This window comes from Oncorhynchus masou, chromosome 5 (genome assembly GCF_036934945.1).
Source record: "Oncorhynchus masou masou isolate Uvic2021 chromosome 5, UVic_Omas_1.1, whole genome shotgun sequence".
NCBI classification, from domain to species: domain Eukaryota; kingdom Metazoa; phylum Chordata; class Actinopteri; order Salmoniformes; family Salmonidae; genus Oncorhynchus; species Oncorhynchus masou.
This window is the reverse complement of record NC_088216.1, coordinates 35,299,226-35,423,553: the sequence shown is the minus strand read 5'-3', so window position 1 is coordinate 35,423,553 and position 124,328 is coordinate 35,299,226. Positions and strand designations below refer to the sequence as shown.

At 41.5% G+C, this 124,328-nt stretch overlaps 3 protein-coding genes and 1 long non-coding RNA gene across 12 annotated transcripts; 2 read left to right on the top strand and 2 right to left on the bottom strand.

Annotated features, from left to right (window-relative positions):
* Positions 1-5,711: 5,711 nt before the first annotated feature.
* Positions 5,712-72,106, top strand: ripor3 (RIPOR family member 3). 4 transcript variants are annotated; one of them, XM_064965440.1, is made up of 22 exons: positions 5,712-6,118; positions 25,236-25,343; positions 46,427-46,579; positions 46,829-46,907; positions 47,554-47,577; positions 48,138-48,191; positions 48,574-48,723; positions 49,424-49,487; positions 49,592-49,635; positions 49,834-49,959; positions 50,787-50,932; positions 53,827-53,956; positions 58,007-58,684; positions 59,223-59,371; positions 60,701-60,860; positions 61,204-61,333; positions 63,158-63,319; positions 64,274-64,432; positions 67,875-68,077; positions 70,709-70,792; positions 71,212-71,302; positions 71,652-72,106. In XM_064965440.1, exons 2-22 carry the CDS (start codon positions 25,246-25,248, stop codon positions 71,750-71,752), a joined length of 2,985 nt encoding a protein of 994 aa, XP_064821512.1. In that variant the 5' UTR covers positions 5,712-6,118; positions 25,236-25,245; the 3' UTR covers positions 71,753-72,106. The 4 variants fall into 4 exon arrangements, with proteins under 4 accessions (XP_064821512.1, XP_064821514.1, XP_064821515.1 ...); XM_064965442.1 differs by having other exon boundaries at positions 25,232-25,343; positions 48,622-48,723; XM_064965443.1 differs by having other exon boundaries at positions 25,232-25,343; positions 50,871-50,932.
* A 1,010-nt stretch (positions 72,107-73,116) lies between these two features.
* On the bottom strand, positions 73,117-82,481 carry blcap (bladder cancer associated protein). Of its 2 annotated transcripts, none has more exons than XM_064965444.1 (2): positions 82,168-82,481; positions 73,117-75,589 (listed from the first exon to the last, which is right to left on the bottom strand). In XM_064965444.1, the coding sequence occupies exon 2, from the start codon at positions 75,449-75,451 to the stop codon at positions 75,188-75,190; it is 264 nt and encodes an 87-aa protein (XP_064821516.1). In that variant the 5' UTR covers positions 75,452-75,589; positions 82,168-82,481; the 3' UTR covers positions 73,117-75,187. The 2 variants fall into 2 exon arrangements, with proteins under 2 accessions (XP_064821516.1, XP_064821517.1); XM_064965445.1 differs by having other exon boundaries at positions 82,172-82,481.
* Positions 82,482-86,768: 4,287 nt separating this feature from the next.
* LOC135539524 (uncharacterized) lies at positions 86,769-91,174 on the bottom strand. 5 transcript variants are annotated; one of them, XR_010455629.1, is made up of 6 exons: positions 90,955-91,174; positions 90,376-90,548; positions 90,154-90,232; positions 89,893-90,056; positions 89,594-89,647; positions 86,769-89,418 (listed from the first exon to the last, which is right to left on the bottom strand). It is a non-coding gene; the product is annotated as an uncharacterized LOC135539524 (long non-coding RNA). The 5 variants fall into 5 exon arrangements; XR_010455630.1 differs by having other exon boundaries at positions 90,376-90,531; XR_010455627.1 differs by having other exon boundaries at positions 91,076-91,174.
* A 15,948-nt stretch (positions 91,175-107,122) lies between these two features.
* tmem74b (transmembrane protein 74B) lies at positions 107,123-107,878 on the top strand. The gene has a single exon (XM_064955261.1). The coding sequence runs from the start codon at positions 107,123-107,125 to the stop codon at positions 107,876-107,878; it is 756 nt and encodes a 251-aa protein (XP_064811333.1).
* Positions 107,879-124,328: the final 16,450 nt, after the last annotated feature.

Genomic DNA, 124,328 nt, shown 5'->3' with positions numbered 1-124,328 from the left:
TTACAATTCATTGTATCACATTTCCAGTGGGTCAGAACTTTACATACACTAAGTCGACTGTTCCTTTAAACAGCTTGGAAAATTCCAGAAAATTATGTCATGGCTTTAGAAGCTTCTGATAGGCTAATTGACATCATTAGAGTCAATTAGAGGTGTACCTGTGGATGTATTTCAAGGCCTACCTTCAAACTCAGTGCCTTTTTTTGCTTGACATCATGGGAAAATCAAAAGAAATCAGCCAATACCTCAGAAAAATAATTGTAGACCTCCACAAGTCTGGCTCATTCTTGGGAGCAATTTCCAAACACCTGAAGGTACCACATTCATCTGTACAAACAATAGTACGCAAGTATAAACACCATGGGACCACGCAGCTATGATACCGCTCAGGAAGGAGACAGCTTCTGTCTCCTGGAGATGAACGTACTTTGGTGCGAAAAGTGCAAATCAATCCCAGAACAACAGCAAAGGACCTTATTGTAACAGTTTTCTTCAGGTGAAAGAGAGTCGGACCAAAATGCGGCGTGGATATTTAGATTCATGTTTTAATAAAAGAACGAACACGAATCAATACAAAAAACAACAAACGTAACACGAAAACCGAAACAGCCTATACTGGTGCAAAGTAACACAGAGAGAGAAACAAGGACAATCACCCACGACACACTCAAAGAATATGGCTGCCTAAATATGGTTCCCAATCAGAGACAACGATAAACACCCGCCTCTGATTGAGAACCACTTCAGACAGCCATAGACTATGCTAGCAAACCCCACTAAGCCACAATCCCAATACCTAAGAAAAACCCCAAGACAAAACGCACCACATACCAAAACCCATGTCACACCCTGGCCTGACCAAATAAAGAAAGAAAACACAAAATACTAAGACCAGGGCGTGACACTTATGAAGATGCTGGAGGAAACAGGTACAAAAGTATCTATGTCACGTTCTGACCTTAGTTTCTTTGTTTTGTCTTTTTGTTTTAGTATGGTCAGGGCGTGAGTTGGGTGGGTTGTCTATGTTTGGTTTTCTATGATTTTCTATTTCTGTGTTTGGCCTGGTATGGTTCTCAATCAGAGTCAGCTGTCAATTGTTGTCCCTGATTGAGAACCATATTTAGGTAGCCTGTTTTCGATTGTGTTTTGTGGGTGGTTGTTTTCAGTCTTTGTGTGTCTACACCAGACAGAACGGTTCCGGTTGTTTCTTTGTTATTCAGTGTTCAGTGTTCATTAAATAAGATGAACATGTACCATGCTGTGCTTTGGTCCTCACCTTCTTCCCACGACAGCCATTACAATCTATATCCACAGTAAAACGAGTCCTATATCTACATAACCTGAAAGGATGCTCAGCAAGGAAGAAACCGCTGCTCCAAAACCGCCAAAAACAAGCCAGACTACGGTTTGCAACTGCACATGGGGACAAAGATCGTACTTTTTGGAGAAATGTCCTCTGGTCTGATGAAACAAAAATATAACTGTTTGGCCATAATGACCACTGTTATGATTGGAGGAAAAAGGGGAGGCTTGCAAGCTGAAGAACACCATCCCAACCGTGAAGCACGGAGGTGGCAGCATCATGTTGTGGGTGCGCTTTGATGCAGGAGGGACTGGTGCACTTCACATAATAGATGGCATTATGAAGCAACATCTCAAGACATCAGTCAGGAAGTTAAAGTTTGGTCGCAAATGGGTCTTCCAAATGGACAATGACCCCAAACATACTTCCAAAGTTGTGGCAAAATGGCTTAAGGACACCAAAGTCGAGGTATTGGAGTGGCCATCACAAAGCCCTGACCTCAATCCTACAGAATATTTGTGGGCAGAACTGAAAAAGCATGTGTGAGCATGGAGGCTTACAAACCTGACTTAGTTACACCAGCTTTGTCAGGAGGAATGGGCTAAAATTCACCCAACTTATTGTGGGAAGCTTGTGGAAGGCTACCCAAAACGTTTGACCCAAGTTAAACAATTTAAAGGCAATGCTACCAAATACAAATTGAGTGCATGTAAACTTCTGACATTTCACATTCTTAAAATTAAGAGGTGACCCAAGACAGGGAATTTTTAAATGTTAGGAATTGCAAAAAAACTGAGTTTAAATGTATTTGGCTAAGGTGCATGTAAACTTCCGACTTCAACTGTAAATAGCAATTTTCAGTAGTGCTCAAAGCATGCCATTCCACGAGCGCAGCATTTTTTTCCCAACTCAAATCAATTAGCACAAACAGTACTCCGTGACAACAAAATCATAAACAACAGAGTAGGGCCGGCTAATAAATCCTTAGTTTAGGGGTTATGCTCAGGTAAAACAAGTTGGCTAATCTATGCTTCTGTATTTCCAAGTCCTTTTCTTGAAGACCAAGGGGTATAACATTTATTGGGATGACTGGAAATCTGATAGGCTTTGTTTTTTAACGTAAAGATATCATTTAATCATATTATTATATGTAGTAGAAAGTGATGGGTTAGAAGAAGCCTACATAACCAACCCATAAACTAAAATTGAACATCCATATATGGCCAGCAATGTAAATTTAACATTGATTTATCTTGCAATAGATGTCGTTCAATTGGTAGCATACATTTTTCCAATGCCTCTTAAGGGGAAAGTAATCTAAAACCAACAGAATGTAGTCAGATAAAGATTACTGAGTTTGGGTAATCCAAAACAGGTCATTAGTAACTGTAACGGATTACATTTACAAAGTAACCTACCCAACCCTGTTTCATGAGTATGAGTTTCTGAAGCATGTAGTCTTAGTTTTGAAAAGACTCCATAAAGTGCGTAGTTCATTCAAAGTGGGACTAAAACTTTTAATCCAAGTCGGTACACGGCGGCCAAATGTCAATGACATGGTTCAAAGTAGAGGAGAGATTGACTGTATCACTATTGGTCTTTGAGCGAGGTGTTGATGTGTTGAAAGTACCAACCTGTCTGTTCAACAGTTGGCACGGAGTTCGGACACTCATCAGTATCACACAAGACATGCAACCAGAGGTCTCTTCACAGTCCCCAGGTCCAGAACAGAAGCTGTGAAACACAGTATTAAATAGAGCCATGACTAAATGGAACTATCTGCCACCCCAGGTAACCTAACATAGCAATAAACCCAGATTTTAAAAAACGGTTAAAAGAACACCTTACGGCACAACGGGGACTGTGAAGAGACACACAGACATTTTTATGCATTTTCTATTGTATTATGCATTGTATTATGTACAGTATGTGATACATGGTTGGGATACGACTGTGATTTGTACTTGTCTCACCTGGCAGTCTTAAAATGATGCTCTTGCTGTGGGTTGCTCTGGATGGGAGTGTCTGTTAAATGACTCAATTGTAATGTAAATGTAGTGCTATGTATATTATATATTTCATTTGTTGTGTTGTTTCCTGTTGTTTCCTGTTTGCTGTGTTGTTTTCCAGGAAGTGTAGTCCCTGCCTTGGCAGCAACTAATTGGGGATCCTAATAAATATTAAAAATACAACGTAGAAACTGTTTTCCTACATTGGAACGACCTGCAGATGTCTTCTTTGTTTTTTTTATTTATTTTTTGACTTCTTTCTGTTTAAAAAAAAGTACTTATTCTCTCTTGATGACAACACATTGCTGTTGAATTCATAAAATAACAGTTCAGTATGTATTTACTCATTTTCGATATTCTGAAGTAAAAACTGACCCTGCCCAATGTCTGTATAGGAGGCTACACCTGCAATTCTGCTTATCTTGCCAATGCTTTGATTGAGTCTCAAGAGCTTAGCTGATTCTCCACCCATCTGCTCTACCAGTTACTGCAGTAAGCAAAGCACTGGGTCATGTTCTTTATGCACCAAACAGAGGAAAACAGACTAAAACCAGGAGGAACTGCCTGGGCTTCTCCGTTTCAAAAAGTTTCAAATTCAAGTTTTTTTGTAGTTCAGTAATACTGGGTAATAAACAATCATTGGGAGTTCTTGTGTAAAAATCACAATTAGAGCTCCACGCTTAGAAATCCCCAATCCATATGCGAATTGAGCATTTTATGAGAAACATATTTGGTTCTGTAAGGGTTAAAGAAGTTAAGCATCTGTTCCGTGCTCCCCTGCAATCCCCGACATTTGCCTTGTTTCCCTGCGCTCCCCCTTCTCACTCCTCTCCTAATTCGCTTGGAACTCAGCCCAGAGAAAGCTAGAAAGTCCAATCTTTTTTGTAATGATTTTGACCTTAAACTTCTCTGCTTTTCTCAGTGAAGTTGTTTCTATCTTCTCGTCATTGTTTCAAGCAAGTTGGGATAGCTGGTACTCACTGTCTGGCTCCATTAGGATTTTCCTCTCAAATTCATTAAGACGAAGCCAATGAGTTGACTGCCTGGTTAGTCAGCTCCACTCCATAACCTAACCGCTTATGTTCATTCTCCATATGATATTATATGAATGCAGAAATGGACTGGCCATAGGTCAGGGCGGTCAAATGTCAGATGGTCTGGTCCATCTTTCGTCCAGTTGGCCTGTCTGGGTTTTCTGGGTGGGCTGGTGTGTTAGTACGATTGACATGCAGTAATTTCTATCTTGCCTCATCCATGGAAACTAAGTGATGCTGTAGACCCATGTGTAAGTGGGGTGAATAATCTGCACTTCAATGGAGAGATGAGTCTCATTTATTTTGCAAGTTACACATTCAACAACAGAGGGCGCTATTATGTCACATTAGCCATATGCACAGACAGGTCATATACAGTACAGATCACTGGCTACATGCAGAACAAGATATCAGTACAGCTGAATGCATGGTCTCTTGCTGTGATGGGAGCAGTGTTTGTGTTACTCCTAAACAGTACATCTAGAATGCTAAAATATGTGCAGCTGTAATCAGATAAAGGTGGATCATGAAAGTGTAAACGTTCCATGGTCTAAACTAAGTCTGTGAATATTTGGTGTATGTCATTGATATGTCAGCATGAACCATCAACAGAGTGATTAGACCAGTAGCATAGTCTGTAAACATACAGCAAGTAAAATATTAAGCGTAGCGTAAAGATTGAGTAGTGGGATTCTGTTTGTTAAAGCTGTTCTTTTTCACAATGGAACCGGATGAGAGTTACAGTATATAAAGATTATGCTTTATGTGGCTCTTGGACACATGTTGAAGAGCCAATCACAGGTGCCGAAAGATTCTCTCCACACACAGATGCTTCAGCTCTGTCTACTCCGTCACATGACATGGGGAGTGAAGTGGAGCCGCTAAATAAGTCTCTTGCACTCCTTATCTCTTTTTGCACGTGTTCAAATGGAAAGGGAGAAAGAGTTAATATGTCGCCCTTCTCTCAAAATGTATATTTGGGACCTCTAGAGACATTTTGTGACAGGTATTGTGGGTTCATTTAATTCAATCAGTGTTGCTGGTTTCCCCACATGACACCCCTTGGGTTATTCCTTTGTGTAGTAGAGTTGCAATAACTCTGTGTAATAGAGCTGTATGGACGGTGTGATTGCCAAGTTTTCTGTTTCAGTCAAGCTGCCAAACGTGAAACTGACCAAAGGGAGGGGGAGAGGGCTCTGAGGCATTTTAATTTACAGCTTTAAAGTAACTCTGGGCCAGCAAGACAAAAGAAGAGAAATGACACTGAAAACAATGGGCGGGGGAAGAGAAGGAGAGAGAAATGACAAAGCATATGGGGTTGGGGAAAAGAGTGCAGGGGAGGAGTGGAGTGGAGACCCTTAACTTGGACGTGAGAGGGGAAATGACACGGAGCAGGAGAGAGAGAGAGAGAGGATGCAGAGGAGAGAGTGGGAGCAGAGAGAGGGAGAGAGAGTTTGCCGAGTAGTATTTGATGTGTCGAGCCTCTCTTCCAAGCAGCTTCTCGGAATCCAGTGTCACTTCTACCTCCTGGAGCCTCTCAGCTTAGCCGTCTCTCTGCAATCAGGAGTCAGCAGGCAGCTGCCCAGCCTACACACACACACACACACACACACACACACACACACACACACACACACACACACACACACACACACACACACACACACACACACACACACACACCAATAGCTCTGGAGATGAGCAGCACAGAGGCACTTCAAGAGGCTGTCGGATACACATTCACCCTAGGATAGGAGTGTGTTTTCTATCAGGTAAGGTCAAACATTTGCTTTCAGTGCTAATACTGTACTTCCATTATTTACTTTGCCTCTTGCTCTGTCATGCTTTGGCTGTGTTCATTCAGTGTCCACCTTTTAGATGTCAAGGCAATCGCTCATCAGGATAACAGTCATACGTACAATTTTGTTTCCAGGGGATGAAAATGAAACTTTTAGCCCAAAAACATGTTTGCATTTTCCGAGAGCCTATGCAGATGATAAAGTTGTTTACAGTGCATGTCGGCCATAGTTTCTCATGAACCCCTTGGACTGTTGCTTGCCAGATCAAACATAAACAACAAGGCTGGAGCAGAGGTTTGACTTCTGCAGGGCGATATTTCAAAACAAGTAAGCCTCATGTCTTCTCACAAGTCTGCAGCCTCCGTGTTTATTTTTCAAACTCTGGCACGTGCACTGAAAATGGTGAGCCCCAATCTATCTGATGGGAAAACTTGAGGGGACTGAACGCTTTCAAGCTGTGCTTTCCACACTTGGGGGAACCTCTAGCTTCGAGTTAAATACTGTATAACGCTGCATGGTTGTGTAGAAGTGGTATTTTTGTTTACTGTACACTAGGGCTCTCTTTGGGCTACTTTATCTTGGGGTTTCTCCCAGAGATTGCAAAGCAGATGATGTCTATTCTGAAGTGATACTCGCTTTGGTGTGAGTAATGAGGGCTAACAGAGCTTTGACACACGCTAATCAAAAGCAGCCTCCAAGGAAGAGTCGGACAGGTCCCATGTAGGCTTATTAGCAGGGTGACAGGGAGGGTTGCTGCAATCCTTCATTTAAAGATAAATAGGGCAAAGTTGTGAAAAATGGCTAAACTATGCCTCTTAAAAATGACTGAACAATGCCTTAGACCCAGGACATGCTTTCAATGGTGCTATCCCACTTAGTAGTGTACTGTCATCATAACCCTCCACCCTCGTCCACTCGATCCCACCCACCAATCCCCATCCCACCCTTCCTCCACCACCCCCCTGCAACTCGCATTGATACCATTTTGTGAGAACCTGAAACTGAATTCCAGATTAAACTACTCACTTGAGAAATATGAAACTCTGAAAGGGAGAGAAAATCCAAGCCAGGAATGAATGTTTCAGTTCCAGTTGTGAGAACTGTTTTTTTCCCCATACCGTATGGCGATGGAATTTAGTGGAAGAGGTAAATGTTTTTAAATCAAAGTGAAAAATAAAGACGTCAGTTGAGCAGCTCTCAGGATCCATTACCTTGCCTAGACAAGCCATTAACATGGAGTTCACTGTCAATGACCTACACAAAATACACTCTGTCAAAGTGGAGGAAAAATTCTAACATTTAAAAAATATAATGTAATTTATCTTTATTAGATATTCAACCGCCTATGGCAGCAATTACAGCTGTGAGTCTTTCTGGGTAAGTCTAAGAGCTTTGCACACCTGGATTTTTTTACCCAATTGGTACAGACTTGGAAGAGGCAATGGTCTAGAGCCATGCGTCCTCCGAATCGCAACCCCGCCAAGCCGCACTGCTTCTTGACACAAGGGAGGAAACACTGTACACCTGTCAGGTGTACACTGCGCCCGGCCCGTCAAATGAGTTGCCAGTGCATGAACAAGAACATCCCTGCCGGCCAAGCCCTCCCCTAACCCGGACAAAGCTGGGCCAATTGTGTGCTGGGTCTCCTGGTCACGGCCGGCTGCGACAGAGCCTGGACTTGAACGAGGATCTCTAGTGGCACAGCTAGCACTGTGATGCAGTGCCTTAGACCACTACACCACTCAAGAGGCCCATATGGGATTATTTAAAAAATTCTTAAAGCTCTGTCCAGTTGGTCGTTGATCTTTTCTAGACAGCCATTTTCAGGTCTTGCCATAGATTTTCAAGTCAATTTAAGTCACAACTGTAACTAGGCCAGTCAAGCAAAATCCTAGAGGAAAACCTGGTTCAGGTTGCTTTCCAACAGACTGGGAGACAAACTCACCTTTCAGCATGACAACAACCTAATACAGTGCATATTTGGCCTTGTGTTTTAGATTATTGTCCTGCTGAAAGGTGAGTTTGTCTCGCAGTCTGTTGGAAAGCAGCCTGAACTATGTGTTCCTCTAGGATTTTGCATGTGCTTAGCTCTATTCCGTTTCTTTTTATCCTAAACAACTCCCTAGTCCTTGCTGATGACAAGCATGCCCATAAAATGATGCAGCCATTGAAAATATGGCAGCATCATACTTGAAAATACGAAGAGTGGATTTGCCCCAAACACTGTATTCAGGACATAAAGTTAATTTCTTTGCAACATTTTTGCAGTTTCATTTTTGTGCCTTATTGCAAACAGGATGCATGTTTTTTTTTTCAATAAAGCCCCACCGTGGAGGTGTCATAATACCGATAAAACCTAGTGGACAGACAGAGAAATGGATCTTATTGTTTTTCCACCATTCATTTTTCCCATAGGGGATTTTTAGAAACACTTCAAATAAAATCATGATTAGCTTTTGTTTTAGTTTCAATTTTAGTTTACTATAATAACCTTGGTTTGTTGATAGTATGACCATCTGTAGAGCATCTACAGATGGAATATCCGGACTGTCCAAATAAGGTGGATTTATGTCAACTCCTCATGCACATAATAAACTCCATGGCAGCTAGCCATATTCCAAGATCTTCATTTCAATCCCCCCAAAATCGAATATCTTAAGTAAACAAATTAGCCTTCCGGAAAGGAAACGACAACAAATTACTGTCCAAATACTGTAGAAAGTAAATGGGAAAAATTGTAAATGATCATATAAGAACTGTATCGTTTCACCGAGAAAAATAAAGCTTTCAAATTAATTACATATTAGATAATAGGCCATATAAGAACGGCATGTGAATATTGATTAGTACAGTTAGTATAGAATGTTTGGCTAACAGAAAACAAATGGAATGTGCTAGCTAGCGTTAGCAAAAGTTTGCAAACTATTTATTTTTAAGACTGACACATGGCCTCTGTGTGCCCCATGTTCCCTCCTCACCCCCAGAGGTGAGGCCTCTGAGCTTGTAGTGCACTACATAGGGAATAGGGTTAATTTGGGACACATCCACACACATATCCCTCCCTGGTTTCGAAATAATAGCCAGAATGGTGCCTAACACCCAAAACATTGATTACTCTGAGAGGAAAAAATGTGTACGGAAATGTGTTATAGAAACATCCTCAGAAGGCTCTCTTGTAACAGTAGGCCTACTGAGTTGCAATGATTAACTAGACATTATGATAGAGTTAGCCTGTCCATACCCAATAAAGATATGGAATAAGATTGACCAAAACAGGTCGGCAGTAGATGTTCATCTATGACAATTGATAGGATTGTGTCACTTTCTGTGGCTTTGGAGAAAAATGGTGTCACTTTCTGTGGCTTTGGAGAACAACGGCATCTACTACAGGAAGGTATTTGTGGAACTATGCCATGGCACACATAGGAACATTCTCTGCACCCCCATCCTCTGGAGTCACATACCCGGTTTTACTTTTCCAGATGACCATTTACATTAGTAATGTATGGAGGCATTGGAATATGCCACTAAAAAGGTACAGTGCTGATAGGAAACAAGACTTTATCATGAAGTTATTGAGCTCGGAGTTCTGTTGAACGTTAGTTGTTGTGGGGGAAAATGTTTTGCAGTGACTTCAATGGATATACTTCCCACTGGTGTACCAGAGCATTTAATACTGATTCTTCCCCTGTGAATTCTTATTTTTCTTCCCGCAATGGGATTTTGCCTCTGCCTGGAACATAAGAATGAGGAGAGAAGTAATAGAGGAAGGATGGGAATGGGATGCAGGCCTGTGAGTGTTTTGCATTTCAAACGAGAGCCAACATCCCATTGCCTCCAACTGAGGTGTGTATGCATGTATGTATGTATGTATGTATGTATGTATGTATGTATGTATGTATGTATGTATGTATGTATGTATGTATGTATGTATGTATGTATGTATGTATGTATGTATGTATGTATGTATGTATGTATGTATGTATGTATGTATGTATGTATGTATGTATGTATGTATGTATGTATGTATGTATAAGTATCTCATATATATACAGTGCCTTGCGAAAGTATTCGGCCCCCTTGAAATTTGCAACATTTTGCAACATTTCAGGCTTCACACATAAAGATATAAAACTGTATTTTTTTGTGAAGAATCAACAACAAGTGGGACACAATCATGAAGTGGAACAACATTTATTGGATATTTCAAACTTTTTTAACAAATCAAAAACTGAAAAATTGGGCGTGCAAAATTATTCAGCCCCCTTAAGTTAATACTTTGTAGCGCCACCTTTTGCTGCGATTACAGCTGTAAGTCGCTTGGGGTATGTCTCTATCAGTTTTGCACATCGAGAGACTGACATTTTTTCCCATTCCTCCTTGAAAAACAGCTCGAGCTCAGTGAGGTTGGATGGAGAGCATTTGTGAACAGCAGTTTTCAGTTCTTTCCACAGATTCTCGATTGGATTCAGGTCTGGACTTTGACTTGGCCATTCTAACACCTGGATATGTTTATTTTTGAACCATTCCATTGTAGATTTTGCTTTATGTTTTGGATCATTGTCTTGTTGGAAGACAAATCTCCGTCCCAGTCTCAGGTCTTTTGCAGACTCCATCAGGTTTTCTTCCAGAATGGTCCTGTATTTGGCTCCATCCATCTTCCCATCAATTTTAACCATCTTCCCTGTCCCTGCTGAAGAAAAGCAGGCCCAAACCATGATGCTGCCACCACCATGTCTGACAGTGGGGATGATGTGTTCAGGGTTATGAGCTGTGTTGCTTTTACGCCAAACATAACGTTTTGCATTGTTGCCAAAAAGTTCAATTTTGGTTTCATCTGACCAGAGCACCTTCTTCCACATGTTTGGTGTGTCTCCCAGGTGGCTTGTGGCAAACTTTAAAGGACACTTTTTATGGATATCTTTAAGAAATGGCTTTCTTCTTGCCACTCTTCCATAAAGGCCAGATTTGTGCAATATACGACTGATTGTTGTCCTATGGACAGAGTCTCCCACCTCAGCTGTAGATCTCTGCAGTTCATCCAGAGTGATCATGGGCCTCTTGGCTGCATCTCTGATCAGTCTTCTCCTTGTATGAGCTGAAAGATCAGAGGGACAGCCAGGTCTTGGTAGATTTGCAGTGGTCTGATACTCCTTCCATTTCAATATTATCGCTTGCACAGTGCTCGTTGGGATGTTTAAAGCTTGGGAAATCTTTTTGTATCCAAATCCGGCTTTAAACTTCTTCACAACAGTATCTCGGACCTGCCTGGTGTGTTCCTTGTTCTTCATGATGCTCTCTGCGCTTTTAACATTTACATTTACATTTAAGTCATTTAGCAGACGCTCTTATCCAGAGCGACTTACAAATTGGTGAATTCACCTTCTGACATCAGTGGAACAGCCACTTTACAATAGTGCATCTAAATCATTTAAGGGGGGGTGAGAAGGATTACTTTATCCTATCCTAGGTATTCCTTGAAGAGGTGGGGTTTCAGGTGTCTCCGGAAGGTGGTGATTGACTCCGCTGTCCTGGCGTCGTGAGGGAGTTTGTTCCACCATTGGGGGGCCAGAGCAGCGAACAGTTTTGACTGGGCTGAGCGGGAACTGTACTTCCTCAGTGGTAGGGAGGCGAGCAGGCCAGAGGTGGATGAACGCAGTGCCCTTGTTTGGGTGTAGGGCCTGATCAGAGCCTGGAGGTACTGCGGTGCCGTTCCCCTCACAGCTCCGTAGGCAAGCACCATGGTCTTGTAGCAGATGCGAGCTTTAACTGGAAGCCAGTGGAGAGAGCGGAGGAGCGGGGTGACGTGAGAGAACTTGGGAAGGTTGAACACCAGACGGGCTGCGGCGTTCTGGATGAGTTGTAGGGGTTTAATGGCACAGGCAGGGAGCCCAGCCAACAGCGAGTTGCAGTAATCCAGACGGGAGATGACAAGTGCCTGGATTAGGACCTGCGCCGCTTCCTGTGTGAGGCAGGGTCGTACTCTGCGGATGTTGTAGAGCATAAACCTACAGGAACGGGCCACCGCCTTGATGTTAGTTGAGAACGACAGGGTGTTGTCCAGGATAACGGACCTCTGAGACTATCACAGTGCAGGTGCATTTATACGGAGACTTGATTACGCACAGGTGGATTGTATTTATCATCATTAGTCATTTAGGTCAACATTGGATCATTCAGAGATCCTCACTGAACTTCTGGAGAGAGTTTGCTGCACTGAAAGTAAAGGGGCTGAATAATTTTGCACGCCCAATTTTTCAGTTTTTGAAATGTTAAAAAAGTTTGAAATATCAAATAAATGTCGTTCAAATTCATGATTGTGTCCCACTTGTTGTTGATTCTTCACAAAAAATACAGTTTTATATCTTTATGTTTGAAGCCTGAAATGTGGCAAAAGTTCGCAAAGTTCAAGGGGGCCGAATACTTTCGCAAGGCACTGTATATATATATATATATATATATATATATATATATATATATATATATATATATATATATATATATATATATATATATATATATATATATATATATGAGATAGAGAGAGAGATACATTTAAAAAAAGAACACTTACTGGACAGTTTGTACTGTCCTCTGTGCTCTTTATTGTATCCATTACAGTCTAAAGTAAATAAGGTCCAGTGTAGGTCGTGAATGTCCCTTCAGGGCCACTGTACAGGAGCCATGATCCCAGGAGTCTAGTCATGGGGAGACATGGGGGAAGCTTGTTATGCTATTTCCTATGAACATGTAATGCACTACTTTTGAGCAGGGTCCATAGGGAATAGGATGCCATTTGGGATGCAGAACTAATACAGCCCATCTGGCATTCCACACAAACAGGATGCAGGGCACCAGTAGCTCTGGGTTCCATTAAAACAAAACAGAACAAAAATATCAACTTGAAAGAAGCCTTGATTTAACTCCTCGTGGATATGTCTCTGTCTACCCTGTCATCTCTCAGGCTTTCAAAGTGGCTCTCTACAAATACCAAAGGGGAGAGAGTTTGGGCTCGGGTTTAAACCAAAAAACCCAGCCTTTATTTTTGTTGACACTGTGGAAATCGTGTGCATGTGACCCTCTTTGCTTCTAAAGGGAATTGTTAAAAACATTTGTTTGTTTCCCTGAAACATTGACTGTTTAACCAGTCTCCTCATCACCAGTTTTAAAGGCCCAGTACAGTCAAAAATATTTTCCTTATTTCATATATATTTCCGCACTATGAGTTTGTAATAATACTGTGAAATTGTGAACATGATGATAATGCCCTCCTGGTGTAAGAGCTATTGGTAAGAGCTACCTGAAATTTCAGTCTGTTTTGGTGGGATGGTGTGTTGGCCTTCCAAGGTGACATCACCATGCAGTAAAGTAGTTAATAGACCAAAAATAAAGACAGTTCCAAACCTCTCTGGCAATAACAGATCATTTTCAGATAATTTCTTCAGTTTTACAGCTAATTTCCTGCAATTCTACACATTTTGTAATGACTTACAGTATGCCATGTTAATATGATATCTGAGTGAGAATGATTAACAAAATCAATGGGGGCACCCTGGAGGTCAGGACCCCTGGGCACGTGCCCTTTGTGCCAGGTCGGTATTCAGACATGATTACTACTACTCCTAAGTATAGATAGCTGGCTAGACTAACCTCCACTCTCAAAATTGTTAGCTGACATGGCAAATTGAGTGACTGTCTGTGACTGACATAACGAGAAAACTGCGAATGCACTACCAAATTTCGAAATTGTACCTGGTATTTTCTACTATTCTTATACTCTCAATAGTAAGTTGAGACCCCGACTGAGTCACCCCCCCCCAGTCACCCCTCCACCCCCAAATCAAAAAATAAATAATAATATTTTTTGATTTGGGGGTGGGGGGGTGACTCGGATTGGGGGCCCCATAGCGACCACTTACGTTGCTTAGGCTTGGAACTGGCCCTGCTCATCACATTTTATTAGCATGTTTTTTGGGGGAAAACAACAGTTGTTTTTGAACAATATGGTGATCATAATGATGCAGAATGTTGCATGGGAAGGACATTATTTCACATAAAGTCAAAATGCGCATAAAACTTTTTTCATATAAAATATTGAAAACTATCATCTGTTTTGATGCAATTTTACCTGCTGGCTAGCGATTAGCCAGACACATAGTCCTCCCTTTTCCCTCCCTATGCCAAGCACTGCATTCAAGTAACGCATAACAGAATCTGACATCTTTTCCAGGTTTGCCTTCAATTCACAGAGTCAGCAGGAGAGTACATTAGAATGTATTCCCTCCTCACTCTGCACACGCATGTGCACACACACACACACACACACACACACACACACACACACACACACACACACACACACACACACACACCTTAAATAATTGTCATTGTCTGTCTAGACCGACGACACACATTTAGATTAAGATAAATGTATTGGTCAACTGCACTTAAGGTCCAACCAAAAGTATACTTCTGATTTGAACCCACCCCATCGAAGTACACATACAGTGTACATACACATATACAGGTCTTGGAGAGGTGTGGGACATCCTTTGATGCTCCCACGGTATAGACCTACATGAATACCCCAAGAACCGTCCTTTATGTCAGGAAGTGGAGTCTTTCCCATTTAATTCTTAAGGATAAGATTTTCGTAACAGCTTTGAATCAAGATGGCGCCGAAGAACATGGCTGGCGTTTTACATTCTCCCAACCAATTGTGGTATTTTGTTATTTTTGTTTTGTTTTGTATAACTTATTTTTTTACTTATTGTGTACATAATGTCGCTGCTACCGTATCTTATGACCGAAAATAACTTCTGGATATCAGAACTGCGATTACTACCAAGACAGTCGTGAAGAGGGCACGACAAAACCTTTTCCCCCTCAGGAGACTGAAAAGATTTGGTATGGGTCCCCAGATCCTCAAAAGTTCTACAGCTGCACCATCGAGAGCATCCTGACCGGTTGCATCACCGCCTGGCAAGGCAACTGCTCGGCATCTGACCATAAGGAGCTACAGAGGGTAGTGCGTATGGCCCAGTACATCACTGAGGCCAAGCTTCCTGCCATTCCGGACCTATACAATAGGCGGTGTCAGAGGAAAGCCCATAAAATTGTCAGAGACTCCCGTCATCCAAGTTATAGACTGTTTTCTCTGCTACCGCACGGCAAGCGGTGCTGGAACTCCAAGTCTAGAACTAAAAGGCTCCTCAACAGCTTCTACCCCCAAGCCATAAAACTGCTGAACAATTAATAAAATCGCCACCGGACAATTTACATTGACACCCCCCCACAATTTTTTTTTGTACACTGCTATTATCTATGCATAGTCACTTCACCCCCACCTACATGTACAAATTACCTCAACTAACCTGTACCCCCACACACTGACTCGGTACAAGTGCCCCCTCTATATAGCCTCATTATTGTTATCCTTATTGTGTTACTTTTTATTATTACTTTTTATTTTAGTCTACTTGGTAAATATTTTCTTAACTCTTCTTGAACTGCACTGTTGGTTAAGGGCTTGTAAGTAAGCATTTCACGGTAAAGTCTACACTTGTTGTAATTCGGCGCACAAATAAAGTTTGATTTGATATGAATGTCTGAAGTTACACCCTATTCCCTATACACAATGTACTCTATTGGCCCTGGTCAAAAGTAGTGCACTCTATAGGGAATAGAGTGCCATTTGGGACATTACCTGGAAGATAGATATGAACGGCCTTCCTATTGTCAAGAGAAAGGTTATAACTGATGAGCACAATACTAATATGGGGAAAGGGCAACAATCGTTTAGGTATAATGTCTCACATTTGGCACTACAAAACAGGGTTTGACTTGAACTTTAGAGGCAGAAATGTCATTTGATTTACATTTGATTCACTTTCAGCAAATAAATAATGCTATTAATTATGCCATGATGAAGATATGACAATAATAAGGGAATGATTAAGATGTCATGATAAATCATGCAGAGGCCAAGCTCATCACTGAAAGGGAACAGAGAGCAAGCATGGAGAGAGGCATGCAGCATCTGGAGAAAACATTTTGACTAACCATTATATACCCGAATATCTCAACAACAACAAAAATGTATACGTTCCCTGTATGTGAACGATGTGTTTAAAACAAGTTTGTGCTAGCTTGTATGGCGCTAAAGCGTCTCATCGTTTCGGGTTACAGAGTTAGTATCAAGGTTTAATGGGTATTCACGTTATGGGCCTTTTCTTTATAAGAGGGTCTCTCTGGTGAGGGTTCCAGTGGTTAGCCTGTGGTCCAGGTTGTGTGTGTGTGTGCTTATTTATGTGTTTGTTATTTCTTTGAATGTCTGAGTTTGGGGGTATACATACACTATATGAACAAGAGTATGTGGACATCCCTTCAAATTACTGCATTTGGCTATTTCAGGCATACCCGATTCTGACAGGTGTATCCAATCGAGCAAACAGCCATGCAATCTCCATAGACAAACATTGGCAGTAGAATGGCCTTTACTGAAGAGCTCAGTGACTTTCAACGTGGCACCATCATAGGATGCCACCTTTACAAAAAGTCAGTTCATCAAATTTCTGCCCTGCTAGAGCTGACCTGTTCAACTGTAAGTGCTGTTATTGTGAAGTGTAAACTTCTAGGAAGAACAACAGCTCAGCAGCGAAGTGGTAGGCCACACAAGCTCACAGAATGGGACCGCCGAGTGCTGAAGCGTCTGTCCTCGGTTGCAACACGACAGAGTTCCAAACTGCCTCTGGAAGCAATGTCAGCCTAAGATCACCATGCGAAATGCCAAGCGTTGGCTGGACTGGTGTAAAGCTTGCCGCCATTTAACTCCGGAGCAGCGGAAAGGTGTTCACTGGAGGGATGAATCACACTTCACCATCTGACAGTCTGACGGACAAATCTGGTTTTGGCAGATGACAAGAGAACGCTACCTGCCTGAATGCATAGTGCCAACTATAACGTTTGGTGGAGGAGGAATAATGGCCTGTGCTGTTTTTCATGGTTGGGACTGGGCCCCTTAGTTCCAGTGAAGGGGAATCTTAACTTTACAGCATACAATGACATTCTAGATGATTCTATGCTTCCAAATTTATGTCAATAGGGAAGGCCCTTTCCTGTTTCAGCATGACAATACCCCGTGCACAAAGTGAGGTTCATACAGAAGAACGCTACCTGCGAGATTGGTGTGGAAGAACTTGACTGACCTGCACAGAGCCCTGATATCTACCCCATCGAACACCTTTGGGATGAATTGGAATGCCGACTGCGAGCCAGGCCTAATTGCCCAACATCAGTGCCCGACCTCACTAATGCTCTTGTGGCTGAATGGAAGCAAGTCCCAATAGCAATGTTCCAACATCTAGTGGAAAGCCTTCCCTGGAGAGTGGAGGCTGTTATAACAGCAAAGATGCCCATGATTTTGGAATGAGATGTTCAACGAGCAGGTGTCCACATACTTTTGGTCATGTAGTGTACGTGAGTATTGTGTAGGTATATTGGGGGAAGTGTATAGCCTAGGTCTGTCTGTGTGTGTTTGTGTCAGGGTCCCCTCCTCTGGGCCCTATTGTGGACCTTTCTGCCCATTGGGGAGGCTGTTTCTTAACAATTACTGCTGACCTGTGAGTGATTTACACAGTCTCTGGGTGGGGCTGGCTCTGGACGTTTGAGTAGCCCCCTTATGAGAGCCCAGCATACATCATACCTCTCACATGTAAACATAGGCCCCATTCTCCAATGTACACAAGCACATGTGAAGCTGGAAACACAAGGAACTGATTTGGGGCGTGTCTCTTTTTCCCTCTCTCTTGAGTGGGATGCGAGGAGTATTCATACAGTATGTTTGCATGTACAGCACCAGTCAAAAGTTTGGACACACCTACTCATTCAGGGGTTTTTCTTTATTTTTCCTATTTTCTATATTGTAGAATAATAATGAAGACATCAAAACTATGAAATAACACATGGAATCATGTAGTAACCAAAAAAGTGTTAAACAAATCAAAATGTGTTTTATATTTGAGATTCTTCAAAGTAGCCACCCTTTGCCTTGATGACAGCTTTGCACACTATTGGCATTCTCTAAACCAGCTTCATGAGGAATGTTCCCACATTGCTGTGCACTTGTTGGCTGCTTTTCCTTCACGCTGTGGTCCAACTTATCCCAAACCATCTTAATTGGGTTGAGGACGGGTGATTGTGGAGGCCAGGTCATCTGATGCAGCACTACATCACTCTCCTTATTGGTTAAATAACCCTTACACGGCCTAGAGGTGTGTTTTGGGTCATTGTCCTGTTGAAAAACAAATGATAGTCCCATTAAGCGCAAACCAGATGGGATGGCAAATTGCTTGTGTTTTTTGGCCCAAGCAAGTCTCTTCTTATTATTGGTGTCCTTTTGTAGTGGTTTCTTTGCAGCAATGAAGGTTTGATTCACACAGTCTCCTCTGAACAGTTGATGTTGAGATGTGTCTGTTACTTGAACTCTGTGAAGCATTTATTTTGGCTACAATCTGAGGTGCAGTTAACTCTAATGAATTTATCCTCTGCAGCAGAGTTTACTCTGGGTCTTCCTTTCCTGTGGCAGATCTCATGAGAGCCAGTTTTATCATAGCTCTTGATGGTTTTTGCGACTGCACTTGAAGGAAGTTTCAAAGTTCTTGAAATTTGATATTCATGTCTTAAAGTAATGATGGACTGTCGTTTCTCTTTGCTTACTTGAGCTGTTGAAAAAATTCCACAAATTAACTTTTGATTAACAAGGTGCACATGTTAATTGAAATCCATTCCAGGTGACTACCTCATGAAGCTGGTTGAGAGAATTCCAAGAATGTGCAAAGCTGTCATTAAGGCAAAGGGTGGCTACTTTGAAAAATCTTAAATATAAAATATATTTTGATTTGTTTAACACTTTTTTGGTTACTACATGATTCCATATATGTATTTCATAGTTTTGATGTCTTCATTATTATTCTACAATATAGAAAGTAGGAAAATTAAAGAATAACCCTTGAATGAGTAGGTGTGTCCAAACTTATGACTTATGGTTCTGTACATTTGGATGAAGCGAAGTTGAGTTCTGATTGTTTTTGATATTGCTTCTCTTTTAGCCTTATTCTCTAAGTCTAAGTGAATGCACATGCATACATACCCATACACCGATAGAATTGAACGATGCGCTCTGTTGCTTTCCTCTCCCTTGTGGTTAGAGGATGAATTACGTACACAATTGCAGGATGTTATCTCCTAGGAAACAACAATTCATGTCTCTTTACTCAACCACAGCATATGGAGAAACGCTTATAGTCTCCTTACCTCTTGTCCAGTCAGTAAAACTCAAAACAAAAAGGTGGAACATTTTGTGCGCCCCCCCCCCCTTCCACCCTGCTCAATAAATGCTGCTTTCTGGGGATTCTGGTTTTCCCTCTGTAGCCCCTACCCCTTCACCTCCCCATTCCTCCATCTCTGTGAAACAGCTTTTCAGTGTCAGTGAAAACATGTATCTCGCTCTCTCTTACACTCTCTCTCTTACACTCTCTCTCTTACACTCTCTCTCTCTCTCTCTCACTCACTCACTCACTCACTCACTCACTCACTCACTCACTCACTCACTCACTCACTCACTCACTCACTCACTCACTCACTCACTCACTCACCTACTCACTCACTCACTGCTTAAATATACGTAGAACAATGGACTTAATTGGGCTCAACAACTTTCATTCGCTCTATTTCCATATAGGTCCAAATGTTCCAGAGTGTTTATACTTTACAAATGTCTCCTTAGGAGAGGCTCGTTGTTCTTTTTTTTGCGAGGAGAGCAAAGAAACAGACATTCTATTATGATTATCAGATTATGCATTGCGAGGCCCCGCCATCTGTGGCTCAGAGCCAAAGGAAGCTGACTGGCTCTTGGGGAACGGTCATGCTGGAGTTAAAGTGCATTGATGAGTAACATTCCCCCGAGTGAACAGCTATGCTCAACATGCAGAGAAGAGAGGAGAAACATCACTTCCCAAAACAGTGACTTAGTAACAACGAGAAACACTCACTGCAATAAACTAGTGAAGGGTCGTTTGCGAATGAACTGCTCTTTTTGAATTACTCTTTTTGGTTAACGTCAGGAACCGGATCGCATCTGTAAAATAACCATTCATTAGGTAGTGAGGAGAGATCCTCATTCTGGTCCACACACCACTCAACGTAGAGCTGTTTGGCAGAAAAATGAACGGCTCTTTTAGGTGAACAGAGCCAAAAGATCTGGCTTACTGAAAAGAATGCTCATCATTACAATAGACAACATCCTCAATCAGTCAAAGAAAACTAAAAAGGTTTACACAATGCCAATTCTTTCTATAGCGATGTCAACTTTTTAAAAATGTGTTTTATATATATAGTCATGGTCAAAAGTTTTGAGAATGACACAAATATGCATTTTCACAATCTGCTGCCTTAGTTGTTAATGGCAATTTGTATATACTCCAGAATGTTATGAAGAGTGATCAGATGAATTGCAATGAATTGCAAAGTCCCTCTTTGCCATGCAAATGAACTGAATCCCCCCAAAAAACATTTCCACTGCATTTCAGCCCTGCCACAAAAGGACCAGCTGACATCATGTCAGTAATTCTCGCGTTAACACAGGCGTGAGTGTTGACGGGGACAAGGCTGGAGATCACTTTGTCATGCTGATTGAGTTCAAATAACAGACTTGAAGCTTCAAAAGGAGGGTGCTTCCACTGGTCCTGGGGCCCTTGTTAAGGTCAATGACATCATCAACTTTATCATCAGGACATTTCCGCCAAAAACCTGGTTGTCTCGGCCAGGAGGCTGAAACCAGCAAGTGGATTTCTAGCAAGACAATAACCCCAAGCACACATTAAAATCCACAAAGATTTGTTCATTGGCCACAAAACCAACATTTTGCAATGGCCATCCGGACTTGAAGCCCATTGAAAACCTGTGGTTTGAAGTGAAGATGGCAGGCCATAAGTGCAGAGTGAAGGATATCAAGGATCACGAAAGATTCTGTATGGAGGAATGGTCTTATATCCTTCCCAATGTGTTCTCCAATCTTTGGAAACATTTTAGAAAAAGACTCAGTGCCTTTATGCTCACAAGGTGAAGTCTTGAAAGGAATTGAAGAACAGGGGTGCCAATAATTAAAAAAAAAATCTAATGACTTGTTAAACAAAACCTCTTTCGCTGAGTAATTGTATTAGTATACAATAATAAATATAAGGTTGTACAATATAGCTCAGTATTTGTAGCATTTATTTTATGCCGTCTTTTTTTGCTCATCTTTATCAAGGGTGCCAATAATTTTGAACATGACTTTAGAATGTGGACTAAATTGCTAGACTATGTCACCTTTTTGTGTCGTGAGGGGAGGTATTCAGGCGATGAAATAAAAACGTGGGTTTGTAAAAGTCAACACCGACTAAGTGGACTCATGAAATACAGGTTTCAACACTGCCTTGACATAATGTTTCGACTTTGTGTCAAATATGAGAATAATTCTAGTGAATCTGGGCCACTGCATGGAAAATAGCAAAGAAACAAGCAAACAAAAACTGTGAGTTGTGAGTCTCCAGATTGTCTCTTGAGTTTCCACAAGGACATTTTTCTTACTGGATCCTTTCTTTGTGCTAATATTTCCGTTGGCCCGGGCTTGGTAACTGCAGCGTTGTCATGTGGAGAGACACGGCTATCCGAGTCAAAGTGAACACCGGTGTCAAGATTAAAAGACTTTCAGTAACTTCATCGGCCATGAAGTTGCTGAATATTAATCCTTTATCACTTCCTACAAATATACCAGCGCTAATATTATTATGGAAATGGTACACGCTGCCCCGAACACCATCTGAGCCATACACTCTCAGAGAGCAGAGGAGTGTTTATTAAAGCCGTGTGTTGGAACATGTGCGATGATGGCTCTCATAAAGTCAACTCCTTCCCACTCAAATCATCCCTGTTTATTTTTCCACTGTTGGGGACAAATCTCTCACAGGGAGAATGTAACCGTTTTCAGATGAGCCAAAAATATTATTTTTTTCAAAGTTAATCTTGCTGAGTCCCTCCCCTGTTGTACATTTTTTCTCTGGTGGTTGTGTAGATCTGACACTGAAAGCTGAAGGATCCAAACGTACACAGACGCTGAAGTTACCTCAGGAGATCCAAAGGTCTTTCTCGGAGAGTGTGTGAACGTAACATATGCCTCTTGTCAGTCTCTGTCTTGATCTCTATCCTAGCCTACAATTTTATTTCACCTCTTGGCATGGTTGTTCCGCATATTTGATCATTTTTTAAAATGTTTTATTATTATTGGTAGTTACACTCTTGTCCCATCGCTGCAACTCCCGTACGGAGCCTCCAAAATACAACCCTGCCAAGCCGCACTGCTCACTTAACCTGGAAGCCAGCCATCCTGGCGACTGAAGTCAGCTTGCAGGCGCCCGACCCACCACAAGCAGTTGCTAGAGCACGATGGGATAAGGACATCCTGGCCGGCCAAGGATGCGCCCGCCTTATGGGTCTCCTGGTCACGGCCAGCTGTGACACAGCCTGGGATCAAACCTGGGTCTGTAGTGACACCTCAAGCACTGCGATGCAATGCCTTAGACCGCTGCGCCACTCGCGGTGCCCTGACCATTACTTCCCTTGGTTACTCTGACCATTGCTTCCCTTAGACTCTTTCACAATTACAATGAATCAGTACTGCTGCAGAGATGTGCTAGGCCAGAGTAGATCCAGTGACACGTTAGACACAAACTGACATATTCTAATAGGCTGATTTGCCTCTTTGCCTTGACTGGAGTCTCTTTGATCTTGTGCTACCTCCATTCATAAAGTACTATGTAGCTAAACAGAAAGGACTATCTTAAACTGGATAACCCTGCATTGCGTCATTGAGTAGAAACATTGAAGGCCCAGTACCTTCAACATGATTTTCTATATATTTCCACACTCTGAGGTTGGAATAATACTATGAAAATGATAATGCCCTTTTAGTGTAAGAGCTGTTTAAAGACCGCCTGAGATTTCTGCCTGTTTTGGTGGGATGGAGTTTTGGCCTGCCTTCTGACATTTCCAGGCGGTAATTAATAGACCAATAAGAACGAGAGACCCTAACTTTTCTGCCAATAACAGCTAGTTTTCAGTTTTACCCTCCCCACTCAGACCACGCCCAGACAGGCCTAGCAAAATTCTTGCTTATGAAATTGCTCTTTGCTAAGAAGCTATTTTGTTTTCATTATGCCCATTTTAATTGAAAACAATCCAAGTAAGGTACTTAATTGTTATCCAGAAATTATTTGATGTTGATATACAAATGGCTGCATTGGTCATTATGGCCTCTCAAGCAAATCCTTTTTAGTTGTAGATATAAACATGTACAAGGCTCTCACCCACACTGGAGACAGGGAACCAGACATGTTTACATGTTTACTTCTTCAAAGTCTAAATTAATTATTTTCTAGGGTTGTCGGAGAATATGCTGTTTTCAAGGACAATTACAATATATTTTAGTAGTTGTATACTGTTGTTTAAAGTGTTGACATTTTATGTCTGGTTTCACTAAGTTGCCTTCATTAGTGAGCAAACATGTATTAACTGTCCAAACTATTGCTTAGTTCTGTGAAAATTTCTATCTCCGGCAGGAAATTTTATGAGTTACAACCCGAGGGAGGATGAGAAGTTCTGGGTTCTCAATCTCAGTATCTCTCCATGGCCCTCGCCTAGATCTGAGCCTAACTTACACAGATACAAGGCTGGAGTGTGTGTGTGTGATGCTGGCGGGCTATGGAAGAGAGTAAAAAGCCATCTGACACTAAAGAATGTACAAATGAAGTGGATGACAACAAACTGAGACATGTGAGGGGAGACTAGGCAAGTCAGTTAAGAACAAATTCTTACTTTCAATGATGGCCTAGGAACAGTGGGTTAACTGCCTGTTCAGGGGCAGAATGACAAATTTGTACCTTGTCAGCTCGGGGGTTTGAACTTGCAACCTTCCGGTTACTAGACCAACACTCTAACCACCAGGCTACCCTGCCGCCCAAAACTTGGGCTGTCATATTATTTTTTAAATGTAGTCAGTTAATAGCACAATTTACTGTGATAAATCAAGGTTAATTGCTTAATCTGAATTTGCTGAAATCGAGCTGTAATTTAAGAAGAATTATACAAAAAGCCTTAGAAGAATATTGATGTCTTGATTTAGCAAAATTAGGTAAATTGATACACTTTCTTTTAACCTCAATGTCAACTTGTTTTGACATCACCTTGTTGTTTTAACTGTATAGATTATGTATTCTAGATGTTTTCAGTGTGTTTTGAATGCTTTCAGACAATGCGATTAATTGCGATTAAACCATTGTTTTGCACTAAAATGACAAAAAGTTAACTCAAGTTAACTTATTAACACTGACAGTCCAAAACAAAACGTAAGACGTCCTTCACCACACAGAATGTCACTGCGCTCCTAGTTTGGAGTGAGGGATGGGACAGAGGAAAGGGAGGAAAGTATTGATGATGTGTCTTTCTGGCTTCACAAGAGGGTGTGTGAGGGGGGAGGATAGATGAGGGTATGAAGGAGTGATACTCTTTTTATGTTGTTGTAGAAAAGATCCTTCCTATCCTGTTTATCTGGATTGGAGAAAAGTCCTTTCTAATATACAGGCCCAGTGCCATCAATTCAAATAACCAGATTTTCTGGCCAAAACCATTTAAGGTTAGTGTCCTTGAGATAAGAGAGAGAGAGAAAGTATTCTGGTGCTGTGAGTATGGGGGTTTGATTTCATTATCAATGAAACAAAACTGTGAAACAAAACAATTCAACTTTGTTTACATTTTAAAATGCCCACAATGTAAGAGGGATCCTAGAAAACCTGGAATTGTAAAATAACCTGAGTGATTAAGGCCCTCAGTCTGTTCACTGTAGGCTGAATGTACAGTAACTAAATCAACATTGTGTGTGTGTGTGTGTGTGTGTGTGTGTGTGTGTGTGTGTGTGTGTGTGTGTGTGTGTGTGTGTGTGTGTGTGTGTGTGTGTGTGTGTATGTGTGTGTGTGTGTGTTTGTGTGTCAGGCAGGCAGTGAACAATGTCGGTGAAGCTGCGGTTTGAGTGTCCCGCGGATGGGTGCGTGGTCCAGAGGAGCTGCTCCTTCACGAGGTTCAGCCCTGTGAGTGGACGCCGCCGGTGAGTGACATCCTTAGTCGACCACTAAGGCGATAAACAACTATCATATAATATGGTCACACACCATAGTCCAATCAACTGAACTATCAGACAGACCCATGGCTATGGAACCAGGATAATCCTGACCAGCTCAACAGGAGCTTGTTCCCTGCAGTCTAAAATACATGTACTTATAAGCACCCTATCAACCCCCACACATTCACTCTTTATTAGTGTGTATGGATGTCTTTGCTGACAGGGACACACACTTTTCATGCCACGTCATTACAAAGTGATTTTCGTAGCAGGTTAGGAGAGCATTTTCCCTAACCCTAACCCTTTTCCTAACCTTAATCTAACCTGTAACGAAAAGGTCACTTCGGTACCGAAGTGGGGTGAAAAGAGTGCTTCCCGGATTGCCCCAGGCACAAATATTGCTCTGCAAGAGAGCCAATCACTTCACTTGACCAGTGTTCGAGATAGTCAATCACTATGTAGTACAAGAGACAGTCAGCCTCCACCCACAACCTCAGTCTTGGCTGCCAATCAACCACCTTGTATTCTAGATAGACAGATATAAATACTTCATTAAGCAACTCAGTCACAAGGACAACAATCAACAACAGTTAAACAATCAACAGGCAAATAAAGGTTAAATAAAATAAAGAACCTTATGACTGAATCCCTCCAATGCTTAACTTATGCTTGACTTACTTACAGTACGTTATCAATAATGAATATCAATAACGAATAGTGAGACAAGTAGAACTCAAGAGGTGAGCCAGCAGAAGAAGATTCAGTCATAGGGTGCATGTAAATTTGCTCTGGCTTTCTACTGCGATTTCAGAGCACTCTCGTTTGAGTGTGCCAGAAACGCAGATTAACTGATGAGTTTACAAATGTGTATGGCCGGTCTCAGTAAACGTCGGCAAAAAAGGTCATTCAAATGTGCCAGCAGAACAGTTACAGTCACCAGCACTCTGGATAACATGAAAACAGCCTAACCAGCTCTGCTAGGGCGAATAAAATGGTCAGAGTGAGGTGTTCTCTCTTTTGTGTCTGGAAGTACCTAGCAAGCTAGCCAACGTTAGCCAGTTAGCTTGGGTGCTTGACTGCTTTTGTGAGGTCTACTCTTAGGGCAGTGTGTACAGTGTGCGCTCTGAACACTCCAGGAGCGAAACTCTCTGAATTTACAAATGGACAATCCGACAACGCTCTGAATTTTTGAACGCCCAGAGCTCACTCTGAGCACACTCTGGCAATCAAGATTGAATGTACGAACACACCCTTAATGACTATTAATTCCAACCCAAAGCCCTTAGTTTGCTGTGCGCTGTGTATGTCATATCATGAGTGTAAGACACAGCTGCCAGTTGGAGAGGGGGGATTTTCAGCAATTTTAGTGTCCTATTTTCTGAACACTAATACAAACATAGCACATGGGACAGCAACCCGTTCCATCTCATCCCAAAGAGGTCTGGGGATTGCGCAGACCACTCAAGTAAATTGAACTTGGTGTCATGTTTCATGCAAAGTTTTTCAACACCTCAATTGTCCAGTGTTGGTGAGCAAGTGCCCACTGGATACACTTCTTCTTTTTATTTGATATGAGTGGAGTGTGATCGCCTGCTACAATAGCCCATCGATAATAAGGATCGACGAGTTGTGCGTTCTGAGATGACGTTCTGTACACCACTTTTGTACTGCACCGTTATTTGTCTTTCGGTCGCCGCCTTTTAGCTTGCAGGCCTTTTGTCATTCTCCTTCGACCTCTCATGAACGAGATGTTTTTGCCCACAGGACTGCCGCCGACGGGATGTTTCTTGTTTGTAGCACCATTCTTGGTAAAACCCTAGACACTGTCATGAGTGAAAAGCCCAGGAGAGCGGCTGTTTTTGAAATTCTGGATCCGGCACGCTCAAGTGACTTACAGTAGTGAGTGCATACATGTTTGTGTTGGTGGCCCCAGTAGGAATCAGACCTCCCATCCTGGCATTGAAAGCACCATGCTCTATCACACTTTTTTTTTGCACAAAAACGTTTCTGGAATTCTGATGGGTTAGCAAAGGGGGACGTGATGTCATCTTAAGAACCCAGGGGCAACACACTGGAATGCATTTCCTGCCTCAAAGCAGAGAGGGACAGAGGAAAACTGAGGCTATTTATTTGATTTATTTAACCTTTATTTCGACTGGGAGTCATGCTGAGACCAAGTTCTCTTTTACAGATGAGCCCTGAATCAAACACACATCAATACACTCAATACACATCAATATACATATAGAAATACACAAAATGCAAAACACAATCATATAAAACAAACACGTTCTTCAGTATAAAGGCCCTCATTCAGCCATCTGAATAGCCCCAGAGACACCAACACTTCCAATTGCAAAGAAACTAAAATCAGATTAACCTAACTAAGCGGATATCGAAGGGCTCTTCAGAGTTAGCCATCCTTGAGATCGAGTCTGGCAGCTCGTACGTCTGTAACAATGAAGTAAGGTACAGCAGAAGTTTATGCAAGTCAAGAGGGCCTTATAAACAAAAAGAGTGCAATGCATCAATCTACGAGATTTCAAAGAGGGCCAGGACTACTTTCTGATACAGAAAGCAATGATGTGTACAGAACCTGACACCTGTAATAATGCGTAGTGCGTTATGATAAACAATTTATCAAAGTTACGAAGTTTATTGTGCTAAGCATGAACAGCACTTGGCGGTGGTCCTCATACATTGTTATTATAAAGCTTTCATGGTGACATACAGTGGCCTGTGGAAGTATTCACCCCCCTTGGCATTTTTCCTATTATATTACCTTACAACCTGGAATTGAAATAGATTTATTTTAGGTTTGTATCATTTGATTTATACAACAAGCCTACCACTTTGAAGATGCAAAATATTTTTTATTGTGAAACAAACAAGAAATAAGACAAGAAAACTGAAAACTTGAGCACCCCCCCCCAAAAAAGTCAATACTTTGTAGAGCCACCTTTTGCAGCAATTACAGCTGAAAGTCTCTTGGGGCATGTCTCTATAAGCTTGGCACATCTAGCCACTGGGATTTTTGCCCATTATTCAAGGCAAAACTGCTCCAGCTCCTTCAAGTTGGATGAGTTCTGCTGGTGTACAGTAAATCTTTAAGACATACCACAGATTCGATTGAGAATTGGATTGAGGTCTGGGCTTTGACTAGGCCCTTCCAATACATTTAAATGTTTCCCCTTAAACCACTCGAGTGTTGCTTTAGCAGTATGCTTAGGGTCATTGTCCGGCTGGAAGGTGAACCTCCATCCCAGTCTCAAATCTCTGGAAGACTGAAAAGTTTTCCCTCAAGACTTTCCCTGTATTTAGCGCCATCCATCATTCCTTCAATTCTGACCAGTTTCCCAGTCCCTGCCGATGAAAAACATCCTCACAGCATGGTGCTGCCACCACCATGCTTCACTGTGGGGATGTTGTTCTCAGGGTGATGAGAGGTGTTGGGTATGTGCCAGAAATAGCGTTTTCCTTGATGGCCATAAAAATCCATTTTAGTCTCATCTGACCAGAGTACCTTCTTCCATTTGTTTGGGGAGTCTCCCACATGCCTTTTGGTAAACAGCAAACATGTTTTCTTATTTACTTCTTTAAGCAATGGCTCTTTCTGACCACTCTTCCATAAAGCCCAGCTCTGTGAAGTCTACGGCTCAAAGTGGTCCTATGGACAGATACTCCAATCTCTTTTTAACAATGGATTTACTGGTGCTCCGTGGGATGTTCAAAGTTTTGGATATTTTTTTATAACCCAACCCTGATCTGTACTTCTCCACAACTTTGTCCCTGACTTGTTTGGCGAGCTCCTTGGTCTTCATGTCGCCTGCTTGGTGGTGCCCCTTGCTTAGTGGTGTTGCAGACTCTGGGGCTATTCAGAACAGGTGTTTATACATGTATACTGAGATCATGTGACAGATAATGTGGCACTTAAATTGCACACAGGTGGACTTTATTTTACTAATTATGGGACTTCTGAAGGTAATTGGTTGTGCCAGATCTTATTTAGGGGCTTCATAGCAAAGGGGGTGAATACATATGCACGCACCACTTCTCAAGCTCTGTCAAGCTGGATGGGGAGCGTCGCTGCACAGCTATTTTCAGGTCTCTCCAGAGATGTTCGATCAGGTTCAAGTCCGGGCTCTGGCTGGGCCACTCAAGGACATTCAGAGACTTGTCCCGATTCCACTCCTGTGTTGTCTTGGCTGTGTGCTTAGGGTTATTGTCCTGTTGGAAGGTAAACCTTCGCCCCATTCTGAGGTCCTGAGCGCTCTGGGGCAGGTTTTCATCAAGGATTTTTCTGTACTTTCTCCATTTGTCTTTCCCTCGATCCTGACTAAGTCTCTCAGTCCCTCCTGCTGAAAAGCATCCCCACAGCATGATGCTGCCACCCCCATTCTTCACCATAGGGATGGTGCCAGGTTCTTCCTCCAGATGTAACGCTTGGCATTCAGACCAACTAGTTCAATCTTGGTTTCATCAGACCAGAGAATCTTGGTTCTCACGGTCTGAGAGTCTTTAAGTGCCTTTTGGCAAACTCCAAGTTGGCTGTCATGTGCCCTTTACTGAGGATTGGCTTCCGTCTGGCCACTCTACCATAAAGGCCTGATTGGTGGAGTGATGCAGAGATGGTTGTACTCTGGAAGATTCTCGCATCTCCAAAGAAGAACTCTGGAGCTCTGTCAGAGTGACCATCGGGTTCTTGGTCACCTTCCTGACCAAGGCCCTTCTCCCCCGATTGCCGGGTGGCCAACTCTAAGAAGAGTCTTGGTGGTTCCAAACGTCTTCCATTTAAGAATTATGTAGGCCACTGTTCTGTCTCTGAGCTCTACAGAGAATTCCTTCGACCCAATGGCTTGGTTTTTACTCTGACCTGCACTGAGGGACCTTATACAGGTGTGTGCCTTTCCAAATCATATCCAATCATTTTAATTTACCACAGGTGGACATTTCAAGGATGATAAATGGAAACAGGATGCACCTGAGCTCAATCTCAATCTCATAGCAAAGGGTCTGAATACTTGTATGTATATAAGGTATTTCAGTTCGTTTTTTGTTTTTTGGCAAAATTTCAAAAAACCTGCTTTCACTTTTTCATTGTGGTGTATTGTGTGTAGATTGATGAGGATTTTGTTTTATTGAATCAATTTTAGAGTAAGGCTGTAACATAACAAATGTGGAAAAAGTCAAGGGATCTGAATACTTTTCGAATGCACCATACGACATCTTGGTCCACTTCCCTGCTATTCAAATCTGAAATTGGAACAGCATTATCTGGTACTGATGCAACGTTACAGCTGTTTAAGTAACTGCATCAACAACATTTTATGTATCTTTTTAAAACAACTGACATTTTTACCACTTTCTTAACAAGTTAGAAAAAAGTAAACTTCTCTGCTATTCAAATTTGTCAATGGAACATACATTCACATTATAAAGCTTTCATGGTGACATACAGGGTTTATGACCACACAGACCAATGAAGAGTGTGAGAAAGATTTCCACTGTCTGTTAAGAGAAGAGCGGGATGTACATTGATCCTGCTGCTCTGATTGGATGGAGTGAAGCTGTCTCCGTTCACTCGCTTCATATTTCACCTGATCACTTCTCATCGCACTTCTTTCAGTTTTCACACACAACAACTGTAGTTTAGACACTGACCACAGCTACTGACCACAACCATACACCTCTGACCCAAACTACTGAACCAGACCACAACCACAAAACTACTGACCACTAATGACCACAACTAGCTACTCACCACAACCACACAACTTCTGACCACACACCTACTTACCAAAACTACTAACCACTACTGACCACAACTACTATCCCCAACTACTGACCACAACCACACAACTGCTGAACAATATTACTGACCACACAACTACTGAACCACACAACTAATGACCACAACCACACAACTAATGACCACAGTTAGTGACCACAACCACACAACTACTAAACCACAACTACTGACCAAAACCACAAAACTACTGATCACACCTACTGACCACAACTACTGAACACTACTACAAAACTTGGGACTGCAATGACTGACCACTACTAACCATAACTACTGACCATAGCTACTGACCACAACCACAAAACTACTCACCAAAACTACTGAACACAAATACAGACCACAACCACAAAACGACTGACCACAATGACTGACCACTACTGACCACAGCTACTGACCACAACCACACAACTACTGAACCAAAACTACTGACCACAACCACACAACTAATAACCACAAAACCACAGAACCATATAAGTTATGACCTCAACTACTGACCACAACCACAAAACTACTGACCACAAGCACACAACTACTGACCACAACTACTGACCACGTCCATATTGTAGGGACCAAAGAACCTTCAACACAACCACACAACAACACAATGACTTACCACAACTATTGACCACAACTACTGACCGTAACTACTGACCGCAACTGGCACTGTCATAGTATTCCACCTTTCCAAAAAGTCAGTTCATCAAATTTCTGCCCTGCTAGAGCTGCCCCGGTCAACTGTAAGTGCTGTTATTGGGAAGTGGAAACGTCGAAGAGCAACAATGGCTCAGCCGCAAAGTGATAAGCCACACAAGATCACAGAACGGGACTGCTGAAGCACATAGAGCATAAAAATCGTCCTTGGTTGTCCCCGGTTGCAACACTCACAACCAAGTTCCAAACTGCCCCTGGGAGCAACGTCAGCACAAGAACTGTTCATTGGGAGCTTCATGAAAGGGGTTTCAATGGCCGAGCAGCCACACACAAGCCTAAGATCAATGCCAAGTGTCAGCTGGAGTGGTGTAAAGCTCTGGACTCTAGAACAGTGGAAACGTGTTCTCTGGAGTGATGAATCACGCTTCACCATCTGTCTGACGGACAAATCTGTGTTTGGCAGATGTTAGGAGAATGGTACCCGCCGGAATGCATAATACCAAGTGTAAAGTTTGGAGGAGGACAAATAATGGTTTGCGATTTTTTTTGTGGTTGGAGCTAGGCCCCTTCGTTCCAGTGGAGGGAAATCTTAACATTACAGCATACAATTGTAATGGCGCCGGGGAGGAGAGTTGGACAAGAAGGATTTTCTCCAGACACCCGAACAGGCCCTCATCCCCGTCATTTGTAGGAGAAAGAGATGGAAGAGTTATCATGGAAGGAGATTGTGGTGCCTTGTGAGGATCCGCCAACGAGTGACTAATTTACCTTTGTCATCGTTCCTATTGGCCAACGTTCAATCTCTGGATAATGAATTGAACGAACTAAAAGCACATATATCCTACCAACGGGACATTGAAAAGTGTTCAATCTTATGTTTCACCTGGCCGTGGCTGAACAACAACATGAATAACATACAACTGGTGGGTTATACACTGTATCGGCAGGATAGAAGAGCAGCCTCTGGTAAGAGAAGGGGTGGATGATATCTAAGGACGTCTCAAGGTTTTGCTTGCCTGAGGTAGAGTATCTCATGATAAGCTGTATACCAATTCTCTACCTAGAGAGTTTTCATCTCTATTTCCGTAGCAGTCTACATACCACCACAGACCGATGCTGGCACTAAGAACGCACTCAATTAGCTGTATACCGTCATAAGCAAATAGGAAAACGAACATCCAGGGGCGGTGCGCCTAGTGGCCGGGGACTTTACTGCAGAGAAACTTAAATACGTTTTACCTCATTTCTACCAGCATGTTAAACGTGCAACCAGCGGGAAAAAAACTCTAGACCACCTTTACTTCACACACAGAGACGCGTACAAAGCTCTCCCTCACCCTCCATTTGGCAAATCTGACCAGAATTCTATCCTCCTGATTCCTACTCACAAGCACAAATTAAAGCAAGAAGCACCAGTGACTCAGTCAATAAAAAAAGTGGTCAAATGAAGCAGATCCTAAGCTACAGGACTCTTTTGCTAGCATAGACTGGAATATGTTCAGGGATTCTTTCGATGGTATTGAGGAGTACACCACATCGGTCACTAGCTTCATCAATAAGCACTGTGACAGTTTGTTGGTACTGGGTCCTTGCGGTGGCACGGAGAAGAGCGGCCCAGGCCTTCCTCCAGGTGCGATGACAACGGCACATTTGATCAAGGACAGAGGGGAAAGCAACCTCAACCTCTTGGGAACAAGGTGGGTTGGTAACCCAGAGCACACTCGAATACCTGACGAGGCGTTGGTGAGGGTGTTGTGGGCATATACAACCCAGGGTAGCTGAGCACCCTAGGAGAAAGGGTTAGTAGAAGTCACGCAGCGTAGGGTAGTCGCCATCTCCTGGTTGCCCCGTTCGGTCTGGCCGTTGGTCTGGGGGTGATATCCAGAAGAAAAACTGACATTGATACCAAGAGCTGAACAGAAGGATCTCCATATCTGAGGGAATGCCTTGCAGACGAAACACATGGGATACCAGCAGGTCCTCAGTTTCCCTGGAAGGGAGCTTGGAGAGGGGAATGAAGTGAGCCACTTTGGAAAATCTGTCAATAATGGTGAGGATGACTGAGTTACCATTAGATGGGGGAAGGCCAGTGATGAAGTCTAGAGCTATGTGTGACCAGTGGCGACTGGGTATGGGAAGTGGGTTTAGTGGAGGTTTTATTCCGGGCACAGACCGAGCAGGCTGAGACAAACCCCCAGGCATCTCTCTCCATAGTGGGCAACCAAAAGTGCTGATGCAGGAAGGCGAGGGTCTGGTTTATACCAGGGTGACAAGTGAGGCGGGTAGAATGGGCCCACTGAAGAACATCAGAGCGAACAGAATCAGGAACAAACAGAGCATTTCTAGGACCGGTCAGGCTGGTGGCAACAATGCAAGTGGATGGAACAATGGAATCTGGCTGAGAACCAGTGTTGTCGGTGGTGAACTGGCGGGAGAGGGCGTCAGGCTTGGTATTCCTAGAACTGGGGCGATGAGTGTGAAATTGAATCTACAGAAGAACAAGGCCCACCTGGCTTGTCGGGAGTTCAGATGTTTGACGGTCTGGATGTAGGACAGGTTTTTGTGGTCTGTCCACACAATGAAGGGGGGTACAGAGCCCTCCAGCCAGTGACATTATTCCTCAAGAGCCAGCCTAACTGCCAGGTGTTCCCGGTTACCAATGTCAAAATTGTTCTCTGCAGGTGAGAGTTTACGGGAAAAGAATGCACATGGTTGGAGCTTCTGATCAGAGGGGGAATGTTGAGACAGAACAGCATCTATCCCGATGTCGGAGGCGTCCACCTCCACGTTGAACCGGAGTTCTGGGTCCGGCTGAGTGAGGACCGGAGCGGAAGTGAAGTGGGGCTTGAGTTCCAGGAACGCTGCCTCTGCCTCAGGGATCCAGTGAAACAGAGTGGAGGTGGAGGTGAGAGGGGTGAGAGTTGCTGCCAGACGGCTATAGTTTCAGATGAAACGTCTGAAAAAATGGGCAAACCCCCAGGAAACGCTGTAGCTGCTTCAGGTTAGAGGGCGCAGGCCACTCTGTGACTGCCATGACCTTGGTGGGGTCCATGCGTAACTCCCCCTGTGCAATAATATATAACCCAGGAAGGACACAGAGGAAGCAGGAAACTCACATTTCTCAGCTTTGACAAAAAGCTTATTCTCCCACAGCCGCTGGAGAACTTGGTGAACATGTTGCTGGTAAGCCCCAGGGTCCCTAGAAAAAATATGAATGTCATCCGAATAGACAAAAATGAAGCGTCCAATCACATCTCTCAGCACATCATTGACTAGGTTCTGGAAAACAGCAGGAGAGTAAGACCAAAAGGCGTGACCAAATACTCAAACTGGCTAAGTGGTGTGTTAAACGCAGTTTTCCACTCAACCCCCTCTCTGAGGGGGACAAGGTGGTAAGCATTCTGGAGGTCGACTTTGGTGAACACCATGGCACCATGGAGGGAGACAAAAGCAGAACTGATGAGTGGCAAGGGACACTTATTTTTCACTGTGATATTTTTCAGCCCATGGAAGTCTACGCACGGCCTCAGTGACGCATCCTTCTTATTTACAAAGAAAAAAACAGTATCCACCGGAGAGTATGAAGGCCTGATAAGTCCTGCAGCCAGGAAATCCTGGATGTACTTCTCAATAGCCTTGTGCTCGGGGCAAGAGAGGTTATACGACCGGCTACTGGGGAGATTAGCTCCAGGCAGGAGGTCAATCAGGCAGTCATACGGCCGATGAGGCGGCAGCGGCAGGGTGTGGTGCTTGCTGAACACAGGAGCTAGATTGTGATACTCGAGAGCAACTGTTGACAGGTCCGGAGGTTATGGAATGGACTGGGGCACAGACAAGGCAGGAGCAAGGGCAGAATGTAAACAATTAGAGTGACAAAATGAACTCCAAGTGGTTACATTACACTTCCGTCTGTCCAGTCGATCTGGGGGTTGTGCAGCTTTAACCATGGATGGCCAAGAACCAGGGGAGAGTGAGGGCAGTCGATTATGTGGAAACTGATCCTTTCCTGGTGGTTTCCAGAGAGATGCAGGATTACAGGGACGTTCCTCTACCAGACACTGTCCCAGACTCTCCCAGACACTCCCAGACAGTTGTCCATTGAGAGCGTTGACATTGAGGGGTGGATTTAGTGGAACAGTGTCCAGGCCCAACTGAGTAACGATACCACGGTACAGGAAACTCTCGTCGATGAGAGCTGGCAGAGGAAAAGCCTGGCTCTGCCGCACATGGACGCCATCAAGCAGGGGTCTGGGGAGAGATGGGCAGGCAATTTGGCTCAACAGTATTTCCCCCACTATTGCCGAGCCACCTCTTTTGCTGGATGCAGGGAACAATTGGAGACAAAATGACCAACCTGGTCACAGTATAGGCAGCTCCTAGTGCTGATTCGCTGCTGCCTCTCCTCTGGAGAGAGACAGGCCCTAGCGAGCTGCATGGGTTCAGGTTCTGGAAGAGACTTGGGGAGGGAGGCAGTCGGGTAAGGAGAACAAGGCAAGGAAGCAGATGTTATGGGGCATGGAACCTTACCTTCCCTCTCCCTCTGACGCTCATGGAGATGGTTGTCGATTCGGATGGTGAGAAAGACGAGCTCAGTGAGTCCATCAGGCTTATTCCTGTACACCAACTCGTCCTTGAAGGTCTCAGTGAGAGCATTCTGGAATGCTCCCTTGAAGGGTCTCCTCATTCCAGCCTCTCTCAGCGGCAACAGTGCAAAACTCGATCGCCACTTCAGCGACACTATGGGAGCCTTGATGGAGGGACAGGAGTCATTTAGCGGCATCCTTACCATTGACAGGGTGGTCAAAGACTCTATTCATCTCCTCCGTGAAGCTGGAGTAGGTGAAGCAGATGGGAGACTGTCTCTCCCACACCGCCATGGCCCAGGAGAGCTCTGCTCCACAGAGGCAGCCAATCAGGAAGGAAATCTTGGCCCATTCGCTAGCATAAGTGTAGGGCTGTTGCTCGAATACTAGTGAACATTGTACCAAAAAGGCTCTGCAAGCTCTGAGGTTTCCATCATAACACTCAGGAGCCGGAACAAACAGCCCACAGGGCGGAGGAGAAGGACTAGGGGCTGGTTGCGAGCTCTGGGGGAAGGTTCGGCCCTGCAGGTCAGAAAGGCTCAGTAAAAACTCCTTGACGTGCTCCAGAAGGGGTTTTAGTGCTTGGTCACGTTGCTCGAGCTGGGCGCCTTGGCAGGCGAGGGTTTGGTGGAGAGGATCTAAGTCTGCTGGGTTCATATCTTGGGCCAGATCGTACAGTTACGTGGGGTGGAGCAGGTGAACCCAAGTGCAGACACAGATGAGGAGACGGGGATAAGGGAACCAAGCTATTTATTGAAAAGAAGGGGGGGTGCATGCCAGGGGTAGCTTGGGTGGGTAGCAGGGAACCAGGAACTGAGGCTGTGGCTGCGGCCTGGGCAAGGGGAGTAGGGCATGGTAAGCAGGTCCGAAGCAGAATCCAAGGAAGCAGTAGAGTGGGGGTCCAGGGCTGGGAAGCAGGACTGACGAGACAAGGGACTGGAGACAGGGACCAGAGTCAGGACGGACGGAACTGTAGCAGAGAGAAAAGCAGTGTAAGGCTAGGGAAAACAGGCACCACAGGATGTCACTATCTATGCAGGAACAAACGGCTTGAAATGCAGACTGACTGAGCAGAGGCTACGATCTGGCAGCATGGGAGTGGCAGGGCTGAGTATGAGGTCTTGATTATGGAACAGTTTGCAGCTGGTGGGGATCTGCTCTGACTCTAGCACACCTGTCTCCACCCACACAATCAGACATACCCACACAGCGAGAGAGAGGGAGAGAGCACTGGGGGAGTGGCGGCAGGTTAGGGAGACACAGAATGAGAAGTAGAGGGCTGGGCAGGGGCAGATGTAATGCAGGTATGGTGCTGCTAGCAGCGGATTGTCGAAGCTGGTGAGATAACAACTTGCCAGCTTTCTACCCGTGTTCATAGAATTTTTGCCACGATTTAAACAGCTGCTCTGTTTGTTTGGTGGAAAGATTGTCAAATTCCGATTGGTGTAGCAGTCTCTATTTGTTGAGTTCAGAAATCGGAGAAGAGGCATATCTGTTGTCCACATCTAGAATGAGTTGAGATAGCTCCGATAAGTGTTTGGTGCACTCTTTGTGTATGAAATAATTTGGCCTCCGACGACTTCCACGTGGTAGAGTGAGACACGTCAGGGGTGCAGTTTATCTGTAAAAAGACATCAATGTGAGTTAATAGGTATTTTTTAAAGGCAATACAGGATAGTAGTAGTGGATCAAGTTGCCATGTGCGTAGTGACACAGTACTGTCCGGAAAGCGGATATCTAGCTGGACAGGGCTACGGTCTGAGATAACGATGCTGTGATATTGGCTATTAGCTACAAAAGGAAGAATTCTATTGTCCAGCAGGAAAAAGTCAATCATAGAGTATGAGCGGTGGACTGGAGAAAGAAAAGAGTACTGTTTAGCAGTGATATTGCTCCTCCTCCATGGATCAGATACATTTTAGGATTCTACAAATTAGTTTATTACTGCATCTGATTTTGAAATTACATTGTTGGGCTTCGGTCTGAACCTGTCTAGACTTGGATGCAATACACAATTGAAATCTCCGGCCAATATCAAGTGTTGAGATGAGGTCAGAGAAAAATGAGCGTCATCCCAATTAGGAGCATAGAGGTTAGCCAGAATAACCTGTGTGCTAAACCATTTCCCCATCACTATAATATATCTGCCATTAGTCTCTGAAATTACTTTGGGGTGCCTTTTCTGGGGTGCCTTTTCTGATAAGGATGGCTGCCCCTCTGGCCTTATAACCAAAGTTTGAGTGAAATATTGGGTCTACCCATCCTCTCTTTAGTTTATCATGGTCGCTGTACCGGCGATGGGTCTCTTGGAGAAAAACAATGTCCGGATTTAAGGTCTTAAGATGAGCACACACTCGGCTATGCTTGACCACCTGGTTAATTCCTTTCATGTTTCAGCTGATATTGCATGTGGAGCCTGAGTATGTGAATTAGACATAGTCACAGTAATCAGAAATGAATTTTAGTACGATCTGAAAGGTCAGAGTAATAAAACATAAAGAAAATAAAAAACAGCTAAAAACAACAAAATACCCAGAAGAAAACCTTGGACCCCTATGCTGGCCTTCCCCCTGTCGGAAGGCAGCATCTACCTCTCTTAGACTAGAGCAAAATGCTACCATGTTAAACTGAACCTAAGTAGAGCTCTATCCAGGGCGAACATAATAAAATTTATACCTAGGGAAAGGGAATCTGGAGGGAACCAACTCAGCCATCCAAGGTGTCTTATGCAATATGCATAAGATAGTAAAACAATATATAAAAAGGAGGTATAGGTATATGTCCCCCCCCCCACCAACCCCACCCACCTGGGATGATTTAAAACAAAAATATGTGTACAGTTGAAGTCAGAAGTTTACATGCACTTGGAGTCATTAAAACTCATTTTTCAACCACTCCACAAATTTCTTGTTAACAAACTATAGTTTTGGCAATCTATTTTGTGCATGACACAAATCATTTTTCCAACAATTGTTTACAGACAGATTATTTCACTTATAATTCACTGTATCACAATTCCAGTGGGTCAGAAGTTTGCATGACACAAGTAATTTTTCCAACAATTGTTTACAGACAGATTATTTCACTTATAATTCACTGTATCACAATTCCAGTGGGTCAGAAGTTTACATACACTTAGTTGACAGTGCCTTTAAACAGCTTGGAAAATTCCAGAAAATGATGTTATGGCTTTAGAAGCTTCTGATAGGCTAATTGACATTATTTGAAAATTGGAAATGTTTTACAAATCAGCCAAGAACTAAAGATTGTAGACCTCCACATGTGTGGTTCATCATTGAGAGCAATTTCCAAACGCCTGAAGGTACCACTTTCATCTGTACAAACAATAGTTCGCAAGTATAAACACCATAGGACCACGTAGCCGTCATACCGCTCAGGAAGGAGATATGTTCTATCTCCTGGAGATGAACGTACTTTGGTGTGAAAAGTGCAAATCATTCCCAGAACAACAGCAAATGACCTTGTGAAGATGCTGGAGGAAACAGGAACAAAAGTATCTATATCCACAGTAAAATAGTCCTATATCAACAAAACCTGAAAGGCTGCTCAGCAAGGAAGAAGCCACTGCTCCAAAACTGCCATAAACAAGCCAGACTACGGTTTGCAACTGCACATGGGAACAAAGATACTACTTTTTGGAGAAATGTCCTCTGGTCTGATGAAACAAAAATAGAACTGTTTGTGGCCATAATGACCATTGTTATGTTTGGAGGAAACGGGGAAGCTTGCAAGCGGAAGAACACCATCCCAACCGTGAAGCACGGGGGTGGCAGCATCATGTTGTGGGGGTGCTTTGCTGCAGGAGGGACTGGTGCACATCACAAAATAGATGGCATCATGAGGGAGGGAAATTATGTGGATATATTGAAGCAACATCTTTAGACATCAGTCAGGAAGTTAAAGCTTGGTCGCAAATGGGTCTTCCAAATGGACAATGACCCCAAGCAGACTTCCAAAGTTGTGGCAAAATGGCTTAAGGACAACAAAGTCAAAGTATTGGAGTGGCCATCACAAGGCCCTGACCTCAATCCCATATACAATTTGTGGGCATAACTGGAAAACCGTGTGCGAGCAAGGAGACCTACAAACCTGACTCAGTTTCATCAGCTCTGTCAGGAGGAATGGGACAAAATTCACCCAATTTATTGTGGAAGGCTACCCGAGGCGTTTGACCCAAGTTAAACAATTGAAAGGCAATGCTACCAAATACAATTTGAGTGTATGTAAACTTCTGACCCACTGGGAATGTGATGAAAGATATAAAAAATAAAAAAAATATTTAAAAAATCACTCTCTCCACTATTATTCTGACATTTCACATTCTTCAAATAAAGTGGCGATCCTAACTGACCTAACACAAGGATTTTTTTACTGGGATTAAATGTCAGGAATTGTGAAAAACTGAGTTTAAATGTATTTGGATAAGGTGTATGTAACCTTCTGACTTCAACTGTATATACTGTATTTTATACCGTCTATTGCATCTTGCACATGCCGCACGGCCATCGCTCATCCATATATTTGTGTGTATAAGGTAGTTGTTGTGGAATTGTTAGATTACTTGTTAGATATTACTGCACTGTTGGAACTAGAAGCACAAGCATTTCGCTACACTCGCATTAACATCTGCTAACCATGTGTATGTGACCAATACAATTTGATTTGATTTTTATACATGACCCAGAGCATGATGGGATGTTAATTTCTTTGGAATTGCTCAGGAACCACACCTGTGTGGAAGCAACTGCTTTCAATATACTTTGTATCCCTCATTTACTCAAGTGTTTGCTTTATTTTGACAGTTACTTGTACATGTAGTTCACTACTCCCCACGTCTGGCGATAAATATGTTGATTGCGTCAACCAGATGTGTAAACTAAGCTATGACATACATGGACATACAGCACATATTTGACATGTCATAAATACCTCAGTAATTTCATGTAATTGCATGAATCAATCCAAGATGGCGTAGCAGTCAGATGTCTTTGTCCTGTTTTGTCCCTTGTATATATCGTTTTACATCTTTTTCTTCGCATATCTTTTAAAATATTTTGATAAATCCCAACATCTAAATACTCTCCTGCAACCCGCCTCACCCAATGTAGCGTGGATCTGCTTTTTTTTCTTTAAAGTATTAATATTTACTTCGGATCTGGAATCCCTCAACTGAAGCTAGCCAGCTAACTACCAGCTATCAGTCAGCAAACCATTGCCAGCGGTCATCAGCTAACCTTCAGCTTGGAAAGCTCTCGCCATTCGAACAACATGACTCTAACCAGAGCATAACGGACCTTTTATTTTTATCCCCGGATTCCTACCGCAAACTGAACATTTTCATATGGATCTCCACAACCAGCTAACCGCAATCCCGGATGACTACTCGTGGCTAGCGTTTCCATCCCACAAGCAAGCATCAATTAGCTTGAAGCTAGCCCGGTCAGGGCTCCTGTGCTACCACCGAAGCATTCTCCTGGGCTACAATATCCGGACCCCTTCTACAGCCGGTATGGGGCATGGAACCCCGCAGATCCCTTACGACTGGGATACCGGCATAATCTGCCCGAGGACTCCAACAGGCCCCTCAGGCGCGACGCCCGCTGAAGGCCCGATATGCCAACCAGCAAGGCCTGCTAGCTACCTAGAGCTACTTGGAACCCTACTAATTCCACGACTGGTCTATTGACGTCACCGCAAGAAGAGGCAAAAACAGACTTACCCCCATCGCGACGTCCCCCAAAGGCTAACTTTCTAGCCCCTGATTTCTTGCTAACCCGGTCTGCTAACTGCTAGCTTGCCTGCCCGGTCTGCTAACTACTAGCCGCTGCTAACTGCTTGCTTGCTCACCCGGTCTGCTAACTGCTAGCCTCTGCTAACTGCTTGCTTGCTAACCCAGCCTGCTAACTGCTAGTTTGCCCGGTCTACTAGCTGCAAGCTTGTTTAGCCCCGGCCTACTAACTGTTAGTTTGTTATCATCGGCCTGCTAACTGTCTGAATCGCCGTGTCCCCAGCCAGCCCAACCACTCACTGGACCCATATGTTCACTTGGCTACGCATGCCTCTCTCTAATATCAATATGCCTCGTCCATTACTGTCCTTGTTAGTGAGGTGTTGTTCCACCTCCGACATGTGCGATGACATCACCTGGTTTAAACATCTCTAGAGACTATATCTCTCCCATCATTACTCAATAGGTTTACCTCCAATGTACTCACATCCTACCTTACCTTTGTCTGTACACTATGCCTTGAATCTATGCTATCGTGCCCAGAAACCTGCTCCTTTTACTCTCTGTTCCGAATGTGCTAGACGGCCAGTTCGTATAGCCTTTAGCCGTACACTTATCCTACTTCTCCTCTGTTCCTCTGGTGATGTGGAGGTTAATCCAGGTCCTGCAGTGTCTAGCTCCACTCCCACCCCCCAGGTGCTCTCATTTGTTGACTTCTGTAAACGTAAAAGCCTTGGTTTCATGCATGTTAACATTAGAAGCCTACTCCCTAAGTTTGTTTTACTCACTGCTTTAGCACACTCTGCCAACCCAGATGTCTTAGCCATGTCTGAATCCTGACTTAGGAAAACCACCAAAAACCCTGAAATCTCCATCGCTACCTATAATGTTGTCCGCCAAGATAGAACTGCCAAAGGGGGCGGAGTTGAAATCTACTGAAAAGATTGTAATACAGAACTCTGCAGGCTATCTAAGTCTGTACCCAAACAATTTGAGCTTCTACTTCTAAAAATTCACCTTTCCAGAAACAAGCCTCACACTGTTGCTGCTTGCTATAGACCTCCCTCTGCCCCCATCTGTGCCCTCCATATGTGAATTGATTGCCCCCCATCTATCTTCTGAGTTCGTGCAACTAGGTGACCTAAACTGGGACATGCTTTAACACCCCGGCCATCCTACAATCTAAGCTTGATGCCCTCAATCTCACACAAATTATCAATGAACCTACCAGGTACAACCCCAAATCAGTAAACACGGGCACCCTCATAGATGACATCCTAACTAATTCGCCATCCAAATACACCTCTGCTGTTTTCAATCAAGATCGCAGCGATCACTGCCTCATTGCCTGCATCCGTAATGGGTCTGCGACCAAACGACCACCCCTCATCACTGTCAAACGCTCCCAGAAACACTTCTGCGAGCAGGCCTTTCTAATCGACCTGGCCAGTATCCTGGAATGACATTGACCTCATTCCGTCAGTAGATGATGCCTGGCTATTCTTTAAAAGTGCCTTCCTAGCCATCTTAAATAAGCATGCCCCTGTCAAATTTAGAACGAGGAATAGATATAGTCCTTGGTTCACTCCAGACCTGTCTGCCCTTGACCAGCACAAAAACATCCTGTGGCATTCTGCATTAGCATCGAATAGCCCACGTGATATGCAACTTTTCAGGGAAGTTAGGAACAAATATACACAGGCAGTTAGAAAAGCTAAGGCAAGCTTTTTCAAACAGAAATTTGAATCCTGTAGTACTAACTCAAAAAAGTTCTGGGACACTGTAAAGTCCATGGAGAATAAGAGCACCACCTCCTAGCTGCCCACTGCTCTGAGGCTAGGAAACACTGTCACCACCGATAAATCCTCTATAATTGAGAAGAGAGAGAGAGCTGCAAAATCTGGACCCCTACAAATCAGCCGGGCTAGACAATCTGGACCCCCTCTTTCTAATATTATCTGCCGAAATTGTTGCAACCCCTATTCAACCTCTCTTTCGTATCGTCTGAGATTCCCAAAGTTTGGAAAGCTGCCGCGGTCATCTCCCTCTTCAAAGGGGGTGACACTCTAGACCCAAACTGCTACAGACCTATATCAATCCTAACCTGTCTTTCTAAGGTCTTCAAAAGCCAAGTTAACAAACAGATTACTGACCATTTTGAATCCCACCATACCTTCTCCGCTATGCAATCTGGTTTCAGAGCTGGTTATGGGTGCACCTCAGCCCCGCTCAAGGTTCTAAACGACATTATAACCGCCACCAATAAGAGACATTACTGTGCAGCCGTGTTCATCGACCTGGCCAAGGCCTTCGACTCTGTCAATCACAACATTCTTATTGGCAGACTCGACAGCCTTGGTTTCTCAAATGATTGCCTCGCCTGGTTTACCAACTACTTCTCTGATTTTTCACATCTCAGTGTGTCAAATCGGAGGGCCTGTTGTCCGGACTTCTGACAGTCTCTATGGGTGTGCCACAGGGTTCAATTCTCAGGCCGGCTCTCTTTTCTGTATACATCAATGATGTAGCTCTTGCTGCTGGTGATTCTCTGATCCACCTCTACGCAGAAGACACCATTCTATATACTTCTGGCCCTCCTTGGACACTGTGTTAACTAACCTCCAGGCGAGCTTCAAAGCCATACAACTCTCCTTTCGTGGCCTCCAACTGCTCTTAAACGCAAGTAAAACTAAATGCATGCTATTCAATCGATCACTGCCCGCACCTGCTCACCCGTCCAGCATCACTACTCTGGATGGCTCTGACTTAGAATACGTGGACAACTACAAATACCTGGGTGTCTGGTTAGACAGTAAACTCTCCTTCCAGACTCACATTAAGCATCTCCAGTCCAAAATGAAATCTAGAATCTCCTTTATCGCAATAAAGCATCCTTCACTCATGCTGCAAAACATACCCTCGTAAAACTGACCATCCTACCGATCTTCGACTTCGGTGATGTCATCTCTAAAATAGCCTCCCAACACTCTACTCAGCAAACTGGATGCAGTCTATCACAGTGCCGTCTGTTTCGTCACTAAAGCCCCATACACTACCCACCATTGCGACCTGTACGCTCTCGTTGGTTGGCCCTCGCTTCATACTCGTCGCCAAACCCACTGGCTACAGGTTATTTACAAGTCTCTGCTAGGTAAAGCCCCGCCTTTTCTCAGCTCACTGGTCACCATAGCAGCACCCACTCGTAGCACGCGCTCCAGCAGGTACAGTGCCTTGTGAAAGTATTCGGCCCCCTTGAACTTTGCGACCTTTTGCCACATTTCAGGCTTCAAACATAAAGATATAAAACTGTATTTTTTTGTGAAGAATCAACAACAAGTGGGACACAATCATGAAGTGGAACGACATTTATTGGATATTTCAAACTTTTTTAACAATCAAAAACTGAAAAATTGGGCGTGCAAAATTATTCTCTGTAGCTGGAGACTCACATCTCCCTCACTAGCTTTAAGCACCAGTTATCAGAGCAGCTTACAGATCACTGCACCTGTACATAGCCCATCTGTAAACAGCCCATCTATCTACCTACCTCATCTCCATACTGGTATTTATTTATTTTTATTTTGCTCCTTTGCACCCCAATATCTCTACCTGCACATTAATCTTCTGTCGATCTACCATTCCAGTGTTTAATTGCTATTTTGTAATTACTTCGCCACCATGGCCTATTTATTTCCTTAACTTACCTTATTTACACTCACTGTATATAGACTTTTTGTTTTCTTTTGTTCTACTGTATTATTGACTGTATATTTTGTTTATTCCATGTGTAACTCGAATTCGTACGCTTTATCTTGGCCAGGTTGCAGTTGCAAATGAAAACTTGTTCTCAACTAGCCTACCTGGTTAAATAAAGGTTAAATATATATATATTTTTTTAAATGTGTCCCAAATGGCACCCTAAATCCAAGCATACCTGATTCAAGGTGTCAACTAATCATCAAGCCCTCAATGAGTTGAATCAGGTGAGTTTGTCCTGGGCTACAACAAAAAAGGTGTGCTGTTGGGGGTACACGAGGACTGGAGTGCCCTATTAGGGGTACACGAGGACTGGAGTGCCCTATTAGGGGTACTCGAGGACTGGAGGTGCCCTATTAGGGGTACTCAAGGACTGGAGTGCCCTACATGGTGCAATACTTTTAACCAGGGTTCATAGGACTCTGGTCAAAAGTAATGCATTATATAGGGAATAGGGTTCCATTTGAGACGCAATCATCAATGTGTGTAAATGCTTGCCTTCTTCATCCTCTCCTCCATACAGGGTCTCCCCTTTACAGAACTCTTTTCGATCCAAGGCCCTGTCGGGGAAATCTACCAGGGTGCATCCTTCTCCTAGTCGGATTGGAGCCAGTATCTGGGGACAGCAACCTGAGCAGGTGGACCGGATATTTCAGGCCTTACGGAAAGGCCTCAAGTAAGTAGCAACTCCAATCATATGAATGTCCAATGGAGTAGACAAGAGTGAAGTTGCCCCTAGTCGCCGATCTAAGGTTTTATGTTTGCCCCTTTAATTGGTAGGGGGGGTACGCTTGGGGAAACATACGCTGACCTTCGATCTGTGCATCAGGGCAACTTGCTGTTAATTCAGAAGTCTCATGTACTGTACTGCACCAATCAGCATCACACACAGTGCTTGGTGGCTGATATTGAGCTTTGTTGGCAGGGAGTATCTAGATGGCCATCAGACGGAGATGGACTTCCTGTCCTCCCAGCAAAGAGACACCAAGAGAAACTCCAGACTGGTGAGTATATAGTAGTCGAGGTTGTTGGATGGGACAATGGGAAGTATGCGCTCATTGCATTACACTCCTAGATAAACAAAAAGTTTATTTGTTTGTCACCATATGTGAACACTTTTTGGTTCCAGGTATAACCCTTTGCTGGTGAAAACGGTTCTACTTAGAACCTTTTAGTGGACAAACGATTCCACGTAGAACCTTGTATTAATGAAAGGATTCCACTTATAACCAAAAATAGTTATTTTCAGAGAGTTCTCCTACGGGGACAATTGAAGAGCCCTTAATGGTTCCAGATAATCCAGATATAACCTTCTTTTCGAAGAGTGTAATGAGTGGAACTGCAGTAAACACATGGAATAGAAAGCCTCCTCTATAGTACACAGTCCAGTCACAATGAACAATTTAGGCTCTTTATCAACAGTCTTTTCTCAATCTCTCACATTCACTCTTCTCGTCTCTTCAAAACACATTGGAGCAGAATATCTGAGGTTCCTCATCTAGGATTTCTTCCTCCAAAACGGTTTGAGAAAGAGGCGAGGAAAGACAATGTGAGGAATAAAGAAACAACTTTTATAACATTGCTTTTGTATCAAGTTCATAAAACATATAGATCTCCCAGAAATAAACCTAGACACTCCTCTGTTTTCAGGCTTTTCTGTATGATTTGGAGAAGGTGAGATACCGTTTTTTGCCTGCTCTCTTATTATTTTTCGAATGGTCAAAATGAATTGTCATGCGGCCTCCCGAGTGGCGCAGTGGTCTAAGATCCTGGTTCGAGTCCAGGCTCTGTCGCAGCTTGCCGTGACCGGGAGACCCATGGGGTGATGCACAATTGGTCCAGCGTCGTCCGGGTTAGGGGAGGGTTTGGTTGGCAGGGATGTTCTTGTCCCATCGCGCTCTAGCAATTCCTGTGGCAGGCCGGGTGCATGTACACTGACACGGTTGCCAGGTGTACAGTGTTTCTTCCGACACATTGGTATGGCTGGCTTCCGGGTTAAGCGGGCATTGTGTCAAGAAGCAGTGCGGCTTGGTTGGGTTGTGTTTCGGAGGATGCACGGCTCTCGACCTTCGCCACTCCCGAGTCCGTATGGGAGTTGCAGCGATGAGACAAGACTGTAACTACCAATTGGATACCATGAAAAGGGGGTAAAAAAAATAAAGTTTATTTTTATTCTTTTAATTACATTTAAAAATTGTTGTCATAAAATGTACCACTTGATTTTGCGATGTCAGGAGATCCGAGCATTGGAGAGATACATAAGAAGACTGGAGTTCCAAATCAGCAAGGTAACAACTTCCATAACTTTCCTAATGCATATTGCTGGTGTTTTTATTTAACAGACATGATACTGAAGAGATGACAGGAAAGGTATGACATCTATGAGTCAGAGGGGCAGTGGGTCAGTTTCGAACACGTTCTGTCTCCGGTATACATGCATACCAGGATCAACAGCACAAACCACTAGATAACACAGGCCACACTTCTATGACCTCTATGTAGGTCTATGTAGTGTCAATTCTGTCTCCACCACAGTCAAACACTGAGGGGTTTTCCCCTCAACCAATGTGCATCGATGCATCAGGAAGAGTAACACCATGTGGGAGCAACAGCCTCATAAATAACCAGAGGGAGGGCAAAATGGTTGCCTGTTTATATTTACATTTCTAGGTGGAAGAGCTGTACGAGACTTACTGTATTCAGTGGCGTCTGTGTCAGGGGGCGGTGAACATGAAGAAAGCCTTCGCTCTATCGCCCTCTTCACGGGCTTCCAGAGAGAGCCTGCAGGAACTCAACCGTAACCATCGCCACAGCCTGGAGGTATTGCAGTCACACGCGGTCGGATGCCACACAACTTCGTTTACCTCAACAATTTCATGGGTTATCTCACACACCGTATACACAGATCCTCTGGTCAAACGTGTCCTTCGGTTGCCATGTTTAGAACATACGGGTGGATATGGGACAAAAGCTTGTTAATCGTCCTGTTTCATGAGTTAATTTGCATGTTATATGCTTAGCAGCCAACCGCTGAGTCTGGAGTCACAGGTCACTGATGGGTACTTGAAGGACCATTACTCTTCATAGGCTCTAATACACACTATAATTCTATGTAGCATTGCCAGAGGGAAGGTATGGGTCACACGTGAGCTAGTGTAACCCCATTTACCACTGACATAGTGTGGAGGTATGGTTCACAGATGGACTTTGAATCTCCCATTTGTCTTCTCTTGTCATGGGTTCTCACACACAGAATTTCACTATAAGATCTATTAGACATATTCAAGTATACTTTGCAGGTTTGATTAATTCATAGATAGATTATAAACTAATAATAAACAATGTACAAACTACCTAGAAATACTTTATAAAGTTCATCTTTGTGTAAAGTGTTACCAAGACATTATAAGTCTCTGATCATGCTGACAACTCCTATAGGTCCAGTTAGATCAATAAATCAATTGTGAAAATGAAGTACAGTAGCAATCCACTGCTGATCATAGCCTACACACATTTTCAGGATATGTGTGTCATGGAGGGGGAGTTGGAGATTCTCTTGGGAGAGCTTCACATCAAAATGAAAGGTAAAACACATGTTCAACCTTCATCATTCTAGTGAAATGGAATACAAAAAATGGCACACCTCAGTGGCAAGCTTCAACTTTGTCTGAAAAATCTATTCCAACAGGATTGATCGGCTTTGCTCGACTATGCCCAGGCGACCAATACGAAGTGAGTGCCTCTATCAAAACATATCCCAGTGAAAAACGCTCTGAGGAACCACAACTGAGGAAAAAGACCCAGGCTGCGGCCAAAATGGCACCATATCCCCATAGCTCTAAGGACCTTGGTCAAAAGTAGTGAGCTTTCTAGGGAATAGGGAGCTATATGGGACACGGTCTCAAAGATGTATGCTTTTTTTCCATCCAGGTTGTGATCCGTCTGGGGAGGCAGAGGTGGAAGATCCGGGGAAAAATCCAGACGGATGATAGGCAGTCATGGGATGTGGAGGAGATGATCTTCCTCGCTCACATCCACGAGAACTTTGATATAAAGGTGAGCTTTTGGGGGGGGGGGGCTTCCAAGACACGGATTAAATCTAGTCCTGAACTGAAAACCTTGCTCAATTGAGAATCTGTATTGAAACTGGCTCTTAATCCGGTACTAGTTTTAATCAGTGCCTAGGAAACTGGGCCCTAAAGATTTAGACTGAGCTGCATCTGAAATGACAGTCTAACTCGTACATAGTGTAGAACTTTTGACTGGAGCAACGTGTGCTCACATAGCACACTACTACAGAGGTAATGTGGTGACATTTGAGATTGAGAAGCAGTTGAAAGCGGTTGATTTCCCCCTGTGGAAACTTCATTTGTGTGTCTGTCAGGTACATCCAGGCACATCAGGATCACACATGACAATACATTCAGATGCTCTCCGGGTGCAAGCCCACACACCAGTGTGAACGTCACATCCTGTCAGGGACAACCATGTGGGTGGTGATGACAGGCGTATTCCTGTCCTTTGTGTGCGGAAACACAGTGGCAAACAGCGCACAATGTGGATGAAGTTACATTCTCTGTTGATGGGGAAAACAACATCCCTTCTGTGAAAGAGATATGAAGCCCATTTTCTGGCTAAGTGAGGTATCTTTACAAAGGCCAAAGGATTTTCAATTGAAGTTGCAGACGTTCAAAGCTTGAAACAGTAGTCTTCAAGTGCATGATAATACATCTTGAAAACCGGAAAAAGTAAATGGCTGTGAATGAAAAGGATAGAGATCGAAGAACGTTGTATTGTTAAGAGTCGACACCTAAAGAATGAGGAGTAAGACAGTTCTGACCTTGCGTGACGTTTCAACTGACCAATCATGTGTCTCTACTCAGGTAACAGAGGTCAAGGGGCTGGGCTCCCTGCTGGTTGGCGTGGTAATGTGTAAGAGTGCTGACTTCTTCATGTCTCGACCCCAGCTCATGGTAGTGGACATCACTGAACTAGGCACCGTCAAGCTCCAACTAGAGGTGGTGTGGAAGTAAGTACACCAGTTAGCCATTTGGAAAATAATTTACAAGGTTTATGTTTATATGCAGAGTACGAATTATACCGTGCCATTGGGGGGGTCTCTATTTTTTTCAAAGGACTCCAGGTGAATGCACAAAAGCATGTATGGGTTCGACATGTATTATAAGACATGTATTATAACGGTCATCATGTATTACCTTTTAATGTGGCATTAACACAACCAGTCCTGATGTTTTCATCTGAGTGTCAAACAAATCACTTCAAAAAGTAGGCTACCTGCTCACGTTCGTCCACTCAAAAATGATTCCAGCATCCAAACCAGTGCACTGTGCACCGGCCATTTGATGAATGGAAATAGACATCTGTTATAAAACACCAAAACGTGTCATTACATTCGCAGATTGTCATTAGGCGACTACTTTTGTAGCCTGAATTAATTGATGCATCTTGCTGACAAATTGAAATGTTTTTGTAAAAAGAAATGTTGGGACACCTGAAAAGGGTCTGAAATACAGGAAACAAATACAGTTGTGTCTGTCCTGAGCTCATCGGCATAGGAAAGTGTGAGGGCCCAGTTTGCTAGCAAATACTCAAGACAGACAGAGATGCAAGAAAGGCAGAGTAGAGAGAAGAAGGCAATTGAAAGAACCTGAACCAACTGTCATTGGTATAAACCATGACAGAGTGTTGGTGTTGGTTTCATTCGAAATAAACTTTCATTTTAACATTTGTATCAGTTTCAGTACACTGTACACTGAATTACTCCTGATTATACTGAGAAGTTAGTGATGACGTGTGCAGGTAGGAATTCAAAATAGTAAAACATAAAAATATCTTCCTTATAAATAAAACTATACGAAGGTCACATGGACAGGGAAATCTGCTGGTTCTTATTTATATAGGTCATACTGTCATATTCTCTCTGAGAATTGAACGTAAGCATGTATTAGATCAATAGAAGGATATTTGCAGCTGCTACTCAGACAGTGCTAGACAGATTTAGATAATTTGAGTATTTCTCTCTGCCAGTTTTTCAGCTGATCCTATCCCATTCTATGGACACACAAAAAAAAAAATATATCCCATTTAGCAGACGCTTTTGTCCAAAGCGACTTACAAGTCGGCTGGGGCCACTACTTTTACATATGGGTGGCCCCAGCGGGAATTGAACCCACGACGCTTGGCGTTGCAAGCGCCATGCTCTACCGACTGAGCCACAACATACACAGACACACACACACACACACACACACACACACACACACACACACACACACACACACACACACACACACACACACACACACACACACACACACACACACACACACACACACACACACACACACACACACACACACACACACACACACACACACACACACACACACACACACACACACACACACACACACACACACACACACACACACACACACACACACACACACACACACACACACACACACACACACACACACACACACGCGCGCGCGCTCCGCCCTTGCACCACAACAGATCAGATTACAGTGGGTATATAGACTCCAGGTGGAGGACATTTCATGGTTTCTCTTCACAGTGCTGGTAGTTTAACCAGATCCTAAACCTCGGCCATCAATAAGTGCCTTCTGATTGCTCCGCCATTCTATCATGATGCTATTCTGACCTGCTTTCTCAGTCAGACCACCAGCCATATAAACTACATTTTGGTTTACTCCTAGAATGAGTTACACTAAAATAAAAATAAAAATGGAGTACCCTCAAAACACCAGTCTCAACATCAACAGTAAAGAGGCAATTCTGGGATGCTGGCCTTCTAGGCAGTGTTCCTCTGTCCAGTGTCTGTGTTCTTTTGCCCATCTTAATCTTTTATTTTTATTGGCCAGTCTGAGATATGGCTTTTTCTTTGCAACTCTGCCTAGAAGGCCAGCATCCCAGTTGCGCCTCTTCACTGTTGACGTTGAGACTGGTGTTTTGCGGGTACTATTTAATGAAGCTGCCAGTTGAGGACTTGTGAGGCGTCTGTTTCTCAAACTAGACACTCTAATATACTTGTCCACTTGCTCAGTTGTGCACGGCGGCCTCCCGCTCCTCTTTCGTTTCTGTTTAGTCGGATTGTGCTGTTCTGTGAAGGGAGTAGTACACAGCCTTGTATGAGATCTTCAGTTTCTTGGCTATTTCTCGCATGGAATAGCCTTCATTTCTCAGAACAAGAATATACTGATGAGTTTCAGAAGAAAGTTCTTTGTTTCTAGCCAATTTGAGCCTGTAATTGAACCCACAAATGCTGATGCTCCAGACTCAACTAGTCTAAAGAAGGCCAGTTTTATTGCTTCTTTAATCAGAACAACAGTTTTCAGCTGTGCTAACATAATTCCAAAGGGGCTTTCTATTGATCAATTAGCCTTTTAAAATGATAAACGTGGATTAGCTAACACAACGTGCCATTGGAACACGAGTGATGGTTGCTGATAATGGGCCTCTGTAAGCCTATGTAGATATTCCATTAAAAAAATCTGCCATTTCCAGCAACAATAGTTATTTACAACATTAACAATGTCTACACTGTATTTCTGATCAATTTGATGTTACTTTAATGGACAAAAAAAAAAGTTTTTTTTTCAAAAACAAGGACATTTCTAAGTGACCCCAAACATTTGAACGGTTGTGTACATTCTTTCTCTTTCTATGTCTATGTCTATGTCTATGTCTATGTCTATTTCTATTTCTCCCTCCCTCCCTCCCTCCCTCCCTCCCTCCCTCCCTCCCTCCCTCCCTCCCTCCCTCCCTCCCTCCCTCCCTCCCTCCCTCCCTCCCTCCCTCCCTCCCTCCCTCTCTCTTTATCTTTCTCTCTCTCTCTCTCTCTCTCTCTCTCTCTCTCTCTCTCTCTTCCTCCCTCCCAAGTCCATTTGACAGTGGGGAGATGAGGCCAATCACCACTGCATCCAGCAGGCAGTCCATCCACAGCAGGAAGGGCTCAGTGTACAGCTGGATCCCTCCCAACACACCCAGCTTCACAGAGAAATACTTCATAGTGAGTGACCCAGACATAGCCTCGTCCCATACTGTATGTGCTATAGCCAACTCTTCCATCCTTCATTGTAATGCTATTGTATGCTTTTACAATGAATGATAGAAGAGTTGATCACTTTGGAAATAATAACTGTATTTAATGCTTTTGTGTGTTATCCTCTGGGATTGGGACTGTACAGGTGTTGGATCTTAATTTGACCCCTTTCGCCACAAGAGGAAAATAATACTCCAGCAGGAGGATTTGAATCGCTGAACAAATATTTAGAATCGCCACCAGGGGGCAGCCGGAAGAGGTGTTTGTATACAATGCAGGACTGTACCTACATTGTACCTTCTGTAGGCCATGTGCAGGCCACAGCATGTCTTGTGGATTTCATCAATTGCTTTAGTATACTGTATGTTGAAGGCAAGCAATAGGCAGAATAAACTATTGTTTTACTGAGTGCCTATGTGGTCCAGTGGTTACAGTCACTGACCCTGGCACACATATTCCAGATTTTTTTTTTAGGCATTCACTCTGCGTGGTTACCGGGTTAAATGTGTGTGGTTACAGGGTTATAGAAGCAACTCAAAGGTTATCAGTTTAGGTGTTAATTCCGAATTATTTAAAGTTAGGGCTATGGTTTGGGGAATGCTTAAAGAAAATAATCCCAAAAAATGTTTGTATCCATAGTATTGCTAACGCTTGCTAGAATGGTCTAAGCTACGTGCTCCATCTCTGAGACTCCTGAATTGCTGGGTGACATAGTGATCAGCCTGAGCAGACGTGAGGGCCCACAAGTTCATTTAGTTTATTTACATTTTTCCTAGAAGTAAAATTAATAGTCTGATCACTGACACAACATGTCTCGGCTCAACTAAATCATCGTCGGATAGGTTCAAATGCATAAACATCTTGACAGCTTTACGAAAGTAAACATTAAAGCCACACAATATAGGCTTTCAATCCACACCAAAGGTCAGAACTATATTGACAAATTATTCATGACCTAATTATAAAACGTGGGTGAGCATCCCTACTGCAGAAAAGTGTATTGTTCTACATTAGGCTTACATCTGTCAATCAACAGGCTCTGGATAAGAGCGTCTGCTAAATGACTTAAATGTAAATGTAAAAACAGATGGCCCAAATCAGCTCATCAACTCGGCTACACAGTAGCCTATTATTGGTTATCACACCTTTCATTATGTGACACTGGATAGGGTAATGAGTAGCCTCCAGAATATAGCCTTTTGGAATATAATCAAATAACAAGGGGGCTGTTGCAACCAACGATGGCACTAGATTATTGCCAGCTGATGTCTTGGGGTGGCAGTGTAGCCTAGTGGTTAGAGCATTAGACTAGTAACCAAAAGGTTGCAAGTTCAAATCCCCGAGCTGACAAGGTACAAAATCTGTTGCTCTGCCCCTGAACAGGCAGTTAACCCACTGTTCCTAGGCCGTCATTGAAAATAAGAATTTGTTCTTAACTGACTTGCCTGGTAAAATAAAGAAAAAAAAACATTTATATGTGCTAAATTTACACACACAGCTGATCACAATTGCAACCATTATTGGTTATATTATATCCCTGGACTGTTCATATTTTAAATGTGTGTAACTAAATCAAGTCAATCGAGTTATTTGTGCCGAAAAGGCATGGGCCGGAATCAAACCAACACCGACACAGTAGGCCTATACAGTATTGCACTCTGGAGGCAGCAGCCATAACAATTGAACTCAATTTTGACCTTATCATACACTTGACACTTGTATGTCGTAGCCTAGTGAAGACCAATATCTAACTTGTTTTATTAAGTTTTAGAAAATGACGGTTGTTGATGTGTATGGCTGCATTTCAGTTTTTTTTAAATTACATTTGAATGTTGCAGTAATATGACCTAGGCCGAGCGTTTGAGCGAGAGAGAGAGAAAATCATTTTGATAGCAAGCCCTGATCCCAATGACTCAACTGCCCCCGCATGGAGAGAAAGGGAACTGGTATTTTTCAGAAAGGCCAAATGCAATATTTGATCAAATAATAAATAAATAAAAATGTTGATACCTAGGGAGGTGGTAATGTAGCTATTTGATTTTGAATTTTAGGACCCCTGTAGGTATACAATATGTACAAAAATTATTTGATAAAATATTGAATTTGTCCTTTACTGCTATAGCCCATAGAAACGCATTGAATAACACATTCATAAATAGCAAAACAAACAGTCATAAAATAGGAATATGGTTTTGAAGAGTCTGTTCTATTTCTGAGATATAAGAAAGCTCAGGTAATATATAAAAACATTTGGGACACATTTAACCCCTTTTTTTTTGTTGACGCAAAACTACTTCCATACTTCCATTCAGTTTTTAAACCAGTACTGGGTTACTTTCAGACAAGTCCTGTGATACTTGTGAAAAACGGAGAACACCATCGTGTTTGTGAGAGTCTCCCCTTTTCCTAAGCCTATAGGCTATAAAACATTTATAAATTAACGTATTTAATGAAATGTATTTAATGAAAAGCAGTCAACATACACATTGTTTCACATTCTTTAGTCACAGACTCATAAACACAATCACACAATGGGTACAGCTTGGTTCACAGCATCCCCAGAAAAGCAAAGTATTGTAGCCTCATGCGGAAGTTGACACATCTTGGTAACATCACATCACACCGACTTCAGACGAGTCCCCATCGTGTTTGTGAGAGTCTTGTTTTTCCATGGAGTGGTCAAATTAGTTTGTAGGCCAAACCTTTCAGATGTTTTCGTGAGAAGACCGATTTTGGGGGATGTCTCCTAATCTGACAAACAGCACTGTAGCTCTGCCACTTCTTACCGCAGGTGCGGAAGGTGGACATAGGCAGATGTGGTGCATTGAGACGCAGCCCATACAAAAAAAAACAGCTATCTCTAGCTTAAACAGACAGATTTTGATGGGGATTTTTTTATTATGTTACTTAGATTGCGTCAATATACTCTTTTTTACACTACTATTATTAGGAAATAATTCCTTACAGGCAACTTCAGTTAGTGCAAATGGAGGAGACTGAAAAGGGGACTGAAAAGAGAACATATTTTGCTTCCTCTTTCAAAATATATTTTAGTGAATCGTGGATGACTCCGTCAATTGTAACACGTTTATATGTAAATTCGGGTGCGTCAATTGACTAGTAAGGATTAAGATCTGGCATCTGTATAAATTAACTATATGAATTTTTGACCCCAAAAAGAATGTTGGCTATAGCACAAGAGAATGGGACTATTCTAACCTACCTCTATTAGGCAGTCTCACACACACTACTCTGTATGGTATGCCTGCACACCCCATGGTCCCTATCTGTTAAGTCTTAACAAAGAAAACCCTGTATTTTGTATATTTTAATTCAATTATGGATACTGCTCAACAAGCTGTAAAGGCTACGTATTAAAGGACATGTATTGTAATGCTTTTGTAGGTTGGTGTTTTATTCTGCATTTGTTGGGCTTTGATGTTTTTCCAAGCATGTCTCCCATGTACCTGTGCAATCCAGGAATCTGGAATGTGTCTCCAGTCCAGATGCCAGGCCTGGATGTATGGATGCAATGCTTTTCACACCAAAATACTTATGTTTTTCATGCTGTCTCTCTCCTTATCCTCCCTCTCTCTTTATACTCTTGAAAAAGGATGCTACCTTGCACCATGAGGGTTATTTGTCTTATCCTTATGTAACAGTTAGCTTCCATCCATCTCCTTGCCCCATCCTGGACCCTCTGAACACACTGACAAATGTCACCCAGGAAGCATCGCAACCTGTCATTTCACAAAAGCTGCAGCTCTGGCAAGCAAGGAAAACAACTGCTTCTAGGTTTCAGAGTGGCTGACGTCATCGACTGAAAGTTACTAGAGTGCACAGTGGTGCAACCTAGCCATTTCACATTGGCGACACATATAGGGGGGGCTGCTTTCTGGTGCTCTTTTCCATAGAGATCCTAATAATTCTATGGGTTTTTCCAAGAACTACCCTTCAAATAGATCTCTAAAGAACCATTTTGAAACATGGCTAAAATATCTGTGGTCTTCTATCTAGTCCATGGTACGACAGCTCCAGCACGACCCAGAGGGCTCCTTCTCCCTGGTGTCACGGGAGTCTCGAGGGGTGTCTCTACTCAGCTTCCTTGCTGACACCTCCCAGGCCCTCAACCCCACCCCCACGTACAGCCAAGGGGGCAGCCAGACCCAAATCAGCCTGACGGAGGACCTAGTCTCAGAGAGCAGCCCACCAGAAGAGAGGACATCGAGGGGACTTCCAGGGACTTCTGAGACAGGGGACGAGTGGCCCCTGACCGACCCGGACACGGGCCTCTCCTCTCCCTCAACACCCGGGGAGACGAAGTGGGAGTCCCTGCTAGCCCAGCAGCAGCGGTACAGCACTCCGGACATCCTCAGGCAGAATGGAGGGGGCCCCAGCCCCAGATCTAGCCCAAGTCCTGGTAGAGAGACAGACACTGAGACTGTTCCAATAAGGAGCAGCAAAGGGGGGCCAGGTGTGGAGGTGGAGGTGAGGCTGGGGTACGAGGACATTGAGGAGCAGGAGAAGGAGGCTCTAGCCAGGCCGGTGGTGACCAGTAACCAGCACAAGGCTCAGGCTCTGAGGATCGGTGCTCTGTTGGGGGAGCTGGAGTCGGCTCTACAGGGCCAGGAGTGCAAAGAGAGAGAGCTGAGGACTCTAGACAACCAGATCCTGCACCTCAACACCATCTTAAAAGTGAGTGCTTAGGGAATACATTGACACATGCTGTAACCTTTTGTACCCCTTTAACCCTTGGAACCCGTTTCCCCCGACTTTCTCCCCTAACAAATATTGTTTATGATTATTCTAATCCCTGTAAAAAAGCACTTACAACAGAATGTATGGAAAGAATGTATGGTCAGAATGTATGGTCAGAATGTATGGTCAGAATGTATGGTCAGAATGTATGGACAGAATGTATGGTCAGAATGTATGGACAGAATGTATGGACAGAATGTATTGTCAGAATGTATGGTCAGAATGCATGGACAGAATGTATGGACAGAATGTTGAAGCCATTTACTGTAACACACTATCCCCTCCTAAAACAAAGTGCTGAATGAATTAAAGTTGGAAATAATCTGAGTTCACAGCAACTGATGGAGTTGTTTAATACATGAAGGTGTGTGTGTTTGTGTCTGTGCTCATGCAATCATGCTTGCGTGCATGTGTGTGTGCTCATGCGTGCCTGTGTGTGTGTGTGTGTCTGCACATGTGCGTGTTACCCTCTCAGAATGACCTTTCCTTGCTGAAGAGCTCCTCTGCCAAAACACTTGCTGTGGAAGAGAAGGAGGTGCTGGAGAGTTTTGACTTCCTCTCCACAGACTTCAATGCTGATGAAGACGTCTCCTGTATGGGCAGCGTGCGCCTCAATGACACAGGGTGGGTTGTGAAAGAGTTTTCATGAACATACTCCCATTCAGCCATAGATGAGACTGTAGACAGTGGTGTAGTGGAGGGTATATGCAGGTATACACCATATACCCACTTATTTTTCAATGGGCATTGCATATATTCACTTATTAATCCCCATGATGCGTATCAAAGTCGTGTTGTGGAGGTATACACCGTATCAGTTAATAAGGCTGATGGAACAGATCAGAATATTTAGCTTTTTCTTCACATTTTAGGTTCAGCAATGTGTATACAGTTGTTGGCCTATTCGTGCAAATGTTCCAAAATGCAATGTGTGGGAAAAACACTGTTCTAAAATGTGCAACGCACAGGCAAACGGTTTCATGGACAGAGACTGAAGTATCCATTTGAAATCAGAATCAGAGAGGTGTGGGGGGCTGCCTTAATTGACATCCATGTCTTCGGCGCCCGGGGAACAGCGGGTTAATTGCCTTGCTCAGGGGCAGAGCGACAGATTTTTACCTTGTCAGCTCAGGATTGGATCCAGCAACCTTTTTTGTTTTTTTGCATAAACCCAGTGGCCATTTGTTTCGCAAACTCCATCTCATGTGCTACAGAAACACTGCTAACCAAACAACCGTGCTAGGTGCACTTGAATGAAAGGGTAACTACACAATAAAATAAAATAAATCTTCGATTGTTCCCAGACCTCAAAAGTGGTCTCCTGGTTTGGTTTAAGCATTTTTATGCATTTTGTTGTTGTTTTATTTAAAAAAAAAAGTGTGTGTATAAGAACAAAATCCTGAAAGAAAGGGAAAATTCTGAAACCTGTGAATTCTGCCTCAGTTGACAGCCTCATTTATCCTTTTACAGTGCATATTGGGTTGGTCTGACAGTGAACGACCAATATGGGATTTATATTTGTAGGTTATTCACACAGGGTGCCTTTCCTTCGCTGGGTGGGACATTTGGTACATTTTTGGCAAATTAGAATATACCCACTTCTCTAGGCACCACCACAGCACTGAGAAATCTCCAACCCGCCCCATTGTGGATGTGTAGCGCTATTGAATATGTGATAGACCTAAACAAATATCGGAAATATATCATGACATAGAGTAGCATAAATCCATAATTCCCATTTCAATCATACACATTTGTGAAATGTGATTTTAATACTATCACATTATAATAACGTGGATTAATGTGTAGTCTGTGGACCACCCAACCTGAGATAATTAAGTACAGCAGGCCCACACTGTAGTATTTGGACCTACTGTGGTCCCTACTGTAGTCCCTACTGTATTCCACTATGTCTCTTTCATCCAACATTTTCATGTCTCTTTCATCAAATAGAATCAGCTCATTCCAGGAAAGCACGCTGAGGAGCCTGGGGCTTTTCTATCAGGAAAGCCAATCACGAGACAAGCTAGATGTTGCCACGCTGACCACTGGGAACTATAGTCTGGACCATGCTCTGGAAACACACCTGGGCATCTGCACTCTACTGCTGGAGGTATGGGGCCTGTCCAATACTGTCAAACACAAGACGGCCATTTTGGTTGTTAGTCTGAGTTTAGTAGACTGTATTTGTCCTTTCTCCTTAAGTGTGAGATCATGTACTCTTCACTGCAAATGTACCAGCATTGGATTGGTGTAAGCATGGTCCAGCAGTCATTTCCTTTTAAATCCAATGGGTAAGTGAACAAGTGCACTCTTCAGGGGAAAGGACAGAGAATTGGGACACAGGGAATAGTTTTAATTAAAATAACAAAGTAAATTGTAATAGAAGTCGTTATAACTGTGTAACTATGCAGCCTGAAATTGAAAGTGTGTAACCAGTGGCCCTGATTTTACAGGCAATGAGGAGTTCAGAGTCAGCGCTAGTTCACAGGGACATTTTGGAAGAGATGTCACTCCAAGCAGAGGTACTTGAAAAAGTGAGCAGGTTGATGCTGGAGACGGCAGACATGCTCTCTGTCAGTAACAGTAAGTAGCCATCTTTTCTCTCTTAAATGCTTTGTTTTAGAGACTGGTTCAACTATTTAAAAAAATTGAGGAAAATTACAAAATTACAAAAATGTATGTGTCAGAGTTTGGGTTCGTAGCCAACAGGGCTGCTTCTGGGCCATACCAAAAGGTTACTGGATTGAATTCCTGAGCTGACAAGGTAAAAGTCTGTCATTCTGCCCCTGAACAAGGCAGTTAAAACTTGTCTAGGACTGGGGTTCTGCTAACTTTACAGAAAAAGCAAACCATGCAATAATCTGAGTACAGCGTTCAGACAACAAAGCAGCCAAAAAGATATCCACCATATTGTGTTGTCAACATTAGTCAGAAATAGCATTATAAATATTCACTTACCTTTGATGATCTTCATCAGAATGCACTCCCAGGAATCCCAGTTCCACAATAAATGTTTGATTTGTTCGATAACGTTCATCATTTATGTCCAAATAGCTTCTTTTGTTAGGGCGTTTGGTAAACAAATACAAACGCGTGTTCAGGTCCAGCCGAACGTTGGACGAAAAGTTCAAAAAGTTATATTACAGGTCGTAGAAACTTGTCAAACTAAGTATAGAATTCATCTTTAGGATGTTTTTATCATAAATGTTCAATAATGTTCCAACCGGAGAATTCCATTGTCTGTAGAAAAGCAATGGAACGAGAGCTACCTCTCATGTGAATGCGAATGACTGAGATCGAGGCTGCTGCCAGACCTCTGACTCAATCAGCTCTCATTCGGCCCCCCTTCGCAGAAGAAGCCTGAAACAACGTTCTGAAGACGGTTGACATCTAGTGGAAGCTTTAGGAATTGAAAAATGACACATATCCCACTGTGTATTCGGTAGGGGCTGAGTTCAAAAACTACAAACCTCAGATTTCCCACTTCCGGTTTGGATTTGTTCTCAGGTTTTTGCATTCCATATGAGTTCTGTTTTACTCACAGACATCATTCAAACAGTTTTAGAAACGTCAGAGTGTTTTCTATCCAATGCTAATAATAATATGCATATAGAAGCATCTGGGACTGAGTAGGAGGCAGTTTACTCTAGGCATGCTTTTCATCCAAAAGTGAAAATGCTGCCCCCTATCCCAAAGAAGGATCCCTATCCCCACTGTTCCCCGGTAGGCCGTCATTGTAAATAAGAATTTGTCTATCCCCTTCTTTCTTAAAACACAACTTTTTAGCGTTGCTTTTCTTTTGTTTTTTATCCTCTTATGTTTGTTTTGTAGTAAAAATTTCAGTTTTTATTTTCATTGTTTTTATTATTGTTTTCCTGGCTCTGAAATGTGCTGTATAAATAAAGATTGATTTGATTTGATTTCTGTCTCTCAGTCTCCTGTCCCGCTGTAATTGTTTTAAATCAAATGTATGACAGGGAAGAGAAGCTCCATTTCCCTTTAAAAAAGAAGCTTTGCATATGACTAATTAACTTACTATCCTAGATACTGGATCTAAATTATCATGGTTGCATAGACAGAATTATACAACTCTGTCAATAGTGCAGTATGAGGCCTCTGATCTGATTTAACATATCAATAAATGTACAGGTGTACGCTCTTAATTTGATGACTCTGTTGTCACAGAGAGGAAATGCAAACTTGTAGTGAATGCAAGGTTTAAAAAGGCTTCTGAAGTTTGATTTGCCCACCCCAAAAAATAGACCAACCCCTAAAAAAAGGTCAATTTAATTATTATCCATATAATAATTCACATTTCTTGTTGCTGCAGGATTATTTTCTTGCTGTGAGAAACTGGTCAAATTAACATAGTACATCTGTATAACTCTTCCTCTGATCTTCTCCTAGTTCTCCCAAAGGCCCAGAGACAGAGGGAGTTGCTGGTGTTTTGGGAGGAGTGTACAAGCACCGAGTCACCCCTCTGCTGCCCCACTGACATGTTTGTCCAGACCCTAAGGAAACGCTACATCCACAAGGTCAAAGCCAAGCAGCCCGGCCAGCCAGACGCAGGTCAGCACTGTAGCACAACAGCTAACTCAATGGAAACAATAAAAGGGCATGGCTTCAGTATAGTTGCTAGCCTGGTTGCTAGTCTTTTACTGCTTTGGCCACCTAATTGTTGTCTTGGCAGGCCAAGGCGTATATAGTGTCATTGAATGCAGAAGCAGGTAATTAGACTAAAAGTGATATGTTCCAGTATTAGTCACAATATCAAATCTGTTGACTGACGAAAAATGTCCCAAATGCCAGCTGTCATCCTTTACTTCCAACTGCTCCTTTCGGTTTCGTTAAAACAGCTATAAACAGCTAAGGTAGATAGAGGGGTCGTTCCATAAAAAGAGTGCCAACAGAGCCTGTCAAATGAATGTGTTGTGTTAGAGGTTTCATGGTGGTTGTATCTAAACCAAAGTAGATCATTTTTAAATTGTTCTATATATCAGTTGGGTTCTCTATAAGCTTCAATATGAGGTCATAACCCTAGCATGAATGTGCATCCTTGTAGCTGTGCGGACTAATATAGTCAAAAGCTGAGCCAATGGTTGAGCCAATTGAAGCAAGGCATTATCACTGGGATATGAGGTAACAACAGGGCCTGGCCCATGTTAAACGTGTAAAAAGAAAACGTAAAAAGTGTTTGTTACAGTAGGTGTTAAGCCTGTGTTAAAAGATGCTTAACATTATTAAAAGACAAACAAGCGATTGTGATTGTGTTGAATTGTGTTTTGGAAATAAAGATAGACATGGTTTTTACAAAGTAGTGGTAATATTTCAATCAGTACAGACATTTGTAGGCAGCTTAACCACTTTTTTATGGACAAGCTATGTTCTCACAACTGTAATGTTTACATAAATTCAGATTTATTTTATTAAATTCAACATAATTCTCTCCAAATTGGTGGAATGACCCAGAGGCTAGCTGGTATTTGACTGTAGTGGGTCACTGATACATTGTGTCATCTGCAGTGTTTGCGCAGCTGTTGCAGCAGATCCAAGCTAGCTGTCGGATGGTGCCTATGGCCCGCTACAGTCCACAGAGGGTCACAGTTTTCCAGCTCTCCACCTACCTGAGCCGCTGGAGCTTCACAGACCTGGGAGAACACATCTCCCGCCTCTCCAGAGAAGGTATCCTGTCACAGGACTCTTTCACACTATCATGCTGACCTGACCTGAACCAAACTGTGCTGGCTTGGTTTACATGGCAAGAGGATCATTTTACATGCCATCCAGGCAAAGCTCCAGAGCTGTACAAAAAAGTAGCAAAGATAAAAAGAAAAAGGAGGGACATAGACACAACCGACGACAACCTTCAACATTGAAGTGTTTCTGTATCACCTCATTCAGTTCCATGCATTTGAGAAAAGTTAGCTACAGTATGTTAATCTTAGGACCATAATGGAAGAGGTACAGGAAGCAGAGGCAAAGACAATGTAGTAGACCACAGCATAAATACAGTTGAAGTCGGAAGTTTACATACAAAAAACTCAGTTTTTTCACAATTCCTGACATTTAATCCCAGTAAAAATTCCCTGTTTTAGGTAGGTTAGATCACCACTTTATTTTAAGAATGTGAAATGTCAGAATAATTACTTATTTCAACTTTTATTTCTTTCATCACATTCCCAGTGGGTCAGAAGTTTACATACACTCAATTAGTATTTGGTAGCATTGCCTTTAAATGGTTTAACTTGGGTCAAACGTGTCGGGTAGCCTTCCACAAGCGTCCCACAATAAGTTGGGTGAATTTTGGCCCATTCCTCCTGACAGAGCTGGTGTAACTGAGTCAGGTTTGTAGGCCTCCTTGCTCGCACACGCTTTTTCAATTCTGCCCACAAATTTTCGAATAGGATTGAGGTCAGGGCGTTGTGATGGCCACTCCAATACCTTGACTTTGTTGTCCTTAAGCCATTTTGCCACAACTTTGGAAGTCTGCTTGGGGTCATTGTCCATTTGGAAGACTCATTTGCGACCAAGCTTTAACTTCCTGACTGATGTCTTGAGATGTTGCTTCAGTATATCCTCATGATTTTCCTCCCTCATGATGCCATCTATTTTGTGAAGTGCACCAGTCCCTCCTGCAGCAAAGCACCCCCACAACATGATGCTGCCACCCCCGTGCTTCAGGGTTGGGATGATGTTCTTCGGCTTGCAAGCTACTCCCTTTTTCCTCCAAATATAATGATGGTCATTATGGCCAAGCAGTTCAATTTTTATTTCATCAGACCAGAGGACATTTCTCCATCTTTGTCCCATGTGCAGTTGCAAACCTTAGTCTCACTTTCTTATGGTGGTTTTGGAGCAGTTTTTTTTATTTTATTTTTATTTTTACCTTTATTTAACTAGGCAAGTCAGTTAAGAACAAATTCTTATTTTCAATGACGGCCTAGGAACTGTGGGTTAACTGCCTGTTCAGGGGCAGAACGACAGATTTGTACCTTGTCAGCTCGGGGATTTGAACTTGCAACCTTCTGGTTACTAGTCCAATGCTCTAACCACTAGGCTACCTGCCGCCCCAGTGGCTTCTTCCTTGCTGAGCGGCCTTTCAGGTTATGTCGATATAGGACTCGTTTTATTGGGGATATAGATACTTTTGTACCCGTTTCCTCCAGCATCTTCACAAGGTCCTTTGCTGTTGTTCTGGGAATGATTTGCACTTTTCGCATCAAGGTTTGTTCATCTCTAGGAGACAGAAAAGGTCTCCTTCCTGAGTGGTATGACAGCTGCGTGGTCCCATGGTGTTTATACTTGCGTACTATTGTTTGTACCGATGAACGCGGTATCTCCAGGCGTTTGGAAATTGCTCCCAAGGATGAACCAGACTTGTGGTCTACAATTTCTTTTCTTGGCTTATTTCTTTTAATTTTCTCATGATGTCAAGCAAAGAGGCACTGAGTTTGAAAGGTAGGCCTTGAAATACATTCACAGGTACACCTCCAATTGACTCAAATGATGTCAATTAGCCTATCAGAAGCTTCTAAAGCCATGACATACTTTTCTGGAATTTTCCAAGCTGTTTAATTAAAGGCACAGTCAACTTAACGTATGTAAACTTCTGACCCACTGGAATTGTGATACAGTGAATTTTAAGTGAAATAATCTGTTTGTAAACAATTGTTGGAAAAATTACTTGTGTCATGCACATAGATGTCCTAACCGACTTGCATAAACTATAGTTTGTTAACAAGAAATTTGTGGAGTGGAAAAAAAGTTTACTGAATCCAACCTAAGTGTACGTAAACTTCCGACTTCAACTGTATTTTAGATCCAGGAGAACGTGAGAGTCCCAAAAACATTCCCAAGACACACTATATATCTGGATGGAATCTGTCGACACTATTCCTATTCCATGTACACCAGAACTAAATTAAGTCATAAACTGAAGCATGTGGGTGCTCTCGGACATGAAAAGACCCATTGTGTGAAACAAAGGACAGGTTTCGTTTGTGGCCCCTACAGCTGTGTCTTCAGAAAGCCCAGGGGACAACTCACACCACACACTGAAAGATCCATACTACTGTAAATCTGCATGTGCAGAACGTGATGAGTTACCCTGTGAAGAATGCTGCAGAAAAGCTTAGATAATTGGGCATGTATGGTCTAGCCAGACCTGGGGTCAACTACTGTTTGAAATGCATTAGATGTGCTTGGTTTAGTGTGCCCGTTGCAATGTGGAACCAACAGAAAAGTGTTCAAAGTATTTCCAATAGTATTTGAACCCAGGTCTAGTCTGAGCTGCCATAGCAGCAGTTGGGGAACAGCCTAGAGTACTGTATTGGATGGAAGCCATGCATAATTTGTTTTATTATTGTACAATAGGCTATGCATTTTGACTGATAGGGGATGGTTCAGTCTTGTGGTTTTTATTGATAAGCCCTTTTGGGTTTCTGCTCAACATCTCCTCAACATGTGTGTCCTTTATCTCTTTATCTATTTCCTTTCCAACTGTTGTACAAATATTTAGCCTATCTATACCTTCCTTACTGTTTCTGCATTCAACAATACCTACCGAGTTGTTCGGCTAATTAATGACAAGTTGTCTTGAAGCAGACAAAAGCAAACTGGCACCCAGATTTTTAATTATACACTGAGTGTGCAAAACATTAGGAACATCTTCCTAATATTGTGTTGCACCCCCTTTTGCCCTCAGAAAAGCCTAAATTCGTTGGGGCACTGACTCTACAAGGTGTTGAACGCGTTCCACAGGGATGCTGGCCCATGTTAACTCCAATGCTTCCTACAGTTATGTCAAGTTGGCTGGATGTCCTTTGGGTGGTGGGCCATTATTGATACAAACAGGAAACTGTTGTGTGAAAAACCCAGCCGTTGCAGTTCTTGACACACTTAATTTTCTTGCCCATTTAAGTCTTAAGGCTAAAAAATCATTCTTGAACCTTTCTCCTCCCCTTCATCTACATTGATTGAAGTGGATTTAACAGGTGACATGGGTAAGGGATTATAGCTTTCACCTGGCCAGTCTATGTCATGGAAAAAGCAGGTGGTTCCTAATGTTTTATATAGAAAGGTGAAAATAACTTACAATCTTTTGGTGTGTGTGTGTGTGTGTCAGTGCACCTGGTGTCTGCTCTGGAGAGTCCTAAGAGGAGAAAGGCCTTGAAGAAGCTGAAAGGGAGGCACATCGTCGAACTGCTGCCCCTGGGCTATACCCTCCAGCGCCTAGCCAGCCTCCAGACAGATGCCAACCACAAGGTGTCCCAGGCTGCCAGCAACTGTCTCTGCAGAGCCGTGGGCTACAAGGCCTTCAGGACAAAGGTATGGATGAGGCCAATAGTTTTGATAGTTCGGTGAAACTTTTAAGTCATTACCTGCTTGGTAACACTTTATATGACACCCAGTATCATAACACAGTTATAACACTGTCACGACACATATATTTAGACCTGTGACATATATTGCGTCATTTTAAGGCTGGTTATGACACCTACATAATAGTGTCAAAACCCACAAAACCTCCCACACAAGGCGAAACATTCCATTACACCATAGCCTACGTGTCAACAGTATGTTTATTTTAGATGTAAAAAATAATAATTGATTTGACCATATTAAATGATCTTTGTAATTGCGCACACGTTGATGTCAGACATGCACCTACCCCAATGCTTTGCTGCTGATGACTGGGATGAATGGAGGAGCATATTTTAGGAGCAGGACGAGACATTGTTCTTTCGACTGATGACTGATATAATGGCATGCATGTGACAGGCCTTTCTGGCTTATATGATTATGATGGTCATAATGCTTCTTGTCATTGTCAAAAGTGTAATTTCTTAGTCCAAGTAAAGTGACACAGGATGGTCATAATGCTTCATGACAGAGTCATAAAGTGTATTTTCTACAAGTTATTTCAAATACGATGACAAAAAACATAACTGTATATAATTCATTACAACAGGATTTAAGAAACAAACTTTCAAATGGAAGGAAACTTCTTGGCAGGGAAAAAAACAAGTTGAATAAATGTGGGTTTTGACACTCTCCATGTCATAACCAGCCAAAACATAAAGCAATATATGTCACAACAGTTGTAAATATATGGGTCATGACAGTGTTATGACCAATTATGACAGGTTATGACAAGTTATATCAGTTGTTATGACAAATTATGACAGGATTATGACCGTGTCATAACGTCTTATGGTCTTGGGTGTCAAGTACAAGTTACAAAAAGCTTATAAATGTTTATAAATCCTTCTTTGTTTAAAACCTCTGAAACGTAACTGCATATAATCTAAAATGTAATCTACATCATCCCCCAAAGTAATTATTTATCATGAGAGGACCATAAACAATAACTAGTAATGGGCTCCTGAGTGGTACTGTGGTCTAAGGCACTGCATCTCAGTGCAAGAGGCGTCACTACCGTCCCTGGTTCGAATCCTGGCTGTATCACATCCGGCCATGATTGGGAATCCCATAGGGAGGCGCGCAATTGGCCCAGCTTCGTCCAGGTTTGGCCGGGGTAGGCCGTCATTGTAATAACAATGAGTTCTTAACTGACTTGCCAAGTTAAATAAAGGTTCAATTTAAAAAAGGTAAAATTGAAATATTCCAAGGTTCAATTGCCACCTTTCTGGTAAAAAATTGTTATAAATTGCTGAGGTGTAGTCACTTTTGAGGACACAAGTACCACTCAGGAGTACCACTCAGGAGCCCATTACATGTACACAGAACAAATATGATAAAATTATGAAAATATGAAACTATTCAACAAAAGTCTATGAATAACACTGAAATAACTTATATGCTTTCTAAATGTAGTATAATCAAATTACAAAACCACTAACTATAAGATTTCACCTTCCTTATAACTGTAAAATACATATTTGTATGTTTAGTGGAGGAGAAAATGTGCATATTTTCTAAAGGTCTGTTTTGATCAAAATGTCTGCTCCCACCGCTATGAATATCACACAGAGCTCTAGCTTCCTTACTTCTAGATTGGCTTCCTGAACTCATTAGGAACTAGCCTTTCATCTCATATTAATCTTGTCCATCTATGACAAAGTGTTTTTTGTTTAGAATCTATTAATCATTTTAGATTAATAGCTATAAATCGATCTCTGAAAGTGCTATAGTGATGAAACCCCTTTCTCCTGCTGCGCTACGATGTAAGGATTGCAGGCATGTGCTTTGTCAGTGGCCGTGACATAGGGTTCAGCCAGGAGTTGGTGGACAGTCGGAAGAGTGAATGGAGGGACATCCCAGCTTCAAGTGGTTTCAAATGTCACATATTACGTCACACAGGCGGACTAAATATACTACTGTGTCCATGGGAACCAGGGCTACGCAAGCAATTTCGATCTACGGTGTCCACAGATCGATGTATAAGCAAAAATGTCGGTTGGAACCGGTACCAGAACCACACAGGTCTCCAGAACAGGGGACTTTACATCTAAGAGGATTTATTAAATGTTATAAATGCTAATGAATTGTAATGCTTATGACTGTTTTATAAATAATGAAATACTAATTTCTTTACATTTCTAAATTGTGTAATTATTCTCAAAGAGTCCTGGGATCCATAAGAAACAAATCCATTACCGAAGGACAACACAAGCATCTCATCCTACTATTTAGTCTTTACTGTAGCTCTCGTCTAGATCCATCATCCCTCCCTCGGTTGGGACGGTATTTATTACAGTTGATTAAACTGAGACTCTGAGCAGCAGTGCATATCATTGTCATATGATGCTTTATTAGTGAAGTTCTTCTAGGACCGGTTTTGCAGACACAGACTAAGCCTTGTTCAGGAGTAAAAAGCATTCAGAATGGAGATTCTCCATTGAAATATTTTTTTTAGTCGAGGACTAGGTTTAATCTGAGTCTGGGAAACTGGAACATAAAGTAGTTTATGTCCTTGTAATTGTATTATCCTCCTAGGCTATCGTCTACTACACGGAAACCCTGAGGGACAGCAATGTCCAGCTCCAGCAGGCTGCCTGTCTGGCCCTCAAGTGTCTCAAAGTGAGTCCTCTTGGTGTGTGATGTCTTTGTGCCGAAGCCACAGGGTTTCACAAGGAGACCAAACCCAAATCCCAGAATACACAGATGATCTCTCCTCTGTCTGCCCACATGTTGCCATCCGCCACTCTGCGTCAACACACTCCATCTTATCCTGGACACGAATGCTGTAGATTACCAGCCCATTGGCTGCCAATGCTATAATCATGTTTGTTTTGGCCTGGCAGTTCTCTCTACCACCCTATTTCATTGGGATTTTTTGGTGGCATATTTGAGGGAGCCACTCAAGTGGTAGACGTTTGGCCCTGCTTGAAAATAAAGACACATCTTGAGATGTGTTGTGGTTATGTTTTGAGGAGATGGCACCCTAGTGGTTTGGTTTATATAACACGCTTTGAACTTTGAACTCCTGTGTTTGGCAGGCGACTGAGAGCGTGGAGCAGGTGGCTGAGTTGTGGCGGTCGGCTGACGAGGACCTACGCAGCGCTGCTAGAGAGACTGTGCTATCATTTGGTAATCAGTCAGATGGTGTTTTCATTAACATGTTCATTTGCATGCAATTACTTGATTGCATAAATAATTTTAATAACTGTCCTGTGTTTCATTGGGCTAGATTTCTACCTAAGATGCATCATTTTCTGAATTCTTATATTGTGTTCTTGAGTGAAGGATAAGAAACCTGGGCCAACATCACAAATCCTCTAAGTAAGAGTGCTAACCTAGGATCAGGTCCCCACAGTTATCCATTATGATTTAAAAGGCAAAACTGATCTGAGGTCAACAATCGTACTCTTGAGACGCTTTACAAATGTGAGCCTTGATTTTTTTTTTGTAGACCTGATGCATTTTTTTCTTCTTTTAGGTAAAAAAGGTCACCTTGCATTCCAGCGAATGGACAAGATTTATTGTGAGTTGCAAGATGAAGCATATCAGAACTTGGATACTGAAATCACAATCCTTTAAAGTTGAGAGAAAAGTCATATGAATGTACCCCCCTCTCCCGGTTGGGCTGCCAAACTGCAGTGACTGGATCTGAGCCAGAGGAACATTTAGAATAGACCAGCAGCAAAACATAATGGGCCATAATTCCTGTACATACTCAAACTGTACAGATGTTGTACAAAGCAGTTGTCCTGACAGTGTATGGGGCCTTAAACAGTCGCCCGGCTTCATGTACAGGCAAAACCTGTATAACCACTAGGTGCTCTGTATGATATAAAACACTTCAGATATTTATTCTATATTTTAGCAGTATCAATATGAAATGTACACAATACAAATAAAGTGGATACATGTACATATTTGCTTCGAACCAAGCATCTTTGTGTTGATAAATGTTTCTGGGGTGTGACCAAAGTTTCAACCGGCCGGAACATGTTGGGAAGCATTAATTGGACAGGTAACTCTACAAATAACGCCTTGCCAAGACAAGACCAGCAAAGATTTATTGAAAAATTAGCTGTAAAATCTCCCTTTGAACAAAATACTCACTCCCTGTGCATTACAGTGAAAAGCTCCATCTTTGTTTATTTACATCTATATGTAGAAATTACATTGGATGTCATTTCTAGAAATACCACACTGACAGGTGTGTAAATGTATTAAAAAGCACAATGAGCTAATTCCAAGCCAAAAAAGATTAGAACAGAATGACTAACAAAACCAAAATAACAATTTGCATTACAAACCTCCCACATATTGAATATATCCTATAAATAAAATTGGCAGCAACATTTTCATGAAAGAGCAAATCGAGACTGATGACCTAACCTCTTAATGGCAAACAATGTCATTTGCTACAGCAACAGAACATAATATAATTAACTTAAGTTTCATTGTCAAAAGTTCTCAAAACCAAACCGGGCAAAATATAAACATTTCGTGTGGTTTGTGGTTCACTGGATAGCCAGCTGCAAAATGGTGAACTTTCCCTGATAGGTATCACACCGTGCTGGGAGTTAAAAATAATCCCAAAACATTTTGATTAAGAGCTCATTATCTTGTCCAGCAGTTTCTTTATGGCCCAACCGAAAATAATTAATGTTAATATTCCTCCAGCAGCAGACAGCATTAGTATACTGTACTTCACATTTCAATGACTAGAGTTACAAAACTTTATAAAAGCAAACTTTTGTCTTTTCAAATACTATGATTCTATGAAATCTCAAAAATCTAATCATTGTTCTTTTCAGCAAATTTGTATTTTCATTTTTCGGTCTTGGGCATGGGGTTCTCGCCTTCTCAAATGCAGATAGTGGGCAACTGATAACACTTGGAAGTCGATATGAAGCCAAGAAGAACTGAGAAAACAAGGCCACAGCATCATGCTCAGTGTGATAACACCATCAGAGGGTGAACTTTATTAAATGAAAAGCAGTAGTAGCATTTGAACTCTGCAGAAGTGACATACAGCACCTTCAGAAAGTATTCATACCCCTACATACATACATACATACATACAGCACAAATGTAAAAAAATACATTAAAAATGTATTTTTAAGTGTGTCACTGGCCTACACACAATAGTAAAAATGTGCTTAACAAGTCATATACGTTGCATGGACTGTATGCAATAATATTGTTTAACATGATTTTTTAATGACTACCTCATCTCTGTACCCCACACATACAGATCATTCTGTATGCGTATGGCCATTCAGTCGAGCAGTGAATTTCAAAACATAAATCAACCAAAGACCAGGGAGGTTTTCCAATGCCTCGCAAAGGGCACCTATTGGTAGATCCCTTTCAGCATGGCGACGTTATTAATTACACGTCGAATGGTGTATCAATACGCCCAATCACTACAGAGATACGGGCAGCCTTCCTAAGTCAGGTTGACAGAGAGGAAGGAAACTGCTCAGGTATGTCTCCATGAGCCATTGACTTGAGTTAAGAGTTTAATGGCTGTGATAGAAGAAAATTGTATTTACTCCACAATACTAACCTAATTGAAGGAAGGAAGCCTGTACAGAATACAAATATTCTAAAACATCTGTCATGTTTGCAACAAGGCACTAAAAGTTTGCCTGCAAAAAATGTGGGAAAAGCAATTAACTGTTTGTCCTGAATACAAAGTGTAACATTTGGGGCAAATCCAATACAACACATTAATGAGTAACATTCTCTATATTTTCAAGCATAGTGGTGGCTGCATCATGTTATGGGTATGCTTGTAATCGTTAAGGACTGGGAAGTTTTTCCCGATAAAAAAATAAATGGATTGGAGCTAAGCACAGGCAAAATTCTGGAGGAAGACCTGGTTCAGTCTGCTTTCCACCAGACACTGGGAGATTAATTCACCTTTCAGCAGGACAATAACCTAAAACACAAGGCCAAATCTACACTGGAATAGCCTACCAAGAAGACAGTGAATGTTTCCGAGTGGCAGTGTTACAGTTCGGACTTGAATCTACTTGAAAATCTATGGCAAGACCTGGAAATGGTTGTCTAGCAATGATCAACTACTAACTTGAAAGCGCATGAAGAATTTTGACAATAATTATGGGCAAATATTGCACAATCCAGGTGTGGAAAGATCTTAGAGACTGACACAGAAAGACTCACAGCTGTAATTGCTGCCAACCGCACTTCTACAAAGTATTGACTCAGGGCTGTGAATACTTACGTAAATTAGATATTTCTGTATTTAATTAGCTAAAATTTCTAAAGACATGTTCTAACTTTGTCATTATGGGGTATTGTGTATAGATGGGTGAGGTTTTATTTATTTAATCAATTTTGAAGTCAGGCTGTAATACAACAAAATGTGGAGTAAGTGAAGCGGTATGAATATTTTCTGAAGGCCCTCTAAGATAACAGATTCACATCACTCGCCTCTTGACGTCCAAAGCTCAACAGGGAAGCAGGATTTTCATGTTCACCTTCCTGCAACTGTAACTTATACTGATAGTCAGCATTTTCACAACAACAACACATTTGATTTCTCCCCTTTGGAAACTTTCAGATTTCTGTCATTAAAACATGTATTAACACGACTTTTTAAAAACTCTAAAAAAGGCAACCCATGCAAACGTTTAGATCCAATGAGGCCAGTTTAGGCGACATTCACTAAAAAAACAGGGGGAAAAGGCAGGGGTGGAGGGCAGTAGTGAGGAGGGTAGGGTAGGCTATTCTCTGGGAAGTGTACACATGCCCACACATTTAAAAGCATTGGACTGGTGTATGCATGGGGGAGTAACCATATTTCATACACCAGTCAATTCCTTTTAAATCCATTAAGAGACGTGAACAAGTGCACACTAAGGGCAGAGGGGATGAGAATCAGGATGAAGTCTATGTTTCTCCACATGGACAGTGTCAGGTGGGAGATTTTATTCACAGCCTAGATACATATTGTCCAGGATCCATCTGCGCATCACGTCAGGGGGAATCCTCTTAGGTGCCCACAATGCTGGGGTCGTGTGCACAATCTGGTAGTGCGGAGTCATGGCAGTGGTACAGAAAACAGTTCCCCCAGCAGCTGTAGCAGATGAAAAACAGAGCTGCCAGGAACACTAAGGCACAAATGGTACATGGCTTCCTCTCCAGCAGGAAGCTGAGCAGGTAGAAGCCCATGAACATTGAGTGGTTGAACCATAAAGCTGGGTTCAGAGGTTTCGGGATGAGGAGAACCGGGAGCAACCACTGAAGGCAGTACATTGTCTTTGAGGGGAAGGCAAACACACACCAAGCTCAATCAGGTGGCCACAGGGCTGGGTGGAATGACACAGTGGGGTTTCCTAACCATCGCAGTTGTGACGTCGGAGCAGTTTGTAATCTGTTACCTTCAGGTCAGGCCTAAAAGGAGAGCATACAATTAATTAAAAAGGTGCAGAAACAACACAAGCCATCAGTTTCTCTTTGACATGACAATGAGAAACATTTAGCGTAGTGTAGCTATTGGTAGGGTCTTAAAACGCTACAAAACAAATGCAGTAAAATCTGTTTTCACTTATTGTCAATAATGTGGTTGTCAAAATACATAGATAATTTGAAAACAATGTGGCAGTTATCACCCATGTCTAAAAATCCCAATACTGTTCGTTACGATATTTATGCGATATGAGTCCAAATGTAAAGCATGTGCTGTGCTAAGAGCGTTCAAATCTGTGGGACAGCCCTTTTTGCAAAACCGGTGGCATCATATTTGCTCTTTGTGATGGGTATTCCTCGACTTATCAAAGTAAGATCGATGTGACATTTGAAGTATGGGAAAGTCCTCAGGGTGTTGCATGGTCATCGGACGTCTTTTGACTGAAATATAAGGTGAAATGTTTTTTCCTTCGGCTTCACATGTTTTCAGACACAAAACAAATAGCAGGTACAAAGTAGAACTTCGTAGCTACTTTTTGATGTATGGTTGTCAGGGATTGGTCCATGCCGTTCAGTGAGGCAATGAGCCGGGTGAGAGGCAGTGCTGCACAGCATTGACTGTTTTGTGCTATCTACACATTTTTAGATAGATGGTTTTATTCTTTCAAGTAAAAACAACCAGAATTCAGTGGCTTGAAAATAATGAATTGAAAATAGGTCAAATCTCTCTTTCTGTGCAGCTGGCTAGCAGGTTAGCACTGTTTCTTCTGAGCCTAGGCTAATTATTTGCTGGAAACATTGCAGTTTATCCTTCCTTCAAACTCATCAACACCAAAAATAACATTACAATGTAACCCAGCTAATGTGTAGGCATACCTTGGAAGTTGGGCTAACCCCAATTAGTCAGTGATAGGCTGCTTGTAGACCGGGATTTTGTTTGTAGAGCCATAGCTAGATATATACTGTACAAGTGAAATGTTTGGACATCAAAACTATGAAATAACACGCATGCAATCATTTAGTAACAAAAGTTAAAATATATTTTATATTTGAGATGCTTCAAAGTAGCAACTCTTTGCCTTGGTCAAAACGTGTTTAATTTAAGAAACCAGACACGTGATTTGATGCCATTATTGACTCATGATTAACTTTGATCTGTCTGCGACCTTTTTGACCTTTTCTGATAACTTGAAAATAAGATCTAAGCAAAGTCCTACCCTCACGAAATGAAGTGTTGTGTTCCTGAGAAGATTCTCTACAACGAAGTAACGTTACAACACCAGAACTAGGCTGGACAATAGAACGAGTCAAAACTCAAAGGCTTGAAAAATGGCCGAAGAACGTTGGCTGAGCTTGGAACACTAGCGCGAGGCCATAGAAATTGAATTGAAACAAACCGTCGCAGAGCCTCTGACTGAAGTGATGCTTAAAATTCCATTTCCCCTAAATGGCAGAATTTTTTTTAATCCCTTTCTATTTTACCACTACAATCTGTTCTTAGGATGAAACGGAAAAAAAATAACTTGTGTAGAAAGTAAACAAACCGCACCTTGATGGTGTCAACTGAGCTTGTCTGCGTAATGAGGAAGTAGGGAAAAAAATGAAAACTCGGGACTCTTTCTGGTCTAGTGATCAACAACCACCGAGCTTGCTGCCCAGACTTACTTTATTACAAGAGGAGATTGTCCTGACTAAAATGGTGTCTGACTTAAACCCTAAATATACACATTGTGTTTAGTTTCTTTCTTTGTATTATATTTTACCAGATCTAATGTGTTATATTCTACTACAGCAATTTCACATTTCCAAAAACTTCAACATCAGAGTTTCCTTTCAAATGGTATCAAGAATATGCATGTCCTTGCTTCAGGTCCTGAGCTAGACAGATTCGGTTATGTAATTTTTGGCAAAAATTGAAAAAAAGGGTCTGATCCTTAAAACCTCTTTGGGACAGGGGGCAGCATTTTCACTTTTGGATAAATAGCATGCCCAATTTCAACTTCCTGCTACTCATGCCAAGAATATAAGATATTAATATTATTTGTAGATTTGGATGAAGTTTCTAAAACAGTTTGAATCATGTCTGTTCCACATGCGTTTTGGAAGTGTCAATGCCGGAATGATATTTGGTACTAATCGGTCAGCAGGGGTCGCTTTTTTAAAAGGCAACTGTAAGGGTCATATATTGAGTCATGAAGCAGGTAATACAGGGTTTATACTATTGGTATAGATGTCAAACACATTCAATTCATTGTTGTAAATACTTATGCTTCCAATAAAAAGTCAAGTAACTATTTTATTTAGAGACATTGAGAGGAAAATAAGTGAAATTATGTCTACATTTCCATTGGCCAAAATAATATGGGGTGGAGATTAATACAGTATTACATGATAATCTAGATAGATGGCCTCCTAAAGATAGCAATTCTGTTTGTGATATAAGGAATATATGTCTACGGTTAGGTGTTGTATATATTTGGAGACATAAGAACCCAGATAACATTATGTTTACACGGAGTCCCAAAGATTTATCTATACAATCCCGTATTTATTTCTGGCTGATAACTGAAGATATGGCTGACAATGTTGATACAGTCTCTATAGAACCATCAATTTTAACAGACCACAAAGGGATCTTAATAAAGATAAATACGCATGGTTTGTCTACAAAAAAACGTTATTAATGGTTACTGGAAAATGAACAAGACTTTACTCGAGAATTAAGTATTTAAGAAGGAAATAGCAGGAATTATTGCTAAACACTGGAATTGTGCCTGTGTTGTGAATACATTTAGGAGCTAATGAAATTTGATATAAGGTTTTTGGCTATTTCAATGGGGAAAGAAATTGCTCGTGCCAAGAGAGAGAAAGAAAAAGACATAATAAAGGGAATAATGGATTGTACTAAAAAAACTGAACTAATCAGGAATTACTGGAGCTATCATCATTGCAAATGCAGTTAGACTGTACAGTATCTACGAGGAAAAGGCCCGGGGAGCGTTTGTAAGATCAAGAGGAAGACAGAAGGAAGAGGGAGAGAAAAATATTTATTTAGAAAAAAAAGGGCAGGCGAAAAGACTTCCATATGTAAATTAATGATTAATAATATTTCCAATGAAAATCCAAAAGAAATCTCTCAGCATGTTGCCCAGTTTTATCAGAATATGTATACATCAGCCCAGTCAACTTCCAATTATGGATATTTTTTTAGACAACGTAGCAAACATTGCTAAGGTAGATAGATCATATTTTCAGGGATTTTTGTGATGAGTTAACTGAAATTGAGATAAACGACTATATTAAAAGCCTTAAGGACAATAGGTCCCCTGGAAATGATGGTTTAATAAGCGAGTTTTATAAATCATTTAATGATCAATTGATTCCTTTCATTCTTGCTATGTTCCAAGAACCAATAGAAAAAGGGGAGTTACCGGCTTCCTTAAAGCAAGGTGTAATTACTTTGATTCCCAAACCAAAGGATACTCTTTATATAGACAACTGGAGACCCATTAGCCTGTTTAATAATGATGGGAAATGATTTGCCCCTGTATTTGCTAAGAGGTTGAAACAAGGCTTGCATCATATAATTGATGAAGAACAATCTGGTTTTATGCATGGTCGACACATAAGTAATGACATCAGGTTGATCTTAGATATGATAGACTATAATGACCTCATCCTTGATGATAGTTTTCTTATGTTTGTTGATTTTTATAACGCTTTTGACACTGTAGAACTTGAGTTTATGTTCAAAGCAATATGTTTTTTGGGGTTTGGTGACTTTTTTTTAAAGCAGTCCAAACTTTATATAGTGGTTGTACTAGCTCTGTAAAATTAGCTCACAGGACATCCCAAAGATTTGATATTGGCCGTGGCATTAGGCAGGGCTGCCCAATTGGTCCATTTTTATTGGTTACTCAAATTATGGCTCTTCATATCAAGAAAGGGAATTTTCAAGGTGTTTCAGCACTTGGCAATGAATTTAAACTATGTCAACTAGCTGATGATACCACCATATTTTTAAGAGACCGGAATAAGGTTTCTAAAGCAGTTTCCTGTATCGAAGACTTTTTCTTAGTTTCGGGTTTGAAAATTAATATCAATAAGTCATTCTTATTTTCACTCAAGGATTGTGTTTTACAAGAAGTATATGGTATCCCAATTAAAGATAAGGATACTTATCTTGGAATTGTTATATGCAGGGATGAAAAACAAAGGAGGGAATTAAACTACAACCCCATTGAGAAAACAAAGAAGATATTGAACCTCTGGTTGCTGAGAGATATTTCGTTATACGGTCAGGTTTTATTGTCCAAAGCTGAAGGGTTATCCAGATCAGTTTATGTCTCGTTATCACTTGAATTATCCCCTAAAATTGTAAAGGACTTAGATAAGATTCTTTATAATTTTATTTGGAGGAACAAGCCTCACTATCTATGAAAATATAGATTGGTTGTATCTTTTAAATTCCTCTGTGGTTGATGTAAGTAACAGACTTACATGAAAATATATTAATCGGCAATATTAACATTGAAGATAAATGTAGTAATAAACAGATTAGGAATATTATTTGTGATACTACAATTCCCTCAGCAAGATTTTTTGGTCAAATATCTATGGTGATATACAATGGGGGAAAGCATGGAAAATTGCTAACAAATATTGTATCAGTAACAGGGTAAAGGAAGTTTAATGTATAAAGTAACATAGAATTTATCCTGTGAAACATGTTTTGGAAAGATTCAAGCTGAATATTGACTATAAACGTGATTTCTGTGGAATGGAGAAGGAGACCATTTTGCATTTGTTTTCTGCCTGTATTTATAGTCAAATTTTTTGGGATTGACACAGAATTTTGTTACAAAAAAAATACAAAAATAGGGCCCACTGTACTATTTAATGGTTTTGAAATGATTTATTTAAATTCTGACATAAAGATGCAGTATATTTAATTCAACCGCTAATAATACTAAGTAAATTTCCTATTCACAAATGCAAATGTTCTAATTCAAAACCTAACTTTTTCACTTTATAAATTAATTTAAAACAATATGGCACTACTTTATCTAAAATGAAACACAAAAAAGGCAATTAAAACTTGTATTATTAATGAATATGATTTGTTTGTTTAGGATTAATGGCAATGTAAATAGTTTGTATGTATGCTTGTTTGCATGTGACTATTTTGTTTACTCGTTTGTTGATATTTGTTAATAAAATAAACCTATCCATTTGGTTTGCAACTCATTGAAGCTGTGCAGCATTGGCTCAATTAGAAGGAACAGATTGACACATATCATATTACCCAGCAGCCATTTTTATTTTATTTTAAATTTGACCTTTAACTAGGCAAGTCAGTGAAGAACAAATTCTTATTTTCAATGACCGGCCTGGGAAGTGGGTTAACTGCCTTATTCAGGGGCAGAACGACTGTTTTTTACCTTGTCAGCTCGGGTATTCGATGATCGAATAGTTTGTTACAAGTCCAATGCTCTAACCACTAGGCTACTTGCCATAACATTAAATCGAAAATAAAAAAAATAATTTAGAAATATGTCTTCTAGAAGTTTAAAATCGGCCACATCTTGAAAAATAGGACATGTTTAGTTTAGGTTTACACCCTATATATATATATATATAGCTGTGCGCCAGCCAAACGTTATCATACATTACACTGTTTGTCACCACAAAATTCACCCAGGCGAAAAGTGAGCTGACGTTACCACACCAAGTAGCAGTAAGAGATTACTTGAGGTCAATCTACGAAGTTAACGTGGGCTCATTGCCAGCAATAGCAAAACAGGCTTTGTGACGCAGAACAATAGGCTAGGAATAGAACACTCGGGAGAGTGGTGCCACGGTGCTATATAACCAATAGGGCATTTTTCACCCTGCCAGCTCCTAAAATAAGGCAGCTGGGACGTATGGTAATATCATTTAACTGGACTCCACGGCGGATGCAATTAACGAGTTTTTCTGAAAAAAAATCGTTAATGTCCAGCCTACCAGAACCATAGATTCACTTGGTCCCCTTCACCCAGCTGCTTTAGCAAGTTTGTTGCAACATGGCTAATCAAGCTCTGAATTAGTCTATTTGCTTGTTAGTTAATAGAAACAAAGGATCACATGCACACAATTGTCTTATTAAATAGCTAGCTAGTAAAATGTCCCTGCAAATTCAAAAATAGCTACGCTAGTCTGCTAATACGTAGGGTCGAAGTGACTTAACATTGCTACTACTACCAGTTAGCTAAAGCGGATTTGGTTAGCTAAGATTCAGGACAACAAATTGTCTTTTTTTGCATTCAAGGCCGGTTAACTATGGTGGGATTGATTTGGTTGACTAGCTAGCTACAGTCAGTAACGCTAACGTTGGCTAAAACAATAAAACATGTAGTCAACGTTACGTTTGCTTGTTAATAATTAGCTGGCTGGCTAGTGAGACACTAGCTACTTGCTTGCATAGCAAGAGTCATTCATATGTCACATTGAATCATACATACAAGTTAGTGTTAATAGCTAGCTAAGTATTTGCATAAACGCTTTAAAGAATAAAACTAGACCTGCCAATTTCCAGGTTCATTCTTGCTCGAGCACACTACTCGACTCCATTGCTGCTGCCTTAAGAGTAGACGACGGTCCGTACTATGATGGATACTTGGGACTTCCATGCACCCCCCCATTGCAGTTTAAAATGGTTACGCTTCGAACACACCGAACGTGTTTTACGCATAATAGTAGGCGGCATCATCTGGATGTGTATGCAACAAAAGTTCAACATTCACACCGAACACAATGCATCTGCAACGTTTCAGTGGAAATTAATGTAATTCTGGTGTACCAAAATGCCAGACACGGTCGGTGTTTTCGAAGCATTAGGATATAGGGACGTCCCAAGGATCCCAGATAGCACTGACCCCTAGACGACTGCGTAGCCACCAGCGGTTGTCACTAGATAACACAGCCACAAATTAATAATTATGGCGAAACACCGCACATTTCTGCAATTTATCTTCTTACATTTTGATTTTAAACCTGAGCCTAAATTAAGACCGAAAATTTAAAAAATGTAAAGCCAATTTTGACTTTGTGGCTGTGTTGACTAGTGATGACCCAGTCTGGCGTAGCTTTAGTATTTCCATTGCAGGACTCAAAGAAATACACTGAACAAAAATATAAACACAACAATTTAAACGAGTTTACTGAGTTACAGTTCATATAAGGAAAACAGTCAATAGAAATTAATCTATTAGGCCCTAATCTATGGATTTAACAGGGGCGCAGGGGCTGTGAGGGCAAAGGCCCACCCACTGAGGAGCCAGGCCCAGCCAATCAGACTGAGTTTTTACTCCACAAAAAAAGGGCTTTATTACAGACAGAAATACTCCTCAGTTTCATCAGCTGTCCGGATGGCTGGTCTCAGACAATCCCACAATTGAAGAAGCCTGATGTGGAGGTTCTGGGCTGGTGTAGTTACAGGTGGTCTGCGGTTGTCGGGGCCGGTTGGACATACTGCCAAATTATCTAAAATGACGGAGGCGGCATATGGTAGAGAAATTAACATTAGATTCTCTGGAAACAGTTCTGGTGGACATTCCTGCAGTCAGCATGGTAATTGCACGCTACCTCAAAACTTGAGACAACTGTGGCATTGTGTTGTGTGACAAAACTGCACATTTTAAAGTGGCCTTTTATTGTCCCCATGTACTCCTGTTTAGTGATCATGCTGTTTAATCTGCTTCTTGATATGCCACACCTGTCAGGTGGATAGATTATATCGGTATATCGATTGTACGTCATCAATGACATCCAAAGCTTAGTTTGATCATGTGCTTTTTCAAACCGTGTTACAAAATGCGAGCTCCCACTGATTTCGCCGCGGTTGCGAAGCTTTCTTTGATTCCAAGCTGCCGTCAAACACCGACCTCTACTAGACACCGTACTTACAAATATACACCGAACAAACATAAATGCAACATGTAAAGTGTTGGTCCCATGTTTCATGAGCTGAAATAAATGATCACCGAAATGTTCCATACGCACAAAAAGCTTATTTCTCTCAAATGTTGTGCACAAAATTCACCTTACCTCATGTTTCAGCATGATAATGCACGGCTCCATGTAGTAAGTTGAACATGTCCCAGATCTTCCATGGCCTGCATATTCAGGCAATCTATGAGGAACTCAAACTGCTCCTTGGTGATCTGATACCGCATTCCCTCCAAAGGGTCTTGATAGGCTACAAAAATAAAATACAATAAATTGTTAAAACATACACTCCTACAAACTTTTTTAGGTTAAAATACTATAAGAGCACCATATAGAATTTAGGAACAGCATTAGAATGTTTTTTTATTGACTGACTTCGCAAGATAGAAGTGCACACAAAATCCCAGACTTGACACAGGAGACAACACAGGAAGGGTACAATGATACAATCTCAGCCTTTGCCACTCATGCCTTACAAAAAAAATGATACAAATGTAACAACTTGCCATCTTGGTAAGGTTCCTGTTGTTGATGTCTTTTGCCTCTTGCAGGAACTCCTCTGCAACAGCAATTAAATTGCTGGCCATCTCTTCATCAATCAAGCTACCGCTTGCCCACCGAATGCTCCGCAACATGGTCTCTAGCCTGATAGGCCGCAGACCCGATTGGCCCAGTGACATTTTATTTTTATGTAGCTAACAACCCCTTAAAGTGTATTCTTGTCTGAACTGTGCCAACTTGCAGAGACCTTGACCTATGATGACAATTATGCATTGACAGGCGATGCAGTTTTAACTAGCTACAAATACAAACTAGCTAGAAAAAAAATGGTTCTTCATACAGACATCGCATAATTATAAATCCACAGATGGCTCGGAACGTTGATATTGGGCTGATAAGCATAAAAAACAACAGAGTCAACCACTGAGAGCAAAAATTACAGACGTAGTCAAGATAGTAGAAACAACAACAACAGTTTGTCACATTGAAATTATTCTTCAAAATGGTCACATATACAGCTCTTAGATATATCATGAATGCAACAAAAATTAGGAATTGGATTTTCACAATATCTCTCAAAACAGACATGCATCTTCAACAGCTTTCTCTCTGTTACTCTTGTACCGCCACGTACTGTGAGACTCCATCACTAAGTAACTGTATGACTGTGCCCCTTAAAAACAAGGCACACAATGGCTAACAGTCAATGGTATGCATAGAAGCCTCAATCATGCTAGTTCATTTTGCTGTGCTGATCATTTGTATCATTGTCATCGGTTTACAAACGATTGAGTTATCACAGGTCGGTTTTCAAAGGTATCAGGATGAATCAACTTCATAAATGTTTTGTGTCCTCATTTAAGGGCATATAGACACTTTCCAGTCAAAACAAACAGGAATGTTTGGAATATACAGTGTGGCAATTACCTTGAAGATGATGCCATTGTGATAACATGACTTCTTTTGTGGTCTTTGTGTGTAAAATCTGAAGCTGACATCATGTTAACGATCATTCAATCAATATTTATGGCTTCCACTAGATGTCAACATGACGTACGCGTCATGTATACGTAGTGCACACGTCATGTCGACGTAGTGTTCACGTCTTGTAATGTTACGTGTCAGTTTGCTTGTAAGTTTATTATGAAAGATCTTACCATGAACACCTTAAAAACATCTACATGTACAATTTTTTTTTCATTGCCAGAGTAATCTAATCAATTTCATTTGTCAATTTAGCTAAAATAGGCATATCACCTCAATACAAAAATTATTAGGCTAGTTGATATTTCAGCCAGACACCATTACTGTGTAGATATGCCTATTTCTCACATCAATATAGACACAAGGGCTTCTTTGTTGGAGGTAGCCCTATTCAGAAATAAGGGATAGTCAAGGTCTCTAGTGGCACATTCAAAACAACTCGGAAATCGTCAATCTCTGACTTCCGACTTCTGTGCGTTCAAGACAACAGGGAACTCGGGAAAAAACGAACTCAGACTGGGGTTTCATTTTTTGGAACGGTCACCCAACTCGGAATCACAATCCAGAAACTCTGGCATCTTTCTCTGACCTGAAAATCACTGATATCATGATTTGACCTCATCATGATTTGACCTTGCTCAGCCTCAACATCACAGGAAAATGTGGTTTGTGTATTAAATGCTCCGCAATTGAGGAATGTTAGTGGTAGGCTACCGCAAAATATCAAAAATATAGAATCGTATGGGTCTATGCATAGACCAAACAGTTTAACAGATAAATACTTTTTTTTGCATTGAATCGGGCTATTAATTTCAGTGCAGTCGCATTCTTATGCATAACTTTAGCCTAAACAGAACCGAAAACACCCCAGCCTGTTTTGATCACAGGTCAGGATGAAGCTTGAACACTTCAGCTGTTTGTCATCGATTTAACCTACAATCGCCTACAGATTTGATACACATGAAGACCTATATTTAATCTGGATTTGACAAACAACAGCCTGAGTTGGATCCAGGTCCCTCATTTATCAATGTTGCTTAGAAAAGCTTCTAAATTAACTCTTACGAAGAAAATTTAGAATGTTCGCAAGTACAAAAAAAGTTAGTATTTATCAATTGCTCATACGCTTGATTTACACACACATAAGTATTTTGCCTTGATAAATCAGACACGTTCTGAAACACTGTGCTAGTGCACGTGAAGTCTCATTTACATAAAGAACTGCCCTAAATGACTATTTATGTTCACAAACCTTACCTTTAAAGCTGCAAGAAATGTCACTAATTTCTATCCGCCAACATGGAGAAATCAAAGAAAAAAAACATTGGACGCAAAAATAGAACTTTTGATCACTGAAGTGGAAGCAAACACAAGCCATACTTTCTGCAGTCCTCAGCAATGACTTTACAAATAAGTAAAAAAAATATTGCTTTGGGAGCAGGTTAGAGCTGTGGTAATTTAACAGTTAATGAAATTAAAAAGAAATGATTAGATTTGAAAACATATGCAAAAAAATATGACCCACAAAAGGGACATAAGTGCAACAGGAAGATTGCAGAGTGACTCTTCTCTGTCTGCTATGGACCAGCACATTGGCAGCATAACTGGAGAGACTTCAGTGTCTGGCATCATTTGTGATGGTGATACTGAGGACCCTCTCCCAGACCCTGAAGGAATACCAGACAACAAGTGATGGTAAGTCAAGCTTTATTTTTGCAACCATATTCAGACAAGGGCCACATCTACATATTTGTTATATGTAACAAAATAAATATAACAAAACATGAAGTCTTCACAGAGGTGGCTGATTTGCCTGACAAGGCCTACAAGGGTGTCCTCGTTGGTGAGCACTTCAGCTGCTTTGGCTGACGCAGTCCTGAAACAACAAGAGATCAACACATCAATTCTCAGATTCAAACAGCAACTGGTGGATGTTCGCAACAGCTGGAGAGAGAAACAATAATTGAAAGAACTTGTTTGTGTCAAACGTGAGACAAATTCTGGTGCAATGTACACGTGTTTTCCTTGTCGATTTGATTATATTTGGAAGAACAGATACCTAAAAACGTATATTGACTCTTGTGGAGCACACTGCAAGCCTTGACAATGTAGCAAACCTAAAAAGGAATTTTCATTGTATTACATTCATATAATGGCATTTGAAAGAATGTCATTTGAGGAAAGCCTTGCTAGGCTGGTATTGCTGTCCCAGACAAGCACAGCCAATACCATTTCAGCAGGCCTATGGTGTGCTCCACTGTTCATATGCGTGCGTGGGCTTGGTTGTATGTTGTCTCTTGTTGGTTTGAGGGGTTTGTAAGGGGAGTCATCAGCCATGTTTTTAATGGGTAGCCCCGGTCTCCTGCAGTTATGAACACAACATTTAGTTTCCCAGTAGAGGTCTAACATGGCAAATGAAACCTTGCAAATGAAATGTGTTGCTTACCAATAAGCCATCCATCCTCAACAGCTCCTTCCTGAACTGTTCTGCACAGTGAATGAATTGTCCCCCACCTGGCCGTTTGGCCACTACATTCAACAAAGCCAAATGTGAATCACAGATGACCTGCACATCGACAGAATGGAAACCTTTTGTTTTGACGAAGTTGAATTTGTTCAATGGTGCTTTTATTGTGATGTGGTTGCAGTCAATTTCTCCAATGACATTGGGAAATCCAGCTATGGAAATTCCTTTTCACTCTGGCCTGTTGCACGGAAACTGTATGTATTGTGGGGTCAATTAAACAATGCCATGAGGACTGCAGGCAATATTCGGCTCATGGTTGGTTTTAAAATGCCAGACCGATCCGCATTCTCCTGTTAATGTTCCAGTGGCTAAAACTCCCAGGGTGGAGAAGACGTTGGTATGCACTGGGGCGTTTCGTCTAATACTGGTTAGAGTTGGTTACAGAGACACAAAATATGCCTTTAAAACTAAATCTAATAGGTCAAGCGTCGCACTCAGCAAAATACACTCCCTGCATAATGCAGCTTGTGCCAGATCCTTCAGCAATGCAAGATTTTCCATTTTTTCACAATGCCTCAGTGTTGCCTTTTATATTATTTAACTGGTTTAACTAAATTGCCTCCAACCTTACATTCCACTCTTTCTAATTAACTTTACTCAATTAGGCTTAAATGGTTTCATGTTTATGTATTCGATAGCACCCTAAGAAAACTACTAGTAGCTTAAGTGTCTATAAAAGAAAAATAAACTATTAATGTATTAACTTTTTTCATCATAGTTTATGATTTGGGTCCAGTATGTCAATCCTTTCTCCAATTGGTGGATGGTATTTCATTAGCAGTTTGACTTCTCTACCTCAAGGTGCTGTGCGTAAACATGTTCAGAGGTGCACTTAAATTTTACACACATTCTCAAGTATAAGTACAAATGGATATATCCCACTTTGCTTAGAAATGATTGCACGCATGGTTTATGAACATTTCTATTCGTACGCAACGTTGATAAATGAGGGCCCAGACTTTTCCCCACGTCATATTTGTTACCGATCAGGCTAATGTATTCCTATTAATGTTACTTGCCATCTTCTGCTTTTTATGAATAAATCGACATCGGGGTAAAAAATATGTATATTTTGATGACCCCCCCTCCACACATTGTTACTTACCTTGCTGATCACAAAGTCATCCAATTTCCACTCCATTCATATGCAAATACATTTGATTCATACACTGGCTTGTCTGTCTGGGATGTTTTCACTTTAAACAGGCCATCCCTTATCTACACAGAAATTATGTAATGATTTTTATTTTATTTTTTACAAATCATAGCTACAACAATGAATAATATTGAGCTAACAAATGATACATTACAATTTACAATAATAAACGCCTCATGAAACACCTGTGAATACCAATCTGGCAATATTTTAAATTTAAATAAAAAAGATTTAGATTTTTTTGGTACGTGTGTCCGTTTACTTTCACAGATTTTTTTGTACACTCACATGGCAATCAGACTGAAATACTGAATTCTGGCGTGTGGAATGGAGAGGAGGTGGGTGCTGTGTGGATGGGAGATTCAGCCTGTCACTTGTTTTTAACAGGCAGTCAGTCTCGGAAAGGGGACTCGAAGAGGGAAACTGCAAAGTCCATGCGCTGCTGCTCTCTTTGTTCTGAGTGTTTGCAGTGCTAGTGTTTTTAGCTTATCTGTGCATCTCACATTATGTGCCCAGTAAGATAATTTTCTTGCTCTTTCTTAGCAGATAATGACAACATGACAATAAGAGTAGCTTATGCAATGAAAAGTTGGAGGGTGGTTGGTAAAGGAGGATCAGGAGGATCCATGTCTGGGTTTTAGGCAGAACCCCTAGGTCCTGGAGAACAGGAGCAGAGTGAAGGGAACAGGGTAGGAGACAGATGTTAACAAGCAAACACACAGGTTGCAGGTTTATCAGGTACTGTATGTAAAAATACAGTTATTGAATGATTTAATTTAAATGTTTGATTAAATATGCAATAATGTTAAAAGTCAGACAAAAGAAAGGATACCTGTCTGTAATTTTGTATGTCAGTGGGCTTGATGTGGGAGGTAAGGGATGGTCCCTGGAAAAGATAGAGCGATGAGTTGTGAGAGAAACTCCAGGGTGGTGCCATGACCCCTGGAGTCATACACCTTAACAGTACCTACCTGGAAGTGGTGGTTACTTAACGTGACCCAGTGGTTAGCCTTGAGATGAACTATTTGGAGAAACCCCTGGGCCAGTTTTGGTACTTCTGACAGTATGGCGATGCCACCCAATACGAGAAGGCAAATGCAAATAGTTATCATCTGAGATTTGTATATTTACCTCAACGGATGGGAACCCCAGCTAGAAGGGAAAGAGCAGCAAGGTTTCCCAGGTCTCGCCTTCCTTTTGTCATTCGACCAGATGTCGAAGCACCTGGTACCCTTGATTCTCATCTGGTGGCTTTCCTTCTGTTTCTCCTGTGCCTTGTCCATGTACAGTCTCACCTTGATTGATAGAAATAAATGCAATTATATTTCATATTATTACAAATACATCTCTTGGAAGGCCAGAAAATAAATAACTGCGGACAATAATTTTTACCTGGTCAAAGATCTCCACATCCTTCTCACCCGTGCCTGGAGGTGGTCCTCGAAGGTGTTCTGATCTGGTTTGACAACTTCTATCACATCAGGTGGAGTTTCAGTGACCTCAAAGTACGTTATACCAAAATCGCAATAGAAAAAAATCACTTGCGCTAAGTCAATCACACAATTTTTATACTACAGTATATGCAATAATTGTATATACAATTGCATTGTCTACCTCAGTAAATAGCTGTGGCTCCTGTCCGTACATCAGGCGATAGGGTGAGAACTCTTGAGGCCTGGACGCTACCGTTGTGTGCAACGATAATTACCTTCAGATTGTCCTCCCACCATTCCAGGTACCCGTCAGTCCCTTTGGTCCGTACATCCAAACCTGGAGTCACCATACAGCTACACATGATATATTGTACTCAAGTGTCAATTTCAAAAACAAACGCTAAATTATTGGAGGCCTATGCAAAACAATGCTACAACCATTACATTATTAACCGCTGACATTCACTGACACCAACTAGCCTAGAGCTAACCAACACTTTAACCAAATTGAGCTTGGCTAGCATCAAGCTAGCGAACTGTTAAACTCTTATTCTTGTACTAATATTGACACTAACACATTTTATCGTCTCATCACATATTTACATAATACCTCAAGTAAACTGAGCCTTTGTTCATAGAAAATAAAACTTTGGTGAAAAAAAAGTACAGAAAGTTCAGACGCCATCTTAATCCTTTCTCTTACATGTGAACCATTAGCAACCTCACAAACCCCATTACTTACAAAGGGAAAAATACCAACCAGTTTTTCACTCTGAAAACTCCCTTCAATTGCCTTCAAACATCACCAAACTCATGGTGTATCTAATTAACCATGTTACCTCAATATTTTGAGTCACATGGCACTTTTGCACATTATATACCTGAATTAATAGAGTAAAATGACGAGACGGAGAAATGTTCATTTTCAGTAATAGTCTTTCTCCAAGATTGAAGAAATCTCCAAGATCTCACTAACTCACTCCATTGGCATCACAGCTCCCCCTATCGGTAGTAATCATATACATACATTACATTTAAATACCTGGGAGGCCTAGAAAATGATACAAGGGATGGCTCCATAAAATAACAAACAAAATAAAACATCGAAAATATGACCATACATATTTGTGTGTGTCACATAAACATGGCATATGCTTGGGTACCACCTTGACATCTCTGATCTGCTTGCCTCAGTAAATGAATGCTAGAACATTGGTAGCCAGGATTAGCTATTTGTATCTCCTGATAATTGCATAACGATGCAAGTTAAACACATGTTATCTTTTGTTTGCATGTGAGCAGGTCTTTTTTTGTCAGTCCTGTCAATGTTAAGTGATCACACATGCCTCAGCACACATAGGTTACTTTGCCAGTTTGCAAATGTGTGCTAAAGTGGGGATGTTTCAAAGTAATTCTGATTATCTAAACTCCCACCACCACCAATGACATTTGTATTTTTTTTTACAGAAAACCACAGAACCACCACTGCAATATAGGCCTACACTCAGAAAAAAGGTGCTATCTACAAACTAAAATGAATCTTCCACCGTCCCCATAGGAGAACCCTTTTTGGTTACAGGTAGAACCCCTTCTGTGTCTAGGTAGAACCCTTTTGGGCTCCATTCCACAGGGTTCTACATGGAACCAAAAAGACTTCTCCCTGGAACCAAAAAGTGTTCTCCTTTGGTGACAGCCACAGAACCATGCTGGAACCCCTTTCTCAAAGAGTGTACTCGAAAAGTTTAACCTGTAAGTTTACACACTTTTAATTCTGTACTCAAACATCTGCCTGGTATTCGAGATAAAGGTTTTTGTCAACCTCTGCTCAGATTTAAATAGCAGTGTTCCAAGAACCTCCACCAGGGGTGACTGTAGTATCCTCAAAAGAATAAAAAGGAGACACGAGGGCACCCCCACTCATTTTAGATCCCAAGGGGTCTTTATTGTCATACTGTATGCTCTCACTCTCATCACTATCTCCTTTGCCCTTTTCTCATGTCTTTTCTTGGAACGCCATCCATACACAACACACACTACTCATCTTGTCTACATTTCTCACATTTTAGGCTTCCAGCTTTGACCTTGGATGGATCATGTTGCAATGAGATGGGCACAGAGGTATGCATGTACAGTCCTTTTCAGTGTGCCGGCAAATTAATTGAACAGGAGAAGAGGATGTGGTTGCTTGTAGTGGGAGAGCTGTGTGGGTGGTGGGTAGAACAGCTACAGTGACACTGATTGGTTGCTCTGGCTCATCACTTCTTGGCTAAAAGAAAGATAGATTTAGAAATTAGTTTGATCTTGCTCAACAGTTCAACAGCTGAAAAGCCTTCATTAACATACTCCCAGAGATAGCAAGACATTCAATATTCACTGAATGAAGTAGCCTACCCATCCCCATTTACAATTTCATTCATCAATGAAATAAGTTATACGATAGCACATTCAATGACATTACTATTGTAGATTATATGCTACTCCAGTATCTTTATTTATTTTTTTATTTTACATTTATTTAACTACGGAAGCTCAGATAAGAACAAAAAACACTGGGTTAACTGCCTTGTTCAGGGGCAGAAAAACAGATTTTTACCTTGTCAGCTCGGGGATTCAACACTCTAACCACCAGGCTACTTGCCGCCCCTACCTTGTGCAATACCATAATCATTGAATGAAGTAGCGTACCCATCCACATTTCCAATTTAATTAATCATTTAGATGACTAATACAAGCACATTATTGTAGAATAGGCTACTCTTGTATCCACACTATATTAGGACACTGTTATGATTTCATTGGTCTTGTCAGGCATGATTTTAAGGTCTTCGATTGAAGTTGAATATCATACCTTGTTCCCATCTTCAGTGAAAAGTAGTTATGCATCCCCCATTCAATATAGTTTGAGTGTGAATGTGTAGGCCTAGTGACAATTGAAAAATAAACCCATAGCTCCAGCACACAATGACTTGTAGGGTAGTGTATTACAATGTAAAATATGTATATATCCTATTGCACCACGTCTGTATATGTCTTATGTAGCAACGTTTGAAATGGTGTTTTTTACATTAGATAAAAGTAGAGATAAAATTGTATATCATGCAGTACAGTTGAGGAACAATGAGAACATAATTTTGCTTTGAAAGTTGATCAACTTAATTTCACTTTTGAGAAAATGGCCTTTGAATGTTTTGGTACTACTACTGGAGAGAGCTTCTTTGTCTGTACCCTTCCATTGTTCACACCTCATAAGGATCAAATCAAATCAAATCAAATTTTATTTGTCACATACACATGGTTAGCAGATGTTAATGCGAGTGTAGCGAAATGCTTGTGCTTCTAGTTCCGACAATGCAGTAATAACCAACAAGTAATCTAACTAACAATTCCTAATCTACTGTCTTATACACAGTGTAAGGGGATAAAGACTATGTACATAAGGATATATGAGTGAGTGATGGTACAGAGCAGCATAGGCAAGATACAGTAGATGGTATCGAGTACAGTATATACATGTGAGATGAGTATGTAAACAAAGTGGCATAGTTAGAGTGGCTAGTGATACATGTATTACATAAGGATGCAGTCGATGATATAGAGTACAGTATATAGGTATGCATATGAGATGAATAATGTAGGGTAAGTAACATTATATAAGGTAGCATTGTTTAAAGTGGCTAGTGATATATTTACAACATTTCCCATTAATTCCCATTATTAAAGTGGCTGGAGTTGAGTCAGTGTCAGTGTGTAGGCAGCAGCCACTCAATGTTAGTGGTGGCTGTTTAACAGTCTGATGGCCTTGAGATAGAAGCTGTTTTTCAGTCTCTCGGTCCCAGCTTTGATGCACCTGTACTGACCTCGCCTTCTGGATGATAGCGGGGTGAGCAGGCAGTGGCTCGGGTGGTAGATGTCCTTGATGATCTTTATGGCCTTCCTGTAACATCGGGTGGTGTAGGTGTCCTGGAGGGCAGGTAGTTTGCCCCCGATGATGCGTTGTGCAGACCTCACTACCCTCTGGAGAGCCTTACCAGGCGGTGATACAGCCCGCCAGGATGCTCTCGATTGTGCCTCTGTAGAAGTTTGTGAGTGCTTTTGGTGACAAGCCAAATTTCTTCAGCCTCCTGAGGTTGAAGAGGCGCTGCTGCGCCTTCTTCACGATGCTGTCTGTGTGAGTGGACCAATTCAGTTTGTCTGTGATGTGTATGCCGAGGAACTTAAAACTTGCTACTCTCTCCACTACTGTTCCATCGATGTGGATAGGGGGGTGTTTCCTCTGCTGTTTCCTGAAGTCCACAATCATCTCCTTAGTTTTGTTGACGTTGAGTGTGAGGTTATTTTCCTGACACCACACTCCGAGGGCCCTCACCTCCTCCCTGTAGGCCGTCTCGTCGTTGTTGGTAATCAAGCCTACCACTGTTGTGTCGTCCGCAAACTTGATGATTGAGTTGGAGGCGTGCGTGGCCACGCAGTCGTGGGTGAACAGGGAGTACAGGAGAGGGCTCAGAACGCACCCTTGTGGGGTCCCAGTGTTGAGGATCAGCGGGGAGGAGATGTTGTTACCTACCCTCACCACCTGGGGGCGGCCCGTTAGGAAGTCCAGTACCCAGTTGCACAGGGCGGGGTCGAGACCCAGGGTCTCGAGCTTGATGACGAGCTTGGAGGGTACTATGGTGTTGAATGCCGAGCTGTAGTCGATGAACAGCATTCTCACATAGGTATTCCTCTTGTCCAGATGGGTTAGGCAGTGTGCAGTGTGGTTGAGATTGCATCGTCTGTGGACCTATTTGACCTATTTGAGCGGTAAGCAAATTGGAGTGGGTCTAGGGAGTCAGGTAGGGTGGAGGTGATATGGTCCTTGACTAGTCTCTCAAAGCACTTCATGATGACGGAAGTGAGTGCTACGGGGCGGTAGTCGTTTAGCTCAGTTACCTTAGCTTTCTTGGGAACAGGAACGATGGTGGCCCTCTTGAAGCATGTGGGAACAGCAGACTGGTATAGGGATTGATTGAATATGTCCGTAAACACACCAGCCAGCTGGTCTGCGCATGCTCTGAGGGCGCGGCTGGGGATGCCGTCTGGGCCTGCAGCCTTGCGAGGGTTAACACGTTTAAATGTTTTACTCACCTCGGCTGCAGTGAAGGAGAGACCGCATTTTTCCGTTGCAGGCAGTGTCAGTGGCACTGTATTGTCCTCAAAGCGGGCAAAAAAGTTATTTAGTCTGCCTGGGAGCAAGACATCCTGGTCCGTGACTGGGCTGGATTTCTTCCTGTAGTCCGTGATTGACTGTAGACCCTGCCGCATGCCTCTTGTGTCTGAGCCGTTGAATTGGGATTCTACTTTGTCTCTGTACTGACGCTTAGCTTGTTTGATAGCCTTACGGAGGGAATAGCTGCATTGTTTGTATTCAGTCATGTTACCAGACACCTTGCCCTGATTGAAAGCAGTGGTTCGCGCTTTCAGTTTCACACGAATGCTGCCATCAATCCAAGGTTTCTGGTTAGGGAATGTTTTAATCGTTGCTATGGGAACGACATCTTCAACGCACGTTCTAATGAACTCGCACACCGAATCAGCGTATTCGTCAATGTTGTTATTTGACGCAATACGAAACATGTCCCAGTCCACGTGATGGATCGGACCCCTTTTAACAAATTTAAATCGCCTAAAATGACATACTCAAATCTAACTGCCTGAAGCTAGGACCTGAAGCAAGGATATGCATATTCTTGATACCATTTGAAAGGAAACACTTTGAAGTTTGTGGAAATGTGAAATCAATGTAGGACAATATACCACATTAGATCTGGTAAAACATAATACAAACATTTTTTTCCTATCGTCTTTGAAATGCAAGAGAAAGGCCATAACATCACATAGTAGATTAGGTGCAATTTAGATGTTGGCCACCAGAACAGCAGTGTGTGTGCAACGTTTCAGGCTGATCCAGTGAAGCATTACATTACTGCACAACATTTTGAATCAAGTCTTCCCAAATGTGCCGAATTGGTCAATTGATACATTTCCAAGAACATAACTACAGAGAACATACAAAAATCTTGTGGTAAAAAAAATGTAAATTTACACAATCCCAGGGTGTGGGGCCATAAAAGAAGGGGCTTCCAACTGTAGAACCCAGTTCCTACATTTTAATATAAAAATGGATTTTATCAAACAAAACTAGGCCACTTTTTTAAATTTATTTTTATCTCTGGGACCCTCAGGATGACAAATCAGAGCAAGATTACTGAATGTAAGTACATTATTTACCTTTAGAGGTGAACGTATCAAACCAATTAGAGTGATAAACGTTTGTTGTTGTGCACTCTCCTCAAACAATTGCATGGGATTTTTTCACTGTAATAGCTACTGCAAATTGGACAGTGCAGTTAGATTAACAAGAATGTAAGCTTTCTGCACATTTAAGACATGTCTGTCCTGGGATTTTGTCCTGGAAAATAGGCTGTTACTTACAACATCATTCTAGTCAGCAACAACCGTCCCGCTATAGGGACACCGATCATATAGAGGTTTAAGCTTTAGCCCAACCCATCTCTTTAATAAATCTTTTTCAAGCTAGGGCCAATTTTTCTCCACTTCCTGTCAGCCTCACATGCCCAAAGTAAACTGCCTGTTTACTCAAGCCCAGAAGCCAGGAGATGCCTATCCAGATCTCAACACCATAGAAAATCTTTGGAGGGAGTTGAAAGTCCACGTTGCCCAGCAACAGCCCCAAAACATCACTGCGCTAGAGGGGATCTGCATGGAGGAATGGGCCAAAATACCAGCAACAGTGTGTGAAAACCTTGTGAAGATTTACAGAAAACATTTGACCTCTGTCATTGCCAACAAAGTGTATATAACAAAGTATTGAGATAAACTTTTGTTATTGACCAAATACTTATTTTCCACCATCATTTGCAAATAAATTCATTAAAAACCCTACAATGTGATTTTCTGTTGTTTTTTCTCATTTTATCTGTCATAGTTGAAGTGTACCTATGATGAAAATTACAGGCCTCTCATCTTTTTAACTTGCACAATTGGTGGCTGACTAAATACTTTTTTGCCCCACTGTAATTGGTACCATTGGATAGAAAACACTTTGAAGTTTGTAGAAATGTTAAAATAATGTATGAGACTATAACACAATAGATATGGTAGGAGAAAATCCAAAGAAAATCCAACCAGAATAAAAAAAAATGTTGAGAGCCCATGCTCTTACAATGAAAAGTATAGGGGCATATCCAAATCCAGCTCCCAGATTGCAATTCCTATGGCTTCCACTAGATTTCAAGAGTCTTTGTTCAAGGTTTCAGGCTTGTTTCTTCCAAAACGAGGAAGAATTATGAGTGTTAGTACTGGGACTCAGAGTTGGAAATCAGTCTGTGTGAGTGCGGCGAAGAGATCGTGCACATGCTAATATCGTTTTTCTATTGAACATACTTGTTTGCGTAGGAAATATTATAGTTTAATTACATTTTAGGGTACTTGAGGATTGGCTAGCAACGTATTTGGACTTGTTTTAACAAAAGTTTAGTGGTATCTTTTTGGATTCTTTTCTCTGCATGTTGAACGAGTGGATTACTCAAATCGATGGCGCCAACTAAACAGACTTTTTGGGATATAAAGAAGGATTTTATCTAACAAAACAACACCACATGTTGTAGCTGGGACCCTTTGTATTGCAATTCAGAGGAAGATTTTCAAAAAGTAAGTGAATATTTAATATTAATATTTTATGAAGCCTGTGCCGGTGGAAAAATATGTTGATATGGGGAGCCATCCTCAAACAATCGTATGGCATGCTTTCGCTGTAAAGCCTATTGTAAATCGGACAGTCAGTTAGATTAACAATAATTAAAGCTCTTAACCTATATAAGACACTTGTATGTATCTAAATGTTTAATATTCAAAATTTTTATGTTTACTTATTTGAATTGCGCGGCCTCTGTTTTCACCGGAAGTTGTCGACAGGTGTCCCGCTAGCAGGATGCCTAGCCCCATTAAGGGTTGATCCGAGAGTTCTGTACAAACAGCAATCAAGCGCCGAAGCTAACTTTTTTTAAGGGGTGGATCTACGTACTTTTATTTTAGAATATACCTTTATTATTCCCCGCAAGCCCAACCACCCTTCCCCCAATTGGAGTAAACTAATAAACAATGACACTTAGGCTTCTACCTTCAGTTTATACATCTTATACACATTTTACAGACACAATCTATTTTACAATAGTTATATTTTGTTTGTTTTTAAGTCCTTCCTCTATTTCTGATGTACATCTAGTTTGATTTATATTTGTAACTGTGCTATTTCACAAAATGTCTGAACCTATAAACATTTTACAGAACCCATATGTTTTACATTGGTTATCTTGTTATAAGTCCCACCCTTCAGCTCCATTCAACCCCTCCCATCTATCTCTCAATACCATCCATTTTGGATTTCTATTTTCCATATATTTTTCAACTGTGCTGTGATGCTTCACAAAAGTACTGAACCTTTCTATTCTCATAGCTCCTACAGATTGTAAATTTAAAATAAACATTTTTGCTAAAATATATTATTGATTGATTGACTATGGCTTTTCAAATCACCCAGTATTGCTATCTGCAGCGCTCGTTCTAGGTAAATGTTACAATTCTTCAGCCATTCCTGGACTTGTGCTACATATGGACAATACCAAAATAAATTATCTAATGACTGCCTCCTCACGGTAAAATCTTTAGAGTTGATTTTATCCCCCATATATATATATATATATAACATTCTATTGGTTGCAAGAATTTTGAATAGTAATTTAAATTGAAAAATGTGAAGTTTTGAATCCGGCATTGTTTTGAGTATCAATTCATAAACCATGTGCCATGGAGTGGGTACATCGAAAATCTCTTCCCAAGTATTTTGCAATTTATATGGCACAGCTGTCAATTTTTTGGTCCTTAAATGAAATTGGTATATGTTTTTATTACTAGAGAACCAGTTTGGATTTAAAACCTCTTAGAGCTCCCCCCCTACTTTGTGCAATTTCCGCCTGAAGACATACCCAAATCTAACAGCCTGTAGCTCAGGCACAGAACCAAGGATATGCATATTCTTGGTACCATTTGAAAGAAAACACTGAAGTTTGTGTAAATGTGAATTGAATGTAGGAGAATATAAGACAATAGAATTGGTTTGGATAAAACAATGAAAAAAAACATACGTTTTTTATTTTTACATCATCATCTTTAAAATGAACAAGATAAAACAAACATTCAGATAGGATGATGGGGACAATTTCAGTGAAAAATATAAGAGGGCAACAGTACTTGTGCAAAGTGAATGATAACCAAAATGAGTGTGCTACATGACATTTATCATGAAGTCACCCAGGTGTCCCACACAAGTAGCCCAAATGTACCCAAATGGCCAAATTGGTGAAGGTATACATTTTGAAACAAATAACTATATACCAAAATGGTATTCTAACACACACAAAAAAATGTGAAAAAAAAAATAATAAAAAAAAATAGGGGAAAACAAATAATTATTTATAAAATAATATATATATATATATAGTGCCTTGCGAAAGTATTTGGCACCCTTGAACTTTGTGACCTTTTGCCACATTTCAGGCTTCAAACATAAAGATATAAAACTGTATTTTTTTGTGAAGAATCAACAACAAGTGGGACACAATCATGAAGTGGAACGACATTTATTGGATATTTCAAACTTTTTTAACAAATCAAAAACTGAAAAATTGGGCGCTCAAAATTATTCAGCCCCCTTAAGTTAATACTTTGTAGCGCCACCTTTTGCTGCGATTACAGCTGTAAGTCGTTTGGGGTATGTCTCTATCAGTTTTGCACATCGAGAGACTGAAAATTTTCCCATTCCTCCTTGCAAAACAGCTCGAGCTCAGTGAGGTTGGATGAAGAGCATTTGTGAACAGCAGTTTTCAGTTCTTTCTACAGATTCTCGATTGGATTCAGGCCTGGACTTTGACTTGGCCATTCTAACACCTGGATATGTTTATTTTTGAACCATTCCATTGTAGATTGTGCTTTATGTTTTGGATCATTGTCTTGTTGGAAGACAAATCTCCGTCCCAGTCTCAGGTCTTTTGCAGACTCCATCAGGTTTTCTTCCAGGATGGTCCTGTATTTGGCTCCATCCATCTTCCCATCAATTTTAACCATCTTACCTGTCCCTGCTGAAGAAAAGCAGGCCCAAACCATGATGCTGCCACCACCATGTTTGACAGTGGGTATGGTGTGTTCAGGGTGATGAGCTGTGTTGCTTTTACGCCAAACATAACGTTTTGCATTGTTGCCAAAAAGTTCAATTTTGGTTTCATCTGACCAGAGCACCTTCTTCCACATGTTTGGTGTGTCTCCCAGGTGGCTTGTGGCAAACTTTAAACGACACTTTTTATGGATATCTTTAAGAAATGGCTTTCTTCTTGCCACTCTTCCATAAAGGCCAGATTTGTGCAATATACGACTGATTGTTGTCCTATGGACAGTCTCCCACCTCAGCTGTAGATCTCTGCAGTTCATCCAGAGTGATCATGGGCCTCTTGGCTGCATCTCTGATCAGTCTTCTCCTTGTATGAGCTGAAAGATCAGAGGGACGGCCAGGTCTTGGTAGATTTGCAGTGGTCTGATACTCCTTCCATTTCAATATTATCGCTTGCACAGTGCTCCTTGGGATGTTTAAAGCTTGGGAAATCTTTTTGTATCCAAATCCGGCTTTAAACTTCTTCACAACAGCATCTCGGACCTGCCTGGTGTGTTCCTTGTTCTTCATGATGCTCTCTGCGCTTTTAACGGACCTCTGAGACTATCACAGTGCAGGTGCATTTATACGGAGACTTGATTACACACAGGTGGATTGTATTTATCATCATTAGTCATTTAGGTCAACATTGGATCATTCAGAGACCCTCACTGAACTTCTGGAGAGAGTTTGCTGCACTGAAAGTAAAGGGGCTGAATAATTTTGCACGCCCAATTTTTGATTTGTTAAAAAAGTTTGAAATATCCAATAAATGTCATTCCACTTCATGATTGTGTCCCACTTGTTGTTGATTCTTCACAAAAAATACAGTTTTATATCTTTATGTTTGAAGCCTGAAATGTGGCAAAAGGTTGCAAAGTTCAAGGGGGCCGAATACTGTCGCAAGGCACTGATATATATATATATATATACACATTTACAAAATAATATGGGTAACTATTTACACACTTTAAATATTTGGAAGACCCTCAGTCCTCTATCAAATCAAATCTATTTATATAGCCCCAGCCTAAAACCCCAAACAGCAAGCAATGCAGGTGTAGAAGCATGGTGGCGAGGAAAAACTCCATAGGAACCAGGCTATGAGGGGTGGCCAGTCCTCTTTTGGCTGTGCCGGGTGGAGATCACAGTGGTTGTAGAGGGTGCAACAGGAAAGCACCTCAAGAGTAAAAATGAACAGTTTATGGTTCCATAGCCGCAGGCAGAACAGTTGAAACTGGAACAGCAGCAAGGCCGGGTGGACTGGGGACAGCAAGGAGTCATCATGGCAGGTAGTCCTGAAGCATGGTCTAAGGGCTCAGGTCCTCCGAGAGATAGGAGAGAAAGAGAGAGCAGACTTAAATTCACACAAGACACCGGATAAGACAGGAAAAGACCTCCAGATATAACATACTGACCCTAGCCCCCACCCACTTTGCCATATAACCCCACCAACTTTGCCAAAACTCTAGACAATATTCTGCTGCTGATGACAGATGCCATAGCAGTCTCTTTCTGATGTAAAGCAGAGGGTCACTGAACATGTGGTATATAGCATAAATATATATATAAATAAATAAAATATAAATAAATATATATAGACATAGGCTATGGTCGTTCTCATACAAATAAACAGACCCTCACACAATGACTAGCTAATGTGTACTTTACCCATTTCATTACATTTTTATATTTTGCTAATAAAATGTAAAAACAATCACAAATAATATTTCATATTAATTTCAAACAACGCCATTAGCATGAGAGCAACTTACCAGTCCAAAACAATGTCCTCTCCATTCAAAAAATATGCCTCAGTTTCAGAGTCTTCAAAATGGAGTCTTCAAAAAATAGATCTGTCTCACTTTCACAATGAATTTCCTCTAAAATTGTTTCTACATTCGTATATCTAGTCTTCGAATTAGCTTTCCTTGACTTATTCGCCATGATGTTGGATAAATAAACAGCTAAAGATGCAAGTCACCGAAATACTGCTGTGCGTAATAAGCTTTGCTCCTTCACGGTTGAATTGGCAATGGCAAAAGAACGGTCCTTACACCAGCGTTCAATGGAAAGGTTTCTCTTACAACAAAGAATCATGGGATATTGCCGTTTACCTCTGCTCATTGGCTATCTACCCAGCTAGATTTCAAAATGATCAGTGGCCATTGGGTTAAAATACAGTCAATCAACAAGACAGTGGTCATATAATTGGTGCACAATGGGCTCGTCACTTGTTGTCTTCCAATCGTTTTTTCCGGGTCAATACGTCCCGCAAAATGACCCATCAGGTTTGGTTGTGTTATAAACAAACAGTTGATTGCAAGGAAACCAAACATGACTGGATAAAGTCAGGGGAAGTCTGTCTATTTTACGTTGGATGTTACGTCGAAAATTGAATGACACAAAATTCAACGAGATAAGCGTTCACAAAATGTTTTGTGTTAGGCTATAAAAAATGGATTTAACCGAACAAAAGACCATTCATTGTGTAACAATGAGCCTTGGGATTGCAACCAGAGCATGATCTTCAAAGGTAAACGATGCAATGCAATCTCTGATTTTGTTACGCAAGTGCTGGCTGAATAAGTAGTTTGGTATGGGGGTCTGTGCTCAGATAATCACAGCGTATTCTTTCGCAATAAATAATTTTTTAATCTGACAATGCAGTTAGATTAGCAAGATTCTAGGCTTTCGAACCATGTGAGACACTTGTATTTTCATGAATGTTTAATATGACTATTTATGTAGCGATCATCGTATGTTGTCGAATGTAATCCCGCTAACGGGTTTGGTGCGCAGAGAGGTTAACTTGCTAGCTTGTTTGTTAACTTACTTCCAGACACAAATGAGAGAACAGCTCACTGAACATTACTTGCCCTAGCAGAACTGGTTAGGTTGTTATGTTAACCAGAGCGTTGGTGACTGCCACTGTGCTGTCAGATTGTCCGTTCGAAAATTCAGAGCATTTCGCTCTCAGAGCGCACACTGGACACTCTGGCCGATGAGTAGGGTTGATCCGAACGTTCTGAACATAACAGCAGTCAAGCACCCAAGCTAACTGGCTAACATTGGCTAGCTACTTCCAGACCCGAATGAGAAAACACCCCACTCTGACCATTTTACTTGCCCTAGCAGAGTTAGTTAGGCTGACACACTCAGATGAGAGTCTTTTGTTAAGACATGTTGCTAGCTAAACAATGAACCATAATTCCAGCTCATGACGTTACTACGCTGCATGAATCTGCAGGGAGCTAACCAATCAGGTTCAATGTTAGCTGGCTAACATTAGGCTATAACTAGTCAGGCAAATGGCTCTGAGATACGAATAATAAGATCATACACGTAACATTAGCTAGCGGGCCAGCCAACACTTTAACTTGAAATGAAACCACTTTCAGTCAACTTTAAACATGTAATATTTGAAAGTCTAGCGAGTTACATTATCTTACCTATATACATCATGGATGGACGCGTCTCCTGTCGGATGCCATGGTTGCCCTTAGTTTGAAGATGAAATCCGGAGACAGGCTTTTTTTCTCCATCTCCTTAGCCATCATACTAAAATTCCACTGATTTCAAAACTCGGTCCTCCAGAATGTGGAGAGCATACACGTAACGTTAGCTAGCTAACAGTACACTCAAACTTGACATTAGGCTTATCCAGTTTTACTATGTGATACATAAAAAAGCTGTGTTAGGATTACCTTGACACACAGACCAGCTCAAATAGATAAATGGGTGCTATATGGCAGACCAATCCAAACTCCCCTCTGGGCATGTCCAGCCCACTCATTCAGACAATCATGGCTAACGGGAAGGTTGCTGACTTTCTGTGGCTAACCCAACTAGGCTAATTTTGATTTAAAAATGTAAAAACAGCTCTCTGAAGTAGTGACCTGTGACATATGCCTAGTTTCCTGAAACTGGCCACATATTTTCTTTTACAATTTAATTAATCCATTAAATAAATAATACTAGCACATCAAATTACATTATTATTGTACACCAGCCTACTCCCCTATCGACACAGTAAATAGTATTGCCTAAGTGCTTTCGACAATACGTTATCAACTTGTTTTCAATAAAAGGTAATTATATTCAAATTAACCAAATTTGCCTTATCAACATAGTAGCCCAATATTTCCTATCGATATCACAACTTAAATATAGCCTACTTACTACTCAATCGGATCAGGGAGGTCTTGATAGTTTCCTTAGAGTCGTTGAAAATAATTATCTGGGGCAGACACTCTCGAAAATCGCTTCTGTCGCTTGTAAAAAACAAAACAAATGAATGTCTGTGTTGCCGCCGAGCTCTCAAATAACGTGCCCTTCTCTCACTCTATGAACGGTCACTGCCAGATTCCTTAGGACGTCCCTACCCTGAACCCTAAACTATAACCCTTAACTAACACTAAACTTAACCATTTTACATGTATAGTTGATTGAGGGAGGGATATCCCAACAATCCTGAATAGCATGGACCCTCTGGGAACACCTATGAACTCCTCTATTTGACTGAAAGCCATGGACACAACTCTTATTGGTTGTCTGATGTAGGTTACTGGGAACTGGTAACAACAGAGTCTGTGATTGGCTAACAACATTTAGATTGGTATACAGCGAGATAAGATAACATACCATGCGGTGTTAGACAGATTACCTATAGATTGGACATAATCTTTTCTAGGCAATTAGGGATAACAGGATAGCGATAACAGGAAATACACAAGTCGTAGGCTACACTATAGCTCAAGGTGGCTACTTCGGAATGTCGGCGTGCACGGGAAAAACTGTCCATTTCTAACATATATGGTTGAGATTTAATTACATATAAACTATGCATGTTCGTTGCACATGTCAAGACAGTCAGAAGTTCAATGGACAGCCACGTGGTAGTATGGTTGACTAGGCTTAATTCTGGCACATATCACCCCCCATAGTGCAGGTACACGTTTTTAATGTCATTACTGTCAGCTCCACAACCAGCTGAAGCGATGCGATCCCTTTCAACCATGAATTTCATGGCACGGTTTGTTTGCGCATGGCCAGTTGCTCTCTCGGTCCCCCTCGAAACAACCGGCATCTTTGCACTACAACATCTTATCACTGGAGCGTCAACGCTTGGGGGTAGGTCCATTTTTGTGTTTATTGATATATCAATAGAGTAGACTGTCTTTTTTTGGATATGATGCTTATAATATTATTGTAGTGTATGTGGTTCTTGTTGAATAGTCCTCTTTAATTGATTGATACTTAGATATAGATAGGCGATATACTACCGGTCAACATACCTAATTTAATCCAATACATAGGCTACGTTTTTGTGACGGGAATCAAGGTCATGCCAGGGTTGATTTTGCGCTGTTTTTAAAGACAATTAAACCCCTATCATGGGCAGAAATAGAAGGCATTTCATGAAATGTAAATCATATAAAAATGTGTCACTGTTCTTGGTATATGTAGCATATATTGTCACAGACCCTTATCAAACTGTTAGATAGTCTGCTAATTGAAGGCTAAACTGATAATGAAAAGTCTGTTCTTGTTAACATATCAACGTTTTTTGAAGCCTTGACTCTCTCCACCCAGTTTAATGATAATCAGAGCAGCTGTGTTACCAGTCGCACTACATGGTCTTCCTTCTAGGTTAGAGGGTGGGAGGGATGCATTCATTCCCATAAATAGCCTACAATCAGTGACTTGAGTGAAGTGTTTAAGATGCATAATGTCAGTATAAGGATAGCCTCTATATGAATCTGAGAACATATTTTGGTAAGACTTTTAATAACACTGCTAGTTTAACTCCAAGCACAAATTAATTTGCTTAGAATTAATCATGCAAACACTTTATTGTGACACAGAGTCAGTGAGATTCAAAGCTATTTTATGTCCTCTATCCATGGAATTAATCCACTGAGACACCAGGATGGAGCTAGCATGCCATATTTTTGTAACTCATACTGTTAATTTTAGTCTATTAAAACAGACCCCATTTCAAAGGAAAAAAGCGCTCATTAAAATCAGGTGTGGCTAATTAATGGGTGTGGCCAGCACACCTGAACACACTTAACAGGGTAGAGGATAGAGAGTTTTGTTGACACTGAGAAGGGACTGCATATGTTTTTAAATAACATTCTTATAAATGTTTTCTTGTGGTTTTTATGGAAACTTTTCTTAATTTTCTGAGAACATGACTTTAAATTGAACCACGAGGAACCCTGCTGAAAATGTTATGCCGAAGTACTGAAATTCCCACAGAAGATTGTTGTTTCTAAATGTTCTCTAATCATTTTGAGATCATTACTTTAAAACATGAGGAAACATTGTGCTTAAATTCCCACTTAAGGTTCTCAGAAGGTCATGTACTTGTTGGGATGTCTCACTCCATGACCAAGGTTGACACACTTCAACGCTTTGTTGTTTTGATATGGATACATGTTATTTTATTGCTTTTGAATAAAAATTTTAAAAAATTAGATTTAAATTGTATTTATATTTCACAAAATATTGCGGACTATTCAAATTTGAGTGGCAGACACCGCATGCATGATACCTATGCAGCCTGTTAATGCTATTTCAAAATTTACAATATTCCTGCAGGTATTTGGCAAAATAAGGAAGGGTGGCCAAATCATGACCTGAGCAGATCGACTGAATTTCGATGGAGTCTTTGAATGCCGTAGAGCTCTGTGAATTGGGGGATGGCGACAAGCCCGCTGCCCGCGAGGTCACTACAACTCCGTGGAAAGTTACCCAGTCAAGACCTCGGACAGTAGCTAGCACTGGAATCGAGAACACGTCATATCAGGACGAGGAGCACGAGACGAGGTTCAGTCCCCAGGGAGCAGACAGCTCGAGTGTTCATCGGTCCACGTCTAATGACAGGGGCTATCAGTCACAACCCCGGCCTTTCCAGCGAGATGAGCTGTCACACCGCTCTGAGGCGGGACATGAGACTGACTTTAAAAACCATTCACTCGACTACGGGTTCCTATTTGCCATGGTGTTCTTGGTGAGTGGAATTGTACTGGTGGTCATTGCCTACACCATTCCCCGAGAGGCTAAGGTCAATCCAGACCTGGTGTCAGCCCGTCAGATGGAGAAACTGGAGATGTACTACACACAACTGGGCTCGCACCTCGACAAGTGTATCATAGCAGGCCTGGGACTGTTAACTCTAGGGGGAATGCTCTTGTCCATCTTGCTAATGGTGTCCATATGCAAAGGTGAGCTGTACCACCGGAGGACGTTTTTCCAACCCAGGAAAACATACGGGTCGATTCACCTCCGGATGAGACAGTTGGGCGAGGGGGAAGAATCTCTGTTTGAATGTGAATTTAGCCACACTGGCACCACAGCTCTAGCCACTAGGCCTACAGATGGAACACAGGTGCACAGTGGCATCCAACAGGAGTAGCACAATACGAGCACGTTTCTATCCACAGACCTATTTCAAGGGTTGTAATCATTACTTAACGGGCTTTGTAAAAAAGTGAAGCCAGCAAGGTAAGCCGACTGTGGTTAAGACTATATAAGAGCACATTTGGAAATGCACATCATGTATTGTCAGATGTAGGATCAAGTCAGAGACTGAAATAGATAGGCTATGAAAAGCACAATGGGCACCCTTGAGGAATGAATAGGATAGGCTAACTTGACATGCTGCAAATAATGGCTATCAGACTCTTTAAGAATTGAATATACAGTATGTCTGGATATCATATCATTATTGAACAAAACATGTACAAGTCTACAAATGTTATTTACATGACATTTTAGTCATTTAGCAGAACCTCTTATCCAGAGTGACTTACAGTAGTGAGTGCAGACATTTTCATATTTGTTTGTACTGGTCCCTCGTGGGAATCGAATCCACAACCCTGGCATTGCAAGTGCATTGCTCTACCAACTGAGCCACACGGGACATTATTGTCATGTAAGGATACAATATGCCTTAAACTTAGTCACTGTAAACATACCAAGCTCCTGTGAGCCAATAAAGCCAAGGTAAATATGTAGCAACTCACTGGAACCACTTAATCTATTGGATTTTTATTATAACATGATCTTGGTAAGAATATACAGCAGCACAAACAAACAAAAATCCAAGCAAGTGAAATGTTTAGATTTGCATTAGAGGCTTTTGGACAGGCTTTTGATTAACTTAAGAAAACCGATTTTATTTCATAATGATGTAGAAATATATATATATATATTTATAAAGATAAAGGCTATATTTGTCCAAACAACTGGGATGATTGTGTGGACATCCTCCCCTTAACACATTCTGATGTAAAAGTTGTTTCTAGTTTTCCAAATTTGGTATATATATATATATATATATATATCGGTAAAACAGTCATCTAAAGTTAATAATGGAAGTGTAGGTGTGAATTTCTCTCTCTCTCTCTCGCTTTCTTTTTTTAAATCAGCGAGTTAAACACCAGCACATAAGTAATTAATGTATTATAAATATTAAATCAAATCAAAGTTTGTCACTTCGCCGAATACAACAGGTGTAGACTTGACAGTGAAATGCTTACTTACAGGCCCTAACCAACAGTGTAATTTTTAAGTAAAAAAATAGGTATTAGGTGAACAATAGATAAGTAAAGAAATAAAAAGACAGTGAAAAATAACAGTAGCGAGGCTATATACAGTAGCGAGGCTATATACAGGCTAATTGAGGTAGTATGTACATGTAGGTATGGTTAAAGTGACTGTATATATGATAAATGGGGAGTAGTAAGTAGCGTAAAAGAGGGGGTGGTGGGTGGCGGGACACAATGCAGAGTCAGAGTCCTTTAGTTGACATTTGGCAAACTCCAAGCAGGCTGTCGTGTGCCTTTACTGAGGAGTGGCTTACGTCTGGCCACTCTACCATAAAGGCCTGATTGGTGGAGTGCAGCAGAGATGGTTGTCCTTCTGGAAGGTTCTCCCATCTCCAGAGGAACTCTGGAGCGCTGTCAGAATGACCATTGGGCTCTTGGTCACCTCCCTGACCAAGGGCCTTTTGCCCCGATTGCTCAGTTTGGCCGGGCAGCCAGCTCTAGGAAAAGTATTGGTGGTTCCAAACTTCTTCCATTTAAGGATGAACAATGGAAACCGGATGCACCTGAGCTCAATTACGAGTGTAATAGCAAAGGGTCTGAATACTTATGTAAATAAGGTATCTGTTTTTTTATTCTTTATACATTTGCCAAAAACCTGTTTTCGCTTTGTCCTTATGGGGTATTTTGTGTAGGTTGATGAAGAGTTTGTATTTATTTCATTCATTTTAGAATAAGCCTGTAATGTAAAAACATTTTGATAAAGTCGAAATGGGCCTGAATAATTTCTGAGCGGATGTGGTGGTACAAGAGTAACAAAGAGGACGCTGTTGAAACTGCATATGTATTTTGTGAGATAATGTCAAAATCAAATAACTCAAAATCCAATGCCTCATGACAATTTAAGAATAATATCAACGTGACAAACTTTTGTTTCTTCTCTCTCAACTCTACGTCTCTTGAGTCCTCTTTATTTTTCCTCTGTGGTTGACTCTGTTTATATGGTGCTGATAAGCAACAAAAACATTCAGAACCATCTGTGTATTTAAATAAGACTGTCCTGTGATCGAATTGGTTATCTGATTGATAAAGGCAGTGGAACACGGGTAGGTTTTTCTACAGTGTCAGATAGTTCATGTATCCTTTTTGAATATCTTGATTTTTCAATGTAGTTGCAGTGCCATTATGCAGTGCCATCATACTTTGGTAGAGAGCCCCTTTGGAAGTTTTGTGCATATTTTCCATGCTGACCATCTGGCTAGTTCGGGGTTGGGGTCAATTCCATTGACGGATTTGAAATGGAATTGACCGACCCCAATTTAGGGCTGGTCTATTCCTTTAATGAACTTATTGAGCACATCTCATGTAAGATGGTATCAAGGGTCAGGGGTCACTATGTCAGAAGACCGTGAGATGAGTGGGCAGGTATAGGCTACTTTTAGTTTTCCACTTGCCAATATGACGACCAGTTAAATCCCAATGGCATTAGAAGGCACATAGGCCTGGGGTTTAGCATGTCTGACAAGTTAAACTCCCTGATCCTATTATTGTAGGCTGTGGAGCTGCAGATAAAGGGACATTCGCTGAAATGCAGGACACACAAATACTAGAGAGGTAACAAAAAACCTGAATGGAAAACATGGGACAACTACTGAAGAAGCCCACCATTGAGTGAATGCAGAGTGCAATCCAGAATGGATACTGTACACAGAGTATGTCTGCCTGTTACTCCAGTTTAATTCAGACAGATGCCTTGGGTCAGATCCCCTAGGTTTTCCTTTGGGTGTTTTCACCATAGAAATATAATTACTAAAACATTGAGTGTATACCCATGAGTGATCCAGTCAAATTGCTGTGGTCTAAATGGGTTTTGTCCATTCTATGAATTATGTTTTTTACTGTAATTCCTTCTGTTCACATTGTTATGGGTCTGTGATAATACATATAAACCCTAGAACTGACCATTGAGGTGAATTGATTGATAGATTTAGATTCAAATGTACATTTTTTTTAATGAATTAGATAGAGAAGCTAACTATTCTCGACAACTATCATAGACTCAAGAACTGTGCTCCATTTCTACTGGGGCAAGCTCTTAGAATGCACCAGCACAACAGGACACAACATCATAATTGGAAACAACCTCTGCCACTGGTAGTAGACAAAGCATAGATTTTTTTGTGCTAGCGACTGCATGCGCAGTGGATGTTTAGCTGACTAACATGCTGCTGTCCAAGACCTTAGCTTGTCCCTATAGTGATATGCATAGTAAACATATATGACAGAGAAGAGTAATGAATGTCTCTCCTTGTGTCTTGTCCCTCTGAGGCTCCGTCCCACATGGCACCTCAGTGCATCTGGTTCAATCAGATCGAGCGTTAACATGCGCTGGCCGACATCCGCATAGTGGTTGTTTTGCCGGTGTTGGAGGTGTAACTGTGCTATGAGCTGACAAATTGGTGAGTGGCTGCTCCTGTGTGTCACCAACCACTCCCTTTCTTATTATCCCTTCCAATGTTAGAAGTTTAAACGGCGATATAAAGTGTAGTTCTATCGTTGATTGAAATAATGACAGGCATGTTTTCACGTTAATTTTAGATTGTGTGTGTGTGGGGAGGGGGGGAGGGGGAGTATTCACATCCCCTTGACTTTTTCCACATTGTTTTCCAGTCTGAATTAAAAATGTATGAAATTCCGAATTGTTTTTGTCACTGGCCTACACACATTTTTACAAATTAAGTTATTGACTACACTTTGGATGGTGTATCAATACACCCAGGCACTACAAAGATACAGGCGTCCTTCCTCAGTTGCCGGAGAGGAGGAAAAACGCTCAGAGATTTTACCTTGAGGCCAATGGTGACTTTAAAACAGTTACATAGTTTAATGGCTGTGAAAGGAGAAATCTGAGGATGGATTAACAACATTGTAGTTATTCCACAACACTAACCTAATTTAGAGTGAAAAGAATGAAGCCTGCACATAATTCAAATATTCCAAAACATGCATTCTGTTTGCAATAAGGCACTAAAGTAATACTGCAAAAAATGTGGCAATGCAATTAACCTTTTAACCTGAAAATTGTATTGGGTTTGCCTCAAACATAACACTTATAACACATTACCTAGTACCACTCTCCATATTTAAGGATAGTGGTGGCTGAGTCATGTTATGGGTATGCTTCTAATTGTTAGTGATTTGTTTAGTTTTTCAACATGAAAAAGAAATGGAATGGAGCCAAGCACATGCAAAATCCTAGAGGAAATCCTGTACCAGTTCAGTCTGCTTTCCAGCACACACTGAGAGAATTCACCTTTCAGCACACAGGAGGTGGGTGGCACCTTAATTGAGAAGGACAGGGCTCATGGTAACGGCTGGAGCGGAATGGAATCAAATACAAACACATGGTTTGATGCCATTCTACAGTCGTGGCCAAAAGATTTGAGAATGACACAAATATTAATTTTCACAAAGTCAGCTGCCTCAGTTTGTATGATTGCAATTTGCATATACTCCAGAAAGTAATGAAGAATGATCAGATTAATTGCAATTAATTGCAAAGTCCCTCTTTGCCAAGCAAATGAACATTTCATCCCTGCCACAAAAGGACCAGCTGACATCATGTCAGTGATTCTCTCGTTAACACAGGTGTGAGTGTTGACGAGGACAAGGCTGGAGAACACTGTCATGCTTATTGAGTTCAAATAACAGACTGTAAGCTTCAAAGGGAAGGTGGTGCTTGGTATTATTGTTCTTCCTCTGTCAACCATGGTTACCTGGAAAGAAACATGTGCCATCACCATTGCTTTGCACAAAAAGGGGTTCACAGGCAAGGATATTGCTGCCAGTAAGATTGCACCTAAATGAACCATTTTTCGGATCATCAAGAACTTCAAGGAGAGTGGTTCAATTGTTGTGAAGAAGGCTTCAGGACGCCCAAGAAAGTCCAGCAAGCGCCAGGACCGTCTCCTAAAGTTGATTCAGCTGCGGGATCGGGGCACCACCAGTACAGAGCTTGCTCAGAAATAGCAGCAGGCAGGTGTGAGTGCATCTGCACGCACAGTGAGGCAAAGACTTTGAGGATGGCCTGGTGTCAGGAAGGGCAGCAAAGAAGCCACGTCTCTCCAGTAAAAACATCAGGGACAGACTGATATTCTGCAAAAGGTACAGGGATTGGACTGCTGAGGACGGAGGTAAAGTCATTTTCTCTGATGAATCCCCTTTCCGATTGTTTGGGGCATCTGGAAAAAAGCTTGTCTGGAGAAGACGAGGTGAGCGCTACCATCAGTCCTGTGTCATGCCAACAGTAAAGTTTAAAAATCAATATGTATAAAGCTATTACACCTGGAGCAGGCCAACCCTGCTGGGTGTGCAGGCTTCTGTTCCAGCCCAGCACTAATACACCTGATTCAATTTATCAGAACTAAGTAGTTGATAATCAAGTGTGCTATCGCTTGGCTGGAACAGTCTGCTCACCCAGTAGATCAGGGATTAGTGGAAGGAGGTTCGCCACCTCTGGTATTGACTATCTTTTGTTCACCTGAAATTATGCTTTAGTAATAATAGCCTTCTTGTTAATAAGATGTCCAACCTTTTACATATGAGTTTGATCACTTTCATATTTCAAAGTATAAAAGTAAGCTTTCTTTGAAGTGAAGTGCTTGAACTCGTTTTTTGTGATGAAGTACTGTCAATGTTAATTAATCACAGATCACAATTGCGTTAGGAAGAGGGGAAGAGAATATGTCTCTAATTTGTCTGTTTCTGTGGTGTATTCTCAAATGAACAAACAGTACCTCCTTTGTTCAGTCTGAAGCTCTCCAATTAGTTTTATCCTGGAAAAAAAAGAGTGACAATCAAATATTAGCCATGTGAACCCATTTTGCAGCTTGTTATGGTATGCAACACCAATGTAGCCATAGGCCTTCAGCAGTGGTTCCCAAATCCCGGCCTTGAGTACTCCCAACAGTACACACAATACTTGAACTCATTCAGGGCCTGATGATTAGTTCACAAGTTGAATCAGGTTTGTTTGCCCAGGGCTTCAATAAAACTGAACTGTTGGGAGCACCTGAGGACCGGAGTTAGGAACCATTGACCTACAGTATGATGGCATTAGTCTTATGGGTGTTTGCCAGGCACCCAATTGACATTCTGCATCTGACCTGAGAATAGATTATCTCCCACATTGTTTACATATTGTTGAACTAGAGGTTCTCAATTTAAAAATGATACCACAAGACAAAGTATGAGGCTAATCGTTATAGTAGAGTTTGTACATGCCTTGTGCTGACATTTTAAAATTGTTTAGTGCAAATCCAACCTTTGCAATCTAGGTGGTGAGATTTCTGGAAGCAGGAGATGATGGAATCTTTATCTTAAAACATACACACAACTACTACCAAGTTCAATGCTCGACACTTTTCTCCCAGAAGGTCTGAGTGGCACTTGGAGGTGCCACTGTGATAATGAAGATGGTTTGCCTTAGAACGTGTCATTTTTGTGATAGTCTGTTAAATGTGTCTGAATTGTAAAATAAAGAAAAGTTAGGCTATAAGAAATACATTTTATTCAATGGCGCAAGGAAAATCATACACAAAATATTTTGAATGTCGCCCATACAACAATATAGCCTATTATTAAAGTACACTATGTTTACATAAACAATAGTATTTTACATGTTCTAAATGACATGTTATATATTCATACGGTTTAAGGGGGCACATGTGTCATGTCGACAAGGTGAAGGTGCTCTCGACTCAAATGGCACAACAGAATCATTCAGATTGACCACAGCACATGACAACCATCTTGTACAACGGGGGGGGGGGTCTCCTTTTCATATCTGGATAAGGACGAAGTCGTAGAAACTGATGCTGCTGCACCATTGCTCATTTTCACAGGGGGAATCCAGTTGACATGGGTGTCTTGATAGAGGTCTGCTGGTGAACCTACAGTACATAACAAATTAAAAGCCACCTGATGTTAGATTATCACTTATTCAGGTCACCTATACCATCAGGGCTCTTAATTGTTTGGTTGTGTTTAATTCATTCAGCTGTTTTGGTGTCAAATAAAGAGTAAATATATTGTTGGGCTGGAACAACCAATATTCAAAACAGCCGGTTGTCTTATCCCATTGAGGCCTTTGCTGTAATGTCCATACCTTTTCCCTCTTATGAATAAAGTTCTCAACAAATTATCATTGGGTCAGTACCGCTGAGCTTTTTTGGACAATAATGTCCTCCTCCAGACTATATGGATTTCATATTGTACAATTTGGTTCTCCCCTTTTTTCATGGTCATGTCTAGAAGGTTTTGTCATAGCAGATTAGCATAATTAAGGTAGCCAGTTGGAAGAATTAGGTTAAGGTTAGGAAAAGGGTTAGGGTTAGCTAAAATTAAAAAAAATAACTTTAGGTTAATTTGACAAAAGCTGGATTCCTTCGAGCCATGAACCCTTTACATAGGTCTTCGTTACATGGTTGCATTCAAGAGAAGTTTGTTTTTATTGATCTGTTGTCATTGTCAGCAGAGTAGGCCTAGGTTACCATCATATAAAAAGTATGCTAATGTCTCCACACATAAAGTGTAGTAGAATTGCATAAAATGTTTGTCAAAAGGCCATATTTTTTTCCCTTGCAAAGAAAAGAAACGTCTCTGATATCCTATTGGCCTATGCCACTACGAGCTCATTGGATAGTCAATTTAGGCCATTTATCAACCCATTACTTCTGTTTCAAATTGTACCGCTCTTCTGAACTGTAAAATGATGGTAGGCCAACTGTTGGCGGGTAGGTAGCCTTGTGGTTAAGAGTGTTGGGTCAGTAACTGAAAGGTTGCTGGTTTGAATCCCAGAGCAGACTAGGTTCAACATCTGTCGACGTGCCCTTGAGCAATGCACTTAACCCTAATTGCTCTGGATAAGATTCCCTGCTAAATCAGGGTTTCCCTAACATGCATGTTTCCCCCAAAAAAATACCACCCCGAAAACTGTGGTCACAGACGCTGAGAAACTCTTACAATCTGATGAGTAAAGTATTTTGCAAAGCTATTTTGAAATGGAATAAATTCTGCACTTATTAGCAATAATCAACACAATTCCAGTAAAAATGTAAGAAATACCTACCATTACTATATCCAACCCAATTTACAAATGTTGCCTGTCATTACAGCCATAAAGGTGATGCATTTTCAAAACTCAAGATGGGCTACAGAAATAAACTGCGTTTTACAGCTGCATTTGGAGCTGAAAGTCATTCATGTTAGCAGCCGATATCTGGAGTCCAGAGAAAGATGAATCATACAACCATCTGACCTACTTGTAGAAGATGTTGCAGGATTGGATGGAAAGCATGTCATGTCTGGAACGTGCCATCACATTGGAGGGCAGCCTGCCGAACGAGTGCTCGTTGCCAGCCGGGTAGCCCTTTACTTCCTCACAAATATCTTAATAAATTATTCATCCCATAATATTGAAGACAGTGCAATGTTACAGCTACTTATCTTTAAACATATAGCAGGTAGCCACCCAAACTAGGCCTACCTGAAATACAAAAATGATCAATGAAATCGTCAGGTAGCCTATAGAGTCAGTAGTAGATAAATGCTTGTATTGTATTTTGTATGGATGATAAACGTAGTTGATAATGATAATCTGTTTTTGTCAGGCAAAGCTGGAGGAAATGAAACAAGTTCTTTCTGGTCACTAATCTGGTATTCGCGTCAGCCTTTGTATGGAACGCCGCTTGGGTCTTTGCGTGTCCATAAAGATACCCGTCAAATAACACTATTTGACATGTCAAATAAGCTTGTTGCCCAATCAGGACCTTAATATGACTGTACATAATAATTGAACATGTTCGTGAATTTTTTACGTTATTACACATGGATTATATTCTCATGAGTCATAGATTTTGTCACTGAGGATCCTCATTTGCAAGAAGGTCGTTTGGACTCCTCAATTCTCAGGTACTGACGAAAGACGTTCACTCATCTTTCTGTTCTTCTGAGGTTAAGTTGGCTAACTGTTCTTCTGAGGTAAAATTAGCTAGCTACAGTAGTTAATGGCCTTATCGAGCACATCTCATGTAAGATGGTATCAAGGGTCATGGGTCACTATGTCAGAAGACATTGAGAGGAGTGTGCAGGTATAGGTATTTTAGTTTTCCACTTGCCAATATGGCGACCAGTTAAATCCCAATGGCATTAGAAGGCACATAGGCCTGGGGTTTAGCATGTCTGACAAGTTAAACTCCCTGATCCTATTATTGTAGGCTGTGGAGCTGCAGATAAAGGGACATTCGCTGAAATGCAGGACACACAAATACTAGAGAGGTAACAGAAAACCTGAATGGAAAACGTGGGACAACTACTGAAAAAGCCCACCATTGAGTGAATGCAGATTGCAATCCAGAATGGATACTGTACACAGAGTATGTCTGCCTGTTACTCCAGTTTAATTCAGACAGATGCCTTGGGTCAGATCCCCTAGGTTTTCCTTTGGGTGTTTCACCATAGAAATATAATTACTAAAACATTGAGTGTATACCCATGAGTGATCCAGTCAAATTGCTGTGGTCTAAAAGGGTTTTGTCCATTCTATGAATTGTTTTTTAATGTAATTCCTTTGTTCACATTGTTATGGGTCTGTGATAATACATATAAACCCTAGAACTGACCATTGAGATGAATTGATTGATAGTTTAAGATTAAAATGTACATTTTTGATGAATCAGATCAGATAGAGAAACTAATATAATTCTCGCCAACTATCATAGAATCAAGAACTGTGTCCACTCCATGTGCTCCATTTCTACTGGGGCAAGCTCTTAGAATGCATCAGCACAACATCATAATTGGAAACAACCTCTGCCACTGGTAGTAGACAACGCACAGATTTTTTGTGCTAGCAACTGCATGCGCAGTGGATGTTCAGCTGACTTTCTTATTATCGCTTCCATGTTAGAAGTTCAAATGGTGATATAAAGTGTAGGTTCTATTGTTGATTGAAATAATGACAGGCATGGTTTCATGTTAATTTGGATGTTGATGGATGTGGATGAAGTTCCTTCAGAAAGTATTCACAGTCCTCAACTTTTTCCACATTCTTTTGTTTTACATCCTGAGTTTAAAATGGATTTACTGCCCTACACACATTTATTCAACCCCTTTGTTATGGCAAGCCTAAATATGTTCAGGAGTAAAAATGTACTTAACAAGTCACGTAATAAATTGCATTGACTCTGTGTGCAATAAGGGTTTAACATGATTTTTGAATGACTACCTTATCTCTGTACCCCACACATGCAAATCTGTAAGGTCCCTTTGTTGAGCAGTGAATTTCAAACACACATTTTTCAGCGTACACTGCACCTGGCTGGCACAGGAGTCACTAGTGCGCGATGAGGCAAGGATATCCTTGCCGGCCAAGCCCTACCTAACCCGGGCGACGCTGGGCCACTTGTGCGCCGCCCCATGGGCCTCCCGGTTGTGGCGGGCTGTGACGGAGCCTAGGCTTGAACCCAGAATCGCTGGTGGCACCGCTAGCACTGTGATGCCTTGGACCACTGCACCACCCGGGAGGCCCCTTCAAGCACAGATTTAACCACAGACCAGGGAGGTTTTCCAATGCCTCGCAAAGAATGACTTGAATTGGAGATGGGTGAAAAAGCAGACACTTAATATCCCTTCGAGCATGGTGAAGTTATTTTTTATTTCACCTTTATTTAACCAGGTAGGCAAGATGAGAACAAGTCTCATTTACAATTGCGACCTGGCCAAGATAAAGCAAAGCAGTTTGACACATACGACACAGAGTTACACATGGAGTAAAACAAACATACAGTCAATAATACAGTATAAACAAGTCTATATACGATGTGAGCAAATGAGGTGAGATAAGGGAGGTAAAGGCAAAAAAAGGCCATGGTGGCAAAGTAAATACAATATAGCAAGTAAAACACTGGAATGGTAGAGTTGCAGTGGAAGAATGTGCAAAGTAGAAATAAAAATAATAGGGTGCATCATAAATAAAATAAATACAGTGGGGAAAGAGGTAGTTGTTTGGGCTAAATTATAAGTGGGCTATGTACAGGTGCAGTAATCTGTGAGCTGCTCTGACAGTTGGTGCTTAAAGCTAGTGAGGGAGATAAGTGTTTCCAGTTTTAGAGATTTTTGTTGTTTGTTCCAGTCATTGGCAGCAGAGAACTGGAAGGAGAGGCGGCCAAAGAAAGAATTGGTTTTGGGGGTGACTAGAGAGATATACCTGCTGGAGCGTGTGCTACAGGTGGGAGAAGCTATGGTGACCAGCGAGCTGAGATAAGCGGGGACTTTACCTAGCAGGGTCTTGTAGATGACATGGAGCCAGTGGGCGACGAGTATGAAGCAAGGGCCAGCCAACGAGAGCGTACAGGTTGCAATGGTGGGTAGTATATGGGGCTTTGGTGACAAAACGGATTGCACTGTGATAGACTGCATCCAATTTGTTGGGTAGGGTATTGGAGGCTATTTTGTAAATGACATCGCCGAAGTCGAGGATTGGTAGAATGGTCAGTTTTACAAGGGTATGTTTGGCAGCATGAGTGAAGGATGCTTTGTTGTGAAATAGGAAGCCAATTCTAGATTTAACTTTGGATTGGAGATGCTTGATGTGGGTCTGGAAGGAGAGTTTACAGTCTAACCAGACACCTAGGTATTTGTAGTTGTCCACGTATTCTAAGTCAGAGCCGTCCAGAGTAGTAATGTTGGACAGGCGGGCAGGTGCAGGCAGCAATCGGTTGAAGAGCATGCATTTAGTTTTACATGGATTTAAGAGCAATTGGAGGCCACGGAAGGAGAGTTGTATGGCATTGAAGCTTGCCTGGAGGGTTGTTAACACAGTGTCCAAAGTAGGGCCAGAAGTATACAGAATGGTGTCGTCTGCGTAGAGGTGGATCAGAGACTCACCAGCAGCAAGAGCGACATCATTGATGTATACAGAGAAGAAAGTCGGTCCAAGAATTGAACCCTGTGGCACCCCCATAGAGACTTCCAGAGGTCCGGACAGCAGACCCTCCGATTTGACACACTGAACTCTATCAGAGAAATAGTTTGTGAACCAGGCGAGGCAATCATTTGAGAAACCAAGGCTGTCGAGTCTGCCTATGAGGATGTGGTGATTGACAGAGTCGAAAGCCAGATCAATGAATACGGCTGCACAGTAATGTTTATCGATGGCGATAAATACATTTACACACACGTTATTCAATCATTGCACTAACAAACGCTCGCGGGCGTCAGCGTGGCCAGGAGCTAAAATAGAAATTGGTTATGTTTCACTATATTGGATCACTCCAATATATTGGTATCACTCCGCGGCTGAGGGATACGTCCGAGGTGAGGATTTACAGATTTACTCCTGTGTACACCTGTGTCATATCCTGGGGTCCGACCCAATATATAGACCCCATGGCCGCGACACATTCTTTTTCATTTTCTTGGCGGACGTCCGTATGGTTTGAGGTACAAACTTTCTGAAGTTCGCTTGGTCAGCCACTGATAAGTGTAATTTCTTGCTTAGAAGTAAACTCACTGGCTGTTTGCAGCCTGGAGCATTTGGCCACATGGCCAGCCCCTCGTCTTGAGTGCTCCACTCACTGCACGCGGTTGATCTGTATCTTCCGCCCGTGGTTTGTCATACTTGTATTTCATTAGCTCTACACTGCGACTCCGTGTGCATCCATTAGTATGGTGGTTCTTGCTGCCACAAACTGTAATTTAACTTCCACAACTTGCCGACTGGCTTGTTCCATGTGTGTGTTCGGAATTGCTCTAACATGCTGCTCTGCCCTAGGCTAATTACCCTGTAGTTTTTTTTCTTGTTCTTTCCCCTGCAGAGTGTAAGAGTATCGTGGTGGGCTTTCCACTACTTTAAGACATTAACTTTGGAGTTCCTTAAAACCTCTTAGAGCTACCCCCCTACTTTTTTCAATTTCCGCCTGAAGACATACCCAAATCAAACTATATACAAAATACCAAAATGGTATTCTAACACATACCCCCCTAAAAATGAAGAAAAAACATGGAAAAAAAAATATATACATTTACAAAATAACACTTTCAATATTTGGAAGACCCTCAGTCCTCAACACAATATTGTGCTGCTGATGACAGGTGCCATAGCAGTCTCTTTCTGCTGTAATGCAGAGGGTCACCAAGCATGTGGTGCAGGTGATGGGGGACTTCATTTTGCAAAGAACACAGCGACGCCTCCATGCTATACCCTTTTGACCCTGAGGCACATCCATGCCTGCAGAAATACATTTGGGCAGATGAACACCACTTGTGGCAGGAGCTGGATGAACCAGCTTCAGTGGGGGATGGACACCTTGGCACTGGGGGTTCCCATTCGGAGTCAGTGTCACTGTGAAAGAAAATGTTCAGTTAGAATAGTTTCACATATGAGCCCTGTATCAACAGGTATAATAAACAGATATATAGAGTACAGGGAACATAAGGTTGAATATATTATTATAGACCTGCTAGATCTACTGTCTCTATTATATTAAAACAGACGAGCTGTATCTACTGTCTCCATTTCACTTTGGCCATTGTTGTGGGCCTGCCCTCCCCCCAACAGCCTCAAATAGGCCATTTCATTTCACAAATAATATTTTATATTATTAATTTCAAACAACGGCATTAGCATTGAGAAGAACTTACCAGTCCAATACGATGTCCTCTCCATTCCAAAAAATTTCCTCCATTTGGGAATCGCAAAATGAATCGTCCTCAATCAATTTCTTCTAAAATTGTGTGTACATCTGTACATCTAGACTTAGATTTAGCTTTCCTTGACTTAGTCGCCATACTGATTGATATATAAACAGCTGAATATGCACTTTACCAAAACAATGCTGTGCGTAACATGCGTGGCTCCTTCCGGTATGAATCGTCAATGTCGACTGAACCTCTTTACGCCGGAGTTTACTACATGGGTTGGTCTTCCAACACGAACATTACATATTGCTGTTTACCTCCACTCATTGGCTGTCAACCCAGCTAGATTTCAAGACGATCAGTGGTCATTGGGTTAAAATACAGTCAATCAACGAAACAGCTGTCATATCATTGGTGAACAATGATGTCATTACTTGTTGTCTTCAAATCGGTTTCTTTCAGTCAATACGTCCCGCGAAATAACCCATCAGGTTTGGTTGTGTTACAAACAAACCAGTTGATTGCAATGAAACCAAACATGACTGGAAAAGTCACGTTTTGTGTGTGTATTTACCTTGAATGTGTCGTAGAAAATGGAATGAGACGGAATTCACGACACAAGCGGTTTACAAAATGTTTCGTGTTAGAACCTGTTAGGGATAGGGATAATACTGCCCCCTTTGGATGAATTGCGTGCCCATAGTAAACTGAATAAAAATCTGTCCTAAATTGCTAATATATGCATATAATAATACTTATTGGATAGAAAACACTCTGAAGCTTCTAAAACCGTTTGAATTATGTCTGTAAGTATAGCAGAACTCACAGGGCAGGCAATCTCCCAAACTAGTTTTGGAATCCTGAAAGTTGGGGCAACTTTGACGTCATCGCCCCCTCCCTTCCCAACCAGTTATGGATCTGGAAACACTTTCTATGTCTTCCACTAGATGTCCTCATTCAGTAGAGCGTTTAATTGTGCAAATGCTGTGAACTTTGACCCTTTGAGAAGAAAAACAGTGGGTGTCGCTAGAAAATACATGTGCTTTAGGGCGCGAATTGGACACAGACCTTCCTCTGTTCCAGCTTGCCCGAGATGAAGTAGGATTGTCCGGTTGGAATGCCAATCGTTTTGTACGTTTATAACATCCTAAAGCTTGATTCTGCACTTAGTTTGACCAGTTTAGTCGACCTATAATATGTAATTTTGAAGTTGATGCGCAACTATTCTGGACTAGAAGTCATTTTTTGGGCATTTGAGCTGAAAGTGGTAGCATATGCTACTACATGGACACTAGAACTGAAACAAAATGATATATTTGGTAAGTATGACTCCTTCCACTACATTCTGATCGAAGACCATCAAAAGTAAGGGAATATTTATGTTGTAATTTTGTATTTCTGTTGACTCCAACATAGCAGAGAAATATTGTTTTACGTCTGAGCGCCGTCTCAGATTATTGCATAGTGAACTAATTCCGTAACGTTAAAAGTAAAATGTGACACAGCAGTTGCATTAAGAACCAGTGTATCTTTCTAACTATATGTAGAACATGTATATTTAGTCAAAGTTTTATGATGTGTATTTCTGTTATCTGGCGGAGCTTTCTATAATTTCTCAGGACATTTTTGAGCATTTTCTGAACATGGCGTCAATGTAAACGGAGATTTATGGATATAAATAGCATATTATCGAAAAAAACAAATGTACTGTGTAACATGTCATATTACTGTCATCTGATGAAGATTTTCAAAAGGTTAGTGAATGATTTATTTTAATCCTGCGTTTGTGATTGCATCTTTTGTTCGACAAAATGGGGGGGGGTGAACACATGCCGTCAACAGGCTTAGGCTATAAAAATGTATTTTATCGAAAAAAAAAGACCATTCATTGTATAACAATGAGCATTGGGATTGCAAACAGAGGAAGATCGTCAAAGGTAAACTATTTATGTTATTGCAGTTTGATTTTGTTACGCCTGTGCTGGTTGAAATAGTTTTTTTTTTTTATGGGGCTCTATCCTCAGATAATCGCATCGTATTCTTTCGCAGTAAATCCTTTTTTAAATCTGACAACGCAGTTGGATTAGCAAGATTCTAGGCTTTCGAAACATGTGAGACACTTGTATTTTCATGCATGTTTAATATGACTATTTATGTAGAGATCACCGTATATTGTCGAATTTCATCCCGCTACCGGGTTCTGTGTGCAGAGAGGTTAACAGAGTTACTCCATCATATGGTGCTGTTTTCATCAGTCCACATCTCTGCTGAGTTCTGCGAGGCCTTGCAAGAGAGCTGGGCCTCTGCAAGGGGGCACTTCTGACTCACAGCAGAGACTTTACCTCCCGGGCACCATCTCAGGCTGGCGCAATCTCGTCTGCCAGCTGCTCTCCAGAGCACATTTTCCACTCTCCTCACGATTGGCCCAGGGGTTGATGACGTTCGGGAGCAGACCGATTCGTAGGGACCGGGAGACCCTGAGACGTTCATGATGCCTCCTCAGGCCCCGGGTTCAAGACAGATGGACCGTCGTCACCCACCCACACCCGAACGATGGTGGGTCCTTCTCCTGCCCCATCACCTTTTGCTGAGGGATGACAGCGGGGAGGGGCAACAACG

Excerpts from the sequence above, each read along its gene's own strand:
- tmem74b (XM_064955261.1), top strand. The coding sequence starts at position 107,123 with ATGGAGTCTTTGAATGCCGTAGAGCTCTGTGAATTGGGGGATGGCGAC.
- ripor3 (XM_064965440.1), top strand. The coding sequence starts at position 25,246 with ATGTCGGTGAAGCTGCGGTTTGAGTGTCCCGCGGATGGGTGCGTGGTC. Across the intron at positions 46,908-47,553 it reads CCAAGAGAAACTCCAGACTG|GCTTTTCTGTATGATTTGGA; the intron begins GTGAGTATATAG and ends CTCTGTTTTCAG. Across the intron at positions 49,636-49,833 it reads GCCCAGGCGACCAATACGAA|GTTGTGATCCGTCTGGGGAG; the intron begins GTGAGTGCCTCT and ends TTTTCCATCCAG.
- blcap (XM_064965444.1), bottom strand. The coding sequence starts at position 75,451 with ATGTACTGCCTTCAGTGGTTGCTCCCGGTTCTCCTCATCCCGAAACCT.